This window comes from Tachyglossus aculeatus, chromosome 12 (assembly GCF_015852505.1).
Source record: "Tachyglossus aculeatus isolate mTacAcu1 chromosome 12, mTacAcu1.pri, whole genome shotgun sequence".
Lineage (NCBI taxonomy): Eukaryota > Metazoa > Chordata > Mammalia > Monotremata > Tachyglossidae > Tachyglossus > Tachyglossus aculeatus.
The window spans coordinates 26002374-26146552 of NC_052077.1; the positions used below are offsets into that span (position 1 = coordinate 26002374).

The 144179-nt window shown below is 40.8% G+C and overlaps 2 protein-coding genes across 7 annotated transcripts in view; both read left to right on the forward strand.

The window, feature by feature from the left end:
• The first annotated feature begins 1209 nt into the window (after positions 1 to 1209).
• On the forward strand, positions 1210 to 71828 carry GLRB (glycine receptor beta). Of its 2 annotated transcripts, XM_038755232.1 has the most exons (11): positions 6643 to 6706; positions 23238 to 23355; positions 24185 to 24271; positions 35945 to 36051; positions 38156 to 38223; positions 48244 to 48473; positions 48582 to 48664; positions 60867 to 61007; positions 64410 to 64562; positions 69261 to 69553; positions 70570 to 71828. In XM_038755232.1, the coding sequence occupies exons 3-11, from the start codon at positions 24258 to 24260 to the stop codon at positions 70864 to 70866; spliced, it is 1386 nt and encodes a 461-aa protein (XP_038611160.1). In that variant the 5' UTR covers positions 6643 to 6706; positions 23238 to 23355; positions 24185 to 24257; the 3' UTR covers positions 70867 to 71828. The 2 variants fall into 2 exon arrangements, with proteins under 2 accessions (XP_038611159.1, XP_038611160.1); XM_038755231.1 differs by lacking the exons at positions 23238 to 23355; positions 24185 to 24271 and adding an exon at positions 1210 to 1257 and having other exon boundaries at positions 6549 to 6706; positions 70570 to 70866.
• Positions 71829 to 103665: 31837 nt separating this feature from the next.
• GRIA2 (glutamate ionotropic receptor AMPA type subunit 2) overlaps positions 103666 to 144179 on the forward strand; it is a 109602-nt gene continuing 69088 nt past the window's right edge. For 3 of the 5 annotated variants that reach the window (XM_038754913.1, XM_038754912.1, XM_038754916.1), the window contains exons 1-2: positions 103666 to 104114; positions 104847 to 104987. In XM_038754913.1, the coding sequence (XP_038610841.1) occupies positions 104027 to 104114; positions 104847 to 104987 (229 nt within the window). In that variant the 5' untranslated portion in view covers positions 103666 to 104026. The remainder of the gene's footprint in view (positions 104115 to 104846; positions 104988 to 144179) is intronic. The other 2 variants (XM_038754915.1, XM_038754914.1) reach the window with 1 other exon arrangement.

A 144179-nucleotide genomic window follows, 5' to 3' on the forward strand; every position in this document is an offset into this window, starting at 1 on the left:
CGCCCGCAGAGAACGCTCAGTAGTACAGCGCTCCACACGCACTGAGCGCTCAATAAATACGATTAATGAATGAATGACAGCGCCTAGTACAGTGCTCCGCCCGCAGAGCGCTCAGTAGTATAATGCTCCACACGCACTAAGCGCTCAATAAGTACGAATGAATGAATGACAGCGCCTAGTACAGTGCTCCGCCCGCAGAGCGCTCAGTAGTATAATGCTCCACACGCACTAAGCGCTCAATAAGTACGAATGAATGAATGACTCAGCGCCTAGTACAGTGCTCCGCCCGCAGTGAGCAGTAGTAGTACAGCGCTCCACACGCACTAAGCGCTCAATAAATACGATTAATGAATGAATGACTCAGCGCCTAGTACAGTGCCCCGCCCGCAGTGAGCGCTCAGTAGTATAATGCTCCACACGCACTAAGCGCTCAATAAATAAGATTGAATGAATGAATGACAGCGCCTAATACAGTGCTCCACCCGCAGAGAACGCTCAGTAGTACAGCGCTCCAAACGCACTGAGCGCTCAATAAATACGATTAATGAATGAATGACTCGGCGCCTAGTACAGTGCTCCGCCCATAGAGAACGCTCAGTAGTACAGCGCTCCACACGCACTAAGCGCTCAATAAACACGATTAATGAATGAATGACTCAGCGCCTAGTACAGTGCTCCGCCCGCAGAGAACGCTCAGTAGTACAGCGCTCCACACGCACTAAGCGCTCAATAAATACGATTAATGAATGAATGACTCAGCGCCTAATACAGTGCTCCGCCCGCAGTGAGTGCTCAGTAATACAGTGCTCCACTCACACTAAGCCCCCAATAAATACGATTGAATGAATGAATGACTCAGCGCCTAGTACAGTGCTCCGCCCGCAGAGAACGCTCAGTAGTACAGCGCTCCACACGCACTAAGCGCTCAATAAATACGATTAATGAATGAATGACTCAGCGCCTACTACAGTGCTGCGCCCGCAGTGAGCGCTCAGTAGCGTAATGCTCCACACACGGTAAACGCTCAATAAACAAGATTGAATGAATGAATGACTCGGATTGAGCGAGCGCGCCCACGGTTCCGCGGGCCGGCGCGCGGCTCGCGCACGTTCCGCGGTCGGCCGCTCGGTAGGGCGCAGGCTCGGCCGCTCGGAGCAGGCGCGGTAGCCGCCGCCGCCAGCGCCGCCGCCAGCGCCGCCGCCGAGCCCGGCCAGGCCCGTCCTAACGTCCGTCCGCCTCCTTCCGCGGTGCCCCGGGGTAAGTCGCGGGGCCCGATGGAGGGAGGGAGGGAGGGAGGGGCGCAGCAGGCAGAGGGTCGAGGAAGCCCCCCCCCCCCCCCCCCCGCCTCCAACGGGGACGAACGAAGCCAAGCAGGGCGGCATCCCCTGTCCAACTTGCCGCTGCTACTGTTAGGCCCGTTTTTTCCCCCGTGGGAGACGCCTAGGAAGGTGCTTAACCCCCCAGCCCTGCACAAAGTAGGCGTTCAATAAATACGATTGAATGAATCAATCAATCAATCAATCAATCAATCGTATTTATTGAGCGCTTACTATGTGCAGAGCACTGTACTGAGCGCTTGGGAAGTACAAATTGGCATCACAGAGAGACAGTCCCTACCCGACAGTGGGCTCACAGCCTAAAAGGGGGAGACAGAGAACAGAAGCAAACATACCAAGAAAATAAAATAAGTAGGATAGAAATGTACAAGTAAAATAAATAAATAAATAGAGTAATAAATATGTGAATTATTACTATGTGAATATGTGAATTATTATTGAAATATGTGAATTATTAAAATAAAATGAATTATTATTAATGGTGATATCTTCCTCCCTTCAAGGCCCTACCGAGAGCTCACCTCCTCCAGGAGGCCTTCCTTCCTCTCCCCCTCGTCCCCCCCATCTTACCTCCTTCCCTTCCCCACAGCACCTGTATATATGTATATCAATCAATCATATTGAGCGCTTACTATGTGCAGAGCACTGTACTAAGCACTTGGGAAGTACAAATTGGCAACACATAGAGACAGTCCCTACCCAACATTATATATGTTTGTACATATTTATTACTCTATTTTACTTGTACCTATCTATTCTATTTTATTTTGTTAGTGTGTTTGGTTTTGTTCTCTGTCTCCCCCTTTTAGACTGTGAGCCCACTGTTGGGTAGGGACTGGCTCTATATGTTGCCAGTTTGTACTTCCCAAGCGCTTAATACAGTGCTCTGCACACAGTAAGCGCTCAATAAATACGATTGATGATGATGATATCTGTATATATGTTCTGTATATGTTTGTACATATTTATTACTCTATTTGTACTGTATATATGTTTGTGCATATTTATTACTCTTACTTGTACTGTATATATGTTTGTACATATTTAGTACTCTATTTTACTTGTACATATCTATTCTATTGATTTTATTTTGTTACTATGTTTGGTTTTGTTCCCTGTCTCCCCCTTCTAGACTGTGAGCCCACTGTTGGGTAGGGACTGTCTCTCTATGTTGCCAACTTGGACTTCCCCAGCGCTTAGTACAGTGCTCTGCACACAGTAAGCGCTCAGTAAATCAATCAATTGTTTTTATTGAGCGCTTACTGTAATAAATATGATTGATTGATTGATTAAGCGCTTACTGTGTGCAAAGCACTTATTTATTTATCCTGTACATATCTATTCTATTTATTTCATTTTGTTAATATGTTTGGTTTTGTTCTGTGTCTCCCCCTTCTAGACTGTGAGCCCACTGCTGGGTAGGGACTGTCTCTATATGTTGCCAACTTGTACTTCCAAGTGCTTAGTACAGTGCTCTGCACACAGTAAGCGCTCAATAAATATGATTGATTGATTGATTCTAAGCGCTGGGGGGGGCGCTACAACGTGATCAGGTCCCACTTGGGGCTCACAGTCTTAATCCCCATTTTACAGATGAGGTCACTGAGGTACAGAGAAGTTAAGTGGCTTGCCCAAGGTCACACAGCTGACAAGTGGCGGAGCCGGGATTGTGTGCAGAGCACTGGACGAGGCGCATGGGAAGTACAAGTCGCCAACGGAAGCAGCGTGGCTCAATGGAAAGAGCCCGGGCTTTGGAGTCAGAGATCATGGGTTCAAATCCTGGCTCCACCAACTCAGCTGTGTGACTTAGGGCAAGTCACTTAACTTCTCTGTGCCTCAGTTACCTCATCTGTAAAATGGGGATTAAGGCTGTGAGCCCCCCGTGGGACAACCTGTCTCCCCAGCGCTTAGAACAGTGCTTTGCACATAGTAAGCGATTAATAAACGCCTTTATTATTATTATTATTATTATAGAGTTGGTCCCTACCTAACAACGGGCTCACAGTCTGGAAGGGGGAGACAGCAAAAGGAAACGTGGAGGCAGGTGTCAAAATCGTCAGAATAAATAGAATTAAAGCTATAGGCACATCTTGAACAACATAAATAGAGTAGTAAATATGTACGAGTAAAATAGAGTAGTAAATCTGTACAAGGATATATATAGGTGCTGTGGGGAGGGGAAGGCCGTAGGGTGGGGAGGAGGAGAGGAAAAAGGGGGCTCAGTCTGGGAAGGCCTCCTGGAGGAGGTGAGCTCTCAGTAGGTCTTTGAAGGGAGGAAGAGCTTGGTGGATGTGTGGAGGGAGGGCATTCCAGGCCAGGGGAAGGATGTGGGCCGGGGGTCGATGGCGGGACAGGTGAGACTGAGGCACGGTGAGGAGATTAGCAGCAGAAGAGTGGAGGGTGCAGGCAGGGCTGGAGAAGGAGAGAAGGGAGGTGAGGGAGGAGGGGGCGAGGGGATGGACAGCCTTGAAGCCCAGGGTGAGGAGTTTTTGCCTGATTCGTAGCAGTGCGATTGAATGAATGAATGCTTGGGAAGCTGCTGCTGGAATGCAGGGAGGGAATTCCGTAGTGTTCCCGTCTGAAAGATTTCCCTGCCACTGAAGCAGCGTGGCTCAGTGGAAAGAGCCCGGGCTTGGGAGGCAGAGGTCATGGGTTCTAATGTCGGCTCCACCACTTGTCTCCCCCTTTTAGACTGTGAGCCCGGTGTTGGGTAGGGACTGTCTCTATATGTTGCCAATTTGTACTTCCCAAGCGCTTAGTACAGTGCTCTGCACATAGTAAGCGCTCAATAAATATGATTGATTGTCAACCAGGTGACTTTGGACAAGTCACTTAGCTTCCCTGGGCCTCAGTGAGTTCATCTGTAGAATGTTGTTATGTTGCCAACTTGTACTTCCCAAGCACTTAATACAGTGCTGTGCACACAGTAAGCGCTCAATAAATACGATTGATTGATTGATTGATTAGAATGGGGATGAAGACTGTGAGCCCAATGTGGGACAACCTGATTACCTTGTATCCCCCAGCGCCTAGAACAGTGCTTGGCACATAATAATAATAATAGTGATGGCATTTATTAAGTGCTTACTAGGTGCCAAGTACTGTTCTAAACGCTGTGGAGGTTACAAGGTGATCAGGTTGTCCCACGGGGGGCTCACACTCTTAATTCCCATTTTTACAGATGAGGCCCAGGGAAGTTAAATGACTTGCCCAAAGTCACACAGCTGACAATTGGTGGAGCTGGGATTTGAACCCATGACCTCTGACTCTAAAGCCCGGGCTCTTTCCACTGAGCCACACTGCTTCTCTAACGCTTAACAAATGCTATCGTTATTGTTATTATTGGTTGGTGTCGGCAGAAGACATGCTCTTCCCCTACTTTTCAAGGGAGCCCAGGAAAAGCCTCTGGCCTGGGTCCTGGAGTGTAGATGAGGAGCAACCACTATTAAAAAGCCAAAAAAACAAACCCCAAATCTTGCTCTTCAAAGGGTCCGGGAAAATGCATTTTTCTTAAGGGAGAGATAATAGTAATGATGGTATTAGTTAAGCACTTACTGTGTGCTAAGCACTGTTTTAAGCGCTGGGGTAAATACAGGGTAATCAGGTTGTCCCGCGTGGGGCTCACAGTCTAAATCCCCATTTTACAGATGAGGGAACTGAGTCACAGAGGAGTTAACTGACTTGCCCAAAGTCATACAGCTGACAAGTGGCGGAGCTGGGATTAGAACTCACGATCTCTGACTCCCAAGCCTGGGCTCTTGCCACCAAGCCATGCTGCTTCCAGCGGATTTTTCCAGATGGAAAATGCACTTGAAGATTCGGGAATGAAGCAGATGTGGGTGGAAAAGACAGGGAAGCACACTAAATATTCCAAAGGAGAGTTCATTTTTAAGGTTTTTTAGGGCACTAGAAGCAGATTTCATTATTTTTCGAGTTGAGGATGATTCATGTCTTCAATAAGTGGTTTTTAATGAGTATTTACTGTTGGGAGAATATAGTACAGTAGAGTTGGTAGACACGATGGTTACCCACAAGGAATTTTATAATCTATAGGGGGAGACAGACATTGAAATAAAGTAATAGGAGAAATAGCTGGATATCAAGATATGTATATTGGTGCTGTGGGCTAAGGGTGGGGTGGATATCAAGAGTTTAAAGGGGACAGATCCAAGTGCACAGACAACATAAAAGGAAGAGCGATTAGAGGAAATAAGAGGTTAGTCGGGAGACTAAGCTCGTTGTGGGCAGGGAATGTGTCCATTTATTGTATTGTACTCTTCCAAGCACAGAGTACAGTGCTCTGCGCACAGTAAGTTCTCAGTAAACACGAATGAATGATGAATTAAGGCCTTTCAGAGTAGATGTGATGTTAACAGGGATTTGAAGGTGGGCTGAGTGGTGGTCTTTCATATACGAAGTGGGGAGGGAGTTCCAGGCCAGACGAAGGATGTGGGCAAGAAATCGGTGGCAAGATAGATGAGATCTGGGTACAGTGAGTAGGTTTGCATTACTAGGAAAAGTGTTCCCATAAGAGACTTGACAGGGAAGAATGTGTGAGGAAGTGGGACCACCTTTATTAGTTCATTGGTCTAGTTAATATAACCCTATGGTTCTCAGAATAATCCTTATGGTAATATCAGTTGATGGTATTTTTGAGCACTCACTGTGTGAAGAACACTGTACTAAGCGCTTGGAAGAGTACATTTATTTATTGCTGTTTGGCTTTGGTGCACCTCTGAAATAGTGTGCAAGGCTTATTATCACTGCTTGGACAATATCCAGCTCTTTTTCCAGCTATCTGATCTTTCATATACTTTGTACCATTAATGGTGACACGGAATGGAATTAGTCTAATCCCTATAGTTGTTCTCTTTGCTTTAGTTTTACTTTATTGGTGAATATTTTAGGAATGTGTATTCACAAAGAGTTTATAGGCCTTTGGGGTATGGTTTTCAGTGAGACATTGATATAAATTCAGCCAAAATACGGTATGCAAGTCTGTTTACTGATCATTATATCTTTTCTCATCATTTTACAATCAAAAGTAGTATTTAGGCTTGGGAACATAATCAAACATATGGTTGTTGAACTCAATTATTATCTCAAGAGTTCCAACAAAGAGAATATAGAAACTTCAGTGTGCAAACCCAGATGCTCGCTTATCCAACCCTAGGTCTTTAAATGTAAACATTTTTATTTTATTTCTTGTAGGATAAAAGTTGTTCTCCTGAGAATATACTCTCCAAGATGAAGTTCTTGTTGGCAGTTCTCTTTTTTATTTCATTCTCCTTATGGGTTGAAGAAGGCTTTTCCAAAGAGAAATCATCCAAGAAAGGGAAGGGGAAAAAGAAGCAGTATCTGTGCCCATCGTATGTTCTTTACGTCTTCTACTTTTATGTGAAGAAATGATCTATGATTTGTCCATTTTTATCTGCATAGGTTGCGTGTGCTTGGCACACAAATTAAAGCTTTCAATAGGAAAGCTCAGCTGTGTGTCCCAGAGTTGGGAACCCGAAGTGGGTGTTTAAAGGACTAAAGGCTTGAGAGGAGCTGGGTGAAAGGCTAAAGTTCTAGATATTAAAGTTTATTGCAGTCACCAGCTTGGTATAATTTTATTCCTTTTTATTTGTTTTAAAGGAAGGTTTCCTCACCTCCCTTAATATGATTTGAATGTCTGACATGGTTGGGTGACTGTGAGCCCGTTGTGGACAGGGATTGTCTCTACTTGTTGCTGAATTGTACTTTCCAAGTGCTTAGTACAGTGTTCTGCACACTGTTAGCGCTCAATAAACATGATTGAATGAATGAACCCCACCCACTTTCATTGAACTGGACAGATAAATTGGGCGCTTGCCCAGACAAAGTATTCAGCCCATTTCAAGGCAGATATCACTTGATTAGATGAAATGACAGTATTGATATTTGCAATTTATCATTTTAAGGCTTCCCAGTTTAGTTGAGCAGTTATTAAGATTAATGGTTCGAGAACTAATTACTCATGAAGAGATGCACTATTTCTCCAACAGTATGTTTTTAAGTCTATGTCTGTGTTAAATATTAAGGAAGAACATCTTTAAAGTGCCAAGTGTTGATGCTGTATTATCTCTGGGTGGAGAACTACTTTTTATTTCTATCTAGCAACTGTTACCAACGGTTCCTGTTAATGGTAAATAGTCTTGGATAATAGCCTCTTGAAAGTGACTTATTGTGGAAATTTACTTGTATATAAATGAAATAAAGATCTCTTAGTATGCAATAAGATGTGTTTAGGAAATGTAAACTATGTTGTAAAACTTGAAGTAAGATTAAGTTGGCTATTAAAAGTCTTATTGCAAAGACCATACTGTTAAAGAAGACACATTTCAGTTGCCAGTTTCTTTACTTCTTTAGGTTGCTTCTGCTTCGAAGATCATCTTCTCTAAGAGATTTTGCTCTGTGTGCTTAAAGTACTATCTTTGGTATATCATATCTGTTTGCGTTGTACATTTTTGGAGGCCACAAGTGGTAGAACGGAGTTGCAAGTCAGTTGTATTTTTTTGTGCTTACTGTATGCAGAACACTGAACAGACCACTTGGGAGAGTTCAGTACATCAGAGTTAGTAGAAAAGGTCCATGCCCACAGTGAGCTTACAGTCTCAAGTGAGAGATGGACACTGGTATGCATAAATAAATCGCATATGGTCATAAGTGCTGTGGGACTGAGGGTGGGATGAATAGGCTGAAAAGGTTTAGATCCAAGTGCATAGGTGATATAATAATAATAATAATAATGGCATTTATTAAGCACTTACTATGTGCAAAACACTGTTCTAAGTGCTGAGGAGGTTATAAGGTGATCAGGTTGTCCCACGGGGGACTCACTGTCTTCATCCCCATTTTACAGATGAGGTAACTGAGGCCCAGAGAAGTTAAGTGACTTGCCCAAAGTCACACAGCTGACAATTGGCGGAGCTGGGATTCAAACCCATGACCTCTGACTCCAAAGCCCGGGCTCTTTCCACTGAGCCACGCTGCTTCCCCATTAGAAGGGAGATAGAGTAGGGGAAAATTGGGGAAGAGAGGAAGATATGTGATTTTAATAAGGTTTTGAAGATGGGCAGAGGGGTGATCTGTCATATGGAAGTGGAGGGAGTTTCATGCCAGAGGGCGGTTTTGGGCAAGGGGTCAACAGAGAGATAATATTTATTTATTTATTTTACTTGTACATATCTATTCTATTTTATTTTGTAGTATGTTTGGTTTTGTCTCCCCCTTTTAGACTGTGAGCCCACTGTTGGGTAGGGACTGTCTCTATATGTTGCCAATTTGTACTTCCCAAGTGCTTAGTACAGTGCTCTGCACACAATAAGCACTCAATAAATACGATTGATGATGATGATGATAATATGGAGGTACAGTGAGTGGGTTTGGCATTGGAGAGGCAAAGTGTGTAGGCTGGCTTGTAGTAGGAAATCATCCAGGTAAGGTAGGAGGGGGCAAGCTGATGGAGTGGTTTAAAGCCGGTCACATGATGATGATGGCATTTGTTAAGCGCTTACTATGTGCAGAGCACTGTTCTAAGTGCTGGGGGGGGCCTACAAGGTGATCAAGTTGTCCCACGTGGGGCTCACAGTCTTCATCCCCATTTTACAGATGAGGGAACTGAGGCTCAGAGAAATTAAGTGACTTGCCCAAGGTCACACAGCAGACACGTGGCGGAGCCGGGATTCGAACCCATGACCTCTGACTCCAAAGCCCGGGCTCTTTCCAATGAGCCACGCTGCTTCTCTAAGAAGCATGGAGTTTCTATTTGATGCGTACATAGATGGGCACCCACTGGAAGTTTTGGAGGAGTGGGGAGATGTGGCTGAGAAGCGGCATGGTTCAGTGGAAAGAGCCCGGGCTTTGGAGTCAGAGGTCATGGGTTCAAATCCCAGCTCCACCAATTGTCAGCTGTGTGACTTTGGGCAAGTCACTTAACTTCCCTGGGCCTCAGTTACCTCATCTGTATAATGGGGATCAAGACTGTGAGTCCCCAGTGGGACAACCTGATCACTTTCTAACCTCCCCGGTGCTTAGTAAGCACTTAACAAATGCCATCATTATTATTATGTGGGTTGAAATTTTTTTATAAAAATGATCTGAACAGCAGAGTGAAGGATGAACTGGAGTGGGGAAGACAGAAAGCAGAGAGGCCAGAAAGGAGACATGATATACTATTATTTTGTGGGCAGAGAATGTGTCTACCAATTCTGTTATATTGTACTCTCTCAAGCGCTTAGTGTCTTGCTCTGCACACACTAGGCACTCAATAAATATGATTGAGTGATTGATTATTTTGAAATAATACACTGAACTTTAAAGAATATCCAAATTGTACGTCTTTCGCTACTCAGGTTAATCAACTCAAAGGGGTGCAGTAAGTACTTTTTCTACTGCTAAAATCTGATGGTTCAGAATATCTGATCAAATATATAGCAAGAATAGGATAATAATAATGATGGCATTTATTAAGCGCTTACTATGTGCAAAGCACTGTTCTAAGTGCTGGATAGAATACAATGACCGCCTTTGGGAAAATGATCGGAAATCCTCAACCTGGAACTTCAATGAAATCAGGCTGGAATCTTATGCTGGAAAACTTTAGAGAAGAGTCCTTGTATACTTTTCCTGTCACTGGATGTACCGATACCATTTGAATACCTTTCCAAGCATTCAATTTACTCAGTAGCTCAAACAGGAATTTTCAATCATGTGGCTACATCAATAAAGTTACTAAACTCCAATCTATGAGCAATTCACTTATACCATTATTTTTTCTCTACATGTTCAGATTATATTACACCTCTGGTGTTTCATTTAGTCTTTTGAAATGATTCATTCTATTATATGTAGTTCTTAAGGAATCCAGATTAAGGATTCTTGCTTTTATGTTTGACCTTCTATTAAAGAATAGAAATAAAAATACTTTTGCCAATGATTTGATTATAGACTTGCCCCAGAAAACTGCTTTGCTCATTTTTTCATAGGTGGATTTGTTGCAATGAATATATGTTGACTATCTTGACTAACATGTGAAAAGATAGAGAAACCTGTGGATAACCTGTGGATTTGTTAGAGCTAATGAAATCCTTTTGGAAGTCTGATTAGTGGAACAGTAATTACAGTTGTCTATAGTGTTTCCTGAATAAAGGTGACCTGAGGGAGGAGGTGGGGAGGCTACTGCAATTAAACTGTCATACAAGCATAGACAAAAGTGATGAATGGCTTTGTAAAGTATTGCTGTGATTATCACCTTACGTGTTGAAAAGAGATTCAAAGGGAAGAATTCCAAAATGGCTAAGGTTACCTGAAATTCTAAGCTATTAAATGATGATGACCCTTGTGAAAACCTCATTTATATTTGTGTGTTGGGTGAAATATACATTAGATCTTGACATTTTACCATCCGCTATTATGTTTGGCTATTAAAGAAAAAAAACAGTCCATTGTTCTTCCATTGCAACCAGTGGAGGGATGACAAGCTCAATGTTCAATTTTAGGTATTCTTTGCTTCTAATGGATGAGAAAAGGATATAGTCAACCTTTGAAATCAAATGTCTTGTGTTCTTTAGCTTTCTCCAAGGTAAGTTTCAGATGGCCCGTGAGAATAATGACCTTTCTCTTCTTTCATCAGGAATTCCATTTCTGTACTTTTTTCTAGTGAAATTTTCTTTTCGTATGATAGCCACCTCACTTGTTCTTTTGTGCTCATTGAAAGGTAACCTTATTCCTTGAAAAAGATCAAAAAGATGTCCCAAATTTTAAGAACAATGGGAAATGTCAAGAAAAATAGCTTCAACTCTGACAAATGATATTAGCAACCACCAAATCCATGAAGATTGGATCCCCGCACATATTTCATGTCTCTCCATACTTTTTTTTTTAAGCTTTAGGATTGGACCCATAAATTATTCAAGGTTGAAGTCACCTGAAAGACCTCACACAGTGTGGCATCAACACCAAAATCCTAGTTACTTGAAATACTCTTTCAGTGTCATTAACTTTGTAGTATCTTTGAAAAAATAATTGGCAGTCTACCTTATTTCTGTTTAGTTGTCTGTTGTCGTGAGATCTGTCTTGTAACCATTGGGTTCCAAATGCTTTCAGTTAGTAGAATGCTAAAATCATTTTCCTTTAGGGAATTCTTAGGTGTTTCCTTTGACCTGGTTTGGGGATATTCTAAAACAAAGTTCAGAAATATTGCCTAACAAGTGCTATGATTTTTAAGAAAAACGGCAAAACATATTTTATATTTTGAAGCATACTCAGCATTCCTTGTGTAGTTTTCTTGAGCAAAAAATAGAAAAATCAGCTTTTTATATATCGTATTCAAAATGTCTTTTTAGTTACATCATGATTAATTCCAAACACTACTGCTGTTACAAGTATTACTCTGTAATGTTTATTACTCTGAACATTGAAGGCTGGCAATCTGATATTAAGAAATACTACTTGTTTATAGGCTTGCTCAAGACATGCCCCAGTTGTCTAATGAATGAGGGTTTATGTTTATATTAAGTGAATTTAAAGATATTAATGAATAGATCTCCAATTGGTGCGACGGCAGTAAGGAATATTGCATTGAATTACAGCCTGTTTCCCAAGTCTCCAAATTCAATACTTTCCTTTCCCAAAATACTATCCCCAAAATGTAAAATATAAGTGCATTCCTGAGCACTTCCTGCTCTGTTCTTACAAACTCTCTCACTTGTTATCTAAGGGTTCCTCTTCTCTTGGGCCAGTCAAAATTCCTCTCTCTCACTCAGGTTTGCCTGGGGACATATCTAGAACTTCTTAAAGACGGAAGACAAAAGACTTTACAAGACCCTAAACTTATGTTTGAAGTTTGCTTATGACCATAACCTACTTCTTCTTTTTGACTTGAATTTTGTTCTGGTCTTCTCTTTCAAGACATCAAGATTACCATATTCTCTTTGACAGAAGCAATATTGTTTTCAATGTGGCTCCTTAGTGGATAGAGCGTGGCCTGGAAATCAGGAGATTCTGGGTTCTAATCCCGGCCCTGCAACTTGTCTGCTGTGTGACCTTGGACAAGTCACTTAATTTCTCTGTGCCTTGGTTACCTCATCTGTAAAAGTCAATTGATCAATGGTATTTAGTGCAACGTAAGTGCAGAGCACTGTCTGTATTAAAGTGCTTGGGAGAGTACAATACACAGAATTAGCAGAAACATTCCCTACCCGTAATACTACAGTCTAGAGGGGAAAACAGATACTAATATGAATAAATAATTTATAATGCATAATTCAAATATATGTACATACCTCCTGTGGAGTTGGGGTGAATATCAAGTGTCCAAACGTCACAGTTCCAAGTGCATAGGCGACACGGAAGAGAGTGTGAGCTGGGGATGAGGTGCTCAAATGAGGAAGGCCTTTTGTAGGAGACGGGACCTTAATGCTTTGAAGGTGGAGAGAGTGGCATTCTGGCATAATCGGAGCAGGACGGAGTTCCAGGCTAGGAGGAGGACGTGGGAAAGGGGTCGGCTACGAGATAGACAAAATCAGGGCACAAATTGCGCGGGCTGGGCTGTAGCAGGAGATCGGTGGGGTAGGATGGGGTGAACTGATTGAGTGTTTTAAAGCCAATGGTAAGATGTTTCTGTTTGATGTGGATATGGATGGGCAGCCATTAGAGGCTCTTGAGGAGTAGGGAAATGTGGACTGAATGTTGTTGTTGCTAAATGATCTGTGCAGCAGAGTGAAGTATGGTCTGGAGTGGGAGGTGAGACAGGAGGCTGGGAGGTCAGCAAAGTGTCAGATGCAGTAGTCAAGATGGGAAAGGATAAGTGCTTGGAGAAGCATGGTAACAGTTTGGATGGACAGGAAAGGGCAGATTTTAGCCATGTCGTGAAGGTAGAACCTATGGGACAGATTTGAATATGCGAGTCGAATGAGGACAACACCAAGGTTATGGGTTTATGAGATAGGGGTGATAGTGGTGCTTTCCACAGTGACGAGGATTCATACTGTGAGCCCCATGTGGGACATGGACATTGTCCAACCCGAGTAGCTTGTATGTACCCCAGGGCTTAGTAAGAGTACCTCGCACAGTAAGCACTTAAAAAAAGGTGTATTTTGTGCATTGTTTTTCCACATTTTAGTATTCCTTACAATGTTTGCTTCTGGGTTGTATAATCAAATTCAGTTAGCAACCCAGCTAATGTATTTTTTGTGGGACCTGACCCCAGGCACGACTCAGGAGCATCATCCGATGTAGCTTTCATATGAAGAATTCCCTTTCTTAGAAGCATAGTCTCGCACTTAGGGCAGTAGTCCGTTCGGCCTTGAAATGATTTTAAAGATGTAAGTGGTATTTACATTTTCAAAAGTTATTTGTTCTGTCAGTGGCTGTCTGATCACAATTATTCTGATTATCTGTAGAGGTGCTATAAGAACAAAGTGTTCTTTCTGCAGAGTGGTAGTAGTAGGAATATTTATTACGTGCTTATAGTTTGCAGAATATCGTATTAAACTCTGGTAAAGAATGCGCTGGTGGGAATTTGATCCAGTCCCTGGCCCTCAGGAAGTTCACAGACAGGCATTCACTGCCTTTGCGACAGTCTTTTAAGAACAAAAAAAAACCCTTTATTTGAATTAACACTTAAGTATCTTCTTGCATATATGGAGGTTGGTGTGTTCAGATATATGGGTTGAAATAAAATGGCTGTTTTGAAGTTATTTGTATGATTAGATTTGTTCATTTCCTAGAACAATACGGTCTTGGAAGCCTTATCATGAAGAGCAGAGCTGTTGAGTTGTATTCTTAGAAGAGAAAATACAGTTTGTCATGGTCATTAAACTCCTCAGTGCCTCAGTTACCTCATCTGTAAAATGGGGATTAAGACTATGAGTCCCATAGGGGACATGGACTGTGTCAGTCAATCAGTGGTATTTATTGAGCACCTATTGTGTGCGGAGCACTGTACTAAGCATTTGGGAGAGTACAGTACAACAGAATTAGCAGGCACTCTCCCTATCAATAATGAGATGGCAGTCTAGAAGGGAAGACGGACATTAATATGAATAATTTAGAAAATATAATTTAAATATATATACATAAGTACTGTGGGGTTGAGGGTGGGGTGAATATCAAATGTATCAAGTTTGTCCAACTTAATTAGCTTGTATCTACTGCAGAACTAATGCCTAGACCGTAACCTCGTTGTGGTCAGGGAATGTCTGCTAATTCTGTTGTATTCTCCCAAGAGCTTAGTTCAGTACTCTGCACTTAGCAGTCGGTAAGTATCGTTGATGATGATAGCACATAGTAAGCTCTTAACAAATACTATTTAAAAAATTGGGGTGTTTCCAATCTGATTATTTTGTACCTGCTTTATGAAAGTGTTTGGCACATAGGACGTGCTTAAAAAAGACTATAATTACATGTGACAGCATTGTTATATTAAGTGTTAATAATAAGTGTTATAAGTATTAATAATAATAATTATTATTATTAAGTGTCAGTTTTCTTACTGTCAGGAACATAACCCCTGTATTATGGTAGAACTGAATGTAAACTTCTGACTTGTTTATTCTTCTACATCTATAATTCATCTATCCATCTTTCCATACTCTTGATACTACTAGGTGAATTTTCATCCTTCATTTTGCTCCCACTCTTAGGAAATCTCTAATAATAATAATTTTGGTATTTGTTAAGCACTTACTATGTGCCAAGCACTGTTCTAAGCACTGGGGGAGATACAAGGTGATCAGGTTGTCCCACATGGGGCTCAAAGTCTTAATCCCCATTTTCCAGATGAGGTAACTGAGTCCCAGAGAAGTGAAGTGACTTGCCCAAAGTCACACAGCTGATAAGTGGCAGAGGTGGGATTAGAACCCACGACCTCTGACTTCCAAGCGCGTGCTCTTTCCACTGAGCCATGCTGCTTCTCTAAAAGCTTTGTCTATCTTATTAGATTGTGAGGGTAGGGACCATGTCTTGTCTTATGCTTTTTTCTCCTAAGCATGTAGCTCTGCACATGGTAATCAATCAATCATTGATATTTACTGAGGATTTATTTTGCACAGAGAACTGAACTAAGCACCCTACAACTGAGTTGATAGCCACACATCCACCCCCAAGGAGCTTACCTTCTGTAGAAACTGTTGAATAATTGATTTCCTTTCCAGATTCCTATTCTCTTATAATGGTTGGGGAGGTATAAAATGGCTCTTTGTTATGTCAGGGATATGACTGCTCCTCATTATTTTGATTCTTCTTCTGGATGATTGGCACTTTTTTACTCTTAACCTAAGAAATCGCTATGGCCAGTTTCAAAATGTTTAAACTGCACAAATTTGGGAATGTTAGTGAATTAAATATTTGGATTAGTCCAGTTGAATCTGAATATTTGTAAGAGCTAATGATTTTTAACATTTAATTACTATTTTCTTTTGCATTACATTATACTGTTTTTAATTGAACAAATATCCAGAGAGTCACATGGCTAGTTTAGCCCCACCAAACTGTCAACCTGCAAAAATCCTTGACATCTTAATTTTTGTTCCAATTTTTCAAAATATTTGCCATTGTATATGTGATTATTTAGTAAGGGATAAGGGTGTATTTCCATTCTAGCCAAGCACCACCAATATTCATTCATGAGTAGAAGAGTGTGATTTTTCAAGAGTTATAGTTCTATGTCATTTGCATGCAAGAGCCAACAGTAATTTATATAATGCAATAATCCAAGATAAACAGTGAGCAGAGGTTTCTCTACATGCTGATGTCTACAGTCTAGCCTTCAAGGCATTGGGCATGGCCAGGTGAAATCACCAAGATTTATTCAGTGAAAATGACTCAGAGATTAAAAAAAGATGCCTTGCAGCAGAATAAGTGCTGCACTAACAGATGGTACTTGCACCATCTCATGATTCAAATGAAAAAAGAGACCTTTAGCAATCTAAGCCTTGGTGTGCAAATCAAGGTAAAGAACGTGCTCAACATATGGTGGGATGCCAAAGAGGAAGTCCAGAGCTTTGCAAACTACCACGAAACTAAGAACATCTCCACATTGTTAAAGATGATGTATCACCCCGGCGGGCTAATGTGGAAATGGCTTCAGCCACTTTGCAGACAAAGAGGGAATCCTGAAGAGATGAGCAATACCACTCCTATACTTTCCTAAAAATACTTTATTCTATCCAAGAAGAACCTGTGCGAAAACTAGGAAACCTACCAGCATGCAGTGACAGTGGCATTTGTCACAATTATTGACGAAGTCACTGTGGTAGAGACATTAAAAGTAGCAACCCCTTCATACATACAATCCCATTCCTACTGAGAGCTACAAAAATGTGGAATGTCACCGCTTCTCTGTTTACAAAACTTTTCTCAGCATGCACCATGCTGAAAAGTTGCCAGAGTATCTTGTGACCTCACAATCTTCAAGGAGAAAGCTGAAGGATCAGACTGCAGTAACTGTGAAGTTACTGCAGATCACTTCAGAGTTACTACAGAATCATGAGAAGCAGGGTGGTCTAGTGGCTTGGGCACCAGCCTGCGAGTGAGAAGGACCTGGGTTCTAATCCCGGCACCACCACTTGTCTGTTGTGTGACCTTGGGCAAATCACTTAACTCCTCTGGGGCTCAGTTACCTCATCTGTAAAATGGAGGCTAAGCAATGCACAGTCCTTAATAGGGCACTGAAGAATAATGTTGAATCCATCAGTCACTCCCTGAATCACCATGTGACTTCAGACCCCTTAGTGACACACCGTGCATACTCTTTGCAACACTTAGAGACAGGATTAGTACACTAGGTTCCTCCATAATACATGTTCTCCTTACATATTTGAGAGTCAGTGCTATTAGGGGATTAGGGATCTTTCTTCCAACATGCCTCTATCTGTATAGAATTAGATGCCAGATGAAATGGTTGTCTGCAAGTTTTCCTTTATGCTGAATTCTTTGTCATCTCCACATTATAGGTGAACTGAGTATAGAGGGAGAAGCACCAAGAACACCTCACACTTTTTATAGACGTTACAAAAGAATTTGACACCATCATAGAACTGTTCTCTGGAAATTGCTTAGTAAATTTTGTTGCCCTGCAAAGTTCGTAAAATTGCCTGCTTCACAATGTTGGTCCTCTCAGAACTGGGAGTGTCTCATCTCATCCACTTCCCTTTGCTAAAGGGTTTAAGTAAGCTGTGTAGTAGACTCAATCTTGTTCAAATTATTCTATGCAGCTCTGTGGGAAGTTGCAGAGACCTGAATCTAGCATTTGCATATTCTTCTAATTATCCGGGAAAGTCTTCCAACTCAATCGGCTGTAGGTATCGTACAAATCCCTAGAGACAGTCAGTTGTTCAAGAAATAATAAATGCAGGTGACTGTGCCGTAGAGACTGTGCTAGAAGAGACACCAGCTGAATAAGCCAAGGTCACAGACAGAAGATAAGTGTGAAATCAAACGCAATCAATCAGTTGTGTTTGAGTGCTTACTGTGTGCAGAACTCCATACTAAGCAAATGAGATAGTACGACATAAAGAGTTGGTAGATACATTCCTTCCCCACGGTGAGCTTTCAAGTCTTGTGGATACTCTTTGTTAGAGGATAAGAAGCAGAAGAGGAGCCAGCAAAACAAGTAGGGAAGAAATAGGAGAAAGGTTGAGGAGCAACCTGGACACTACCGAATTGACAAAACCAGAATCCAACATCAATATGAATGATGATTATGTACATAAGTTCTGTGGGAAAACCTATGTACCAGGGAAACCGGCACACAGCAAAAGACCTTTATTGGCTATAGAGAATCAATACTGTCAAAGGTGTCAACTTGCACTGGGAAAATCCATACACAATGAAGGACCTCCATTCAGTCGTATTTATTGAGCTCTTACTGTGTTCAGAGCACTGTACTAAGCACTTGGGAGAGTACAATACAATAACCAGACACATTCCCTGCCCACAACAAGTTTACAGTCTAGAGGACGAGCTTTCACTGATACTGTCATAGAATTCTATTACCTAGGTAGCACAATTGTCTGGTGATCAAATGAAGAAATGAAAATATGAATCAAGAAGGCCATACCAATATCATGGAGATTGTCAGGCAACGTTTTGTCAGCAGAAGCTTCAGACCAATCTGAAAGTGTACAGAACTACTTCTGTCCAGTCCCATAGAGTATAGCTTGGGACATGTTGAGTTTGAGAGGCCTGTGGACTATCCATTTGGATAAAATGGCAAGAGAAGATGTGGAATTGCATAGTGGATGAGAAGTCAGGGCAAGGAAGGTAGATTTGAGGGTTGTCCTTGTAGTGATCACAGTTTGAAGCCATTTGAGTAGATGAATATCCCAAGGGGATTAATGTCAAAGGAGAGAAACAACAGACCTAGGATAGAGCCTCCTAGATATCCATTGTTAGAAGATAAGAAGTGGAAAAGGAGCCAGCATAAGAAGTAGGAAAAGATTACCAAATTGGCAAAACAAATGTCCAATGGAATTTGAAGGAGAAGGTCCACGGGGTTGAAAATGGTTGAGAGGTCAAGGAGGATTAGGACAGAGTAGAGCACAGTAGCTCCCAATCCCCTGCTTTCTATCTTTAGTTAGTATACTCTATTTTGCCAGCATGCTCAGGCACAGACAAAATTATGTATTATGGGACGAATAGAAACATGCTGATCTTTCTCTTCCAATCATCACAAATAAGAAAGACAAATAATATCTCAGCTCATATTCACCCTGCCAAAGGGAAAATAGTCAACTGCCTTAGGCGTCTATATCACAATAGGCAAATGACTAACCTCAAAATAGGGCATTTAGGGTGCTGAAGTACAGGGCTGTCTACAGTAAGCACTCAGTAAATAACATTGATGATGAAGATTAACATACACCTGTTAATGAAGCGAGTTAGTCTAACTGGTGGTCTGTACTATCTCAATGTCTTTAAGTTTTTGCAATGTCTGTCTAATATGCCTAATAGTATTTTCTGTGCTATTCAGATAATTGTGATTTGAGAATTTTCTGGATGCTATTTAATTACTATGTACTTTGAGAATAAAATATTTTAAGGTATGCTGTAAAAGAGCAGCTAGTAGAAATCTACTGTTGCTTTTATGTTGACTACCACTGATTCAATGTAAAGAATGTTTGGTTTAGTGCAGATTTAAGCTTACAGAACTAAATATCCTAAAAACCACAAATGACAAAACATTTTTTAAAGTACAAGATTTTATGCATAGCAGTAGGTGGTATTTTTTGTTCATTCATTCAATCATATTTGTTGAGCGCTTACTGTGTGCAGAGCACTGTACTAAGCACTTGGGAAGTACAAATTGGCAACATATAGAGATGGTCCCTACCCAACAACAGGCTCACAGTCTAGAAGGGGGAGACAAACAACAAAACAAGTAGACAGGTGTTGTGCTCGTACTACTGAACAATGCAAACTATTAGTCAATGCCCTGGACTAATACAGTGTAGGGCAGTATTTTCATAAATACTGTATTGTTTGACACCCCTTCGCCTCCCTGCTATATGATCAGTCCTCAGGCGACTAAAGTATTATAAAATAAAGCGGGCAGGAATTTCACTAGACTTGTCTTATTGACAGTCAGTCAGGATGAATTTATATGGAAAATACTCCTTAACAAGGATAAATACATCAGTTCATGATAAATAATTTTATGAAACATTTCTTACAGCAGAAGCAGTTCCCTTGTTAAGAAACTATCAACCACATGCTCACACATACAGTGGCTAATCCCTTCTCAAAATCTTTATTTTGCCATCTTTAGATCCCACATCCATTTTATTCTATTCTAAATCCCTTCTTGTCTTCCAAAAGTATCTTGTCTTTCAAAATGTATTTTGTTACTCCTTCACATGAACACCTATTCTCCATTTCTCTTCCTGTGGTCCCTGAAAGGGCTTTCCTCTTAACCCTAAGCACCTGTCTGTTGCTCTTCTTATTTGCAAGTGCTTATTTGCCTCTCTTCAGCAATCAGCCCCTACCACAGGAGAGATTTTCATATAGATGATCTTGGTTGGGAACCAGAACAAAGTATCCTATCACTCCAAAACCATAACATGTTTTGGGGAGGGCGTATTTAGAATAAAAGCAAAGGTGTTTCTTAAAACAGCAATCTAAGAAATTACATTGGAATTCCCTGCGAGCTGAATTTCCTTGATTCCTTCTTTTGTTAACATTCCTCTTTCCATCCTTCCCTCTTATTTCAAAGTTAGATGAGAGGCTAACACTTAGCACAAAACATCCTGCAAAAGTAAGGCTTGTGTTCTTTTGCTTTCACCAGAGTGTCTGGATCTTGTCCCTTCTCACACTTCACCTCTCTGTTTCTGTCTGACCCCTTTTGTTGTGATGAATAACTGCTTCCCTAAATCTTCCTAAGCCCCCACCTCACTTCTGCACTGAATAATGTCAACATCAATTAAGTAGAAACCCCATAAACCCATTATGGCTAGGTAATAATTCCTCTTAATTCCATTGTCTTGTCTTATGCTGTCAAGTTGTATCCGACCCATGGCGATGCCATGGACTCATCTCTCCCAGAACACCCCACCTCCATCTGCAATTGTTCCAGCAGTATATCCACAGGGTTTACTTGGTAAAAATGTGCAAGTGGTTTATCATTGCCTCCTTTCTTGCAGTAAACTTGAGTTTCCCCCCTTGACTCTCTCCCATACCGCTGCTGCCCAGCACAGGTGAGTTTTGACTTGTAGCAGATTGCCTTCCACTCGCTAGCCACTGCCAGAGCTAGGAACGGAATGGATATGCCTCTACTTGACTCTCCCTTCCATAGTTGAGACTAGTAGAGTACTGTAAACTCTCCAGGGGCAACCCTGATAGAATTCCATTGTACCCTCTCCAAATACCTAGAACAGTGCTCTGCACATAGTAAGGGTTCAGTCAGTCAATCAATCAATCAGTCATATTTACTGAGCACTTACTGTGTGCAGAATACTGTATTAAGTGCTTGGAAAAGTGCAACACAAAGATAAAAAAACACTTTCCCTGACCGCAATGAGCTTGCAGTCTGGAGGGACAAACAGACATTAATATAAATAAATTACAGCTACATAAGTGCTGTGGGGCTGGGAGGGGATGGTGAATAAAGGCAGCAAGTCAGGGCAGCGCAGAAGGGAATGGAAGAGCAAAAGGGGGCTTAATCAGGGAAGGTCTCTTGGAGGAGATGGGCCTTCAATAAGGCTTGCAGGTGGGGAGAGAAATTGTTGGATATGAAGAGGAAGAGCGTTCCATGCCAGAGGCAGGATCTGGGGTAGAGATCGGTAGCGAGATAGACAAGATGAAGGTATATTGAGTACATTGGCATTAAAGAAATGAAGTGTGAGGGCTAGGTTACAATAGGAGAGTAGAAAGGTGAGGTAGGAGGGGGCAAGATGATTGAGTGCTTTAAAGCCAGTGGCATGGAGATTGTTTGATCTGGAGATGGATGGGCAACCACCGGAGGTTCTTGAGTGGGGAAACATGGACTGAATGTTTTTGTAAAAATATGAATCCAGGCAATAGAATGGGAAGAGAGGGGAGGCAGAGAGGTCAGCAAGGAGGCTGAGATGGTAATCAAGGTGGATTGGATAAATGCTTAGATTAATGTGTTAGCAGTTTGGATAAAGAGGAAAGAGTGGATTTTAGCGATGATGTGAAGGTTGAACTGACAGAATTTAGTGGTAGATTGACTATGTGGTTCAGTAAATGCTATTGATCAATCAATCAAGCCATGGCATTTATTGAGCAATTTCCTATATGTGTAGAGCACTCTACTAAGTGCTTGGATGGATTTATTTGAAATAAAGTGGAGAAAAGTAAAACCAGGTAAACTACTTAGAGAGGCAGAAGGCAGGTGACAGAAGTATAGAGAAAATTGCATGAATAGATGAAGCTTTACTTTTTCCAGAGACATCCTAAATATGGGGTCAGCCTAATTTTGGATAATATGGTAGCAGCTTTTCCATATTAAGGCATCATTGCAGCATTGCCATTTAGAAGAAATCATACTATTTTGTATATGAATTGGGCCTTCCTTTTAAAGAGCTCAAGACACTACCAATTCAACGTCATTTCCAATTCAGTACTTCCCGGAAGGGAAGCAGGCAGGTATTTTCGAAGTTGGGGTTGGTCAGCCTCCTAATCCAAAGAATTAATAATGATGGTTTTTGTGAAGCGCTTACTACGTGTCAAGTACTGTTCTAAGCGCTGGGCAATTAACCGCAGAACTACTCTTCTAGCTACAAAACTATCTGCCTGGCGCTCCTCAGACCTGGAGGTTTTTATTAATCAGTGATATTCTCTGAATAACCCCAATTCCCCCATCCCTAAGAAGCAGCATGTAGTGTAACTAGCACAGGCCTGGTGTGTGACCTTGGACAACTTGCATGACTTTTATGTGCCTCAGTTTTCTTGACGGTAAAATAAGGATTCAATACCTGTTCTCCCTGCAACTTAAACTGTGCAACTTAGCGGGGACAGAGACTGTGTTCTACCACATTAATGTGTAGCTATTCCAGTGCTTAACTATAGTAAGGGCTTAACAAATACTATAGTTATCATAATCTTCCTAATGAGTTCTCTGTCATTGTTTTATTATTTCTGTTGTCCAAGCAGTGTCCTTGCTTCCTTTCAGCCATTTCATAGTTTACCCAGGAGTTTTTCTTCTGCATAAGGGAAATTTCAGCTCAGGCATATGTGACTGCTTTCTTTATAGAAGAAATCATGAGACTCTGATAGTGGTTTCTGAGTATTCATCAATGAGCATGTTGGATTGGATTTTGCAATTGTTATGTAAATCCAGGTCAACCCCAGTCACATTTACCAGGAAACAATTTATAATGTTACTCCTTCATTCTCCAACAACTTTGACAACTTCTAAAGCAATTGGGAAAACTAGCAGAGCAGACGATCAGTGAGGATGTTGACCCAAACTTCATTCGACTCTGGCATCCAAAATCCTGACTGCAGAGGTTCTCCAATAAATTCAAACATGAAAAGGGTGAGTGACTGGTTTTATTATTCAGAATCATTGTCATTACAGTGCCTGTCCTATTGTCCCTTAAAGTGTCAAGATTATGGTACTGGGATTAGTGTGTGCTTTTGAATGAGTGGGAAGTATTACACTAAAGTCTTCCATTGTATCCTCTTGTAGTGTAGACAGTAGCACACATCCAGGGCCCCTTCCCTGTAGTATCTGTGCATTAGTTTTGCACCCAAGTTCACTGGAGAATCACTGGTACTGGTGGCAGCTGACTCAGCTAAAACTCCTCTGTGTGCTTCTTTAGGTGCAAATTCAGGAAGCTTCATAAATCAGTCAATCAGTTGTATTTATCGAGTGCTTACTATGCGCAGAGCACTGAACTAAGTGCTTGGGAGAATGCAGCAGAACTAGCAGATACATCCCCTGTCCATAACGAGCTTACAGTCATAGCAGAATAACAACAGCTGCAGTTCAAACAAAATTTGGCATTGCCCTGTCTCTGTCTCCAAATAGCGCACACCTTTGACAAGGTTCACTGTTGCTTGTAAGCCCAGGGCTGTTGTGTAGCTAGACACAAGAGAAAAGAGACATCGTCCTATATCCATGTATGCATGCAGTGCCACAAACTTAGGACAGACCATTCTTCCCCTCTATAGGGGGAAGGGTCAGCCTATGCCATTCTATGAGTGATTAGCTGGCTTTCAAGAAAACATACATCTCCTTTAGAAAGCATGGAAACGTCTATGTTGTGGGTGCAACTTAAAGGAACTTAGAAGGGTCGTACCAGTAAACACAATATGAATCCCTCTCATATTGTTACTATTGCATTTTATCTTCCTGTTTACAGATTCTTGAGGAAACATATGTTTCCATATGCTTGATGTCCTGCATGATTGACAGAATAGAAGATATCAGACAGAATGATTTGGAGAAGGTAAATTGACATCAGTGACTCTATGTGATAGCTGAATAATAATTCCAAATGAAAGTTCTTATTCAAAATTAACTTCAATCTGGACATTTTATGAAGACCCTTGTTTAATGTTGTATGTCCCTAACCATTGAGTATCTATCTGATTAGGTAAGTATTGTAAAATATTGAATTATGCAAGCAAATATAGGTTTACAAATATTTTATGTTGTGTATCCTCTACCCCCTTAAAAGTAATAAACACATTTCATTTTTATATTTCCACAGGTTGTGGAAGACCAAATTTACAGATGATCAGGAAGAGCCATCTGTTTAACTTATACTTAACTCTAACTTAGTCTTTGGCAGGTCTGGCTATTACGAGAGATTAAAAAACTGCCTTCAGCTAGCAACTCTGAAGGATTGTGAGAGGAATCACACAATCAACATGGAGAAGTGTGGTTTAAAAAAGCACAGTGACGTATAAAGATATTGCAAATTGGCATTGCATATGTAATTCCACAAAACATGATTTGGAAGGCGATATTCATACAGAGCGGGCTTTGTAAGGGAAAGAAGGGACGTTGCTGCACATGAAAATTTCACGTGCTTGGAATTATAGATCTTGCTTAAAGAAGGGAAGGGAAGCAATATTGCCGAATGGAAAGACCACAGGTCTAATCCTGGCTATGCCACATTACTGCTGTGTGATCTTGGGCAAGTCACTTTACTTCTCTGTTCCTCAGTCTCCTCATCTGTCAATGGAATTCCATAACTCTTCTCCCTTCTACTTAGACTGGGAGTCCAATGAAGGACAGGGATCGTGTCTGACTTCATTATCATGTATCTACCCCAGCCCTTAGTAGTGCTTGGCATGTAGAATTGACATTAATGTGTGCTTAGAAAAGCAGGATAATGGATGCTGTATGTCTAGGGAATGTGTCTGCTAATTTCTCTTCTATTGTACTCTCCCAACTGCTTGGAAGAGTGCTCTGCACATAAATACCATTGATTGATTGACTGATTCTAACTAGTAGTAATAATTCAATATTTATTGTGACTACTCAGTTCAATGCACTACACTTGGTGCTTAGGAAGTAAAAATAAAAAAGTGGTATATTCCCCCCCCCCCCCAAAATTGGGGGTGACAACTAGAGTAAAATTTAATGTGTAATTGAATACAACGTACATGTCTACCGTGTCCTTTTAATAATCAAAAACAATTGAAATAGCCTAGTAGTGGCTATTGCCTATGTTTGCTAGAGGTGATAAATCTCATTAGGAGTGGTTCTGTAAACTGCCTTTCACTTTCTTGTTAGCTTTTTCATATTTTTTCATATTTCTATATTTTTTCATCTTTTAAATCATTAATTTTGGGTGAAAGCTACTGGAAAATATTAATGTTTTACTAGGTTGATCCAATTTATTCAGACATCAAGTCAATATAAGATTATGGACTCTAAACAACTGCTTTGAAAATTAGCACTTTTTTAACTTTAGGTGTCAGTTTTAGTTAATTGTGGATTACGGGTTTAGTTAGTTTAGTTAATTAGTTAAATTATTGGGAAGTCAGGCTGAGACCATTTTTTTCCCCTGTTGAGTCCATGAGTACGGTTGGTTGAGTAAATATCCTATGTGTTTTTAGCTGTTGATTTTTCTCTGAATAGCCTTTCCACCTCTATTATGTAGATTTAGGGTGATTTGCATGGCAAGAACATGGGCTGACATGGGCTGGGAATAATTGGAGCCCCTTGATGTGCTTGGAAGCTAATTGAGATCAATGTTCCAATATTCCCGTTCCTATCAGGGCCATCACAGAGTGGTTCACCTGTCTCACTTGAACTCCTGGCAACAGGACTACCTGTGCTGGCAACAGGCTCAGGATCTTCCAGCATGAGTGTCCCTGTGAGTTTCTCCTCCATCGAACATCCCCACTCTTTGAGCTTCTTGTTGAAGCTTGTCTTTGAGGGTTCCTGGAATTTACAGTGTTATCCTCTAGACTGTAAGCTCATTGGGAGCTGGAAATGTGTATGTCATATTGTTGTGTTGTACTCTCCCAAGTGCTTAATAAAGGGTTCTGCACACAATAACAGCTCAATAAATACACTTGATTGATTTGGATACCCTCTCCCCAAACACCATAGGGCATAGAAGCCTTCTCACTTCATCTTCTATCTTGTTTTTACTTTCATTCATTCAAACATTCATTCAGTCGTATTCATTGAGTGCTTACTGTGTGCAGAGCACTGTAGTAAACACTTGGGAGAGTACAATACAACAATAAATAGACATTCCCTGCCCACAACAAGCTTACAGTCTAGAGCGAGGGAGACAGACATTAATATAAATAAATAAAATGACAGATATGTACATGAGTGCTGTGGGGCTGGGAGGGAGGAGTAGCAAAAGGAGCAAGTCAGGACAAAGCAGAAGGGAGTGGGAGATGAGGAAAGGTGAGACTAAGCCTGGGAAGGCCTCTTGGAGGAGATGTGCTTTCAATAAGGCTTTGAAGGCCAGGGGAGTAATTGTCTGTCAGTTTTGAAGAGGGAGGGTATTCCAGGACAGAGGCAGGTCATGGGCAAGGGGTCGGTGGCAAGACAGGCAAGATCAAGGCACAGTGAGAAGGTTAGCACTAGAGGAACAAAGTGTGCAGGCTGAGTTGTAGAAGGAGAGAAGTGAGATGAGGCAAGAGGGGGCAAGGTGGTGGAATGATTAAAAGCCAATGGTGAGAAGTTTTTTTTGGATGAGGAGGTGGGAGGGCAACCACTGGAGTTTTTTTGAGGAGGAGGGTGACATGCCCTGAACATTTTTGTAGAAAAATGTTCTGGGAAGCAGAATGAAGTATGGAATGGATTGGGATGACAAAGGAGTCTGGGAGGTCAGCAAGAAGGCTGATGCAGTAATCCAGGTGGGATAGGATGAGTGATTGTATTAACACGGTAGTAGTTTGAATGATGAGGAAAGGGCAGCTTTAGCTATGTTCTGTAAGTGGGACCGACAGGATTTAGTGATGGATTGAATATGTGGGTTGAATGACTGAGAGGAGTCAAAGATAATGCCAAGGTTACAGTTTTTTGGAACAGGGAAGGATGGTGGTGCCATTTACAGTGATGGGAAAGTCATGGGGAGGACAGGGTTTGGGTGGGAAGATAAGGAGCTCTGTTTTGGACATGTTAAGTTTGAGGTGACGGGAGGACTCCAAGTAGAGATTTCTTGAAGGCAGGAGGAAATGCAAGCCTGGAGCGAGGGAGAGAGATCAGTGCTTGGAGATGTAGATTTGGGTATCATCTGCATAGAGGTGGTAGTTGAAGCCATGGGAGAGAATGAGTTCTCCAAGAGAGTGGGTGTAGATGGAGAATAGAAGGGGACCCAGAACTGAACCTTGAGGGAACCCTAAAGTTAAGGGGTGAGAGGCAGAGGAGGAGCCCATGAAGGAGACTGAGAATGAATGACCAGAGAGATAAGAGGAGAACCAGGGGAGGACAGTCAGTGAAGCCAAAGTTGGATACTGTTTCCAGAAAAGGGTGGTCCACAAAGTCGAAGGCAGCTGAGAGGTTGAAGAGGATTAGGATGGAGTAGAAATAATTGGATTTGGCATTTGGATTTGATCGTTGAAAGGGTGGTTTCTTTGGAGTGAAGAGAATGGAAGCAAGTTTGGAAGGAATCAAGGAGAGAATTGGAGGAGAGGAATTTGAGACAGTGGGTGAAGACAACTCACTCAAGGGTTTTGGAGAGGAATGGTAGGAGGGAGATGGGGCGATAACTGGAGTAGCCATGGGGTCAAGGGAGGGTTTTTTTTTAGGGTAGGGGAGATATGGGCATATTTTGTGCCTTCCAGTTTTGGTTCTAGTTTCCTTCATTCATTCAATCGTATTAATTGAGCGCTTACCATGTGCAGAGCACTGTACTAAGCACTTGGGAAGTACAAGTTGGTAACATATAGAGACGGTCCCTACCCAACAGCGGGCTCACAGTCTAGAAGGGGGAGACAGACAACAAAACAAAACATATTAACCAAATAAAATAAATCGAATAAATATGTACAAATAAAGTAAATAAATAGAGTAATAAATACGTACAAATTTCGATTGTTTTGATAAAATGATAGGGATGGAAGAGTTGAGAACTTTCAATTGCTGTTCCTCCGGCTTTGAAGGTTTGAGTTTGTGATGAGTTGGAAGCAGCATGGCCTAGTGGATAGAGGGCGGGCCTGTGAGTCAGAGGGACCTGGGTTCTGGTCCTGGCTCTGTCACTTGTCTACTGTGTGACCTTGAGCAAGTCACTTAACTTCTCTGTGCCTCAGTTACCTCATCTATAAAATGGGGATTAAGACTGTGAGTCCTATATGGGACAGGATTGTGCCCAACCTAATTACCTTGTATCTACCCCAACGCTTAGAAAGGTTCCTGGTACCTAGTAAGTGCTTAATAAATACCACAATTGTTATTACAATTATGATGAGTTAACTTCACATACAAAACCCATGTTCAAGTGTGTAGAGCTGTCAGGCTACTCACAGTGAATGACATAAGTTATGCACTGCATGATGAGTGCTTTCTCTCCAGGCTATATCTGGCAAGCTGGCTATGATAGGCATGAACAAGAAGATAAAACTGTGCCATACAATTTTTTTTTCTAATTCTTGTCCCATAAACCAAGTAAACTCCCAAACAATAAGGCCAAGAAATGTGAACTATTCTATATAAAAAAAACTATAAGAACCACTAGCCTTCTCAGCAATGTACTGTTTTTGGCTACAGGAGAGTGCAGGAGAGCTCGCAGGAATTTGGCCAGGCGAACTTCCTTTTGTAAATCTTAATCAATCCATCAATAACATTTATTGAACACTCACTGTGTGCACAACACCTTACTAAGCACTTGGGAGAACAAAGTATAGCAGAGTTAGTTGTCCCTGTCCAAAACAATCTTATAGTCTAGAGACAAGCTTATGGTTTCGAGACTGAATTCTGAATAAGGAGTGGTTACGTAAGCAAAGCTTCTTTATATATACAAAGGACAATGGAATAGTATTTTAAATGTTTACAAGTAGCAGTGATGTTCGGTACCTCAGTTCTATCTTGTTTATTACTGTTTCACTCTACACCGTTTTAGCTATCACAATTTTTTACTAATTTACATTTAATGCCACATTTTAAAAAAGTATACATTACTTCAAGATTCAAGCAAAAAATTAGAAATTATATGTTCCTTGCTCTCTCTCTCTCTCTTTCTCTGTCTCTCTCTCAGAGATCTTGTGAGGATGTTAGAGGATTTATTTAGTATATGCTATGACTTGTGATTAACATATACTTCCTTGAAGCTGTAATGGGAACTAGAATCTATTTGCCTCAAGGACAGATGAAATGGAGTACAGTAATAATAGTAGTAACCAATAATAATGATATTAATACCCTCAATTAATAGCCTTCAAAACCCTTTCCCAATTACCTCTTTAATCTACCTAGTGTTACTGAGAAGTAGGGATTGACAGGCAATATAATCCCCATTTTTATTGGTGGAGAAACTAACTCACAGAGAAGGTAAGTAACTTGTCCATGATCTCACCAGCACAGTCAGTTCTGCCATAATGTGTGTTTCCATTACGTGCTTTGACTGGAGCTCCGTTGAGCAATTAAAGAACATTTTTCCAGCAAGCCGTATTGGTCTGGTTTCAAGGTGATGTGGAGTTGGCAGAAAAGGTTCTTTGCATGCACAGAGGGCTCAGAGCAGTAGCACAACCACCAAGTTATAAGAGAATTGACTGAGGAGGAGTCAAAAATCAATAGTGTTTACTGAACATCTACAGTATGCACAGCACTTGGGAGATAATGAAGTACGGTCACTGACTACAGGCAAGCGTACAGTCTAAAGGGGAAGAAAGACACAAAATTATTTACAGTTTGAAGGAAACAGAAAAATAGATGGATAGCTGAACAAATAAGTGCTTAAATACGAGGATATATAATTTGATGTGTACTTATAAGTGCTATGCGTAACTGCAGCACATAAGGGCAGAGGTGGCAATTTACATTACTGTAAGCACTTAATGTTGTTAGTCAGCGGCAAAACTGCAAATCACAGCCAGAGCTGAGTAGTATACGATTCCCAGGTCAGCACTCTAGCCAGCAGGCATAGCTACAGAATTTGGGAGATGTTTGAAAGTTGTTTTGGTTGAGTTTAATTTTTGTATGGCATGTCACAATTCAGAATAAAATAAGTGAGGGTTAATAAGTGCATGTGAAGTATTTTAAACTTCTTGTGGAAAGATATAATATAAATACAAAATGCTATTATTGTAATGGTATTTGTGGAATGAATGTTTTCATGTGTGGTGTAAAGATAAAAATGATCGAAGAGCAGCTTTTGCCCTTGTGGGACATGTTTGGGTCTGTAACGGTATCCATTTCCATAGATTCTTTTGGTTCATGAAGGTGTTTCCCCTTGAACCTTGGGTAAAATAATTTCACACAAGGGAGTAATCAAAATTGAAAATAAAAAGGGGGCTCTCAGGAGGCTCCATTAAATTACCAAAGCCAAAATGGCTGGTAAATAAAACTAATGATATGAAATATTCTGTTTTGTACCCTGATTCTTGGGCCAAGACAGCATGATATGATATCCCCTCCCCAAATAATAACATTTTAATGCTCCTTTTCATCTAAAAAGGAACCAGTTAAATCCCCTCCAGTCATATAAGCCTCATCGCTATATTTGTGTTCCTTTTACTTCCAGTTCCCTGTGACTAAGGCAGGAAGGTTCATAATATAATCACAATTATATCACTGATTCTAAATGACATATGGTGAAAATGTAGAAATCACTATTGAACTCATAGTAGCTATTTTTCTAACTCAAATATAATTATTGTTAGGATCCTTTAATTCTAGCTGGTCTATCAAATGATACTATGTGGTAAATCATTGTGTGGTACAGATAGCAAGGAAATCCTCATGTACTTTGTATACTTATATGTACCTACATATCATTAGTGGTATTTATTGAGCATTTACTATATGCAGAGCACTTTATTAAATGCTTATCTACATATAGTCATGTATTGTTATATTCACGGTTCACTACCTCGGCATTCTTTGGATCAATCAATCAATCGTATTTATTGAGCACTTACTGTGTGCAGAGCACTGTACTAAGCGCTTGGGAAGTACAAGTTGGCAAAATATAGAGACAGTCCCTACCCAACAGTGGGCTCACAGTCTAGAAGGGGGAGACAGACAACAAAACCAAACATATTAACAAAATAAAATAACGGTGACGGCTTGGATGTGTTGGGATCCATTGCTGAGGTAAACAGTGGGGCTGAGTGGGCAACTAATCAGTCCAGGAGAACAGGTGTTTCATCCCCATTTTACAGATAAGGAAACTGAGGTATAGGGAAGGTAAATTAGTTTCCCAAGGTCACATAGCAGACAAGTGGCAGAGCCAGGAAGAGCCTGGGCTTGGTAGTCAGAGGCCTTGCATTCTAATCCCAACTCCGCCACTTGTCTCCTGTGTGACCTTGGGCAAGCCACTTAATTTCTCTGTGCCTCAATTACCTCATCTGTAAAATGGGGATTAAGACTGAGCGTCACGTGGGACAACCTGATTACCTTGTATCTATCCCAGCGCTTAGAACAGTGCTTGACACATAGTAAGCGCTTAATAAATACTATTTTTTAAAAAAAGTCTTCTGATTTCCAGGCCTCTACTCTTTCCACTGGGCCATGCTGCTTCTCAGAAGGCCCCAACAGCCTGCAAATGTAGTCCTTCATGTCTACCACCCACCTCGCACTGTTGCCTTCGACCACTGCCACTAATCCAAATTATTTGAAGGTGTTCCTCAATGGATCTTCAAACATTACTTCTGCCCTCCTAGCTTGAGATTTCAAGCTAGGAAATCTCATTTCAACTCATCACAAATTAGCTGCTTGCCTATTCTGCCGTTATTCTCTTTCTTCACACATGACCCCTGACAGAGCTGTGTACAACCAAGTATTGCCCTGATGCTGGAAAACAGATCAGATGTACTTCCCAAGGGCTTAGTACAGTGCTCTGCACACAGTAAGTGCTCAATAAATACGATTGAATGAATGAGTGAATTTCAGGACCTTGCTGTCTGGGATGCTGTCATGTGAATTTGGCTTGGGAAGCTGCTGAAACTGAAAAGCTGTATGTGTTGCTTTTGTCTTGGAGATGTATAGACCTGGAAAAGTATAGACTTGGGTCTTGGAGCTGTATAGCTGTTGGGGTTCTACTACTACCAGTTTGTAAATTCACTACTACACTCACCCTTCAGAGGAGAAAACCTAGAAATCTCATTTCCAAAACTTCTTTCTTTGTTAAAAAAAGGATGAGATCATCTTTGACTACATACTGTTTTCTCATCTTGCATAACCCATTTGAAAGTGCTTGGTTAACAAGGTTTTTGGAAGTCTTTTAGACTGTGAGCCCACTGTTGGGTAGGGACTGTCTCTATGTGATGCCAATTTGTACTTCCCAAGCGCTTAGTACAGTGCTCTGCACATAGTAAGCGCTCAATAAATACGATTGATTGATTGATTAAGAAGACTCCTCTAAAACAGCACCAGGCACTGCAAAAAACAAATATGACAGAAAGTAAAAGGACAGTATCTTCCTGAGAACAAGGGAAAAAGATTGTTGTAATGTAGATCTTTTCACATCATCAGTATCATCTTCCAAATAGAATATGTATTTATCAGTATAAACATAAAGGCTGAAGAAAATAATAATGGAAGATACTACACAAAATCAACGGTTTTAATTGGCAATACTGACCTAAAAGCAATCAACAAATTCTACTACCCAAGCACTGTGCTGTTTAACAGTGTTGGATAAAGAGATAGGAAACAGGAAAAAAGAGGACAGTTCTGGCCAGAGTTAGCTCCTAAGCATATAATTATCATTCTACTGAGCACTTAATGTATGCCAAAACACTCTGCTGAGTGTTGGGCTAGACATAATCATATTGGACAGAGATCCTGTACCAGGCAGTGATCCCATTCTAAAGGGGGACAAAGAATAGGAGTCTTACCCCCACTTTACCAGTGGAGAAATTGAGTCCCAAAGAGGTTAAGTGATGTTATAAAACAGACCAGTGGCCGGACCTAGGATTAGAATTTGAGTCTCCCATTCCAGTCTTCTCTCCTCTGTCTCTGACTGATTACCCCTTATCCATCCCAGTGCTTTGTATAGTGGTTGGCACTTAGAAAGCCCTTAACAAATACCACAATCATTATTACTAGGCTATGCTGCACCAGTATATTCATAGATTCATTAGAGTGATTGACACTGACATGGCTTACAGCAACATAGCTTTTTTGGGTGGGATATGTGAAGAGCTCAAATGCATACTCCTGCTTTTGTCTTCATTCCTGTAACTCTCAGCAAAGTGTAGTGTGTCTTAATTCTCCATGAGACTCTTCTACTCAGTGGATGAGGACTACTTGTTAGTAGTGGGGGGTTTGGGGTTGGGGGATGTTGGTGTTTGAAGTAAATATTTGGTTTTGGGATGGAAAGAAGAACAGACCAGATAAAGGAAACAGGATTCTGTAATTGCAGCCACAGAGATGGCATTTAGTTCAAAACCTCATATCTGTATTGTCAAGGCAACATGAGGAGAAGACCTGTGAACATTATTGAGTGTAAATGCGAATGCATAATAAAGGACTCCAGAACCAAGTTATATTTTCCCTTTAAAACAGGAGAAGATGAGTTCCCTGTAATTTAGACTTTAGTAGTTTCTTTTCTCCATCTGAAAAAGGTTGAATTCTTCTCTGCGGCAATATTTTCATTAAGTAAAGTTCACTAGTTCTCTCAGGACACTCAGTAAAAACCTGTGAATGATAATAGCTGTGTTCAACCTGCTTCTTACTACATCTCTAGGAGGACAAATTTAGTGGAATAATACAACTGATACAGAGTAGATAGAGGGTTTATAGAGAGTTTAGCTACCTGTCGGGTGTTAAGACTCCCTCTGGCCACTTCAGTGTCTCAGGTCACTTATGGGAGCCCAAAACTGGATTAATTTGGCAGCTGTAGTTATTCTGAGTGAAACCAAGGAGAAGAATGTACTAGGCACTGCCATTTTCAACAACCACACAAATAACCTCTAATCTAAGTTTTGGTATCTATAAAGGGGTTTACCTCCAATGAAAACTACTAATTTATTCAACTCGGAGCACCTACAGAAGTCTTTCATAATTTTTTTTTTTGGTCTGGATTATCGTGCTTTCGTCTTCTTTTCCTGCCATTTGGATGCACCCTTTCTAACTGGACGTTGTAACTGAAATAGAAAAAAGATGCCAGTACACAGATCCTCTAGGGTCCCATGACGCCAAGACAAGAATCCTAGGGCTCTCTCCCTGTCATTGGTAGATGTGGCAATGTCAAGTTAAAGAATCTCTTGTTTTGAGAAACACCTTCATTGAATTGCTGTCTGAGTGTTTAAAAATACAGACAGGCCAATTTTCTTATAGGTAGAAAAGTTTAGCAATGTTTTGGCGGCACTTACATAATGCTTTAGTAACTTGTCAAGGAAGAGCCTGCAGTAGACTTCCAGACTTTTCAAATTCTTTGACACTGTTAAGTAATTTTCCTATTGGGTCAAGATTTTTTTGTTGACAGTCATTCAAAATAACAGAGAAGTTGTTTTCTGTTAAAGGAAAGTTACAAACTGTAAACCAGGGTGAAGAAAATCAGTGCTATGTTTTATTAGCTAGCTTAATATTCCACTTGTTTACTCACCTAATTGCTATACAAAATTGTTTTACTTAATGGTTTGCATACACATTTAACTTTAATGAAGGAAGCAATGAAGTGCAGTCTGTGCACATTAGAAGAAAGACACTGAAAATGCATCATTATTTCTTAGGAAAACAGTTTCAGGTGTATTAGCTTGCTTGTTGGCTTGGTTGGTTTTTAAAACTAAGATGCATTGAAAGATTTTAAATGAACACTTGGGTGTAATTTCCAAAATGTCCTGTCTGTTCAAATCTATGATGATACTGGATAATGTAAACCTAGAGATCAATTCCTACCACTGTTCCTTCTAAGTGAAAACTAAATCATTTCATGACATTGCTACCAGTGGGGCTGTACAAAGTGAGATACATAAGAAAACATACCATATGTCATCACTAAAGCCTCCTGAGTTGTTAGTAATTTAAATTATATATTTTGAATTACTTGTTTATTCATGTTCAGGTCTCCCCCTCTAAACTGTAAGTTCAATATGGGCAGTGAACGAGTCTATTTCTTTTGTTTTGTACTCTCCCAGGTGCTCAGTACAATGCTATGCACATAGTAAGTCTTCAATAAATACCACTGATTGATTGGTCCTGAAAAAAGTTTTAAGTGCAGCATCCTGGATAGAAGATTTCTTTTTATATTTGTGACTTTAATTCCCATTTAGTAGTATTAATCACATTTAATGCTCTTCGCTCTCCCACATAATATTCTGTGGTATGGATTTCCCCTACTTCAAGAGGCAGGATAAAGCAGCCCTGCAGGATTATTTGAGGCAAATCATGCAAAAATTTACTCTTTTCAACGAATTTGTCCTAAGTAACCTAAGTACCAAATTTGCTCCCAAGTTTTATATACTTTGGTATAATGGAGGAATTGAACTTATTACTCCTAATCTTGCTAATAACGTTAATCATTATCCTCTTCTGTTTGCAGACAGCAATCAGCAGAAGACCTTGCAAGAGTTCCTGCTAATTCCACCAGCAATATCTTAAACAGGCTGTTAGTTAGTTATGATCCTAGGATACGACCAAACTTCAAAGGTTTGGCATTCCAAAGTTATTTCTATCCTTTTCCTGTAAATATGTTATATTCACAAAGCGAAGGTTAACTATAGGTTTAAGTGATTTCATAGCAAAAGGGGAAGGTGTTTTCAGAATGACAGTGTGAGTATGCATATATTGTATATATATCCTATGTATATATATAAAATAATACAACATGTGTGCATATTGGTATGTATACATATGTATATAATATACATATATGTACATTATATATATATCATCAATCATATTTATCAAGTGCTTACTGTGTATAGAGCCCTGTACTAAGTGCTTGATGAAATGTATGCCATTGCCTCCTCTCACCTAACTGGCTTACCTCGTGAATGGGCTGTTTTAATTTCCTTTTTCCAAATACCTAAAAAAGTTTCTATCTGAAAAACTAAAGATATGTTGTGAATTCCTATATGCACATGTCTATTAATGAAAGTACTTCTATTATTGTTAAGATTGACCTGTGCTTATAACTGTGAACTTTATGATCAAAAAAACTGGTAATCATATTTTTGATTGGACATAGTCAATGTATTTACAGTCCAGGATTTTTCAAAAACATCAAACTCATTAAGGAAGATGGTTTGTCACCGTTTCAGGATCTGCAGGCATAGATTTTTTATGTGTTCAGAATAACTTGAGACAACAGCTATTTTATTACTCAGAAGTCAAAATATTTTATTGTCCAGTGAAATAGAGCAGTCATTTAGAATGGAATTTTTTTGCCTTATAAAAAAGTCCAATCATAAGTAAATCACCAGTGACAATAAGAGTTCTGTTTTTTTCCCCCTTTGTGTAAATAAAATCTGCCAGACGGTTAAAGGTATTAGCTTTGTGAATGAAATGGAACATTTTATATATAAATATATATATATATATATTTATCTCTATATATAGACATGTATATCTATATATATAGATATATATGATCGGTGTTCCTGTTCTAAGAACATAAAACCTGTGGGTACCTTGTAAGAATAAAAAATGTATTTGCAATAAATAAAATGGAAGGCATGGGTAGATTGTGCAGACCTTCTTATTCTTGATGACTTAAAAATGATATATATATATAAAGCCTCCTCTGGAAACCTATAATCCCAGTTGTGCAGTTGAAGACAGGTATGAACATATATCAGATTAACATCATAAGGATTTTTTTCTCCTTTACAGAGGAAAAATAGTCTGCAGCTGCTTCTAGTCAACTAAAGTTACACAACTCTGTTGTAAAAATAGCTTTTTTTGTTCATTACTGAAGCCTATTCAGTTACTTTCAGCAGCAGCCATGGCCTGGGCTCTCACGTGTTCACTGTCATCTGGCTCACCACCTGTTTTCCATCAGGAGGTGATTATGTGGCCAGAAGGGCAACTCCACTTTTCCCTGCTTTCTCCCAACAGCCCACAATAAGCAAAGAACAAAAAAAGTTTGCAAAACTGCATCCAAATCATCACTCTTTGAACATTCTGAATATTATTTTCTGACAAGAAAAGTTGATAGCTTTAGAAGGATCTCAGATACGTCTGATTTACTTTGGGTTACATAGCAAATGGTCAAAAGGCATACGACTCATAAGTAATGCTAAATTATATATTGGGCATTGCTTCTTTTCCACTGAAGTTCCAAAGTTTTCCAGTGTGGTCAAAATGTTTTATTGTGCCAATCTATGAAATATTCATACAAATATGCAAATGGTCAAGCCGCAGTGTCAATAGTGTGATGAATCACACACATAGTCTATCCATGACTGAAGGAGTAGCTTTATCCACCAGTAGACATCAAAAAATGATGAATACAACCTCAGTTTTTTTTCTTGGTCTGCTTACACCAAAACAATAATTTAAGCGATTAATATTATCATATTAGGAACTTTATAAAAATAAAACATCATATCCCAGTTGTTCCATTATTTAGATGTAGAAGATTGCAGTCAGGGCTAACTACTAGTTTTCTGGAAGGCAAACTGAGATTGAATTCATTTTTTTATTTATTGCAATGAAAAAAGTGTAACAAGCATGAATTTACAAAATACCATCAGAAGTCTCTGACCCTATTCCATGATTCTGTCTCTCCATCTTCACTATGTATTTCTAGGTATTCCAGTTGATGTAGTAGTCAACATTTTTATTAACAGCTTTGGATCCATTCAAGAGACAACAATGGTAAGACTAAAATTTTAATATTGGATTTGATTCCACACTTGACCCAATTCACTTCTGAGGTTGTCTTACATGGCTATTTTTATGCGTAATGTTGAAATGAAAGGAGATCCCAAGCCATCTTAAAATGAAAAAAAATCCCTCAGCAGGAATACACTACACGACACATTTTGGCTCTAAAAAATTAATTATCTCCTTAAGTATCTAATCTATTATTTGAGTAATATGGTGTTCAAAAGAATTGACTATAAGATGGATTGCTCTGGCTATCCATTTTTACAGTTGTTAAAACGATCAATTCAGTGACCCAAGTGTTTGGCATCTCTTTCTGGCTTCATTAGTTTTGCCTGTCTGGTAAGTAAAGGAGGATTAATTTTCATTGTCTAGGTATGAACATTGCTAGAGATTTCTTTTGTAGGAGTCTTTGGAAACCAGTTTAAGGTTCGCTTTCACTTCAAACACTCAAACATCGGTTTGGAAATAATTAAGTATATGTAGAGCCTGGGAAAGGAGATTGTATAGATTTTTTTTCCATATAGATGCCTAAGGAGGAGTCAGAGCTCTCCTTTGCGGGAAAGATTTGAGAAGAGTGTGTGGGTGGGGAGTCTCCTAGAACACTCCCACAATAATCTTCTCCTTAAGAAACCTGAAAGTCTCCTGGGATTTTCCAAGGAATTAAAGCCATTCCTTTGGGGCTCTAGAAACTGATTTACTCTGGGAATCTCAAGCTCAGAGAATACTGACAGGAGAAACTCAAAATCAGTCCCGTCTCCCTCAGAGACCAGGTGTGGCCCCCAAACCAACAAGCTAGCTCCTTCATGTAGAAGCAGCATGGCTCAGTGGAAAGAGCACAGGCTTGGGAGTCAGAGGTCAAGGGTTCAAATCCCAGCTCTGCCAATTGTCAGCTGTGGGACTTTGGGCAAGTCACCTAACTTCTCAGTGCCTCAGTTACCTCATCTGTAAAATGAGGATTAAGACTGTGAGCCCCACGTGGGATAACCTGATCACCTTGTATCCTCCCCAGCACTTAGAACAGTGCTTTGCACATAATAAGTGCTTAACAAATGTCATTATTATTATTATTACACTGGTTCTAACCAGAGAGCTCTGTGGGCTTTAGGTAGAATTGGATATTCTTTTGGTCTCTAGGTTGCAGATGGAAATCTTGCTGTCTTGTTTCCCTTGTGATTATTGTGTCAGTATAGCGTAGTGATATTCCATATCCTGTGGATATGGTACTATTCAACATTTAACTGGATGATTACAACAGGATGTTTTGGTTCTGCACATTATGGAGATGCTGTGGCCATAATATTAACACTAAAACTAGGTTTATGGAATGTTCTGAAATTTTTTCCTGGACAATCCTGGCATATTTCTTTTGATATCAATTCTAGTCACTTACAAACTGTAAAATTAAGTTCACATTTCTTCCCCAAACTGAGAAAATGTTAAAAGTCAGGGTAGGCTTTAGATGCTTAATCAATCTGTCAGTCATTTCAGGGTGGTGGCCCAGGCAGCTGAGCAGGTGGAAAAGACCTCATTATCTTCTACTAATTAGAAGTGCCTGCATTAACAGGAGCCAGCTCTACAGCATGCTGTGAAGTGGGTTTATGGTTCCTGAGGTGAAACCCTCCAAGTTCTGGTGGACTGAAACAGACTTCAGCAAAAGGGAGTCTAGAATGTCACCTGTATATATGTATATATGTTTGTACATATTTGTTACTCTATTTATTTCTTTATTTATTTTACTTTTACATATCTATTCTATTTATTTTATTCTGTTAGTATGTTTGGTTTTGTTCTCTGTCTCCCCCTTTTAGACTGTGAGCCCACTGTTGGGTAGGGACTGTCTCTATATTTTGCCAACTTGTACTTCCCAAGTGCTTAGTACAGTGCTCTGCACACAGTAAGCACTCAATAAATACGATTGATGATGATGATAGATTCATTATATGATGTCACTGAGAAGCTGCATGCCCTAGTGGAAAAAGCATGGGCCTACGAGTCAGCAGACCTGGGTTCTAACCCAAGCTCCACTGCTTACCTGCAATGTGACCATGGACAAGTCTCTTAACTTCTATTTGCCTCAGTTCCCTCATCTGCAAAATGGGGATTCAATACCTTTTCTCCCTCCTACTTAGACTGTGAGCCTCATGTGGCAATTGATGATCTTGTATCTATCCTAGCATTTAAAACAGTACCTGGCACATAGTAAACATGTAACAAATATCAATCATTATATCGTATACATGCAGCACAATACAATGATGTCATAAAGAATGGACAGCAAATTGTTCCCCCCACTTCAAAATGGCCAAATATCTGAAAGTGGCCTGGAAGACATGTAAAATACAGCCATACGCTTCCTTCAACCTCTTCACCCTAGTCACACATTTTACCCATTTTATAGGGGTACCTTAAAATGTATTTAGTGGATTATCCTAAACCTAGTCTCTGTTTTCCTCACCTCATTTGCCAATTTGTCTTTCATCCCTTGACCTGTCCTTGTGATTAATTATTTTCTCATCATTTTTAATGCCATTGTCAGAAGTATTTTAACATGCTTTCTTTTTAAGCTGCTAGAGTCATTATTCTTGATTTTGTCAGCTTTAGATTCTTGTTTTTGATGGTCGTGGGAGCTATAGCTCTGTGTAAAGGCCACCTGCCAGAAACCAGGTGGCATTTCTGATTATGCTTTCAAGATTTCTTGATTTTGCCTTTTCATTGTCTGCCTTTGACATAACTCAGTGTGCGTTATAAATGAAAACGTGAACTTGAAGTAGAAACAGCAGGTTTTGAAGTTTATTATCATAACTGAATTTAGGTTATCTCTTCAAGGTAAGAAAAGTGCATCCCTTCCCTGGAAGGCATGTTCATTCTTTTCCTTCCTATATTTGACTTCTTTAATAGTTTTGGTACATGCATATATATTTATTTTGGAAGCCCAAATCATGCAGTTTATTCTGTAGGTTTATATTGCATATCCTTTTTAAAAAAATGGTATTTGCTAAGGACCTATTAGGTGCCAGGCACTGTATAAAGCACTGGTATACATAATAAGATTGGACACAGTCTGTGTCCCACATGGGGCTCCCAATCTTCGAGTTTTCCAGATGAGGTGACTGAGGCCCAGAGAAGTTAAGTGACTTGCCCAAGGTCACACACCAAAGTGATGAAGCTGGGATTAGAACCCAGGTCCTCTAACTCCCAGGTCTGTACTTTTTCCACTAGGCCATACAGTTCTAATCTTTTGTAATTGTCTTCTGTATGTGACTGAGCTTGTATGAAGACATTGGGAGTCACACTCATGTAAGCAAAATAATTGGAATGAACGGTTGTTGTTTTCTAATTTTTGGCTCTTCAATATTTGCTTACTTGTCTCTGTTTTGAGAACTGCCTGACTTTTCCCTCACTATTAAGCTTTCATTCCTTTTTATTATTAGATAAAGCAAATGTTATCTTTATAAACATTAATTTTTTTCTCCTCATTCATTCTTCGATATGACTTTTCCTGTAATTATTGCTTTCCTTCCAGCTCTTAAAAGATTTTTCCCTTCATCCATGGTGTCTTGGCATGTGGCCTTCACTTCAGCCTCTTTCTAACAGCTATTCCATCCCACCATCCGGCCCCAATCCCCAGTCCGCAGCCGGGCGTGAGGGCAGTGCCCGCGTTCCGGCGTGGAGGGCAAGGCAATGGGTGCTAGAGAAGCAGCGTGGCTCAGTGGAAAGAGCCCGGGCTTTGGAGTCAGAGGTCATGGGTTCAAATCCCAGCTCCTCCATGTGTCTGCTGTGTGACCTTGGGCAAGTCACTTAACTTCTCTGCACCTCAGTTACCTCATCTGTAAAATGGGGATTAAGACTGTGAGCCCCACGTGGGACAACCTGATCACCTTGCATCCCCCCAGCGCTTAGAACAGTGCTTTGCACATAGTAAGTGCTTAACAAATCCCATCATTATTATGATTAAAAACAATTCAAGTTCTGCATTTCCCCCATTATCAGATAATTAATTATAACTTCTTTAAACCAGCTTTCTTTTTTTAAAAAAATTGTTTATGGTATTTGTTCAGTACTCACTATGTTTCATGAACTGTTCTAAGCACCGAGGTAGGTAGATACAAGTTAATTTGGCTGGATACACTCCCTGTCCCACATAGGGCTCACAGTCTAAGGAGGAAGGAGAACAGATATTTAATCCAAATTTTGCAAATGAGGAAACTGAGGTAAAGAGAAGTTAAGTGACTTGCCTAAGGTCACAAAGCACGCAAGTGTAACTGGGATTAGAACCCAGGCCCTCGGACTCCCATGTCCATTCTTTATCCACTAGACCTCACTGCTTTCCTTCTTTAAAAGTTTTTGTTTCTCCAGCTCCTTGTCTCCCATTGTACAAATTTCCTTTATTCATTCTTTACCAAGTTTGGTTATTTCAACATTCATTTTATGACTCTTTCCCTACTCAGTTTCCTTTTATTTGGGTAATTTCTATCAAATAACCCATTCTAAAGGTATTAGTTTTCAAAAGTAAATCTAAACTTTGAATCTCTGTTCAATATTAATAGTTTACTTAATACATTTAGTATCATCATCTTCAGAAACAGGTGAGTTCTCTCTGTTAATTCCTGTATGTATGACCTAAACTCATATGCTATCAAGTAGTTAATACAGTGCTCCTCACACAGTAGGTGCTATTAATTGGTTGATAAGTGCTCAGCTCACAGTAGGGACTGCTAGTGGATTGATATACAATAGTTCTGCTTCTATTTTCTAGGGTCGATTTCCTCAAACATTTTTCTGACATTTAGCTGGGTCATTATTAAAGCCCTCTATTTACTACAAGAGATTAATAGGAATTTCATTATTTTAACTCTTAGTTCCAATTTTTATTGAAAAATTGTAAAGCAGAATCCAGGAAACCTAAGACAAAAGGCGAAAGGGGAGTTAGAAAAAGTTGAACCAATATAGAAGTTAGCTATGCAGGAGGACCCCCTACTTTGCTTATTGATGTATTTTTATTTTGTACTTCCAAGCAAAGTATTAGAGAAACGATGCTAGCTAAGAGCCTAATTCAATCTAATATTTCACGATCAACTAAAACCCCTCAAAACTCAAGGAACAAAGTATGCTTCATAAGGAGAAATACATTTAAAAGACATCTGGAACCAGGTAATGTGACATTTAAAAACTATTTTCAAAATAAAGTTCAAATGATTTCAAAACCAAATTAAAGCATGACTTAAGAACAGAATGTCAGCATTTTGTTAAATTTTAGCCCCTACATTACACTACTAAGCTTAGCTATGGGCTAATTTACAAATTCCTCCTCCAAAAAGATTTACAACTGAACTACTGACAGGCCTTTAATTGTAATGCTGCCAGGTGCCATGAGAAATAATCTCTCTCCCTTTTTTGAATGCTGTTTTTTAGTTTTTGCAGAGCAAATAAACTAACCTCTACATATGTGTGAATTTGATATGATAGATTAAGCATAATGATAATGTGAATGCTATTGCTCATATTTTATAGAACAGGTTTTTCAGATTCACTGTTCGTAATGCTTGATGAACTTGAATTAATTCTGAAGTTGATTTGTGCAATGTTTTACTGACTTAGTGAAATAGTTTGTACGGGTGATAATTAATTGACTTACCAAAAAGATCCACTTTCCATTAATGAATAATATACAGTAAAGAGAATGAACAACTAATAGTATATTGTCACCAAGTTATTCAAAAGCCATTAAGTAATTTCCACTGAGAGAAGTCTAGATAGGATGGGAATGTCTACACTGAAATAAATAAATCAAATTATAATTGTAGTTCTAATTGAAATTAACACAAAAAAAATAGAAAAAATGATCTCCTACTGGAGGTAAGCTATCAGAAGTCCCTTTGAAGTACTCATAAAAGCTATTTTCCAGAATTTGTAAGTGCTTATTTATTTTTCGAATCATATTATAAATATTAAAATCCTTTGTTATTTTTGAGGCATTCCTGAGTGAATAATCTCACACGTAGATTTTTTTTTATTTTAAAAATAGAACACATTTTAAGATGTTTCACTCTTCTCAGCTTCATATCTTGGTTCCTACAGTTAGATTCAAGTGAAGTACAAGGACAGCTGCAGGATTCAGTATTCCCTAGTGTTTCCTAATGGTTAGAGCATGAACCTGGGAGTTAGAAGGTCATAGGTTCTAATCCCAGCTCCTCCACTTGTGTGCTGTGTAACCTTGGACAAGTCACTTCACTTCTCTGTAAAATGGGGATTGAGACTGTGAGCCCCATGTAGGACAGGGACAATGCCCAGCCCCGCTTGCTTGTATCAGCCCCAGCACTTAGAACATTGCCTGGCACATAGTAAGAGCTTAACAATTACCATGATTATTATTCATTTTTAAGTATAACAATAGCATTTGTTATGTGTTTATTGCGTGCTTGATACTGTACTAAGTGCTGGGGTAGATACAGAATAATCAGATTGGACACAGTCTCTGTCCCACCCATACTGGGCTCATTATCTAAGTAGGAAAAAGAACCGGTATTAAATCCCCATTTTACAGTTGAGGAAACTGAGGCACAAAGAAGGTAAGTGAATTGCCTAGCAGGAATGAGGAACAGCTGGGATTTGAAGCCAGGTTCTCAGATTCCCAGTCCCATGAGAGAAGCAGCGTGGCTCAGTGGAAAGAGCCCGGGCTTTGGAGTCAGAGGTCATGGGTTTAAATCCTGGCTCCACCACTTGTCAGCTGTGTGACTTTAGGCAAGTCACTTCTCTGGGCCTCAGTTCGCTCATCTGTAAAATGGGGATTAAGACTGTGAGCCCCTTGTGGGACAACCTGATCACCTTGTATCCTCCCAGTGCTTAGAACAGTGCTTTGCACATGGTGAGTGCTTAATGAATACCATTATTATTATTATTATTATCCTCCTTCCATTAGATCACACTCCTCTTCAACCTCTTAGTTACCTCCCTTGTAGATCTGGCACTAGGAAGGTGCACTGATATATGTTTGTACATATTTTTTACTCTATTTTATTTGTACATATCTATTCTATTTATTTTATTTTGTTAGTATGTTTGGTTTTGTTCTCTGTCTCCCCCTTTTAGACTGTGAGCCCACTGTTGGGTAGGGACTGTCTCTATATGTTGCCAATTTGTACTTCCCAAGCGCTTAGTACAGTGCTCTGCACATAGTAAGCGCTCAATACGATTGATGATGATGATGATGATCTCTCCAGGCCCCCAGCGGGCTACTAATCGCATTGCAGACATAATTTATTCGTGGGAATTAAACACAATACTGCAGTACAACCCCACACAATACGCTAAATGACTGGATTTTAGCTCCCTAGCCTAAAAGTATTACTGCACTTCTCTAAGTGCCAAATTTAGGTAGGTCTTGAAGTAAAAGAGGCCACTGAGTTTAGAGTGTGGGGAGACTGGAACTTTGTAGGTGGTAGAAATCTCTAGATATACTCCAAGTATTTTCACAGAAATCCAGAACCAAAAAGAAGCCTCTTTTATAATGCTTTTCATTGAGACCGGATTCAGGGCACATTATATAGCAAAATGCATGGATCGTTCCTGTATTTAATATTTTCCTACCTAAATGGATGAATTTGCATAACTGGGCTCAAAGCCAGTAATGCCATTTTCTCCACATTACCAGTTTTCCCCCTTATTAAAATGTTCTGCTTTTGATCTGTTGACAAATGATATAAGAGGACTCCTTTATATGAGTGGGGGGAAAATAGAGATGAGAAGATTTTATGGATCTTTGGCTGGAACTTAGAGAAATGAACATCATATGGAAAAAAACAAAGTGGGATAGGTGCTACTACACCCCTTCATATGTTCATTTGCAAAATTTAAAGGGGAACAAATTAAGCTGCCTTATTCATTTGGCCAGTTTTATGCTGAACACTAGTGAAGGGGACTGGCAACTAGTATTCCCTTTTTGATATATTAAGGTTTCCACCCTGTTAATAGCAGAGAGAAAGAATTTTTAAGGATTCAGGGGATACCCTCATAAATTAGGCCAAGCTCACAGTTTCATTTTCAGGTGGAAAATTTAGGCTGTGAAAAAATGTGAAATGAACATCAAGTTAACTTAATTCACAGCATGGACTTAATACATCTGAAAGCATCAGGTTCAGACATTGGCTTCCCAGTTTGGGATAGATATGAAGAACCTGGAGAGGACAGCATATGTATGAAAGCAGCCAGAGTCCAGACCTGCTGTCAGACAACTATATTCATTCATTCATTCGTATTTATTGAGCTCTTTACTGTGTGTATTAGAGTATTGTTCTAAGAAGCACTTGGGAGAGTACAATACAATAAACAGTCATATTCCCTGCCCACAATTATAGAAATATCGGTAAGTTGGAAAGGGATTGTTGGCTATATTTGTGGATGAGAGATGCATAGTGGATTACTAGAGAGAGAATTAGGGATGATATCTATTAGAATGGATATTAAAGATACTAACATCAAACTTCTCTACTCACCAATTCTTAAATTCCTTTATCTGACTTACAACCTCCTCACGGGCTCTCTTTCCATACACCCGCCCTGCAAATCTGTCCTTTTTCCCCACATAGACTGCTGTTCTTTTGCTCTCCAGTATTCTACCAGCCATCCTACCCAATTTGGTCTCCATACCCAAACTACCTTGGCCTGACTCACAAATAGACACATTTAGACTGTGAGCCCACTGTTGGGTAGGGACTGTCTCTATATGTTGCCAATTTGTACTTCCCAAGCGCTTAGTACAGTGCTCTGCACATAGTAAGCGCTCAATAAATATGATTGATGATGATTCATCAACACCACCCTCTCCACTGAACTCCCTTGCTCCCCTGCCCCTCTGCTGGTCTTCTACTGCTGGCATAGTGGCTAGAGCAGGGGCCTTGGAGTTGGAAGGTCATGAGTTCTAATCCTGCCTCCTCCACTCGTCTGCTGTGTGACCTTGGGCAAGTCATGTCACTTCTCTGGGCCTCAGTTACCTCATCTGTACAACGGGGATTGAGACTGTGAGCCCCACATGGGACAGGGACTGTGTCCAACCTGATTTGCTTGTATCTACCCCGGTGCTTAGTACAGTGCTTGGCACATAGGTTACATCCTTCTCTTAGCCTGGAACTCTTCCCCCGCTACATATATGCCACACCGTCACCCTCTCCACCTTCACAGCATTATTAAGGTCATATCTTCCCCAAGAGGCCTTCCCTGAATAAGCCCTCTTTTCCTCAGCTTTCCCTTCTGTGTCGTCTATGCATTTGAGTCTGTGACCTTTGGATATATGAAATTTGCCCCCTCCCCAACCCCACATATGTACATATATTCAAATTATATATTATAAATTATTTATTCATCTTAATATCTCTCTTCCTATAAACTACTCTCCCCCTCTAGACTAATTCTATCATACTGTACTCTCCCAAGTACTTAGTACAGTGTACTTAGTAAGCACTCAATACCATCAATTTATTGATTATACATACTTTAATATCCGTATATATTATGTTGCATGTAGATAATAATGGATATCATTATATGATTATTATATATCATTGCCTTCATACTCAATGAGGAAATCATTGTTAGTGAAATTAATCTGTGTGTGTGTGTGTGTGTGCACGCGCATGCATGAACATGTGCACATGGCTGAAATGGACAACATGGTTGTATTTGTTAGGTTTGATGCTGGTTTGTAACCTTGGTTGTTTACACACAATTATTTACCCACAGATGTTAAATGGTTATGTCAAAAACATAAAATGTTGGATTGCCCAAAAAATTTCATTCATTTCTGTATCTTGAATAAATGTTCTTTATGTGTTGAAAGTTTGAGAATATTAAATAATTTGTCATTTGATGTTATCATACAACTTTTATGAAGTCAAAAGAAATTAGTGTCGACACTGATAATTTGTTTTGATGTGAATAACCTACTATGTATTGGTTTGTGATTTATTTTTCCAATGCCAGACGTGTAATTACTGTCTTTTTATTAACTTTTAGGACTATAGAGTTAACATCTTCCTGAGACAGAAGTGGAATGATCCCAGACTTAAACTGCCTAATGATTTTAGAGGCTCAGATGCCTTGACGGTAGATCCCACAATGTTCAAATGTCTATGGAAGCCTGATCTCTTCTTTGCAAATGAAAAAAATGCAAATTTCCATGATGTCACTCAGGAAAATATCCTTCTCTTTATTTTTCGGGATGGAGATGTCTTAGTAAGCATGAGGTACAGTTGGCATTGTTGAGATTTTAAAAATTGTTGGCGTTTTAAAAATTAACGATCATTTTGAACACTAATTTGAAGCATTTCTAAGTATTGTGTTTATTCTTTCAGATTATCTATTACTCTCTCATGCCCTCTGGACTTGACCTTATTTCCTATGGACACACAACGTTGTAAGATGCAACTGGAGAGCTGTATGTAACTAAAAATATGCATGCATATAGGTACTCTATAGGCATGCCTATAAATCAATGGTGTAATTCAGTCAAATAGTTGTTAAATTAGTATTTAACAGTTAGTATTTAATTAGTTAAATTAGTGTTTGTATTGCACATCTATTAACAGAAAGTTCATCATCATCCTCATGACATAGTAGAACCGTAGAATTTCTTGCTTTCAAGGAACTTAAAATTACTCATAATGGAAAAGATGCTTAGTGGCAAAACTCATGGGGAAAAAAATCCAACTTCCAGAAACTACATATATTCATCCATAAAGCGGGACAGAATTATTAACAGTTCATTATAAGGTTATTAGAAGGAAAGGTTATGGTGCTACATAAGTACATCGGTAATCAATCAATCAATCGTATTTATTGAGCGCTTACTATGTGCAGAGCACTGTACTAAGCGCTTGGGAAGTACAAATTGGCATCACATAGAGACAGTCCCTACCCGATAGTGGGCTCACAGTCTAAAAGGGGGAGACAGAGAACAGAACCAAACATACCAACAAAATAAAATAAGTAGGATAGAAATGTACAAGTAAAATAAATAAATAAATAAATAAACAGAGTAATAAATATGTACAACCATATATACATATATACAGGTGCTGTGGGGAGGGGAAGGCGGTAAGGCGGGGGGATGGAGAGGGGGGACGAGGGGGGAGAGGAAAGAAGGGGCTCAATCTGGGAAGGCCTCCTGGAGGAGGTGAGCTCTCAGCAGGGCCTTGAAGGGAGGAAGAGAGCTAGCTTGGCGGATGGGCAGAGGGAGGGCATTCCAGGCCCGGGGGATGATGTGGGCCGGGGGTCGATGGCGGGACAGGCGAGAGCGAGGTACAGTGAGGAGATTAGTGGTGGAGGAGCGGAGGGTGCGGGCTGGGCAGTAGAAGGAGAGAAGGGAGGTGAGGTAGGAGGGGGCGAGGTGATGGAGAGCCTTGAAGCCCAGGGTGAGGAGTCTCTGCCTGATGCGCAGATTGATCGGTAGCCATTGGAGGTTTTTGAGGAGGGGAGTGATATGTCCAGAGCGTTTCTGGACAAAGATAATCCGGGCAGCAGCATGAAGTATGGATTGAAGTGGAGAGAGACACGAGGATGGGAGATCAGAGAGAAGGCTAGTGCAGTAGTCCAGACGGGATAGGATGAGAGCTTGAATTAGCAGGGTAGCGGTTTGGATGGAGAGGAAAGGGCGGATCTTGGCAATGTTGCGGAGCTGAGACCGGCAGGTTTTGGTGACGGCTTGGATGTGAGGGGTGAATGAGAGAGCGGAGTCGAGGATGACACCAAGGTTGCGGGCTTGTGAGACGGGAAGGATGGTAGTGCCGTCAACAGAGATGGGAAAGTCAGGGAGAGGACAAGGTTTGGGAGGGAAGACAAGGAGCTCAGTCTTCGACATGTTGAGCTTTAGGTGGCGGGCGGACATCCAGATGGAGATGTCCTGAAGGCAGGAGGAGATGCGAGCCTGGAGGGAGGGGGAGAGAGCAGGGGCAGAGATGTAGATCTGGGTGTCATCAGCGTAGAGGTGATAGTTGAAGCCGTGGGAGCGAATGAGGTCACCAAGGGAGTGAGTGTAGATTGAGAACAGAAGGGGACCAAGCACTGAACCTTGGGGAACTCCCACAGTAAGAGGATGGGAGGGGGAGGAGGAGCCTGCAAAAGAGACTGAGAAAGAACGACCGGAGAGATAAGAGGAGAACCAGGAGAGGACGGAGTCTGTGAAGCCAAGGTCAGATAACGTGTTGAGGAGAAGGGGGTGGTCCACAGTGTCAAAGGCAGCTGAGAGGTCGAGGAGGATTAGGACAGAGTATGAGCCGTTGGATTTGGCAAGCAGGAGGTAATGTTAGGGGATGGATTTCATGGATATCAATCATCTACCCATTGCCCTAAATCAATCAGCTACCCATCTACCTATTATTGCCACTGTCAGGGACAGAATACTGGGTACACTGACTATTTGTCAGAGCCAGAATGGGATTTCTACATCTGTATAGTAAACTGTTGTGCTACTCCTTTTTAGCTCTCAAAAAGTTCAAATGTTTTCTCAAAGTTCCAAGAAGACATAAAGGGTACATGGTTGGTTCCTTATTTACCAGAGCCAAAGGCTCATCTTCTCTCAGTAAGTGATGAGGGAGTGATGGTGCTAGTTTCAGAACTCCCCTCTCCCTCTCACCCAACCACCGGTGACCTCTGATATATCACATGGTGCGTATTCTGTGAAGCATTCAATAGTATGTCTTCTGCTTATTTGGCATGGTTTTCTATTCACTTACTAATAGGAATCTAGTCATTTATTGTTAAATCTTGCTTTCTGTTTTCACACAAGATGAGGGGGAGACAGACATCAATTAATATAAATAAATAAATAACGGATGTGTATGTAAATGCTGTGGGTTGAGGGGTGGGTGTAAAATAATAATGATGGTATTTGTTAAGCGCTTACTACGTGCAAAGCACTGTTCTAAGCGCTGGGGGGATACAAGGTGATCAGGTTGTCCCACGTGGGGCTCACAGTCTTAATCCCCATTTTAGAGATGAGATAACTGAAGCGCAGAGAAGTGAAGTGTCTTGCCCAAAGTCACACAGCTGACAAGTGGCGGAGCCAGGATTAGAACCCATGACCTCCGACTCCCAAGCCTGAGCTCTTTCTACTGAGCCACGCTGCATCTTGCAAAAGGGTGCAAATCCAAGTGCAACGGGGAAGCAGAAGGGAGAGGAAGAAGAGGAAATAAAGGCTTAGTCAGTGAAGGCCCCTTGGAAGAGATATGCCTTCACTAAAGTGGGGAGAGATAGAGAAGGAGGTTCATTTTAGGCCAGAGACAGGATGGGGGAAAGAGGGGTGGCGAGGTACATGAGATTGAGGCAGTGAACAGGCTGGCAGTAGAGGAGTGAAGTACTTGAGGAGTGAGGAAACATGGACTGAACATGTCTGTAGAAAAATAATCCAGATAGGAAAGTGAAGTATGGACTGGAGTGGGGAAAGACAGGAGGCAAAGACGTCAGCTTGGAGATTGATATAGTACTCAAGGCAGGATAGAGATAAGTGCTTGGATTAATGTGGTAGCACTTGGATAGAGAAGAATGGGTGGATTTTAGCAATGTTATGAAGATTGAACCAATAGGTTTAGTGATAGATTGAATATGTGCATTGAATGAGAGAGTTGAGTCGAGCATAATGCCAAGTTTCTGGGCTTGTGGGACATCAAGGATGGTGGTGCTGTCTACAGTGAATATCAAATGCCTAAACTGATCAAAGGGAGAGGGAGTAGGGGAGGCAAGGACTTGGTCTAGGAAGATCTCATGGAAGAGATGTGATTTTAATAAGACCTTTAAGGTGGAGAGATTGCTAGTCTGTCATATGTGAAGGAGATGGGAATTCCAGGCCAGAGGGAGGGCATGGACAGCTCTCTATCAGATCTAGGGATTGAAGAGCCAAACACTGACAAACACTATCTCTGTTGAGGGTTAGGAAAAGGAAATAACACTGTATTTGCTACTGTCTAGTAAAGCACTTACCCTGGAGCATTCAGGAGTAAATTGAAGAATCACTACCACTCAATTCCCAGATGTTCTATCCCTACCAAGCCCTTTACCCTTAATAAGAATTAATAATTGTAGTATTTGTTAGGCACTTACTTTGTGCCAAGCACTGTACTATGCCCTGGGACAAATACAAGATAACCAAATCCCACATGGGGCTCATAGTCTAAATTGGAGAGAGAACAGGTGTTGAATCCCACTTTGCAGATGAGGGAACTAAGGCACAGAGAAGTTAAGTGATTTGCCCAAGGTTACATAGCAGAAACGTGGCAGAGCTGGGATTAGAACCCACATCCTTAGATTTCCAGGCCCGTGGTCTAATTCTCTTAGACACATACCAGTAGTGGGAGAAGGGGGCAGAGAGGAAGAGTGGGGAACAATATTTCTTTACTCTTAGAACCGAGGAGAAATAGAATCCTGTATAGGTAAACTATCCTGGGAGATTTAGAATCATTTTAGTGTTGTGCAAAGAAGCATCTTGGAATCATCAATCAGGAAAACTTATTTCCTTGGTCTGCCTTGTGCGGCAATGCAGTTGTGCTTCAGGTAATGTATTTTCTTGATGTTTGAATGGACAAGATTAATGTGAAATACAGATAACAATGAATTGAATATAGGAAATAGGTAGGAGGAACTTGGTGACCTTAGTTTTATGTGCAGGGAAAGGAGCAAATTGCTCATTCCAAGAAGATACATTAACTCTTTCTGGTCACTAGGGTACTATTTAATGGGCTGGAAGGGTACTTTATTAAGTGGTTTTTATTGGTCTGAGAAATGTAATGCCTTTCTCCAGTGTGAACAATTTACTTCTAATAGACTTGCTATCAAGGGTGTCTCAGTGTAAAGGGAAAATTGGAATGAAAATAAGTCATCTATTTATTGGCAACAGAGGTATGGCAGTTAGTGCAGAGATGCTGTAAAACATCCTTCAGAATCTCTTTTTAATTTATAAGGTCAGGATAAGCTGTTTATAATTTTGCTTAGCAGTCTGGCTAGACCCTACACAATAAAGAAAACTGACGATGGTAGTTGATTTTCTCTTCTGGGTTTCATCCATCTGGGGAAAATATTTTCTTTACAAGTGCTAGATGATCTTATAAAATTTCATCCATTTGTTTTTCATTATTTGTGGCAAAAATCTATTTGCATTATGTGAGGGCTACATTTCTTAAATTATGATCCTCTACCAACACCTTCCTAGACAAAACAATTCTGTTCTGTGCAGTAACCTTGCCGTTGGTTCCGCCACATAGAACACTGTTTCAGGAACTGGGATTTTAGCCTTGGTTCTGCTTAATAGTTGGCATAGGTGGGCATAGCCTGGACATGCACTTTAGAATGTGCTGCATTCCTGCCTACCCACTCTCTTGTTGCATGTTGTGCAATGTTGTGAATGTTGTGCAAGGCATGTTGTGAAGAGATAGTAGTGGCAGGAATGAGAGAGTATGAGTGACCCTGGCAGAGCTAGCCACTAGCACAATAATCAGTTCTTCTGTGCAGAGTCTTGGTTCTGAAGTCTCAGGGCCATGGTTTATCCCATCATTCTTGGTGGGAGAGTGCATCACATGATTTCTGTTCAGTGTGATTTTTTCAGACTTTATAATTAATCGATTAACTTTGATAAAATGGGGGCTGGTCAGAGAATCTGTCTCCTAAGTTTTCATGACCAGTTTTTAATGTCATATCATGTGAGGCATGAGCACTTGAACTATTTTGCAGAGTTATAGGCTGCCCACCTACTCTGAGTTCTATGATAGGGTGCCCTTTCACTATGCAATTTGGTTAGACTGTTGTTAAACATTTTGGGAATGTTTACCCAGAAATGGGAGCCGATATGGCCCTATATGGTCTGTTAAGAAATTGTTTGTTGTGAGCATGAGCACAGTGTTGGACATGTGGGATACCAGAGTGCAAGTATTCCTTAATGTTGGGTTTTGCCAAAACACAGTCCCTACATTATAGGGAAACTGGGTGTACCAAAATAGCTTCCTTGCCATACTCATTTATTCTCTTCCCACAATATTTAGGTATGATGAATCCCCATTCACCCCCATATCACAAAATCTAGCAGAATGCCCAGTATAATCCTGAACTATGCACACAATGGGCACGGTAATTACCAATGACTAATCTAATTATGTAAATCACAGAAAGACCTTTGTTTAGTCAAATTCTGAAAATCTTCTCTACTGGTTTGAGTAAGTTAATGAGGGACGTGCCTGGAAAAAGCAAACTGAAATGACCACTGACGAGTGCCTGGGCTGGATCTCATGGATAATAATAATAATAACAATAATAGTATTTGTTAAGTGCTTACTATGTGCCAAGCACTGTTCTAAGTGCTGGGGGAAATACAAGGTCATCAGGTTGTCCCACGTGGGACTCAGTCTTCATCCCCATTTTACAGATGAGGTGACTGAGGCACAGGGAAGTTAAGTGACTTGGCCAAAGTCACACAGCTAAGTGGCAGAGCTGGGATTAGAACCCACGACCTCTGACTCCCAAGCCCATGCTCTTTCCACTAAGCCACGCTTTGTGTAATCAATCATTCAGTGGCATTTATTGAGCACTTCTGGTGTTCATTCAGTAGTATTTATTGAGCACTTACTGTGTGCAAAGCACTGTACTATTCATTCATTCACATTTATTGAGCGCTTACTGTGTGCAGAACACTGTACTAAGCGCTTGGGAAGTACAAGTTGGCACCATATAGAGACGGTCCCTACCAAACATTGGGCTCACAGTCTAGAAGGGGGAGACAGACAACAAAATAAGACATATTAACAAAATAAAATAGAATAAATATGTACAAATAAAATAGAGTAATAGATCTGTACAAACATCTGTACATATATACAGGTGCTGAGGGGAGGGAGGTAAGGTGGGGGGGGATGGGGAGGGGGGAGAGAAAGGAGGGGGCTCAGTCATTCATTCATTCAATCGCATTTATTCAGCACTTACTGTGTGCAGATCTCTGCACTAAGCGCTTGGGAAGTACAAGTTGGCAACACATAGAGACAGTCCCTACCCAACAACGGGCTCACAGTCTAGAAGGGGGGACAGACAACAAAACGTATCAACAAAATAAAATAAAGAATATGTATAAATAGAGTAATAAGTATGTAGAGTTTTACGTATTTACTATTCATTTATTCAATAGAGTAATATATACAGGTGCTGTGGGGAGGGGAAGGAGGTAAGGCGGGGGGATGGGGAGGAGGGGGAGAAGAAGGACGGGGCTCAGTGTGAGAAGGCCTCCTGGAGGAGGTGAGCTCTCAATAGGGCTTTGAGGGGAGGAGAGCCCAATACCGCAGCCATGGCAGGGGCATCCACCACCATTTTGAGTTCTGGGTTTTTTGTTTTTTTCCAGTACCTGTTCAATGTTTCCTGTGTGTCAGGCTGTACACTAAACACAAGGATACAAGCTTCTTGGACTGTGTCCAACCTGATTATCTAGTGGCTCCCCCTGAGCTTAGAACAGTGCTTGACATGTACTATTATTAGTAGACCATGTCCCACATGGGACTCCTAATCTTAAATCCCCCTTTTACAGATGAGGTAACTAAGCGCTTAGTACAGTGCTCTGCACACAGTAAGTGCTCAACAAATACGATGGAATGAATGAATGAACCACAGAGAGGTGAATCACTTTACCCATGGTCACACAGCAGACAAGTGGCCAGTTTGGGATTAGAATACAGGCCTTTCAAACTCCCAAACCCACGCTCCACCCACCAAGCCATGCTGCTTCTCATGTATAAAGAGGACAGTGTCCCCACCCTCTTTTTAGAAAATCAGCATGGCTTTAGTAGAAATAGCCCGGGCCTAGGGGTCAGAGGGTGTGGGTTCCAACCCCAGCTCTGCCACTTATCAGCCGTGTGACCCTGGGCAAGTCACTTCTCTGTGCCTCAGTGACCTCACCTGTAAAATGGGGGTGGAGACTGTGTGGTCCACGTGGGACCACTTGATTACCTTGTCTCTCCCCAGCGCTTAGAATGATGCTTAACCCATAGTAAGCACTTCACAAATACTATTATTATTATTACAGAGAGTGAGGCAGACAGACCAACGTTCAGACACACAGAGGTGTAGACAAACTGACAGACAGACAGTGATCATGCATCACCTGACACTCAGCCCACATGCCCCCTTCGTCCATCATCAAGGCGTCCTCTGTCCCAGCCCTTCGGGCCTTTAGACCCAAGGCCCAGCAGTCACCCCCAAACCAGGCCAGACTTTCCCCAAGACCTAGGCTATCTATTCCCCACACCTTCCCCCAACCAACCCGCATGTGCCCCCCAAACCCCAACCAACAAGGGCAGTTCTAAGCCCCTCCCTCCAGCCCCAAACCCACAGATATCATCAGAAACCCCCAGGACAATCACCCCCCACAACACACACACTCCCTCCCCAGTTTCCCAAACCCTCCCCCACCCTGGGCACTGTACAACACATCATTGGCAATATCACAGTCCATTCCCTTGCCCCCCCAACATGTGTTTTTAAGTCGTTTCACAAACCCTGAATCAGTCCCAACCCACCCACCCCTAATAGCCCTCCCCAACCTTTATTATCTTGATCAATGCAATAGTAATCAGCAATCCCCACACTTTCAATCCCACACCCACCCTAAAAAAAGGGCCAGGGGGACGTAGCTGAAACAGCCAGGACACTTCCCCGCCCTTACCTGGACCCACAGCAGACCATGCTTTCTCTCCTCCCCTCTTGTAAACTGAGGCAGGCCTGAATCAGGAACCTTATATAGGGTGGGGAAAAGCCCAGCAGCCTTTGGGGCCATAAAGGGCCAGTGCCTCCACACCTCATTTAGAAGCACCTGGGTTGATTAGGGCTGGGGCCGAGGCTGCCCTTCAACACTGAAAACACCTGAGCTCAAGTCCCTTCTTCAACTCCAGGCTAGTGGAGAGCTCTGACCCGGGCAGCTGTTTGTGGAGATGGGATTCAGCAATCAGTTAATCAATCAACTAATTATTCAAACATATTTACTGAGCTCCTACTGTGTGCAGAGCGCTGTACGAAGCGCTTGGGAAAGTAGGATGTAACAGGGTTGGTAGATACCTTCCCTGGGCAGCCTGGCTGAGTGGAAAGGCTTTGGAGTCAGATTATTCAAACATATTTACTGAGCTCTTACTGTGTGCAGAGTGCTGTGGTAAGCGCTTGGGAAAGTAGGATGTAACAGGGTTGGTAGTGAGTGGAAAGGCTTTGGAGTCAGATTATTCAAACATATTTACTGAGCTCTTACTGCGTGCAGAGCGCTGTACTAAGCGCTTGGGAAAGTAGGATGTAACAGGGTTGGTAGTGAGTGGAAAGGCTTTGGAAAGGCTTTGGAGTCAGATTATTCAAACATATTTACTGAGCTCTTACTGCGTGCAAAGCGCTGTACTAAGTGCTTGGGAAAGTAGGATGTAACAGGGTTGGTAGATACCTTCCCTGGGCAGCCTGGCTGAGTGGAAAGGCTTTAGAGTCAGAGGATTCAAACCCCAGCTAATAATAATGGCATTTGTTAAGCGCTCACCATGTGCCAAGCACTGCTCCAAGCGCTGGGGGGGACACATGGTGATCAAGCTGTCCCACGTGGGGCTCACAGTCTCAATCCCCATTCCACAGATGAGGCAACTGAGGCCCAGGGAAGTCAAGTGACCTGCCCAAGGTCTCACAGCAGACATGTGGCAGAGCAGGGATTCAAACCCATAACCTGTGACTCCAAAGCCCATGCACTTGCCACTGAGCCATGGTGCTTCTCTATTATTATTAAACCTTGGCTCTGCCAAGTCATTCATTCAATCGTATTTATTGAGCGCCCACTGTGTGCAGAGCACCGTACTAAGCGCCTGGGAAGTACAAGTTGGCAATTGTCAGCTGTGTGAATTTGGGCGAGTCACTCCACCTCTCCGTGCCTCAGTCCCCTCATCTGTCAAATGGGGACCAAGACTGTGAACCCCCCGTGGGACAACCCCATCACCCTGTAACCTCCCCAGCGCACAGAACAGTGCCTTTTGAATAGATTTCTTGCTCACAATGAGCTTACAGTCTAGAGGGGGAGACAGGCAGTAATATAAATAAATTACATATATACAAATAAATGAATTACAGATGGCAGGACACTTTAGTAAGTACTTTGGATAGTATAGTACAGGAGAGTAGTAGAGTTTAAAGGCTAGAGTAGGAGCTTGCTTTGTGGGATGTGTAGGTATTGAACTTCAGTAAATATGGAAGTCCTTGAAACTTCTGTGTCATTGTAGCCTGAAGATTGACTTCATCACTGGCAGAAGGGGCCATAACAGGATAATCTTTGCTCATCTACATCTAATCTGAGCTACTTACCAAGGGCAATTTTCCAGTTGCCTCTATCCAGCAGTTAAATGGCTCTCTCTGCAGGTGTGAGTTGAATGAAAATTCCTGAATCAGGTCAGATTATTCAGATTCAAGTATTATTAATTCATTTTTTACAAATTGATTTCTTATATTTACCCACATTGAATATCTTTATGCAGCTAGAGAGGCCAACGATCTTCTATTTCACTAGCTTCAGAAGTACTTTCAAGATATCCTGAGACTTTTCAAATGCTTTCATTAGATTTAATTTCACATATTAACACTCAGTAGAGATCAGCATCTACTGCAGCAAAAACTGGCTTTTTTATTGTACTTAAATATATCTAATGTCCCTAAAGGTTAATTAAAATATAAAATTTGTAATGAGAGCAATTCAGTAATTATAAAAGGGTCATAGATTTGTGGGGGATCTTACTTTTCAAATTAGCAGTTTTTTTGAACATGTATTATTTGTCTCTAATCATCAATCGTATTTATTGAGCGCTTACTATGTGCAGAGCACTGTTCTAAGTGCTTGGGAAGTACAAATTGGCAACATATAGAGACAGTCCCTACCCAACAGTGGGCTCACAGTCTAATGATGAGCAACAAAAGAAATATTTAAAAGACATAGCCCCTACACCGATTATTGGGCATTCTTAGCATTGAAATAAATAATATTTCTCAACGTTATTCCTCTGGGACACCTGTTCTTAAATATGTTGTCTTGGCTTTCACCATACATGTGCAGTATTTATTCCATGTTTAAATGAACAACCACTTGAGAATGATGAAAGTAACAGTGTCAGTAGTGTGGGTAAGGGCCCCCGAACTAGCCATTGCTTCTCTCATAATACCCATCTGGACAAGTTCAGATGGGCCATGCATAGACACTTCTTTGTTTTCCAATGTGATATCCCAGTATATCTCCTACTTTCCCTTTTCATCATCTTTTGACAAGAATTTGCTGCCCTATTCCAAAATTGCTTCTAGTCATGAAAGCACCCAGGTTATCATGGCTATCATTCCCTAATTTAGCACCTCACTCATTTGTTTCAGTCATTTTGTGTTCTGTCACACTGGCAATGATTTTCTATTGCTCTAGGATTAATGTCTTTCTTCTGCAAGAAACCCAACTGTGACAAAAAGTCATTTATTTGTGACTCGTTTACTCTGTTATCCTTATGCATAAAACATTTGTTAGATTTGTTCTGTTGGGTTCAGGGTATACATATATATGACTTACTGCCCTTATCTGACATAGAACAGAAAACTCTCAACTCTGTGTTGCCTTTATTTTGTGAGGTGCCAACACTCTCTTCACCATCATAATTATTACCAATCATTCTCACCATTGGTAATATGATAATCTCACTCCTTCACACTTTCCTAGTCATAGTAACTCCATTGTTGTCATCACCCAGCTATCCCACCAAACATTAATGCAATGAAATGGAATTTCTGAATTAGTCTGTGATAAAGATTCAGCGGGAGAATCTAGAAAAGATTTAAATTTTCCCGAGTGGTTTGAATGCTTTGCAAATTTAAATGTAAGGTCTTTGGATATTTGAGTGTAATATATTTTTTCCTCAAGTGAAACAGGCAGTTCTCTCATCTCTTTAATAGTAACAATAACAATAATAATAATAATGGTATTTGTTAATCACTTACTATGTGCCAAGCACTATTCTAAGCACTGCCAGTCGATACAGGATAATCAGGTTGGACACAGTCCCTGTCCCACACAGGACTCACACTCTTAATCCTCAATTTACAGATAGGCAACTGGGGCACAGAAAAGTTATGTGACTTGCCCAAGATCACACAGCAGTAAAATGGTGGCTCTGGCATTAGAACCCACATCCTCTGACTCCCAAATCCATGCTCTTGCCACTAGGCAATTAATGAATAAGAAATCATAAATAGGAAGGTTTAAATTTCAGAACTGTTGTAACTTAGAGTAAATCATCTCCTAGTTCTCCATTATAAGCAATGTCTGTAACATTTTTTTTTAAATCCCTTGTATTATCAGTAACATGACACTGAATTTCTTTATTTTTGGTTGATCGCTCTCAGTTGTGATTGTTAAAATGTTATTGTAGTTCTGAACTAGCCCATATTTCTTACTAAGGTACTAGTGTTAAATTGGTCAATAAAACTAGATTAATCAATAATGATTTTATCTCAGAAAATTAATTTGCATGTAAAAATTAGAGAAGAGAATGGCGTATATTGCATGCATACTTTTCTCTCTTCTTTCTGTTGTTAAAACTAACTTTTTGATTCTTTTTGTTTTGTTCATAAAGTTGGCTATACAACTGATGATTTACGATTTATCTGGCAGTCAGGAGATCCTGTCCAGTTAGAGAAAATTGCTTTGCCTCAGTTTGATATTAAAAAGGAAGATATTGAATATGGTAACTGTACCAAGTACTATAAAGGCACTGGTAAGTAGCATAATATTGTAGTGTTAAAAAAATGAACCCACAAACTACATTCTTTAATGATGTAGTTAAATATTAGAATTATTAGTGTAATTGGGTGGGGTGGAAGAAACTAAGACTTAAGTTGGCAGAAGTTCTCAAATCTGTCCTCCTGAAAGTGGGCAGTGATCTCAGGTACTTAACGATCTGGAAAGGTTTTTTGTGACATTGTATTTGTAACAGTCACATTCATTTTTTGAATTTTTCTTATGTAGCGACAATGCCACCGACAGACTATTAGAGGGTTTTAATTTTGTTTTTGTACAGTCCATTCGTTTTCATGCCTGCAGTAGAAAAATGTTTCACCCGAAAGGACCTCACTTGGTAGCAAACATTACTGGAAATGGCTGTGGTAAAGAAATGTTGTCCAGCACAAGCATTTATTTACTCTTTAGCAGCTCTTGCTTATGGGCTGATCCACCCTGATGCTTGAACCATTGTGGAGCTACAGGACGTGGTGAGAGGAAAGAAGGATTAGAGAACCATAATCTATAATCAGTAAATACTCCTTTTTTCATAGCTCCAAGCCCATGTCACAGGGTAACTGAACCTGGTCAACTGAACAAATTGACCTCATTACATTACATTCATTACATTAAATTAAACTTTTGCAGAAATGGAAACACAGTAGTCATTTGTGAATACTCTTGTAATAGGATTACTTTGTTATTGAACTGCCAGTGGCTATAAGTCATTGAGGATCTTCTTATGTTATTTTATGGACCTAAAATAAATGAACTGTCTCTCTCAAATAAGTTTGGGATATGCTTAATTATTGGTTATTGCTTTAATCTTTCATAATTAACTTGGCTTTATAATTATCATATAGAAGAAATGATAAAAAAAGCACTTCGAGGACTTGAAAGATTTTCAAGACCCTGGTATAATATTAGATATTGGAAGCTTACATATCAATCAATTAATCAATCAAAAGTACTTATTGAGGTATTTTATCTATCGCTGCTTCCTAGCCTAGCATTTCAGTCCTTATTTCTCTCCTTCCCTACATGATTTTCCCTCTTTGACAATTTTCCCTATTTTATTTTTCTCCTTCTGATCATACTCCTTCTAGTCCTCCTTCCAGATGAATAAAAGATCCATCATATATTGATACACAGAGACAGTTTTGAAAACAGGTTTCCAAATAATGAACATCGTTCTACAAATGTATGACATCTATTTCAATATCAGTTGGCTAGTTGTACTCCAGATTTCATTCTGTAAGAAAACTTCAAGTCAAAAATAATTTCTTCTGATCTCGTATTTTTAACACTGAATCTATATTACTTTATTTAGTACAGGAATAACTTTTCAGTCAAAGATGTCATCGTGGTCATCATCATCATTATCATCATCACAATCATCATCATCATAATCATCATCAAAAATGATTCATTAAGCACTCTATGCACAAAGTGTCATTTTGGGTGCTCTACAAAGTAAGTTAAAAGTATAGTCCCTGGCACCTATATATCGTTAAGCCAAGAACTTTTGCCTAAGGGTGTTTCTTGGGGTTATACTGATCTTGTATACTGATTTTCTTTCTGTGAAACTCAGTTTATGTAATTTATTCATTATAACACTTTCATTTATAGCGCTCATTTGCTAAATGAATAATAATAATAATAATTTTGGTATTTGTTAAGCGCTTACTATGTGCCAAGCGCTGTTCTAAGCGCTTGGTAGATACAAGGTAATCAGGTTGTCCCACATGGGGCTCACAGTCTTAATCCCCATTTTCCGGATGAGGTAACTAAGGCCCATAGAAGTGAAGTGACTTGCCCAAAGTCACACAGCTGATAAGTGGCGGAGCCAGTATTAGAACCCACAACCTCTGACTCCCAAGCCCAGGCTCTTTCCACTATGAAGAGTAGCGTTTGAGTGCCTGCTGTGAGTATAGGGCACCACATTAAGCCTTTGGGAGAGGAAAATAAAAGTGAAACAAAGTTCCTGCCCTCAAAATGTCTACAATTTAAATTTATGAAGCCGTAGCATACCTCACTACTCTGTAGTCTGGTTATATTGAATTCTACACAGAATTCAATTTTCAAAATTGGAGCTCTTTCTGTTTTTTGCTTTCTAGTTCTAGTGTTTATTCATTTTCCGTCATGCACAAACAGAAAAACAGTTTAAGAGATAGGATTTCTGCTTTCTCCTTTTGAAGGTTTCCAGGTATTTTTAGTAAGGGAGATGTACAGAAACAAAATTGCAGGAACCCTCATCTCACGGTATTTATAAGTCAAAGTTGAGGTGTGACAAGATGTTCTTTCTGTTTTTTTAATATTATCAATCCTGCCTCAGTCACTGTGTAGCTAAAGTTCTTAGGTATCTGATCAGAAAGGAAAAGTCCAGAAAATGTATAACTAAGAATTGTAATAAAAATTTGGCTAGTATGCATAATTAATGCTATAATTAACATTTGCTCGTGTTGCTACTTTTGTCATCTCTGATAACTCTTCTGGTTGTGAAGCTATCTAAAGCTTTTTATAAAGTCACGATATAGGAGGCAGAATTCTTTAATTGCCAGGGAGTCTAGTCTTGTCAGTGTCTTCCTCACCTAAATTATAACTCAGGCACTTGCTTATATTTGTCTCACTAATAAAAACAAACTAATCCACTCAAAAGTAGGACACATTTGGTATGTGTCTTCCAGAAGACACCTTTAAATAAAAGCCCTTCACTTTTTCTCTTTGCCTATTACACTGTTCCATTGATTTTTTAAATAAAAAGTCTATTTTTTACTTTCTGGCTATGTTCAATACTTTGCAAACACATAGTCCTCCTGTACAATTGCACAGACTGGGTTCCTGAGGTTGGGTTTCTCTTCTTGTGACTCTATTCACGCACCTTTCTATGGTATACAACACAACAGTTTTTTTTCTTTTTTTAGTCCTATTTTTCTTTTGATTTACTACTCTTTATTTCACTATTTTAAGTCGTCTGTCCTGAGGAGAACCCACTGGTAATGAAAAGATCCAGTCTGTTGCAGATTCTCTGAAGAAAGACATGTAACTTTTGACATTGATGTATTGAAGCAGCATGTGGTGTCTGCTTTTCAGTGTCACAATGAAGTCCTGAAAGGTCAGGTTGAAAGAGGCTGGCTGTCCTCGACTTCTCTGTCTCCCAGTTAGATTGCATCAACCTGTGTTACATAAAGCTTAAAATATCATAAGGAAAATATTCACCGACCCATTTGGATCGTTCAGATAAGTAATGATCTACAATTAACAGGTCAATCTTCTCAGGAGAGTACTTTTGTAATATTGTAAGTGCTCATTAAATGTTATTAATAATAGTCATGGTGATAATAATGTCTCAAAGTATGATCTGGAAGAAATTCAGGACAATATATGTTTCTTTCCAAAGGCTATTACACATGTGTAGAAGTAATCTTCACTTTAAGAAGACAGGTTGGATTTTACATGATGGGTGTATATGCTCCTACTCTGCTCATTGTTGTACTGTCGTGGCTCTCATTTTGGATCAACCCAGATGCAAGTGCAGCCAGAGTGCCCCTGGGTAATGTATCGCATGTTTCCGCTTTATTGTCATCATCATCATCAATCGTATTTATTGAGCGCTTACTGTATGCATAGCACTGTACTAAGCGCTTGGGAAGTACAAATTGGCAACATAATGGTCATGTTCTGGTGCACATATCTTTCAGTGTACCAAAAGCACAAAATTGAATGTAAGTCATGTCATTTCTTTCCAATTTATCTGCGATTGAAAGTTGAACTAGATTGTTAGGAGTATTCAGGGGTGGAAGAAAAGTAAAGTTCTTACTGGAACATACCTGATGTCACACATTATGCAGAGCATACAGAGTAATGTGTCATCACTGGCTCTGATGGATTTACATTGGGGAAAAAATGAAATGAATGTGGGGGCATTGAGCGCTGAGTCTGGGCACCACAGCCTTTCAGTGGTGGGAACACTGGTGCGCATGCATGCCCCCTTTGACTCACTCCTCTATGCCAGCTTCCAATGGAGGAGACAGAACTGCACTTTTAGTCCCTTTCAACCTGGTCAGCCTCCAGATGACCAAGGCTTGATCAGGGCCCGAGTGTCAGCCTGGATCTCAGGGCTGCTCCCTCTTCTTCCTCCTACTCATCTCATTCCCCGCCTCCTCAGAAAGCTCTGCCACACCCCCTCCCTGGAATTGGGACTACCCCCTCAGCAGAGGTGGGAGGGAGGAGGAAAGGAAGGAGGAGAGAAGACAGTATGAAAAGCCATTGTTGACTCCACCTCAGTCAGAGCCTGATTTGGGGTGGTATGGTTCGGGAGACAATGGGTTTGGTACCTGAGCAGCTGGGTGGGTGATCAGACTGTGGCTGAGAGGCCAGATTGGCAGTGGAAGGATGGAGAGCAGGTGTGTATGCACTGCACCAATGTTAATTGCACCCTTAAACAACCTTACCTCCCGCCAGAGTCCAGTCCATAACCACCAGCAATGCCCACTCTCCCCAAGCTCCCCGCCATCCCACCAGTTGGCCTGCTAAGGAAGCAGGCAGTGCCTCTGCTAGCCAACTGGCCATCTGGCATGTCACAGCCTGGGCCAGCGCCTCAATGGGGCCAAGTGCACTCTTTCTGAAGGAAAAAATAAAAAAAGCATCCACTTTGATTCAGACCAGAGCACCCACACTGTAACAACAGTTATAATAGCTATCTCAGGGTGGGTAGATTTTCATAATCTGTAAATTGTACTGAACCTTGAAATATTTCCGTTCTTATCCGGAACTCTGAAATTTCAGAATTTTGTAAAGGTCAGTGAACCAAAGGCCAGTTGACCAAATAGTTAAAATGAAGGTGTATTGCCTTTTAGTACAAAGTGGACATTGATTTTTTCTCTCATCCAAGCTTTTCCATTATTTTCCTACCTTTTTAAAGCATTTTTTTGCTTCACTTGAATTCCTTTTAAAGATCTCCATTAACACTTTAATGATGCATCTTGATACTAGAACACAAAAGCAAATAAAACCTTGTTCAAACGAACACATAATTTTTAAAACTATTATAAATGGTTATTTAAATTCAAACCATGAACTTCAGTCCATTTTACAGGGAGGAGAAAGATGCTGGGAAAAACACCAACAGGATATTCCTTGACAAACAACATAAAATAGCTTACAATGGAACCGAAACTTGAGCCTGCTGCCTCAATTAAATTTGAATGTCCTTAAGGGTATTGGTTACATTTCTTTTTAACTTCAGTGCTTTAGTATTTCTAGCTGACATTTTTTTTTACCAAAAATGTAAACAAGTATAAAACAACAAAAGAGTTTAACACATCTATATTTTTCCAGTAGTCTCTGGTTCCAACATTTTAGCCTCCTAGGCTGTGGCTTTTTAAAATTCTTTTCACTAGGCCAGAATCCAAAGCGTTCTCAGTTTAGTTCCGAACTGTGGCTTTCTTCCCCAGAGTAGAGCCCTGTTTAAAACTTGTTTAAATATGCTCAAGAACCATTTGCAGTTACGTGGACAGGGAGCTCTAAATTAAGGCCAGTGTTGATTAGTTATCTTAGATCAAGTTGAGGTTTGCAGTCTAGAATGAAGAATTGACCTTGCTCGTATTTATATTTCCAGAAAGGTGCTTTTCGATATGAGTGGAATCAAACTAATTTCACCTTTTCCTTTGTGTGGGATGTCAACCAGTAGCCAGTAGCCTAGGCTAACTCATCATTCATTTATTCATTCAGTCGTATTTATTGAGTGCTTACTGTTTGCAGAGCACTGTTCTGAGCGCTTGGGAAGTACAAGTCGGCAACATGTAGAGACGCTCCCTACCCAACAACAGGCTCACAGTCTAGAAATTAGAGAGAGAGAGAGAGAAAGAAAGAAAGGAAAAGAGAGTGTGCACAAAGTGGCAAGAGGAAGTAGGGCAGTGTGGCCTAGTGGAAAGAGTACAGGAATGGGAGTCAGGAGACCTGTGTTCCGACCTGGATTCCACCCCTGGGTTACCAGAAGTGAAATGGGCATCACCAATTCACCTCACATTTGGGACCAATACAATTACTGTCTGCAGCAGTTGCTTGCTTCTTTTCTTTCACACTATAGCAAGGTCTCTGCCATTTGGAGCACAGAGATTTCATCCTCACATGAATGCATGGGTTCCCTCAGCTACTGCTGGGAAGCCTGAACACAAATGCTAGGATGATACATTTTATGTCATTTTATCTTTTTCAAGGTTATATTCTCAGCATAGCCAGTATACACGTTTCTCAGAGCTTAATTTACATCCTCCACATATTTCATAGTGTACCCTTTTCCATCGTATTTGGAATGCCATTCTTGGATGAAACCTCAATATAACGAAGATGGGCTATATAGCAAGAACTTCCTTATATTAAGTGGAAACACATTGACTCTGACTTCACCAAAAAGTTTAAACAGCCGCTGCCATAACGCAAGAGTAGCGTCCAAGACAATCTTGCTGTAACCTCCAGCCTCAAATCATTGGAGCCCCCTTGAAGCAGCACTTATCAGTCAATCAACCAATTGTATATATTGAGCACTTACTGTACACTGTCCTAAGCGCTTGGGAGAGTGTAATTAACAGAGTTGGTGGTCACATTCCCTACTCCCAATGAGCTTATGGTCTAGAGGGATAGACAATATTCATTCAAGCGTATTTATTGAGCACTTACTGTGTCCAGAGCACTATACTAAGTGCTTGGGAAGTACAAGTTGGCAACATATAGAGACAATCTCTACCCAACAACGGGTTCACAGTCTAGAAGGGGGAAACAGACAACAAAACAAAACAGGCGGACATTAATAAAAATAAATTAACTACAGATACATGCATATGTGCTTTGGGACTGAGGGAGGGGTGGATAAAGGGAGCAAATCAGTGTGACTCAGAAGGGAATGGGAAAAGAGGAAATGAAGGCTTAGTCAGGAAAGGCCTCTTGGAGAAGATGTGCCTTACTCTGGCCATAGAAGGGTTCATTTTATTTTCATTTTTTCCTTCCATAGGCAAGTTCCTTCTTAAATTTTTAATATCTAAGGAAATATATAAAAAGTGTGTTTTAGCCATCCTACTAAGATGACAAAATGTATATTACAAATGTATATTAAAAGGGAAAGTAATAGCTTTTTAACGTGGCATTGAAAACCCAGTAATAGGTTGGTAAAGAAATATTTATAGATGTTTGTGGTGTATGTGACCGGGATCTTATCTACCAACTGTATTATACTCTCCCGAGTGCTTAGTACAGTGCTCTGCACACAGTAAGCACTCAATAAATACCATTGAGTAATTGATAGACTAGATTTCTATTGTATAAAAGCTGAGAATCCAAGAGAGGCTATGACAGCTGTACAATCAGCATAGCAAAGTGGCTTTTTTTTTCTCCAGGTAGTGGAGAGGATACCCTGCAGTGAATGCAGGACTTTCTATCTTGGAAGTAGAGAAGGGAGAACCAAAAGCTTCATGATTCTGTCTCCTGACTTTGGCATCAAAGTGGCACCAGTTCCCTGGGAGGATACAATCTCTCGTCTTCCTGTATGCCAGTAGGAAACCATTCAAAGCAGGGTTCAAAGCAAAGACACTTCTGCTAGCATTTTAGAATTACTGATTTGATTATTTCGAAAGATGTTCAATTTGCCAAACTTCTTTGCCTGGGTAGCTATTACTGCAGCAGAATTGTATTTTTTCTCCCAAAAGGCCTTGGCCAGCCTTTTCCTGTAACATTAGGATATGTTCTCTTTTCCAATACAATTAAAATACTTCTGTCTGCTACAGACTAATCCAGAAAATAGTTTTCTGATGTTCTGCTTAGTTAGTTTCTCATCTGACTCAGGCAGAGAACATATCCTGTAACCAGAATTGGCATAACATCATTTGATAGTTATAATTGAATATCCCTAGCTTTTCCCAAAGGCTTGAAAGCAGCAATAATATATGTTTTAAAATCTTTATGTCTTTATTCCAGAGCTGACCAGATTTTTACCACCAAGCTACTCTTTTATTTAAATGCATTTTGGAGATGAATTAAACATTTAAAAAACAGCAGCTGACTGTGCTAATGAAATGTTTCCAGTCAAAAACAGATAGTTCTTGTGATAAGAAACAATATTAATTAGCGGCTTGAAGCTTGTTTGTTACTGAGGCATCTTAAGTCTTTTCAGGCTTAGTGGAAGCTTCTCAAATTAGTTATTGAAGGGTTACAATAAAGATTCCATTTACATAGGATTTTCTATTTGTCCTTTCAGGCATCTTCTCAGTTCTCAGCTTGGCATCTGAGTGTACCACACTTGCAGCTGAACTGCCTAAAGTATCTTATGTGAAGGCTCTTGATGTTTGGCTCATTGCTTGTCTTCTTTTTGGGTTTGCATCACTGGTAGAATATGCAGTGGTTCAGGTGATGTTGAATAACCCAAAAAGAATTGAGGCAGAGAAAGCAAAGATTGCCAAGGCCGAACAAGCAGAAGGGAAAGGTGGAAATGCAGCTAAGAAGAACACTGTAAATGGTACAGGGACCCCTGTGCACATCAGTACTTTGCAGGTAAGAATGAACCAATCCGCTTCGCCTTGTTCATTAGTAGGTCAGAAACAATTGGTGGCAATGTGTTCCCCAATTTTCTATAATTGGGGAATAACTTGAAATGTAGGTAATCACTGCCCCATTTCTACAAGCCTGTCCATTTTAGTGACGGAGTTTGTCATGAAATGTTTGCATACTGCATAATACTGTAATGAAAAGTTCTAACAGATATTTAGATATGGTATATCATATATATGTATAGGTATACATATCAACTAAAGTATATCAAAACAAGGAAATTTAATAATTAAAATTATGTTTCTCTCTGGCTGATTGGTAAATTCAAAGTTTGGTAATAGGATATAGGTTCCTTTCAACCCTACACCTTTGGTTGATTACAGCAAACTTATTACCATCTGTTGCCTGTCCAGTGACTCTGTGTGAATGTGTGTGAGTGAGTGAGAGAGAGAGAGAGAGAGAGAGAGAGAGAGAGAGAAAATGTGTGTGAAGACTCAATTCCATATCAGAGGACAGGTAGATTGACATCCTCCAACATAAAAATAATTTTTTATAAAGGTTCAGTGCATAGGTTTATAAGATTGAATGCAAAAGGAGATTACTGTAATCCATCAATTTTGGTGGAAGTGACCCTGGGACACAGTTTAGCCTCAGTGGCAGGATGGAGTCTGGCACTTTGTGTGCCTGTTCTGTGAATACAAAATCTCGGTTTATAGGCTGTCAACTCTGAACCTCTTTGAAGCACTGCCATGTCTAGGGCAAATATTTTTTGTCACTTTTTGTCTACCTTGAAATAGAATCATTTACAATCTATTCAGAAACAAACAATTTATAGGGCAAGAAATGAACTTGATGGTTTGCCTAGCATCCTTTCTAGTTCTTAGGAGTGCAAATGAGCATTAGTAAAGTAATGTAGTGAAATACGAACTATAATTTTTTTATTCTGTTTCTTTCCTCAGGGATACCCTAGGTCTATTAAAAGTTCTAAGCATTTTATGGTGACTCTTTTTATTCTGTAGGTTGGTGAGACAAGATGCAAAAAAGTCTGCACTTCTAAATCTGATCTGCGATCCAATGACTTCAGCATTGTTGGAAGCTTGCCAAGAGATTTTGAATTATCAAACTATGACTGTTATGGAAAACCCATTGAAGTTAATAATGGGCTTGGGAAATCTCAAGCAAAGAATAACAAGAAGCCTCCTCCTCCCAAACCAGTCATTCCATCAGCAGCAAAACGAATTGATCTCTATGCCAGAGCATTGTTTCCTTTTTGCTTCTTGTTCTTTAATGTTATATACTGGTCGGTGTATTTATGATAAATCTCTTTCCACTTGTGAAGAATTGCATCCCATCTGGGCTCCCATCCTGAAGACCAATCAGTGAAATGATTTGCATTCTCAGAGCAATATATTGCATTTTAGATGCTGTGCAATTGTAATGAAACTATGGCATCTTAATTGTGAATGAATGCATGGCACTGTAATGTCTGTGCTCTAAACAACTAGTGTCTATAAATGTACAGCATATACATCCTGCCCTAGGACTATATGAGGGAATCCTGCATACTAAGGAACTTATTAAACCCAGATAATTCTCTTCTGATAATGAAACTGAAGTGCACGCCAAATCTCCTTACAGTTAACGCTCTAGCTTACGTAGTATTTCAAAGCTCCTTCCTTGTAACTTTCAGATAAAGCCATCTTTTTTCTTGTATGATTTTAGATGGTATTGTTGAAGAGCAAGCTTTAATTGTAATTCATATCATTTCAACTTTGTAAGTGGAGAAGATACAGATCAATAAAAAATAAATATCAGAAAATTACTAATTTTGTAAAATCAGCTCATTTAAAAGCTGCAGCACACCATATGAGAAAGGAAAAAAACTTGAGTTGAAGTACTTATATGGGTTCCAATGAAGTAACTCAAAAAATGGGCACTTAAGAAATAATCATAGGAGTTAATAAAACCTATTTGATCTGGTTTCAAAGAACTCATACTTTTAAATAGGAGGGTTGAAATATTGATATGTAGTTTACCAAACCAGAATGCCTTTCAAGGAAGAAAGCTAAATTTTCATTCTGTACTTTACAGGTTAAACCTAGGAGTGGTTCCTCCTCCAACATATGCTTTACTCCCCTTTAATTTCTGGAAGGTAAGCAACCACCATTCACTAGCTGGAAAATCGTAGTAGATTTACAAATAAAAATCTGCAACTATCAAAAATTTTTAGCTTCTGTGAAGATGTAATTATTGTAAACAGGAAATTTAGAGATCTACCCATGAGTTTAATCTCTATTTTGAGCATTTGGAGATTAGTTGTAAAATATTTAAGCAATAGTAATCCTACATAAGTAAACTTTGAGAGCGAAAAAGGAAGAAGTTTGTAATATGCAAAGCTGTGAGACTTTGTAAAAGGAAGTGGTCTACCTTTTCCTAATATTCTTCCAGTTGCAATTCTCCAGTGACCCAAAGCCACCAAAACAACAACAAAAAAGTTCCATGGTCTCAGGCCCTTTGAGACTCATTCCTCTCCCAATTTAAGCTCCAGTAATATGACCAAGGACATTTTTCATCCATGAGATCACAAAATACCAGTACAAAATTAAAGAGCCATAAATAATGCATACCACATAAATGTAAAAAATGTTCCTAAACCACACTTAAGTGGTTTTCTTGAAGTTTCCAGGTAAGCGTGTATCTAACATTACAATACTCTGGCATATTTTTCATTCGACAACTTGCCATGCATGACTCAAACAATGATATGGATACTTTTGGAGACCCTTTGGTTTTATGTTTTGCACCCAAGGTCATAAAAGTTTACAAAGCTGTTTGAAACAAATCCTTTAATAGTCCTTCAGCACCCTCTAGTTGTAAAATGTTTCTGTGGAAGAAAACCTTTTTCCTATGCACTCATTTAATGAAAAGTTCCCTGCATACATAATTGACTAGGCAAAATATTGTGATGTGAATGATAGAAAGGAGAAGAAATGAACAGTATAGGAGGGATTCTATCAAACAAATGAACAAAGTTTGCTATCAATGCACGAATACCTACTGAGGCTGTAACCAGAACAATAAAAATTGGGCTATTTCTGCTAAGACTCACTCAAGCACTGTGAAAATGTGTTTGCTTTTTAATGACTGCTTACCCTTTTAAAGTCAACTTGCTTACTTCGGGTGGGTACATTTCACCACATACTACAACATATTTTGCCAGAATAAAGAGTGGAAAATTAAGACTTAAAATGTAGTTGTGGAGCAATCTCAGGTGACCTTAGCATTGGGAGGACATGTGACCTACCATAAATTATTCACATGAATTTTCAATGGATGACACTGTGGAGAAACATTTTGCATATCTTAAAAATCACTGAAAATGCTAACATATGTTTATCTCTGCACTGTGCAAGTGAGTGTGCGCAGGTTTGGGGATACCCGACTGCTCTCTATTTCTGGCAAGATCCTAGCCTAGTCCTTCTTCACCAAAGAATATCGCAAATTTCAATATAGCTCTATAGCATTTGGAGCTTGGCAGACATGATCTTTGCAACATATCAAATACTAGAAAAAAATGGCAGGGGGCAACACTAAAATTTTACAAAAGCATTTGCCACCATCAGTAGATCTAATTTCTGGCAACTGCTAAGTGAATTTGACCTTCAAGACAAATCCATCAAGATCCTGAGGGCATTTATGTAGAATGAATGAGAGTAGGATCATCAAATGGCTGCAGTACAGTTAGCTGAAGTGGATGACTGAAAGTAGACAGAGGAAATGCTTTAAGGGTGCAATGAAAGTTTCTCAAACACTGAGTCATATTTATTGAGCGCTACTGTATGCAAAGCATTGTACTAAGCACTTGAGAGAGTACAATATAACAATAAACAGATGTGTTCCTTGCCCACAACGAGCTAGTCATGACAGCTGAATATTGAGGGGCAGTTATGGACAACAGATTATTAGCTTGGCCTGCTACAATTAAGAAAGGAAAAGGTCTCTTTGAAACAGAATCTGCAGGAGGAGCATGAGGCCAAAGGTAAAATAACACTAAGCATTTCAAACAGCAAACACTATAGCACAGCAGGGCATGGTGGTCTTGTGAGCAGGTGGTGGCAGGGACTGTCCACTACTCATTAGTCTTCTTGGTCTCAACTACATCCATGTGTATATTTCCTTGACCTTGTCCAGTTCAATCCCCTACGAAAGTGAAGGACAACTAAATGGCGCTACATTCATTTATACAGATTTGTATCTGCATGTGTGACAGGTAAATTTTATATTCTGAGCATTTAATATATTCTCAATCCATTGTTGTGTGTGTGTGTCAAGTTTTATTAATATAATGACCATTTACATAGCACAGTGCGTGGCTCATTGGAAAGAGCATGGGCTTGGGAGTCAGAGGTCATGGGTTCAAATCCCAGCTCCACCAATTGTCAGCTGTGTGACTTTGGGGAAGTCACTTACCTCATCTGTAAAATGGGGATGAAGACTGTGAGCCCCACATGGGACAACCTGATCACCTTGTATCCTCCCCGGCACTTAGAACAGTGCATTGCACATAGTAAGCATTTACAAATGCCATCATTATTATTATTATTGTTTATATCATTCTCATATAATGCTAATTTTTAGAAGTGTCAACCAAAGCCCCGTAATGGATTCTTATTTCTACTTTGTCCATTAATGATAGACCAAGAAAATAACTTCAACCTTTAGTTATAGGGAAACTTCATTTTGAAAAAAAAAATTAAAAATGAAGAAAACTGTGGTGATAAAGGTACATTAATATTCTTAAATTTTAAAACATTGTTCAAGTAGAACTGATCCTGGATTCAGAAGAAAGGTGACAGAATGGTGCTCTGCACACAGTTAACTACTCAATACTTATGATTGAGTGAATATTTGACCAACTTTCCTTGAAGAAGCATTTGGCAGAGCTTAGAAGATCTATTTTAAACTAAGTCCCTTTCATTTAAGGTAGGCTACATTTAGGACCATACATGTGATTATTTATCCAACTGAAACTATCAGTTATGTGGAGCACCATATATATAGATTTATAGCACAACTGTAAGTGAATGTAAGTGAATATCTACATACTTGTCCTTTACATTTGAAGGACAGCTGGAGATCCTATCCAGGTGTGCAGAAGATCTGAAAAAAACTTTAATATTACTGAAAGTACATGAAAAAAGAAAACAAACCAAATAATGAATATGGTAAGGAAAGAATGAAGTGCTTTAGATGCCCACCATTAAATATATTTTATCCAAATCTTGGAGCATTTTAATAGAACCTCTGTGGAGTCAAATCAAGGGTAGGTTTAGAAATTAGCCAACCCAAATTCTGAGGAAATATCTCAGAATAATTTGAAATGTTTAGATTTGTGAAGTTTGAAATATTATTCTACAAATGAAAGTTACAAAATGTATGAAACATATCAATATAGTCATTATGTGTTTACAAATATAAAATGGAGGCCCAGGTTTGCAGGTCAAACTCTTGAGGGTAAATTAAGTAACTCGGATATTTTCCACAGATCTTTATGCTCCTAGGCTAAAGTGTGACATTACCGGTGAAAAGTTTAGAACCAGAATCTAATTCTGTCTTTGGGCTTCAGTTTTATTTTTTCAAATATACCAACAACTGTTAAAGGCTCTTTAGCTGCTGATTTTTCACATTATGCTAGTTACTTTTATTTTTCAATTAAAATGTCTCACTGGGCCTAATCCTGCCACTCTGAAAACTTGTTATACATCCCAGTTTGTCGCCCCAGACAATCGTGACTCCCATTAATTTCACTGACAGAGAGGCGTGCATAATGATCGCAGGACCCAATTCTTGAGATCCAACACCAGTCATTGTCAAATGATCTCATTGAAGAGCAAGTATTAGTTAATTACCATTGCCTTACCCTATGCCATTGATCATAACAAAACAGAAACTCTTTTTGTGGTATGCTAAGCAAGATCAAAAGGTAAATTGTTTAAAGCTTTGAAAAGCTAAGCTCATTTGATATGTCTAAGATTGCTTCTCTCCCATGGGGACGTTCCTTTAAATGCTCGTTGAGAGTCAGAAAAGCCATAAAGAAAAAAATGGCACTTTGAAAAAGAAACCTCATCTGCTGCTTTGAAGGCCAAGTTGGTCCTATATCACCCTTTGGAATTTTTCCCTTGGGATGAAAATCTGGCGTGGACTTTGTGTGTCACATCAGCTTATTAACAAAGACCAGTTTTGTTGCAAGTCCCAAGCAGATTTTTGGATAGGACCATAAGTTTCTCAGATGATCCTTAGGCTAATAAACAGATAAATTATTTTATTTGTAAATGATCAAGAAGGAATAATTATGGAATACTGCTATGTCACTTTTCAGGATTTATTTTCTAAGTAGGCCATAATTTTTATGGGCCATCCTTCAGATTAATTTTTTAAAAAATCACTGATTCTTCAAGTTTTCAGTGACTGCCCTTTTAGAACCTGTTAAGTTTTAAAATTTCCAAGTACAGATATAAAATATCTTCAGCATCACATGGGGAGTTTGTTTAGATACATCCAAAATGCATTTTTTTTCCGAACATGCTATTTCTCAACTTGAAAATATAGTTCTATTTTTTCAAAGGAACAACTACTTAATGACTGAGTTACAAGACTTGATTCAGTCAATCTATCAGTGGTATTTCTGGAGCACCTACTATGTACAGAGCACTGTACCAAGAGATTGGGAGAGTACAGTGCAAGAGAATTGGCAGGGGCCCATAATGATTCAAGGCTAGAACTCTCTGCCTTAATCTTTCAGAAACACTGTAAGTCTTTGCTGTTAAAATAAATGGCATATCTTGTACACAGGGGAAACTCACTACTCTCCCTACAAGCCACTTCAGGTGAAGGAGAGGAGAGTAGAACATATGTCTTCAAGTACAGTAAGTGCAGGAAGAATTGGCCACTATTTGAGTTTCGGGGAATTTGTTTCTACCTTCATAAATCTAAAAATTTTTCAATGCCTCACAAAAATTCCAACACCACATTTATAAAACCTTTCTATAAAAATTATTACACTCACCTTCTTGATTGTTCCAATCCCTCAGCTACCTCGGAATCCTTGTATAGCTATCATTCATTTTCTTATTTAGGCTTTGTGTTTATTTTTAAATTCAGTCAGCTGTCCTTTGTATTCAAAAAAGAGATCACTGATGGTGAAATTCACCTGTGAGTGGGTGTGTCCCTGAAAAGACCAATGTAGAAGGCATCTTGTGTGCATTACTTTTTTTATCTATTCCCACATTCATAAGCTACCAATTTCCCCCAATTGTTAAATTCTTTGAGAGCGAAAGTAGCAAAAAAAGACCGTGTTTTTTTAAATTATTATTTCTGTATGCTCTCCAATCCTTCCTTTAGGATGAGAATCTTGTGTGGCCTCTGTCATCTCATCAATTTATTACCCTGTATTCTAACCTCAGCTCTGCAACTGACTTGCTGTGTGACTAAAGGCAAGCCACTTGGCTTCTCTAAGCCTCAGTTTCCTGGTTTGTAAGATAAAAAATAGGGGCGATACCAGCTCTCTCCACTTCTTAGACTACAAGTCCTGTAAGATCCGGCTCTCACTAGTGTCGTCTTTGAAAAAGGAGGACAACCACTCACTTTCTTAATTACAGTAATCCCTCAACCACCTTAGCATCCAGAGAGACATCCTTGAATCCCAAAGGAAGAAACAAACAGAAGCAACCAATTCCCAATCGAAATCCAGCAAAAGCAATCCCAAAACAGAAGGTGTCCACCTAGATTTTGAGTACTTACAGTATCATTAAAATGCAAAGGCTTGAATTTACAACTGAAGAGTTCTGGTTATAAAGACCAGCACCCCTAGACTGTAAGATCATTGTGAGCAGGTAACATGTCTACCAACACTGTAATCTTGTATTCTCCCAAGTGCTTAGGACAGTGCTTTGCATATGGTAAGCATTCAATAAATGTGATTGATTGATAGAAGAAATAGGTTTAGTCATCCAGATTGGGTGTAATACTTCAAACTTTGACAAAGACACTAATGAATTACAAACTTTGAAACAGGGCTGAAAAGGTATGAGGCCAATAATCTGACTGTTATCAAATATGTTTAAATAGAACTAAATCAATCAATCAATCAATCGTATTTATTGAGCACTTACTGTGTGCAGAGCACTGTACTAAGCGCTTGGGAAGTACAAGTTGGCATGTAGAGACAGTCCCTACCCAACAGTGGGCTCACAGTCTAGAAGGGGGAGACAGAGAACAAAATCAAACATACTAACAAAATAAAATAAATAGAATAGATATGTACAAGACAAGCAGCGTGGCTCAATGGAAAGAGCCTGGGCTTTGGAGTCAGAGGTCACGGGATCAAATTCTGGCTCCGCCAATTGTCGGGTGGGTGACTTTGGGCAAGTCACTTCACTTCTCAGTTCCCTCATCTGTAAAATGGGGATTAAAACTCCAAGCCCCCCCGTGGGACAAACTGATTACCTTGCAACGTCCCCAGTGCTTAGAACAGTGCTTTGCACATAGTAAGCGCTTAACAAATACCATCATTATTATTATTATTATTAAATTGCCTTAAAGAGAACTAACTATGAAGTAAAACAAATTTTAGACACCTTCTGAGAAAAGCAATTCAATAATGTCAGAAACCAAAGGCAGCACACTGATAATGGGGAAGCTGTAAAGCAATATAAATACAGTTATCGCTTTAATGGTAAAATGAAACAGGAGTCAGTCAATTATATTCATTTGTGAAATGAGCCCCATTCATGGACATAATGGGCATAAGAAGGAGAAATATCCCTCCTCCAATATCTTCTTTCTAATCTGCAGTATCCAAAATAAGTTTTGAAAAGAAAAGATTGACCGGAATCAATTTAGTTTAAGTAAGGAGCTATTAAAATGAACTCTTGGGATGGGCATACTCCTGAGGGACTATTTTAGTGCATCTCAGGAAACTTCTGTGGACAGGTATAAGAAAATAATTAGTATGGGAATTAGGCCAGCTACTAAGCCCTGAAGGTGCCTGCCCTGGTAATGGGTTGTGCAGTCTCATTGTTCAGGTTAGATTACAAACTCCGTAGAAGAAATCCTTCTGAAGACTGGATAAAAATAATTGGCTACCAACTGGTATATGTCGAATTTCTCATAAAAGTTAGTTTTGGATTTTCTCAAAATAGACTGCTCCATACATATTTATTCTTTTTCTAAGACATCAGAAGTACACTTTTTTTTTTTTAGGGAAATTCATGAAAAACTGCCACACCAGTAAATTCAGCAACCAATGCTCTCTGTGAAGAGGACAATTAAAATGCTGATGCTCCCACAGAATCAGCATGGTCCTGTGGAAATAACACATGATTATGAGACAGGAGACCTGGTTTCTAATTCTGCCTTCGGCACTTGTGTATTGTGACTTTAATCAAGTCATTTAATTTTTCTAGGCCTCAGTAGTTCCTCATCTCTAAAATGGAGATTAAAAAGCTGTTCTCACCCTAGGACTGTGAGCCCTGTGTCTCAGTGGAAAGAGCACGGGCTTTGGAGTCAGAGGTCATGGGTTCAAATTCCGGCTCGGCCAATTGTCAGCTGTGTAACTTTGGGCAAGTCACTTAACTTCTCTGTGCCTCAGTTCCTCATCTGTAAAACGGGGATTAAGACTGTGAGCCCCCCCCCCCGTGGGACAACCTGATCACCTTGTAACCTTCCCAGCACTTAGAACAGTGCTTTGCACATAGTAAGTGCTTAAAAATGCCATTATTATTATTATTATTATTAACAAGGAACATGAACAGATTGTATAAGAATAATAATAATGTATTTGTTAAGCACTTACTATGTGTCAAACACCGTACTAAGTGCTTGAATACATAAATGATAATCAGTTCCCACATGGACTTACAGTCTAAGTAGGAGGATGAACAGATTTTGAAGATCCCCATTTTGTAGATGAGGCCCCAAGTAGCTAAGTGACTTGCCCAAGGTCATACAGCAAACAAGTGGCAGAGCCCGGATTAGAAGCCAGGTTCTCTGATGTCAAGGCCTGTGCTCTTTCTACTAGGCCACACTGCTTCTCCAGTGTAATGTGTCTACTCTAGTGATTAGAACAGTTTCTGTCACATCACTTATTACCACAATTATCAGCCTCCCTCTTGAATTAGGATATGGATTCTATCTGTGTTTTATAGAACCTGGACTGGTCCTAAACATGGGGAGCCATAGTTTGAATTCTGAGTGGCCTAAAGTCTCAGCTCTAGTCAATGCTGCACAAATTTCAACTGTATCTGAGTCAAGACTTTCTTTCACCGGAGGGTATTAGTTTTATGACCAAGGCCCATCTACCCCCAAACCTTGGGTCTGTTAGAACTTGATGATTTCTTCCAGTCAGTCAATCAATGGTATTTTTTGAGTGCTTCCTGTGTGCGAACACTGTATTAAGCACTTGGGAGATTACAATTAAGAGAGTTGGTAGACACATTCCCTGCCCACAGAAAACTTACAGTCTAAACAGAGACAGATATTAAAACAAATTATGGGTATGTGCATAAATGCTGTAAGGCTGAAGATGGGGTGAATATGACTTTCCCTAATACTGAAGTCAAACTTGCACAATAATATTTCACTTTTCTAAAAAAGGGTGACCTTCAGACCACCAGTATGTGAAAAGAACAATGAATTGATTTTACGAAAACCTGAAGGACAAATCATTGTCCCTTAAACCAAAACATGTGTACCCCATGACACCCAGCAAGAGTGACTAACAATGGTGGCAGGGATATTCCTTCATTGAGCTACAGAGCACTTTTTAATAGTAATTTTGAAAATTAAGCATTTCACTCAAAAGACTATCATATTCCTCACCTTTGATTCCTCCAAAACTTAAGATCTGGCTTATGGCCTGCTGTAAGAGAAATAAGGATACTAGGGTGCAAGCATTGAGCTGCATCAGATTCCCAGTCAGTAGATTTCAGGTGTTCATTTGGCAGATAAATTTAATATTCAAAAGCAGTACAATATTTTGCAAAAGGAATTGGGAATCTGTTAAAAAAAATTTTATTCATTTTCAAGTGCCCCTTGGAATTAATATCAGGCAAATTTGGAGGCTGTATTTTCTTTTTAGAGTCCTCATGGGTTCATTTTAGTGTCCTGGAACAATAATTTACAGAGCAGTAACCACGTGGTCTGAAAGAATTAATGTGCCTTCCATAGTAGCTAATCATATCTAGAGAGCGGTTCAGACCGGAAAAATCTGACTCCAGGTTTCAATAGCAATTGTCATACACTCACGGCCCCTTTCTATTGTAGAAAACAAGTTAATTTCCCTAGATTACAAAAATGAAATTCCAAAATCCTCTCAGACTTGTGTACGCCATTAAAAGTTTAGATGAGGATTGAACTTCGAACAACTGACATACAGTAACCCAAATGAGGCATTCCAGGACTACAGACTAGATGCTCTCGAAACTTCAAAGCCAATAATTCAACCAAAATCCCCAAATTCATTTTTCTGATAAATATTTCTGTATTACAACTTTGACCTGATGACTCACCCAAAGTAGAAACCTGCATATATTTTTAAATGAACAGATAATGATCGTGCTTTTCCTTGAATGGATTGCCCATTTATGAGAAGAAAACATCCAACTGGACTAAGGATTTGAGATAATTATTGAAAACAAGTTCTGAAGAAGAGAGTGCACTTATAAACTTTTTGGAGAATTCCTGATTTGGAATAACACACTAAATGTATTGCTAAACCCCAAGGTCAATAAAATACTTCTATGTGCATTTAATGAATCATGAACAAATCACAATCCATTTTTTCTTAGTAACCTAACTTCTACTTTTTAGATTAGTCAATATCCAGAATATTCCATCTGTAAGTATTTTTATTTTTCCAGTTTACGTAAATGGTTTTCAGGTTGTAAATTGGCGATGTGTTACCCCTTGCAAGACAAAATTTCCACATTAGGCCTGAAGTAAATCAATTTAAATGAACTGTTCTAGAGGAGTAAACTGTGACTTGGGGAGTGTATTTGTTGGTGTGGCAGGGAAGGGAAAAGGATGAGGAAAGGGGCAGATGATTAACTCTTACAAGAAACCAAGATTCCAGTAAATGCTCTAAAGGCGTTAATTTGCCAACTGGTGATTGGAAGAGTGATAGCCTGCCTCTGGAAAAAACAACCCTGACTCACCGGAGGCCAAAGACCTGATTTTAAGAATCCTCTTGTGGGACGAGTTCTTCACTAACAATTATAGAATACACAGGATGCAGATGTGTATATTACCCTGTTGTAATGCAACCCTCTTTCTCCCTGTCCTTTCCAAATCAAATACAGTTGGGCATGGGGATGCTGAATGAATGAACCTGGAGTGAGGATAGAAGCGAGGAAAATGGGCTAAGTGCCCAGTGGGTGTTCAATAAATATTCAATATTGAAGACAGCAGCAGACAAAACTCTTGCTCCTCCCAAGGCCTCAGCCAAGAAGGTAATTCAGTAATTGTGATTATAAATGGTGCTTTAACTCTCGGAAGCATCTCAGAGTAAGTGAATTGATGGTGAGTTACTACTGAGAGGTAAATGATGAATGATATGATGGGTTAGAAAATCAAAACCTGAGTGATTTACTGGAGGCCTGAGTTTTGAAAGTTACTTAGGCTATTTTTTTTCCCCACAAAAACCCACTTGTTGAGAAAGGATCAATGTGGCCTACCTCAAAATGATAGTCTTCCACTTGGATTAATGATGAATAGAGAACACCGAGTTTTACTGTGTCTGCTACACAAGTGAAAAAGTGATCTCTAATTTACAGGACTCAATAATTTTGTCAAATTTGATGAAGGAAATCTTTATAAATTTAGTGTGGAAAAACTGTTTGCGACCAAATAGACAAAAAAAAGTTAAAGTGTGCCCAGTTTACATGAGAGTTCTGCTGAGAGATTATACATTAGTTACTAGACTCAACTAATTTGGGAAAAAAGTAGGCAGGATTTTCAGATTGGAGAAGGAGTGTAGCTTGACAGAAAGACCACAGACGGGGGAGTCAGATAATTTGGGTTCTATTCCTGGCTCTGTCACTTGCATGCAGTATGCCTGAACAAGTCACTGAGTTTCTCTGATCATCTGGGGATTCTCCCTCCTACTTAGACCAAGAGTCCAATGTGGGATAGGAATTGCGTCCAACTTGATTAACTTGTGTCTATTCCAGTGAGTAGTACAGTGCAAACAAATACCAAAATTATTATTATTAGTTGTAGTAGTATCAGAATAATCATCATCATTAGATCCACACTAATATATGGCATAATTTCATCTAAAGTCAAATCTAACCTAATTACCATTTATAATCTGACATGTGAATTGTAATGTTAAAGTGCTCTGATGTGCCTGGCTTCCAAGTTGTTCAGAATACTGTAGTAGCAGTGCATTAATCCTTGGAAGAGAATACTGAGGCAACCCTGGTGGCAGATTGAAAAACAGTAAGAAGGAAGTTCACAAATTTCACCTGTTTCTCACTGGCCCTAAGGTTACCAGCCTCATTTTTAAGATGGTGAAGGAAAGACATAATTGTTTTTTTGGGACAATTCAGCTTCACTGGGCTGGGGAATTCTGTGTTGGACTCAATCAAACCAGGCAGCTCTTCTAGAATTGCCCCCTCTTGATGATGATAAAAAGTTGGAAATGGCAGAAGGATTTGGATTTGTGATAAAGCAGTTGAAAAGGAGAATCCATTTCTAATTTGTGTTTGAGCAGCTAACTTTCAGCATGAAGATGCTAAATCCAAACATAACTCTTATATGGATCATAACTACTTTTTATACCTACAATATGCCAAATGCACCTATTAATCAAGTGGTATTTCTTGAATGCTAACTGTGTGCAGAATACTATACTAAGCCCTTGAGAGAATACAGTTTAATGGAGTTCTGGTTGACCCAATTCCTTTCCTCAAGGAATTTATAATCTAGTGCCATGTTTTTCCAGGCAATTTCAGAGACTGGATTGCGTTGGTCTGAATTCTGGTGTGGGGCCTTGGACAATGGTTCAGTAGCTCCAGAAAGATGAATCTATCAACCGTGTTTGTTGAGCATTTACTTTGTGCAGAGCTTGTACTAAGCACTTGAGAGAATATGATAGAGTTGGTAAACACGATCCCTATGCTGAAGGAGTTTACAGTCTATCAGAGGAGACAGAAATGCAAAGCCATTACAGGTAGCAGTAGCTACTAGCTTTAGAGATACATACATAAGTATCTCTGTATATGTACATAAGTACATATACGTACATAAGTATCACCTTTATATATGCTTGTACAGATTTACTACTCTATTTTACTTGTACATATTTACTATTCTATTTGTTTTATTAATGATGTGCATCTAGCTTTATTTCTATTTTTTCTGACGACTTGACACCTGTCCACATGTTTTGTTTTGTTGTCTGTTTCCCCCTTCTAGACTGTGAGCCCGTTGTTGGGTAGGGACCGTCTCTGTGTGTTGCCAACTTGTACTTCCCAAGCGCTTAGTACAGTGCTCTGCACACAGTAAGTGCTCAATAAATATGATTGAATGGATGAATGAATGAATAAGTGCTGTGGTGGGGAGAGTTTGAGATGAGTACCTAAGTGCTTAAGCAATGGGGTTCAAGTACATAGGCGAATGCAGTGAGAACGGAAAATATGGTGCACAGATGAGTGGTCAGTCAGGGATGGCTTCCTGGAGGATATTTGACTTTAGAAGGGGTCTGCCGGATAGCAGCAGAATAGAAACTGGCTTGCCATGCCGCTACTCCTGCCGCTAAAGACCACAGCAGCCTGGATCTGGGATTCCAAATGGGAGATAACATATTATATAAAGCAGGGAAATTAGCAGTAAGATCATAAAGCTCAACCCATACTGTTAAGCCTGCAGGGGCAGCAGCAGCTAAGAGCCTCCCCATGCCTCAGGAAAACCCTCTTGTCACCTGCAACAGTCTCAATCATTCAATCAATGGAATTTATTGAGCTCTTACTGTTTGCAGAACACTGTACTAAACTCTGGGGAAAGTACAACAGAGTTGGTCATCTCCTCAAGAACCTCCAGGGTTTGCCCATCCACCTTTGCATCATCCTTGTCACTGACTTTAAAGCACTCAATCAGTTTTTGCCCTCCTACCTTACCTTACTGATGTCCTTCTATAGCCCAGTCCAAACACTTTGCCCTTCTAATGGTAGCCCGCTCATTGTGTCTTGATCTCATATATCTCAGATCTTCTCTATGACCTGGAACTTCCTTCCCTTCTATATATGAAAAACAACCACTCTCTCCACCTTCAAAGCCTTTTTAAAATCACATCTCCCCCAAGAATCGTTCCTCGATCAAACCCTCTTTCCCCTATCACTCTTTTCTCCATCACCTATGCACTAGGATCTGTACCCTTAGTCACCCCACTCTCAGCCCCACAGACTTTATGCAAATATCTGTAATTTATTTCTATTAATGTCTGTCTTTCCCTCTAGATTATAAACTCCTTTTTCACAGGGAATGTGTCTACTGACTTGGTTATATCGTACTGTCCCAAGTGTTTAGCATGTGCTTTGCAAACAGGAAGTACTAAATAAATACAATTGATTGAAAGATTGAGACTGTTGCATGTGATGAGGGGTTTTCCTGAGTCATAGGGAGATGCTTGGCTGCTGCTGCCCCTGCAGATTTATCAGTGTGGTGTGAGTTTTGTGATTTCTCTGCTAATCCCCATGCTTTCTATGATGTGTTATCTCCCAGGTGGGACCCCAGACAATAAACACTCAAGAAATACCATTGAATGATTAGATTGATTGATGTGCATGAGCCCTCCCCTTAAGGAGCTTAGTTGGAAAGACAGATATTAAAATAAATTATAGCTAGGGGAAGGGGCGGTGTCCAGGGATCCAGAGGTGGAAGTGCAGAACTAGAAGCAGCGCTGCCTTAGGGCTAAAGGAGACCTCGCACACTCCTTACCCCTTCTGAACTCTCCAGCCTTGGTTAAGGTTTCTGCCACTGCTGCCCATCTCCAGCCTCAGGGCAGTGTGGTTGCCCAAAATGGACCTCTGTCCATGTAAGAGTGATCTGCAGTCAGTCAGTCAATTGTATTTATGGAGCACTTACTTTGTGCAGACTCACTGTACTAAGCACTTGGGAAAGTACAATATCACAATAAACAGACACATTCTCTGCCCACAGTGAGCATGTGGACATAAATATAAATAAATAAACTACAGGGCCAGTCTGCAGGCCGGTGGCAGAGTGTAGCCAGTGGCAGTGCTCTTCTGGCCCTTAGAGAGGCTCTACACTGCGGTGACCCCCAGGCCCAGTGTGGGCTTGTGTTTGCCGCGGTCCTTTTTCTCCCCACTGTCTCAACTTGACCACAACCCTATGAGTGTGTTAAAAACTGCAGGATTAGTGTGACCTTACACTGAACCTGTAAATCGTTAAAAAATAATTTTTAATTAGAGATTTTAATCAGTTTCTTACATAGAAACCAGATGCAGTCTAAAGGAATCAGTCTTTCCTGGTATGAAATTAGGGATGTTACTAGTGCAATCAGAATGTAAAATGTAGTCATAAAAACCTATAATTTATCATTCAAGAGCAGTTGTACATATATTCCTAAAATTTCCCATTTTTGTAGCTTCCCAAAGGCAGGACCATTGCATCTGTGTTTTAGCTGAGTCTCATGAATCACAAGGGTCTGATTGCCAGGCAAAAATCCTGAACAATGATGCTTATGTGCTTAAAAATCCCACTATGGAACCCATTAGCTCTATTAGCTGCTAAAATATTTATATACCCATAAACCCACAGAATCAAGTAATGGAGAAGAAGTGTTTAATGTGCATTAGTGCTCCATTCAGCCTCAAACGGATTTCTTGGTTTTGAATTCCTTCCAGATTATATATGTAGCTGCCGAAAACATTCCCTATGCTAAGTGATTTTTTCATTTTACTGGAATTGGTCGGATCCTTATTGAATTATATTACATTGACACTGAGAGTCACATTCTTTCGTCCCCACGAGCTATGACTTTAAGCTGATATCCTTGAGCACACTAGTGTCTCTTTCCAGAAAATTTACAGATGTGTGAGCTGTGAAGGAGAGAGAAAACAATAAAACAGTTTGTCTACTGAGGATATGTGAATTGTAGGGAAGGTGAAGCTCAGCAGCCTTTTGACTCCAAATTCATGCTGTAAAACTCACAAATCGACAATTTTGCCGCCAAATGGAAAAGCAGGGGTGGTAGTAAAAGCTTTTACGGAGCATCCACTTGGTGCAGTGCACTGTACTAGGTGCTTCGGAAGTTCAGAAAAATGAAGCGACACATTCCTTGCCCACAAAGAAGCTACAGTCTAACAAGATAAATAAAAATATTAAAATTGGATGGGTCAAAAATAAAGCAGATATATACACATTTGTTTGGTACTTTCCAGTGTTTAGTACAGTGATCTGCACACAATAAGCACTCAATAAGTTCCATTAATTGACTGTTACATGAGTGTTAAGAAGTATCATTAGCATAAGTGCTAGAGTTGGCTAAATAGGGAAGGTCCAACAGTATAGCTTGGAAACGGACTCTCATTGCTGCCTCTGAAAACTAAAGTGGGTTTTTTTTGTTTGGTTTTTATGGTATTTGTTAAGTGCTTTAGGATGTTCCAGGCACTCTACTAAGCACTGGGATAGATACAAGCTAATCAGATTGGATACAGTCCCTGGCCCACATAGGACTCACAATCTTAATCCCCATTTTACAGATGAGGTAACTGAGGTACAGAGAAGTTCCCTGATTTGCCCAAGGTCACACAGCAGACAAGTGGCAGAGCCAAAATTAGAAACCAGGTCCTTCCGGCTCCCAGGCCCATGTTCTATCCATTAGCACTTGTAGCTCCAGAGAAGTCCTCCTCTTATTTGCTTCTTTCAGCCACCAATGTTTCCTTCATTTCTCTTAACTCTCATCAGGTTAAAGCCCTTCAAGCTCATTATTACTCCTAATGGTCATCCAAATCTTCCCCCAGTGGATTTGTTCTACCATCAATTGCTTCATGCCATCAACAACTGCTCTAGTCCTGCACTTGGCTTGTCTAGTTCAGTGCCTAACTAACAGCTTCATGGTTCTCCTGGACAACTGGCATTAGAAGTGGATAACCATGCTGGGGAGTTCTACCAATTCCTAGTCAGTTCCTATCTCTTCCCCCTTTCCTACCCTCAACCAAGCCAGAGAATAAAGCAGCAGGATGGCAATTGGATATGTGAAACAATTGAGAGAAGGAACTAGATTACTTCAGTGTCTTCATGCCCTAAACTAGCGATTGTTAGTCTACATTTGGGGGTCTAACAGTCAGTTTCAACATCAAGGTCCTAGAACCCGCAACTATTTAAAGTCATGGTAGGGACTCCCTTCCTGTTTCATGCTCTTGCAGCCCAGTAGTTTGCCATCACCAATTTAAGGCTCAATAAACTAATCAGTCAATTAATACATACTGTGTGCAGAGTACTGTACAAACACTTGGGAGAGTACAGTGGAATGGAATTGGTATACAAGATCCCTGCAATCAATGACTTTATAATCTAGAGCCAGAGAGGTAGTAAAAGAGGTAGGGGAAGCAGCAGAGTATAAAGAAATATACATGAGCGCCGTGAGGCTGGTGATGGGGTGGGTATGAAAGGGATTAAGGGGTACAAATAGCATTAGTAGGACTTTGAAGATGGAGAAGACTGGTGCTTTGCTGTACATGAAGCGGGAGGGAGTTCTAGACCAGAGGGTGTACGTTTAGCAAGGGGTCTCAGATTTGGTATCCCGCAAAGTACCAGAAATACTTAAGATTCACTTAATGGCCCTGTACTCCGTGGGCTGACTTCTGGAAATTGGAGAATATAACTGACCACCCCTTCCCAGTAGCCAGCCTCGCTTAATCAGCAGGTTCCACCTGCAGATTTCTGTGGCACTCCTCTTAGTTATCAATAGTAACCATATTTACGTGGGTTAAATGTTTTAATGACAGTAGAATTTGTACAACAGATCTTAAATTAGATCCAGAAGTAACTGTCCATCCTTGACTAACTACTGGTTCCTAATTTAGAAGCGCTGCTTGACTTCTCATTGTTGGTTTTATAAGGGCACATTACTCACAGGATCATCCTTGATAGCTTAATTTGTTTAACGTCAGACATTCAGGGAAACAACAGTTGACATGCTTCCTTCCTTATTGGATGCCTGGCTGGTAAAAGTCTCATCTCCTCCAAGAGGCCTTCCCTGACTAAGCCCTCATTTCCCCAACTTGTCCCCCATCTGTGTAGCTCATGCACTTGGAACTATACCCCTTAAGTACTTGATATTCACCTCAGCACCACAGCACTTATGTATATACTCTTGCACTCTGCCATTTCTCCTTTGTGTAATTTATTCTAATGTCTGTCTCCCCTTCTAGATCCTTGTGGGCAGGGATGATGTCTACAACATGACACTGAAATAACATTCATCAGGCCAAATGGCATCACTGTCATTCATTTAAGACAAATGCAGGCCAAAACACTCTTCTTTGAGGAGAAGTCGTCTTTCCTTATAAAATGCTTCAAAGCAGTGGTTTCAATCCAGGTAGCTTTTGTCCCACTCCAAATTAAGGTTCTCCAAGGATCTCATTGTAATCCTCCTCCCACTGGCCACTGTCAAAGCATCAATATTGACTGTCAATCAATCAACCAATCAGTGGTATTTATTGATCAGCTACTATGTGCAGAGCATTGCACCAAGTGCTTGGCAGAATTAGTGGACATAATCCCTGTCCATAATGAGGTAAATAATTTAAAGGTATGTACAGAGAAGAGATCTGTCTTCTTACTGTAAGCCCTAAAAGCTCAGGATACTTACAGATCCTGTGCAAAGGGGAGAAGAGGCCAAGTGAAGTTGAATCAGAGGACTCACACTAGATAGACCACGGGCCTAGGAGTCAGGAGGTCATGGGTCCTAGTCCCGGCACTTGTCTGCTGTGTGACCTTGGGCAAGTCATTTAACTTCTCTGTGCCTCAGTTACCTCATCTGTAAAATGGGGATTGAGACTGTGAGCCCCACATGAGAAAGGGACTATGTCCAACCCGATTTGTTTGTATCTACCCCAGCGCTTGGCACATAGTCAGCACTTAACAAATACCACAATTATTTATTTATGAATACTCACAGACCTTTCTTCAATTGGACCAAGCTTCCATGACCTCCTCCCAACTTCTCAACTGCTAATCAATCAATCCATCTGTGTTATTGAACACTTACTATGTGCAGAGCACTGTACTAAGCTCTTGGGAGAGTACAATACAACAGAATTTGCAGACATGTTCTTTGCCCATAACAAGCCTAGAGTCTAGAGGATAATACCATGGTTCTGAGCTTGTGAGATAGTGAGGAAGGTGGTTCTATCACGGTGATGGGAAACAGGATAGGGTTTGGGTTTTGTATGTCCACTTAGTATTTTAATTAACTATGACTTGATGCTTTAGTTTGGAAGATTCCCAGTCTCTACTCAAGATGACTTAAATCCTAAATTTTAGGAAGCGAACTGTGAAATCTAGCCTATGCTTCTATTCTATCTCTGGTAAAGACAGAACCAACAAGACTCATTTATCACAAAACATTATTACTTTGCTTCTCAGTAACCTAGTTGTTCATATTCTACCTAGCTGTAAAAACTCAAAGGCATATTTCAAAAGGTTGGGGGTTTTTTAATGGTATTTGTTAAAGTGCTTACTATGTGCTGAGCACTGTTCTAAATGCTCAGATAGATGCAAGTTAATCAGGTCAAACACAATTCCTGTCCGACATGGGCTCACATTCCCTGACAACAATGAACTTACAGTTTAGAAAGGCATACATATGTTATTATAAATAAATAGCAGAAATGCACACAAGTGGTGTGAGATGAAGGATTGGTGAATAAAGGGTACAAATCTAAGTGCAAAGGTGACAGCAGGGACTGGGACATATGTGTATTCAGTTGAATTATGTACTTATTCAATTATCGATTCAGTTATCTAATTCTGCTGCAGTTGCACTCCTATCCCCTATATGATTTTCTTCCTCCTGCTCACATGATTTGTAAATAATTTGTGCCTTTATCCCCCATTGGTGTGTAAACTTCTAGAGGGCAGTGCTTATTGCAGTGTTTTGCGTACAGTTGGCATTCAATAAATATTATTGATAATGATGACTACAAAAGATTTAGAAACAAAGGAATATATAATACAGAATTCTAACCACATGCAGAGCAAGTAGGTTATTATTTCTTGTTGAAAATGTTCATTTTGTCCATATGCATAACATGTGCAATCACATTTTTCATTCAGTACATTTAAAAAAATATTTTAACAATTAATTCAGAGCTGTTTTTCCAACGTTCCTGTTAAACATCATTCCGTTCTCTTTGGGCTCAGTGAAGATTTTGAAGCTGGAGTTCAGTACTTCCTCTTTCTTTCACACCATCACTGCTCTGTCTCTGGCCGTTCATTCTCAGCTCCTTCACGGACTCCTCCTCCCCCTCCCATCCCCTTACTGTAGGGGTTCCTCAAGGGTCAGTTCTCTATCCCCTTCTGTTCTCCATCTACACTCACTCCCTTGGGGAACTCATTTGCTTCCACGGCTTCAACTACCATCTCTACACTGATGACACCAAATCTACATCTCCACCCCTGCTCTCTCTCCCTCCATCCAGGCTCGTATCTCCTCCTGCCTTCAGGACATCTCCATCTGGATGCCCGCCCGCCATCTACAACTCAACATGTCCAAGACTGAGCTCCTTATCGTCCCTCTCAAACCCTGCCCTTTCCCTGACTTTCCCGTCACTGTGGGTGGCACTACCATCCTTCCCTTCTTACAAGCCCGCAACCTTGGTGTCATCCTCTACTCCGCTCTCTCATTCACCCCACACATCCAATCCGTCACCAAAACATGCCCATCTCACCTCCACAACATCGCCAAGATCCGCCCTTTCCTCTCCATCCAAACGGCTACCTTGCTGGTTCAATCTCTCATCCTATCCCGACTGGATTACTGCATCAGCCTCCTCTCTGATCTCCCATCCTCCTGTCTCTCCCTGCTTCAGTCTATACTTCACACTGCTGCCCGGATTATCTTTGTGCAGAAATGCTCTGGGTGGATCACTCCCCTCCTCAAAATTCTCCGGTGGCTGCCTATCAACCTACGAATCAAGCAAAAACTCCTCACCCTGGGCTTCCAGGCTGTCCATCCATCCCCTCGCCCCCTCCTCCCTCACCTCCCTTCTCTCCTTCTCCAGTCCAGCCGGCACCCTCCGCTCCTCTGCCACTAACCTCCTCACTGGGCCTCGTTCTCGCCTGTCCCGCCGTCGACCCCCGGCCCACGTCCTCCCCCTGGCCTGGAATGCCCTCCCTGCTCACATCCACCAAACTAGCTCTCTTCCTCCCTTCAAAGCCTTACTGAGAGCTCACCTCCTCCAGGAGGCCTTCCCAGACTGAGCCCCCCTTTGTTCCTCTCCTCCTCCACCCCTCCTCATCACCCTCCCTCCCTCCCTCCCTCTGCCCTACCCCCTTCCCCTCCCCACAGCACTTGTATATATTTATTACTCTATTTTATATGTACATATTTACTATATATTTATTTTATTAATGATGTTTATAGAGCTATAATTCTATTTATTCTGATGGTATTGACACCTGTCTACTTGTTCTGTTTTGTTGTCCGTCTCCCCCTTCTAGACTGTGAGCCCGTTGTTGGGTAGGCACCGTCTCTAGATGTTGCCGATTTGTACTCCCCAAGCTCTTAGTCCAGTGCTCTGCACACAGTAAGCGCTCAATAAATACGATTGAATTCATTCATTCATTCATGATTCACTCCTCCTTCCCATCCCCTCCTCTGCCCTATCTCCTTCCCCTCCCCACAGCACTTGTATATATTTGTACAGATTTATTTCTCTATTTATTTTACTTGTACATATTTACTATTCTATTTATTTTGTTAATGATGCGCTTACTGTGTGCAGAGCACTGCACTAAGCGCTTGGGAAGTAGGGAAGCAGCGTGGCTCAGCGGAAAGAACCGGGGCCTTGAAGTCAGAGGTCATCGGTTCAAATCCCGGCTCTGCCACTTGGCAGCTGTGTGACTTTGGGCAAGTCACTTCACTTCTCTGGGCCTCAGTGACCTCCTCTGTAAAATGGGGATTAAGACTGTGAGCCCCACGTGGGACAACCCGATCACCTTGTAAATTCCCCAGCGCTTAGGACAGTGCTTTGCACATATTAAGCTCTTAATAAATGCCATTATTATTATTATTATTATTATTATATAGCTATAATTCTATTTGTAATGACTATTTTGACACCTGTCTCCATGTTTAGTTTTGTTGCCTGTCTCCCCCTTCTAGACTGTGAGCCCGTTGTTGGGAAGGGACCGTCTCTATGTGTTGCCGACTTGTACTTCCCAAGCGCTTAGTACAGTGCTCTGCACACAGTTAGCGCTCTATAAATGCAATTGAATGAATGAATGAATGAATGAATGAATGAATGAATGAAATTACTTTAGTGCAGGCTTAATCTGTAACTGTGACAATTGAACCAGCAGAGGGCGCAAACTAAACGATTCGGTATCTTTGGAAGGCTTTATTTGGAGGTTGTCTGATCTGGAAGCATTTTTTATTTTCCCCCTCTGGAGGAAGCTTTTGATTTCGTATTTTTATTCTATGAGATTTTTTAAAAAATGAACTATTAAGTGTCTTCAATTTAGAACCTATTCAATATGATGGTTATATTTCTTAGGTCTGCGTTTGCATTTTTTTTAAAAAATAATAGTGGCAGATTGGGTTTTTTGTTTGCTTTTTAAATCCTTGCCTTTCCTGGGTTTGTGTATTTACGGAAAAAATAATCATTTTTCACTGGACTTGGCATTATCTGATACTTCACCGTATATAGAATCTTCTATGCAAAATCTTTATTTCGAAATGACTTTTATCTCTATAACAGGATGATGATAAAATAATGGCGGAACATTGCCTAGTATGAAAATACCATATGCTTAATAGTCGCAGAAAGTTACACAGCAATTTTAACAATATTAACAAACATTTAATATTAATAACATTTTTAGACTGTGAGCCCACTGTTGGGTAGGGACTGTCTCTATATGTTGCCAACTTGTACTTCCCAAGCGCTTAGTACAGTGCTCTGCACACAGTAAGCACTCAATAAATACGATTGATTGATTGATTAAGGAATTAAAATTGGCAACGGTGTCAACTTTTCTTTAGAATGGCAATATTTCATTTAGCATTAGTGCTTTGTCCTGAGTTTTTATTTATTTTTAACACACTCGAACAGGTCTATTTAAAGTTTGTGATGTTTCATTCCTAGTCACGTTTGACCTCGATTCTTATTTTCCCCCCATTTATCTTGGAAGAGAATTCATACTTAGGGAGTGTCTTTGTGTTTGCGACATCGGGACAGTCTAATAAACCACAGTCTTATATGGAATGTTGAAATGAGTTAATCATTTTTTTTAGAATATCCACCCCCTGTATTAAACTGAGTTCTAAAAATTCCCATCATTTTACAGTATTTCTATTATATTTACCCTCCCATCTTCCACTGTTTAATCCAAATTTATTTGGACAATGAGCTCCTGAATGGAGAGAGCACAAAGTCAAATATATACAGACTGGCTCAATTCTAATATGAACATTTGGCGGTTCATTTTATAGAGGGTGAACCAGGGGCCCTCTTTTCACCAGTGCATTCTCACTCATCAAAACTTCTAACCACATTTTAACTCCCTTATTGGAGCTCTCAGTCTCAGACCACTTACCCCCAATTCAAATCCCCCTGGATTTCTTTTATTAACCTTCAATTTTCAAAAGTTGGTCTTTCATAAATCTAGCATGGATACCTATCTCCCGAAATGAATATCAAATGCTGGAAACGATCAATTCCCAACCAAGACAAAGGTGGGTTCTTAACGTCAATTTCTCCGGCTTTCCGGCAGCCAAAGGGATTGGGAGATTTTTCACTCTCAGCATCTTTTCTTCTCGTGGGGAAGATGATTACCTAGGCCACTCCCGTGGACGGTTCTCCAGCCCCCCGAAAGACCTTCTTCTGGACGGGAATCCCGCAGTTCTCCTCCTTTCCAGTCCCTGGTCCCCCATCTGCTCGACTTCCCGCAAAGAAAGCCCCCGCAATAAATGCGGTCTGCGCCGTGCAATAGTAAGGTTTTGGAAGACCGCGGCTGATCCTTAATGGAATCGTCTGTAGGGAGAGAGGGGAGAGAGAAACTGGCTTAGAAACCGAGTAGTCCTGCCACTGTTCCTAGTCTGTTGGTTTTGGACGAGAAAATCAGCTTTTTCCTTCCAAGGCTTCCAAGCCTTTATGAACGAGGAAGTAGGGTTTTGTTTCGCAGGGAGAGAATTGGGTTTTATCCATTCATTCATTCAAACGTACTTCTTGAGCACTTACTGTGTGCAGAGCACTGGGCTAAGCACTCAGGAAGTACAAATCGGCAACATATAGAGATGGTTCCTACCCTACAACGGGAGCAAAGGATGCGACAGGCCGTAATTACGCGCTTCATTCCCTTGGGTTAAAAAGGCTCTCTTCCTCCTTTGAAAGCCCTACTGAGAGCTCACCTCCTCCAGGAAGCCTTCCCAGACTGAGCCCCCCCTTTTCCTCTCCTTCTCCCCTCATCATCGCCCTCCCTCCCTTCCTCTGCCCTACCCCCTTCCCTTCCCCACAGCACTTGTATATATTTGTACATATTTATTACTCTACTTTATTTGTACATCTTTACTATATTTATTTTATTAATGATGTGTATATAGCTATAATTCTCTTTATTCTGATGGTATTGACACCTGTCTACTTGTTTTGTTTTGTTGCCTGTCTCCCCCTTCTAGGCTGTGAGCCCGTTGTTGGGTAAGGACCGTCTCTATCTGTTACCGATTTGTACTTCCCAAGCGCTTAGTCCAGTGCTCTGCACACAGGAAGCGCTCAATAAATACGATTGATTGAATGAATGAATGAATGAATGAATGAGTGGAAGAGGAGGAGAGAGGAAAGAAACCGTGAGCCCATTGTTCGGTAGGGACCGTCTCTATAGGTTGCCGACTTGTACTTCCCAAGCACTTAGTACAGTGCTCTGCACACAGTAAGCGCTCAATAAATACGATTGAATGAATGAATGAATGAATGAGTGGAAGAGGAGGAGGAGGGAGGGAAGAGACTGTGAGCCAATTGTTGGGTAGGGACCGTCTCTATATGTTGCCAACTTGTACTTCCCAAGCGCTTAGTTTTTCTAGACTGTGAGCCCACTGTTGGGTAGGGACCGTCTCTATATGTTGCCAACTTGTACTTCCCAAGCGCTTAGTACAGTGCTCTGTACACAGTAAGCGCTCAATAAATAATATTGAATGAATGAATAGTGCCGTGCCCTGCACACAGTAAGTGCTCAATAAATACGGTTGAATGAATGAATGAACGAATGAATGAATGAATGAATGAGAGGAAGAGAAGGAGGAGGAGGAGGTAGGAAAGAGACTGTGAGCCCATTGTTGGGTAGGAACCGTCTCTCTAGGTTGCCGACTTGTACTTCCCAAGCGCTTAGTACAGTGCTCTGTACACAGTAAGCGCTCAATAAATAAGATTGAATGAATGAATAGTGCCATGCTCTGCACACAGTAAGTGCTCAATAAATACGGTTGAATGAATGAATGAACGAATGAATGAATGAATGAGAGGAAGAGAAGGACTAGGAGAAGGTAGGAAAGAGACTGTGAGCTCATTGTTGGGTAGGAACCGTCTCTCTAGGTTGCCGACTTGTACTTCCCAAGCGCTTAGTCCACTGCTCTGCACACAGTAAGCGCTCAATAAATATGATTGACTGACTGACTAACTGACTGAATGAATGAATGAATGGAAGAGGAGAAGGAGGAGGAGGGAGGAAAGAGACTGTGAGCCCGTTGCTGGGTAGGGACCGTCTCTCTATGGTGCCGACTTGTACTTCCCAGGCGCTTAGTCCAGTGCTCTGCACACAGTAAGCGCTCAATAAATACGATTGACTGACTGACTGACTGACTGAATGAATGAATGAATGAATGGAAGAGGAGAAGGAGGAGGAGGGAGGAAAGAGGCTGTGAGGCCGTTGCTGGGTAGGGACCGTCTCTCTATGGAGCCGACTTGTACTTCCCAAGCGCTTAGTCCAGTGCTCTGCACATAGTAGGCGCTCAATAAATACGATTGACTGACTGACTGACAATGAATGAATGAATGGAAGAGGAGAAGGAGGAGGAGGGAGGTTAGAGACTGTGAGCCCGTTGCTAGGTAGGGACCGTCTCTCTATGTTGCCGACTTGTACTTCCCAAGCGCTTAGTCCAGTGCTCTGCACATAGTAAGCGCTCAATAAATACGATTGACTGACTGACTGACTGACAGAATGAATGAATGAATGAATGAATGGAAGAGGAGAAGGAGGAGGAGGGAGGAAAGAGACTGTGAGCTCGTTGCTGAGTAGGGACCTTCTCTCTATGTTGCCGACTTGTACTTCCCAAGCGCTTAGTCCAGTGCTGTGCACATAGTAAGCGCTCAATAAATACGATTGACTGACTGACTGACTGAATGAATGAATGGAAGAGGAGAAGGAGGAGGAGGGAGGAAAGAGACTGTGAGCCCGTTGCTGGGTAGGGACCGTCTCTCTATGGTGCCGACTTGTACTTCCCAAGCGCTTAGTCCAGTGCTCTGCACATAGTAAGCGCTCAATAAATACGATTGACTGACTGACTGACAATGAATGAATGAATGGAAGAGGAGAAGGAGGAGGAGGGAGGAAAGAGACTGTGAGCCCGTTGCTGGGTCGGGACCGGCTCTCTATGTTGCCGACTTGTACTTCCCAAGCGCTTAGTCCAGTGCTCTGCACGTAGTAAGCGCTCAATAAATACGATTGACTGACTGACAGAATGAATGAATGAATGAATGAATGAATGAATGAATGAATGAATGAAAGAGGAGAAGGAGTAGGAGGGAGGAAAGAGACTGTGAGCCCGTTGCTGGGTAGGGACCCTCTCTCTATGGAGCCGACTTGTACTTCCCAAGCGCTTAGTCCAGTGCTCTGCACATAGTAAGCGCTCAATAAATACGATTGACTGACTGACTGACTGAATGAATGAATGGAAGAGGAGAAGGAGGAGGAGGGAGGAAAGAGACTGTGAGCCCGTTGCTGGGTAGGGACCGGCTCTCTATGTTGCCGACTTGTACTTCCCAAGCGCTTAGTCCAGTGCTCTGCACGTAGTAAGCGCTCAATAAATACGATTGACTGACTGACAGAATGAATGAATGAATGAATGAATGAATGAATGAATGAATGAAAGAGGAGAAGGAGTAGGAGGGAGGAAAGAGACTGTGAGCCCGTTGCTGGGTAGGGACCCTCTCTCTATGGAGCCGACTTGTACTTCCCAAGCGCTTAGTCCAGTGCTCTGCACATAGTAAGCGCTCAATAAATACGAGTGAATGAATGAGCCTGGGAAGACGAGGGAATCGGTTGGCTTTTTTTTTTTAATTTAGAGCAGCGAGGACGGCCCCGCTCGGCCTGGGCCGGGACTTCTAGCCTGTGAGCCCACTGTTGGGTAGGGACCGTCTCTCTATGTTGCCAACTTGGACTTCCCAAGCGCTTAGCACAGTGCTCTGCACACTGTAAGCGCTCAATAAATACGATTGATTGATTGATTGAGGGTCAGTGGGTCTGCGGCGGGGGCGGAGGGGGGGGGGGAGCGGGAGCGCGCGTGTGCGCAGGCGCGAGGAGCTGTCCGCCGTCCTGAACCGCGAGCGCGGCAATCAATCAATCAATCCATCGTATTTATTGAGCGCTTCCTGTGTGCAGAGCACTGGACTAAGCGCTTGGGAAGTACAAGTCGGCGACATATAGAGACGGCCCCTACCCAACAGTGGGCTCGCAATCTCTTTCCTCCCTCCTCCTCCTCCCATTTACTCATTCATTCATTCATTCGACCGTATAGATTGAGCGCTTACTATGTGCAGAGCACTGTTCTAAGCGCTTGGGAAGTCCAAGTTGATAAGAGCGGTAACCGCGCTCTAGGGCTACGCGGGGGCGAGGACCGGGAGGAGGACGAGGAGGAGGAGGAGGGAGGGAGGGAGGAGACTGGCAGCCCGTTGCGGGGTAGGGACCGTCTCTATATGTCGACGATTTGTACTTCCCAAGCGCTTAGTCCAGCGCTCTGCACATAGTAAGCGCTCAATCAGTACGGTCGAATGAATGAATGAAGAAATGAGACGAAGAGGAGGAGGAAGGAGGAGACTGTGAGCCCATTGTTGGGTAGGGACCGTCTCTGTTGCCAATTTGCACTTCCCAAGTGCTTAGTCCAGCGCTCTGCACATAGTAAGCGCTCAATCAATACGGTTGAATGAATGAATGAATAAATGAGACGAAGAGGAGGAGGAGGGGGAGGATTGTGAGCCCACTGTTGGGTAGGGACCGTCTCTATATGTTGCCGATTTGCACATCCCAAGCGCTTAGTCCAGGGCTCTGCACACAGGAAGCGCTCAATCAATGCGGGCGAATGAATGAGTGAATAAATGAGAGGAAGAGGAGGAGGAGGGAGGAGACTGTGAGCCCACTGTTGGGTAAGGACCGTCTCTATATGTCGCCGATTTGCACTTCCCAAGCGCTTAGTCCAGTGTTCCGCACACAGGAAGCGCTCAATCAATACGGTGGAATGAATGAATGAATGAATAAATGAGAGGAGGAGGAGGGAGGAGACTGTGAGCCCATTGTTGGGTAGGGACCGTCTCTATATGCCGCCGATTTGCACTTCCCAAGCGCTTAGTCCAGTGCTCTGCACATAGTAAGCGCTCAATCAATACGATTGAATGAATGAGTAAATGAGAAGAGGAGGAGGAGGGAGGAGACTGTGAGCCCACTGTTGGGTAGGGACCGTCTCTATATGTCGCCGATTTGCACTTCCCAAGCGCTTAGTCCAGTGCTCTGCACATAGCAAGCGCTCAATCAATACGGTTGAATGAATGAATGAATAAATGAGACGAAGAGGAGGAGGAGGGGGAGGATTGTGAGCCCACTGTTGGGTAAGGACCGTCTCTATATGTCGCCGATTTGCACTTCCCAAGCGCTTAGTCCAGCGCTCCGCACACAGAAAGCGCTCAATCAATGCGGTCGAATGAATGAATGAATGAATGAATGAGAGGAAGAGGAGGAGGAGGGAGGAGACTGTAAGTTGGGTAAGGACCGTCTCTATATGTCGCCAATTTGTACTTCCCAAGCGCTTAGTCCAGCGCTCTGCACATGGTAAGCGCTCAATCAATACGGTCGAATGAATGAATGAATAAATGAGAGAAAGAGGAGGAGGAGGGAGGATACTGTGAGCCCACTGTTGGGTAGGGACTGTCTCTATATGTCGCCGATTTGCACTTCCCAAGCGCTTAGTCCAGTGCTCTGCACACAGGAAGCGCTCAATCAATACGGTGGAATGAATGAATGAATGAATGAGAGGAAGAGGAGGAGGAGGGAGGAGACTGTGAGCCCATTGTTGGGTAGGGACCGTCTCTATATGTCGCCGATTTGTACTTCCCAAGCGCTTAGTCCAGCACTCTGCACATAGTAAGCCCTCAATCAATATGGTTGAATGAATGAATGAATAAATGAGATGGAGAGGAGAAGGAGGGAGGAGACTGTGAGCCCACTGTTGGGTAGGGACCGTCTCTATATGTCGCCGATTTGCACTTCCCAAGCGCTTAGTCCAGTGCTCTGCACACAGGAAGCGCTCAATCAATACGGTGGAATGAATGAATGAATGAATAAATGACAGGAGGAGGAGGGAGGAGACAGTGAGCCCATTGTTGGGTAGGGACCGTCTCTATATGTCGCCGATTTGTACTTCCCAAGCGCTTAGTCCAGCACTCTGCACATAGTAAGCCCTCAATCAATACGGTTGAATGAATGAATAAATAAATGAGATGGAGAGGAGGAGGAGGGAGGAGACTGTGAGCCCACTATTGGGTAAGGACCGTCTCTGTATGTTGCCGATTTGTACTTCCCAAGCGCTTAGTACAGTGCTCTGCACACAGGAAGTGCTCAATCAATGCGGTCGAATGAATGAATGAATAAATGAGATGGAGAGGAGGAGGAGGGAGGAGACTGTGAGCCCACTGTTGGGTAAGGACCGTCTCTATATGTTGCCGATTTGCACTTCCCAAGCGCTTAGTCTAGTGCTCTGCACATAGTAAGCGCTCAATCTATACGGTCGAATGAATGAATGAATGAGTAAATGAGAGGAGGAGGAGGGAGGAAAGAGACTGTGAGCCCATTGTTGGGTAGGGACCGTCTCTATATGTCGCCGATTTGTACTTCCCAAGCGCTTAGTCCAGCGCTCTGCACATAGTAAGCGCTCAATCAATTCGGTCGAATGAATGAATGAAGAAATGAGACGAAGAGGAGGAGGAAGGAGGAGACTGTGAGCCCATTGTTGGGTAGGGACCGTCTCTATATGTCGCCGATTTGTACTTCCCAAGCGCTTAGTCCAGCACTCTGCACACAGGAAGCGCTCAATCAATACGGTGGAATGAATGAATGAATGAATGAGAGGAAGAGAAGGAGGAGGGAGGAGACTGTGGGCCCATTGTTGGGTAGGGACCGTCTCTATATGGCGCCGAATTGTAATTCCCAAGCGCTTAATCCAGTGTTCTGCACACAAGAAACGCTCAATAAATACGAATCGAATGAATGAAGGAATGAATGAGAGGAAGAGGAGGAGGAGGAGGGAGGAAAGAGACTGTGAGCCCGTTGGTGGGTAAGGACCGTCTCTCTATGTTGCCGATTTATACTTCCCAAGCGCTTAGTCAAGTGCTCTGCACATAGTAAGCGCTCAATCTATACGGTCGAATGAATGAATGAATGAGTAAATGAGAGGAGGAGGAGGGAGGAAAGAGACTGTGAGCCCATTGTTGGGTAGGGACCGTCTCTATATGTCGCCGATTTGTACTTCCCAAGCGCTTAGTCCAGCGCTCTGCACATAGTAAGCCCTCAATCAATACGGTCGAATGAATGAATGAAGAAATGAGAAGAAGAGGAGGAGGAAGGAGGAGACTGTGAGCCCATTGTTGGGTAGGGACCGCCTCTATATGTCGCCAATTTGCACTTCCCAAGTGCTTAGTCCAGCGCTCTGCACATAGTAAGCGCTCAATCAATGCGGTCGAATGAATGAATGAATGAGACGAAGAGGAGGAGGAGGGAGGGGACTGTGAGCCCACTGTTGGGTAGGGACCGTCTCTATATGTCGCCGATTTGCACTTCCCAAACGCTTAGTCCAGTGCTCTGCACACAGGAAGCGCTCAATCAATACGGTGGAATGAATGAATGAATAAATGAGAGGAGAAGGAGGGAGGAGATTGTGAGCCCATTGTTGGGTAGGGACCGTCTCTATATGTCGCCGATTTGCACTTCCCAAGCGCTTAGTCCAGTGCTCTGCACATAGTAAGCGCTCAATCAATACGGTTGAATGAATGAATAAATGAGAAAAGGAGGAGGGAGGAAAGAGACTGTGAGCTCACTGTTTGGTAGGGACCGTCTCTATATGCTGCCGATTTGCACTTCCCAAGCGCTTAGTCCAGTGCTCTACACATAGTAAGCACTCAATCACTACGGTTGAATGAATGAATGAATAAATGAGAGGAAGAGGAGGAGGAGGGAGGAAAGAGACCGTGAGCTCATTGTTGGGTAGGGACCGTCTCTATATGTCGCCAATTTGCACTTCCCAAGCCCTTAATCCAGTGTTCTGCACATAGTGAGCGCTCAATCAATACGGTTGAATGAATGAATAAATGAGAGGAAGAGGAGGAGGAGGGAGGAAAGAGACTGTGAGCCCATTGTCGGGTAGGGACCGTTTCTATATGTCGCCGATTTGCACTTCCCAAGCGCTTAGTCCAGTGCTCTGCGCATAGTAAGCACTCAATCACTACGGTTGAATGAATGATTGAATGAATAAATGAGAGGAAGAGGAGGAGGAGGGAGGAAGGAGACTGTGAGCCCATTGTTGGGTAGGGACCGTCTCTATATGGCGCCGAATCGTAATTCCCAAGCGCTTAATCCAGTGTTCTGCACACAAGAAACGCTCAATAAATACGAATCGAATGAATGAAGGAATGAATGAGAGGAAGAGGAGGAGGAAGAGGGAAGAAAGAGACAGTGAGCCCGTTGGTGGGTAAGGACCGTCTTTCTATGTTGCCGATTTGTACTTCCCAAGCGCTTAGTCCAGTGCTCTGCACACAAGAAGCGCTCAATAAATACGATTGAATGAATAAATGAATGAATAAATAGGAGAAGGAGGATGGAAGAAAGAGACTGTGAGCCCATTGTTGGGGAGGGACCGTCTCTACGTGTTGCCGATGTGTACTTCCCAAGCGCTTAGTCCATTCATTCATTCATTCAATCGTATTGATTGATCGCTTCCTGTGTGCAGAGCACTGTGCTAAGCGCTTGGGAAGTAGAAGGTGGGCCAGCGCTCTGCACACAGGAAGCGCTCAATCAATACGATTGAATGAATGAACGATTGAATGAATGGGAGGAGGAGGAGGAGGAGGAGGAGGTGGAAACGCGTTCCCACCGGTTTGGGCGAGTCAATCAATCAGTCAATCAATCAATCGTATTTATTGAGCGCTTACTATGTGCAGAGCACTGTACCAAGCGCTTGGGAAGTACAAATTGGCAACATATAGAGACAGTCCCTACCCAACAGTGGGCTCACAGTCTGAAAGGGGGAGACAGAGAACAAAACCAAACATACTAACAAAATAAAATAAATAGGGTAGATATGTACAAGTAAAATGAATAAATAAATAGAGTAATAAATATGTACAAATATATATACATATATACAGGTGCTGTGGGGAAGGGAAGGAGGTAAGATGGGGGGGATGGAGAGGGAGAGGAGGGGGAGAGGAAGGAAGGGGCTCAGGCTGGGCCTCAGTCGCGCACGCGCGCCCGGGATTGCCTGCCTCTTTCTGTGACTTGTGTGTGCGTGTGTGTGCATGTGTGTCTGTGTGTGTGTGCGTGGTGGGAGAGCGAGCTAGAGAGAGGGGAGAAGAGACAGCGAAAGGGAAGGCAAGCGGGTGTGAGTGCATGGGATTGTGCCGGATGGAATGAGCCCTGGGACCACAGCAGCACCGTTGACAACTGCATTCGACCATTCCCCCCCACCCCCTTTTTTTTTCTCCCCCCACTTCTGGAGACGGGACAACGATCAGACCAGCAGCAGTCAACGGCCAGAGCTACCCCAAGGTTTCTTCCGCCTCCACTTTGACGTTTTTAGGGGCTTGGTGCTACATCGCTCCCAATATGCAGAGGATCTAATTTGCTGACGCGAGACGAGCAGAGAAAAGGGAGAAGGAAGAGGGATATTTTGCGGATGCTCTACTTTTCCTGGAAATGCAAAAGATTATGCAGATTTCTGTCTTCCTTTTTCCTGTTTTTTGGGGACTGATTTTTGGAGTTTCTTCTAACAGCATACAGATAGGTAGGTAAACATGGGGATTTATACGGTATTCTTAATCGGGTTCAATTTACTGACGATAGTGTAAAATTGAGCGGTGAATTCGTTTCGTGTAGCCTCATATAGCTTTTCCTACATTCTAGGTATTAAATATCCAGAGTTTGCATTTCCCCCCTAGATTATATCATGGAGAAAACCCTAGGCATTTGACACAATGGGGATTTATACGGTATTCTTAATTGGGTTCAATTTACTGACTATAGTGTAAAATTAAGCGGTGAATTCGTTTCATGTAGCCTCATATAGCTTTTCCTACATTCTAGGTATTAAATATCCAGAGTTTGCATTTCCCCCTAGATTATATCATGGAGAAAACCCTAGGCATTTGACACAATAGAGATCTCTCTCTCTCTCTCTTTCTCTTTGCCCCTGGAAATTTACCGTTAATTCAGTCTGCACTACCATTTTCTGTTTATTCGGGAGCTCTTGGGGGTTTGGATGGGAACGTTGTTGCTTAAGAAGAGGCAAAGGGAGCCAAGATCTCCAGCTAGCTCCTTGCCTCTCGGGCCCTGGCAGATCGTGTGACCCTTTTTCTTCATTTCGAAGCCCCAAACCCCACTGTCACCGACTCATCGTGCATTTATTCCGCCTCTTAGCGCGAACCGTTGATCTCCCTCCTCTCCCCCCACCCCGGTCTCCCCCTTCCCTCCCCACCTACTGACATGTTCTCCTGTTTGATGTGCTTATTCTTTGCAGGGGGTTTGTTTCCAAGGGGTGCCGATCAGGAATACAGTGCATTTCGGGTAGGGATGGTTCAGTTTTCCACTTCGGAGTTCAGGCTGACGCCCCACATCGACAATCTGGAGGTAGCCAACAGCTTCGCCGTCACCAATGCTTGTGAGTAATGAATATTCATGTCGTTCAAATGAAGAGGAAGAGAGGGAGAGAGGTGGGAGTGATGACTGGGGATGGGGGAGATGGCGTGAATCTCTGGGACCCTCACGGCGACGGGCGGGGGCGTGGGGAGGAGGCGGTCAAAGGCCGGGCCAGTCGCTCCATCCATCCCGGGGACGATGCCATGGAGACCGGCCGTTTGGCCCCGTTGCCATGGAGACCGGCCGTTTGGCCCCGTTGCCATGGAGACCCGCTGGACCGGTCCAGCCATCGGCCGCTCTCCACGCCGCTCGTCCGGCTTCGCATCCTTCTGCCTTGTGTTCTCGCCCGGCCGGGAGCGCCCAAATGCAAAGAAACCCGAGAGCAAGGGAATCCGGCTGAGTTAAAGCGGCTGAAACGCCGACCATCAGCCATTTTCCCTTTGCAATTCTCCATATTAGACTTCTCCTTCTTCCCCAATAAACCCAGAGTCGCTGGGGAGCCGCCTCTTGGCTCCCAATGTACAAGCAGAACTGCCAAACTACCCGGTGGATAACGAGAGAGAAAAAGATAGCGAATCTCAGAGAGAGAGAATCTCAGAGAGAATCTGAGACAAAAAGAGACAAAGAATCTCAGAGAGAGATAACCTCAGAGAGAGAGAGAGGGAGAGAGAGAATATCTCCCTTGGCAAAAACCCAGCACCTTTGCTGGCTCCCTGAGCGTGCCCCGTTATTCTACTCCCCTTCCATTGTGTCATCATTTCCTGACCGTTTGGGATTTTTCTCCCGGCCGCGATCCTCGCCGTCATTATTCGGGGTCTGACATTTCGTTAGGTTTCACCGAGGACCCAGGGACCTAGCGGAAAATTACCAGTGCCACATCAGACAGACCCGAAAAGAGGCCCCTCGTTTCGCAGACACCTTTGCGAGGAAACCGATTGAAATCTTCCTCACCTGCGTTTAGCCTTGATCTGGTGATCAATAATTTAAGGTCGTTTGAACAGACTTGGGCGTCATCGTCTCATTTGGAAATCGTCAGCAGGGGAGAATGAAACCTTGAGCTTTTATGGAAAATAACGGGCACCTGTGCAGCTGCAGCCGACACAGAATTCCCTTCGATATTAGTAGGTGAAGAAAATAAAAGAGATCGAGGAAGGTGGTACTTTTTGCATCGTGAGAGAGGGAGAGATTGTCTCCAAACTTTAGGCCGTAAGGGACAGGGCTGTCAACACTCAGGGAAACTAGAAAACTCGGGCATCATTGTCAGGGCAATTTTCAACTGCGGTTTCATATGCTCAACCGACAAGGGCCTGTTTCAAAGTACCATTATATCTTGGTGGCAAGCTTCAGTTAGCCTGCGGTAGCATTGTCTCTCCGCAGAAAAATACAAAAGAAATCTGCCAGGCTGCCCAGAAAACGACTTGGAAAATGGATGAGGAAGACCTAGATTTCATTAGTAATAAATATTTTCAAAGAGTTGTCCACTGTCATCACGGGTGAAATTGGGTGAAGGGAATTCGAGTAGAGCCGATAAACATTTTGAATGTATTAACTGTTTCAAATATGGAAACCTAGGAAAACCCAGTTTCTAAATAAGGTTGGGGTCAAAGATTAAACACGGGGTTTACCATTTTGGTTCAGAGCATTTTGGCTAATCCTCAATCCCGAGACTTGATGTCCATCTAGGTACAAAGGCGAGAGATAGTCATTCCGTGGCATGCTCTTGGATCACAGATACCAATTACTCTGCCAGATTAGTCCATTCTGAATTTAGATGGTGCGTGACCCTGCTCTCATTTATTTTCAAGAAGTAACTCTGAAAGGGAAATTGTGCGTATTTTATCTCTTCATTTGTGGGAAAACAATGGTGAAGCCCTTAATCAATGTCAGTCTCACAGGTTAAAGGTGACTACCGAAGGATTGAAAAAGTTTATGCACGTGTCATACATTTGGGTGAAATTACTGCTTGTTCTAAAGTGACAAAGACATTTAGTTCGATGAATCCACCAAAGGGAGAAACAGGGGAATGTAGTGAGTTTAATCTAAGCCTGGGTTCTATTCCTGCCACTGCCACTGATTCTTTATGTGAACTGGAGCATTTACGGGGTCTAGTATATGTAAGTGCCCTCTTCTGTACAATGGGGAGGGTGATAATATTGTCAAGAAGAGCAAATTTAAATAAGGCTTGGAAAACCTTTTGAGTTATTTGAAAGAGAGGAGCTACAGAAGACTGGGAAATTGCTTTAATGCATTAGTGTTAGTAGCAGGTAAAGTGTAACCAGAAATTATTGAAATGGAACTAAGAATATTTTTATTCTTTTGATATTGCCCAAATTTATTCAAGAAGCATTCCCAGTTACTGTTGTATCTGTCTTTCTGAGTTTGTCTACTCTGGGTTCCTGAGTTTTTGCCCCTGAAGCAGTGTGGAACTACCACAGCCAGCATGATGGATTCTCATCTTCCTCTAGGAAATTTAAGAATTTATCAGTTCGCCTGACATGCAGAAAATATATCAATCAAATATTCATCTGCTATACCCCCTAACCTTTTTTTTCAGATAAATTCTTCAGGATTAAGTTCACACACCATTAAGGAATGGAGACCTTACACTATATTTTCAATGAACAAAGATAATTTTCATGGCATTGCTAATTTGACACTATGATGGAAAACAGGGATTTTCTCATTCAGGCGGTAATGACTGACATAAAGATTTTACGAGAGCAAAAGAGCGGATTAGGGCCATAAAATTTCAACTAAGATATTATTCAGAGTTTTGGATAAAACAAGGACACTTGCAGCATTCACATCATGTTATTTCATCCTGCCTGTGTCATTTAATGGGACAGGCTTTTCCTTGGTTTCTTTCCACCTATACCCTACAAAAAATCAGGCAATTATATTGTTTTCTCCCAACGGGACATGGGCTGATGATTCCTTTCTTATTCTTTAGATTGTATGACTATTAAATACCAAATGTAGGCAGTCCACTGCATGAAAACAGACATTTTCTGATTGACTTGCCAATTGAGTCCATAAATGTCTCAGCAGAATTTGGAGTAACTGAACAATTCTCTTATGACATTCATTTTTCAATACCTCTTTTAGTCTTTGAAATATTTGTTCTACCTTGTTTTTGTTTGGTCGTTATCAGTTGGCATCCGGAATTTGCCATTTTCTAGCAGTCTCCGAGGAATGAAATATTAGTGATATGAACATATTTTGGGATAGGATTTTTCTGAGCCCTATCTTACAATATCATTCCACTGCACCCTCTACATAATAAAGACAATTACAAAAAAAAAAAAGAAACAAAATGTGTAGAAAAAATAAATGAAAATATTATCTTCACGTAATTGAACTGACTGCTACCATTATTAAAACTATTTTGCATATTAAAAAGAGAAGGTTCTAAAGGAGAAACAGAAATTTAAAAATATGATTTTAAAAACTTAAGATTACATCAATAGCAGAAAGAACAAATATCGGCAAGGACTCGTACCTGGAAGATAACTGCTTCAATCCAAAGTAAGGTATCAGTACTTAAGATCCTTCTCGAGTTCTTCTTTCAATAAAATAAACTGTTAAATAAAGACGACGTAGTTTTGCCTAAAATATATACAATCAAATTGCAATGCTTTTGAGTGGAAAATTGCATCTTTTGAAACAATTGCAATGAACGATTTGACCAAGAAAACCCAATTTCTCAACTCTAATTTCTTTACCAAACCGCCAGGTGGAGATGTTGTAGAAAAAGAAAAAAAAAATACCTTTATTGTTGTCCTTCAAAGACCTGTTTCTCACCTGCACACAGTGGATACCGTGAAGAATGTGGCCAATTACTGCTGTTGGTGTTTTTTGGATATCAATTGAACGAACCATAAGATTTATCTACTCGATGTTTGTATTTATAAAATAAATGTCAACAAGCACCAAGGACTAGAGAATAGAGCATGGGCTTGGGAATCAGAAGAACCTGGGTTTCAATTCCGGCTCTGCCCCTTGTCTGCTGTGTGACCTTGGGCAAGTCACTTAACTTCTCTGTGCCTCAGTTTTCTCTTCTGTAAAATGGGGATTAATAATAATAATAATAATAATAATGGCATTTATTAAGCGCTTACTATGTGCCAAGCACTGTTCTAAGCACTGGGGCGGTTACAAGGCGATCAGGTTGTCCCAAGGGAGGCTCACAGTCTTAATCCCCATTTTACAGGTGAGATAACTGAGGCCCAGAGAAGTTAAGTGACTTGCCCAAAGTCACATGAACTCCACGTGGGACAGGGACTGTACCCAACCCGAGGATCTTGTATCTACCCCAGCACTTAATAGAGAGTCCGGGCACATATCAGTGCTTAATATATACCATAAAAACAATCCACCTTAGACTTTCTGGTGTCTGAAGAGCTCTGAAATTTCTAATTTCTTTTCAAAATTAGGATAATGGCATATAAAACACAAATAAGAACAGGTGGGTAATTGACTTTCTGGAATTGGCCTTGACCTGATGGGGTGAGTCCTCCATTCTCTATCTTGTCCAGCAAGTGGAGGTGTTGAAAAAACAGTATCTCACATTTAAGAAAACTGCCTTTTTACGGGGTGACACGAGAGAAGGGGAATACAGAATATCTACCTAGGTGCAAAGAATAGGAAAACAAGCTAGCAGCAGGGTTGAATTATCATTTTAAATTTTTAGACTGTGAGCCCACTGTTGGGTAGGGACTGTCTCTATATGTTGCCAACTTGTACTTCCCAAGCGCTTAGTACAGTGCTCTGCACACAGTAAGCACTCAATAAATATGATTGATTTTAAATCGTAAGAATTTTCTTACAATGGAAGCCAAATTAAAAAAAAAAAGAAAGAATAGCCTATAACTCTAGAAAGCAATGGGTTGGAGCCCTTTGTCTTGCAGGAATGTTAACTCGAGATAAATGCATTGAGCGATTGTAGCAAATACTGCAGCACTGAGCTGCAGCTGGACTTAAAATAATTAAAATTCCAGGCATCCCTTACCATCAGAAAATATCATGAATTTGGTTTGCTCGGCTTAATGGAGATAAACACAACTGTGGTGTTAATGACTCTTCAATCCTCAGATGGTATCAGCTTTTTTATGAATACTTTTTTTCTTAAGCTGTAAAGAGAAAGTAGACGTTCAAAGAGACCATCCTACAGGGTACTATAAAAGCTCAATAACAGTGAGAAAACATTCATATTGTTCGCTGAGCACAGAGGTAATATATGCTAGGTCTTGGAAGTTTAATCTTGCTGGCTCAGGATGGGGACAGCATGTCCATTTTAAATCACCTTACAGCTCTGCAGGGATCAGTGCACCATGACATTATGACCAGAGGATGCTGATTCTTGCTTAAGCCTTAGATCCTCTAGTATCTCCCACCAGTAGTATTCAAATGACACCTAAAGCCCTGCAAATTAAAGGAAAGAAAAAAAAATAATATTCACTTTTCATAGGTCCCAGTATGTGGTGCTAAAGGCAAGCCTTCATAAAGGAAATTCTGTTTAAAAGCACCCATTAAGGAAAATAGTTTAAAAATGAGTATGGGAAACAAATGCTGTTAGGGGAGAAAAACAAAGCCACCACAACAAAATGCCCACCTGGAGAGCCATTAGTCTGTCTATGTAAAATTAAATTGGAATAAAAAATATTGCTACATCCTAGTCACACTTTAGTTGACTTCAAACAGTGAGACTTTGTGGAATTGGTACCAAATGTTTCCTCAGAGTCCTGTTGTAGTGGGTGAAAAAAGTCTTGGATGCTTTTAAGGTGCCTCTTTCATCTTTGCTATATAATTTCCTAAAATAGCAAACCCTAGTCATTCATTTGAACATTCCCAAATAGCATCCTGCTTGCCAAAGTTGGAACGCTTTTCAGAATGTTATTGAAAGAAAAAAGATGGCTTCGTGGACTAATATAATCTTGCTCCCATTTAGTATATTTTTCTAAAGGTTTCTGAAGCATGCTGCAAAGGCCAATAACTTAAAATCACAATTTGTAGAGCATTACTTCAATAATGCATTTTGATACCACACTATATCTCTTTTTATTCAGTTGATTATAGAAATGTTATACTTTCCTGAAGTGTAAACTGAAAGCCAGCTTTGTCATTTGAGGATAAGGGTGATTGCTCTCCATACTTAGATTGTGAAAGCTGTTTGGGACAGGGGTTGGGTCTGATGTGATTATTTTCTTGTTTCTGCCCCAGAGTTTAGCAGCATACTTGGACTACAGTTAGCGCCCAATAAGTACCCATTATGATTCTGTGTTAATTCATTTTTTTTTCTTTTTAAATATCTCTTGTTCTTAAAATAAAAGTTTTTTTAGCACAACTATGCTGTATTCTTTGATGATAAATAGAATCAAAGTAACAACTCAGCATTTTAAAGATGGCAAGACAGGCCTCTAGCATGTCCGAAAAATCCCATAACTCACAAAATATGATCACTTTAATTAGTAGAAAATGAGATAGGCTACAGGAAACTAGGTGAGAAAATTTGTAATTATTGGTTGCCTGAAATGTGACTTTGCTTAACAAATCTGTGATTTTACTCTGAAAAAAGTCATAAATAAGACTACTTATATGATGAAATCTTTAGGATAGATGAGGGATACATTAAATTAAGAAATATTATTTCTGAAAGGGAGAAGAATAAGTTTAATATGAAATTATGTCCAAAAGGTATGTATATAATCAAATCAATTTCCATCCTTTTAAATGTAATTTGTGAAGGTTCAGTTCCCCAGTAAAGATCTTTTATTGACTTGTCCCCAATTATTGGACACCTTGTCAATGGGGAACAACATTCACACACCTACCCCAGAATCTTGAAGCATTCCCTCCTACTTAACCAGAAATTAAGTTGGGGGAATTTTATAGAACTTCAGCTAATATTTAAATTAAAAAAATCATAATGACCAAATGATTGAAAGTGACCAGAATTATTGCCCTGTAGGATGATAAAAACACCTTGACAAAATGAAATGTCTAGGGCCTACTCACTGAAAGGATTGTTCAGATATTGACATAAAAATCAGTTATTCACCCATTCTGGTGCAAATGGAGGCATTGTTGCCTAATGAAGAGCGCAAAAGACCAGGGTTTGACTCTCAAATTCTCCACTGGTGTGCTGTGTTACCATGGGCAAATCACTTAACCTCTCCGTGCTTCACCTTCCTCATTTGTAAAATGTGTATTAAACACCTACTCTCCCTACTTCTTAGATTGGAAACCTCATGTGGGATGGGGACTAGACCCAATCTAATTATTTCTTATCTAACCCAGCACTTAGAATAGTTCATTCATTCATTCAATCGTATTTATTGAGCGCTTACTGTGTACAGAGCTCTGTACTAAGCGCTTGGGAAGTGCAAGTTGGCAACATACAGAGACAGTCCCTACCCAACAACAGGCTCACAGTCTAGAAGGGGGAGACAGACAACAAAACAAAACATGTGGATGGGTGTCAAGTCATCAGAATAAGTAGAAATAAAGCTAGGTGTGCATCATTAACAAAATAAATAGAATAGTAATGGGGAATGGGAAATAGGAATGGGGTCAGAGGTATGGGTGGAAGGGGTAGATTTTTGAGAGGAGGTGAGAGGTCTCTTGAGATACTGTTAGGAGATTCAAAGAAAGGGCTGCAGAGGAGCAGGGTCAATTTTAGGATTTCAATTTTATCAATACAGTACTTGGTCAGGTCATTAGAGGCACGAGATGGGTGGCGGTTTTGAGGAGCAGATGGCATGGTAATGGGGATAGGAGTTCTAAAGATGGGGAAATAATGATGTCCGGTGGAAGAGAGGGCAGAATTAAGGAATTAGAGAAGCAGCATAGCTCAGTGGAAAAAACACGGGCTTTGGAGTCAGAGGTCAAGGGTTCAAATCCCGGCTCTGCCAACTGTCAGCTCTGTGACTTTGGGCGAGTCACTCCACTTCTCTGGGCCTCAGTTACCTCAAATAGTGCCTTGCATATAGTAAATTCTGAATAAATACTATCATTATTAGTGGTTTATGTTTTCCCGGTACATATACTAACTCTGATCCCTAAAATGTGGCAAATAGCGGGTGGTAATGAGCTTGCCAAAATAGGCCTTCCATATATTTCTTTCCAGAATTGTATTTTAGGATGAAGAGAGTAATTCTGATCTACTTTGAAGGTGCTGTTTAGTTTTTTTAAGCCAGCATAGTCAAGCAGATCAGCTTTATGTTTCGATTCTGTGTTTCATATTCGTGAAAAATGTTCAAGTTTAAAACTGATAGTCAAAAGCATTTCAAAAGCGTGTCGGCGGGCCTTGAGGCTAATTGTCTGGGTTGCAGTTTTTTACTTTCATTCATTCAATCGTATTTGTTGAGCGCTTACTGTGTGCAGAGCACTGTACTAAACGCTTGGGAAGTACAATTTGGTAACATATAGAGACAGTCCCTACCCAACAATGGGCTCACAGTCTATAATTTACATTTACAGATTTACGTTTATGTAATGTAATTCACATTTACAGCTCACATTTACAGATTCAATGAATGATAAAGAAAAGCTATACTTTGGGCCAGGAACTCATTAATGCTAGTGGTGGGAACATAAGCACCCATGTGTAACAGGTTGTTAATCACTCTTTATGACTGATTCCAGGGCTCCAGTGAGTTCCTATGGTCTATCATCATGGTGACTTTGCTAACTAAGGATTAAAGTCATTTAGAGCTATGATGGTCAATTGGATCAATAATATGCATTTAAAAATGTCTCCAAGCACATGCTAACAAGAAAAGCAATGAGGATTTTTTTGGAACTGCTAAAGTTATTGGTTCATGTCCTGTCTTCTAAGTACCCACTAGGTATTTATTAAAGAACATGTCCTTATGATGTTACATGTACTGCTTAGACTACATACAAGCATCATATGTACAATATGATAGTTATGTTCCTGCAAACCTCTGTACAATCCAAAATTCGTGTCGGTAGTTATTTCAGAGTGAAATAAGGAGTTAAGAGAAAGATTGAAAAGAGTCAAAAGAATATACAGTTTCTATTGTATCTGTGAAATTCCAGAAAGTTTCAAAAGTGAACATTCATAATTTTCAACAATTTTCACTTCCTTCAAAATGGAGGAAAGCCTGAAATAATACTAACTGAAAGAACAATTTATCCTTACTATTTTGCTCAAAAAGGGCCTCTTTGTACCATTCAAATGGACCTCAAAACATTTCTGTTTGGAAACATGTGCCTTTGAATGAAACTTTAAACTAGGGAGGGTTTATAGTTAAGCAAACAGGCAGTTCCCAAATGTGTACTCATTTCCTTAGTTTTCAGTTCTGCATTCAACAGAAGACAGATAACTGCTTATTTGCTATCTTGTTAGCCATAATAATAATAAGAATCGCTTTATTATTATTACTGTATTTGTTAAATACTTTCAACATGCCAAGTACTGTGCTGATTGCTGGGGTACCTACAAGATAATATCAGCCTCAGACCCTGTTCCACATGAGGTTCACGGTCTAAGTGGGAGGGAGATCAGGTATTCAATACCCATTTTACAGATCAGTAAACTGAAGCAGAAAGACATGAAGTAACTTTCCCAGGGTCACACAGGAGGCAAGTGATGAGGCCAGGATAATAATAATTGCTAATTGGTAAATGCTTACTGTGTACCAACTACTGTACTGAACAGTGGGGTAGATTAACAATAATCAAGTTGAACACAGTCCCAGTCCCATATGGGGCTCATAGTCCAAGGGATGAAAACTCAGGTTTCCTGACTCCTAGTCATATGTACTTTTCACATGCTGCTTTTCCAATGTTGCCTTCGTTTTTATTGATGCTTACTCTGTACTAAACGCTGGGAGAGTGAGTTGAGTTAGTAGACATGATCCCTGCCCTCAAGGACCTTACAATCTAGTGGGGCAGACAGACCCTAAAATAAATTACAGGTAGAGAGAAACGAAAGAGGTGTAAGATATATGTGTGTGTATGTATGTATATGCATATATATATATATATATATAAATGCTACCAATAGGGTGGGTGGAAAAGATGGGGGAGCAGGACTTTAACATCATGGATTGTTAAACTCTTAATATTTAATTGACCACCCATCGAACATATGGACCTAAAGTAGCTAACCTGAGTAGTAGCGATTCCCCAGGACTCTAATTTAGCAGGTGGTTGTCCTAGAGGGTGTTATCAAGGTTTGTTTTCTACCTATTAGAGGCTGTGTTTCTGCTTTACATGCTTTTCTTCCCCAACTTAGTTTGTGAATTCCTTATGGGATTGATCTACATGTAGTAAAATCTATAGGCAGAACTTTATGGAAAAAGTTATGGAAAGTCACTGTTTAGAAAACCTTACTGGCAACTTTCAAAGAAAGAGGAAGTGGAAAGAATTGGCAGGAAAAGTAGACAAGGAAAAGGAGGCATGAATATTGGTGCTGAGGCAAGAAAATGTTAATACCACACTAGAGTAATCAAAGACACATTTGAAATTCATATTAAAGCTCTATTGCTGCGAAGTCAAATATGGTTTATTTTTCTAACTCAATTTCAACATTTAAACAATTGGACTCAGTGCTGACCTTAGGGCTGAGTGAAGTCATTGACTGTCCAGAGTAATGTGGTAATCAGAGACTATCTGTCAGCATCCTGAAAACAATCTGAACTCTGAGTTGGAGTCTGAGGGAGTGTTTCTGGAGACTACTAATTCTTCCTCTGTTCTTGCTCTCCTGACTGTTGATTCTTATGCTTGGTTGGCAGGGAGAATAATAATAATAATAATAATAATAATAATAATAATAATAATAATAATAATAATAATAATAATGGCATTTGTTAAGCGCTTACTATGTGCAGAGCACTGTTCTAAGAGAAGGAGGAGAAGCAAATCAAAAGTTATTGCTACCTAGCCAATGTTGATTAAACTTTGTGTCGTTTTCAGTCTGATGCTGTTTGGTCTTCTCTTCCCTTCATCTTCTTGGTAGGTTTCTTCAACTCTGAAGATGGAGGAACAGAAGCCACCAAAGTTTTCCATCAGGAATCTTAAGTCCGTAATTAGGGAAAGAATCGATTTAAACATTTGATCACTGTAGTCCAGACTTCCACTAATAGTAAAGTGCTTTAAAAATTGGATTTCAGTCCAATTGCCCAAGAGAAAAATGAGACTCAAATTCTTTGGGACTTGGCAGTTTTATGCTCTACTTAGACTTTTTTCCATTATTTTCATTGCTGATAAACTGAGGTGATAACAGAATGGGTTAGCTCCATGACATAAGGAAGAACGTTGAAAGAGTAACTATGAGATTGAGCATTCCCCAAGAGAAATTGCAACACCAGAGTGTAATTCTCTGGCGATTCTAGACAGATTGATATAGATAATATGCGCCTTATAAGCTGAAAGAATGTGAAGCACAAAATTTTAAATGTGTGATATCCGATATTAAAGAAGTGTGTTCTTTAAAAAAAAGGACAAGATTTTATAGTGCACTCAGAAATATTGTTTAATTCTAAGGAATAATTTACTGCATTTGCCCTGAAAACACTGATTTGTCTAATTTTATTCACCATTTCTGACCACTTGTATGGTTTAATCTCCACTATAACTTTCTAAAATTTTAAAGTATTTTAGTTTCCTGAGAACCTCTGTCATATTTGGTGGTTTAAAAGAAGAATTCTTGGTGGCAGAACTGGGGCATAAATCTCTTGAAATGTAAGGTATGATTGGGATAAGTGAATAAGAATCCTTCAGGATACAGGCCTGAGCTTGAACAACGATTTGAAAGGAAGGAGAAATGTTTCTCTGAGGAAAATTCACCAACGTGAATTCAAGTGGACATTTTTGCTATAATTGTATCATATTAACATATTGCCATGCTGCAAACAAATCTTCCCAAAATGAATAGTATGCCAAGGAATGTCACTCTCAAAAAATGGATATACTTACATAACAAAAGAGCAGAAGTGCCACAGACCCTTTAGGGAAACTGTGGCTGTGCTTGTGTGTTTCTACACTATCACAACTACTTCCAGTCAGTAAATTAAGGTGGCATTAGCTACTTTAGGGTCTGCATTAGATATTTCATGCTGCTAGCTTTAATCCATGTCTACGAAATAGAAGTTGACCCTTTTGCAGAAAAAAAAGTGACTTGCCTCTTTCAGAGTGCTTTTCTACTCCGCATTAAATTTGGTTCTTTTTCAGCATAAGACACTATATGTCTACCATGTGAACACAGTTCTGCCCATGAGGACACTACTCTGAATCTGGTATAAAATTCCCCTTTTTTCTGACTTGTTGGGAATTTTTTTTTTCTGAGCAGGGTAAAGTTGGTTAATTTTTGCATTGGCAAAGCAGCTAGAAGTGTCAAGCTCCATTATGTTTTACTATTTATAGTCTGAGAGGGTTCACCTTCTTAAAGATTGATTTCTAGTGGCATGTGTAAAGAAGAAACACTTTTATGCATAATCAATCAATTCATCAATGGCATTTACTGAGCTCTTACTGTGTGTACTGTACTAAGTGCTTGGAGTCCAATAATCCCTATCCCCAGTCCTCTAGCCTGTAAGGTAATTAAGGGCAGGTACTGTATCTACCAGCTCTGTTATATTGTACTCTCTCAAGAGCTTAGTACAGTGCTCTGCACAATTAATATTTATTTATTGAATGATTAAAAAGCTTGATCCCTGCCAACAAGGAGCCTACAGTCCAGAAGGGAAGAAGTAAAAATCAAACAGAAGACTATCACTAATAATAATTTCCTAGGCTGTTCTATTAGAAACTAGGTATTTTACCTACTGGGCTATAATGGTCAGTTTATATGTAATAAATAATAATTAAGTATTTCTACACATCATGGGTATTTCATGACATGTGGAAATAAAGAGCCAAAGTCATCCAATGCCTAACATCTCAAAAGCAGTTTCCCAAAGCAATATCACTTTTTTTAGAAATACCTAGCAGGCGGATTTTCCTTTGGTTTGAAGACAGGGAGATTCTATCCTTTAATAGGTAACTGAGAGACTGTGAGGCCCATGAGGAACAGGGGCTTTGTCTGACCTGATTATATTTTATTTATAGTAATTGACAAAATAAATGCTTAATAAATTCCACAATTATTATTAAGGTAGCGACACTTCTCACTTTGATCCCTCACGTACACATGATGTCTATTGATAGTTAATCATTTATTCATTCACTCATTCATTCATTCAATCGTATTTATTGAGCACTTACTGTGTACAGAGCACTGTACTAAGCGCCTGGGAAGTACAAGTTGGCAACATATAGAGACGGTCCCTACCCAACAGTGGACTCACAGTCTAGAAGGGGGAGACAGACAACAAAACAAAACATATTAACAAGATAAAATAAATACAATAATAAATATGTACAAGTAAAATAAATAGAGTAATAAATCTGTACAAACATATATACAGGTGCTGTGGGGAGGGGAAGGAGGTAGGGTGGGAGGGATGGGGAGGAGGAGAGGAAAAAGGGGGCTCAGTCTGGGAAGGCCTCCTGGAGGAGGTGAGCTCTCAGTAGGGCTTTGAAGGGAGGAAGAGAGCTAGCTTGGTGGATGTGCGGAGGGAGGGCATTCCAGGCCAGGGGGAGGATGTGGGACGGGGGTTGACGGTGGGACAGGGGAGAACGAGGCACGGTGAGGAGATTAGCGGCAGAGGAGCAGAGGGTGCAGGCTGGGCTGGAGAAGGAAAGAAGGGAGGTGAGATAGGAGGGGGTGAGGTGATGGAGAGTCTTGAAGCCGAGAGTGAGGAGTTTTTGCCTGATGTGTAGGTTGATTGGTAGCCACTGGAGATTTCTGAGGAGGGGAGTAACATGCCCAGAGCATTTCTGCACAAAGATGATCTGGGCAGCTGTGTGAAGTATAGATTGAAGTGGCGAGAAACAGGAGGATGGGTGATCAGAGAGGAAGCTGATGCAGTCATCCAGTCGGGATAGGATGAGAGATTGAACCAGCAGGGTAGAGGTTTGGATGGAGAGGAAATGGTGGATCTTGGTGATGTTGTGGAGGTGAGACCGGCAGGTTTTGGTGACGGATTGGATGTGAGGGGTGAACGAGAGAGCGGAGTTGAGGATGACACCAAGATTGCGGGCTTGTGAGACGGGAAGGATGGTAGTGCCGTCAACAGTGATGGGAAAGTCAGGGAGAGGGCAAGGTTTGGGAGGGAAGATAAGGAGTTCAGTCTTGGACATATTGAGTTTTAGGTGGCGGGCAGACAATGGCGGGCAGACATCCAGATGGAGATGTCTTGAAGGCAGTAAATAATCATAAAATAAGACTATATAATCAGCCACCCTCCAGGAAATAAATATGAAATGGAACAATTAGACTCAAGCTATTAAATTTCAACTTTATATTCAGAGAGTGGAGAGGCTAGTGGGTGGAGCTGATGTTTTGTTTTGTTGTCTATCTCCCCCTTGTAGACTGTGAGGTCGTTGTTGTGTAGGGACCGTTTCTATCTGTTACCGACTTGTACTTCCCAAGCACTTAGTACAGTGCTCTGCACACAGTAAGCACTCAATAAATACGATTTAATGAATGAATGAATGAATGAATGAATGTAGATTAATTTACCATGGACTATCTAACACCACACTTAGTACTGTGCGCTTAACAAAGACCATTAAAAAAAAATCTCTGACTGACAGGCCAGTGGTCTTTTCAGTACGTCACACTGTATCATCATAAGTGATTGTTGAAAAATGGGTCTGGATACAGCCTATTGATAACTGAATTAAAATACAGATTTCAACCCTGATTCACCAGAATACCAATCTGAAAAGGTCAATTCTTGGTTGGGAAAGCAATCCGGTTCGTGCCTGATACTTTGCCAACAGCTCAGCACTTGAGAACCTAATTCCAAAGCATCTTAGAAGTGCTGCTGAGAAACTAGGGGACTGGTCCCCAGACTAAGCCCCCTTTTCCTCAGCTCCCCCTCCCTCTGATCACCAAGACTCATTTCCTTTGCTCTTTCCCTCCTTCCCCCACCCCATAGCACTTATGTATATATGTATAGATCTAAATTCCATTTATTTATATTGATGCCTGTTTACTTGTTTTGATGTGTATATATCTATAATTCTATTCATTTATATTGATGCCTGTTTACTTGTTTTGATGTCTGTCCTCTAGGCTGTAAGCCGGGAATGTGCAGGGATTGCCTCTCTTAATTGCTGAATTGTACTTTACAAGTGGTTAGTACAGTGCTCTGCACACAGTAAGCATTCAAAAAAGGAATTGAATGAATGAATGACTGAATGGTGCAGTGAATGAGGATGAATGTCCCCATGCTCTGGGTGATCTGTAGTGGACCAAGACGGATCCTGAATCCAGGATCCACTTGAGAATGAGATAGGGCTGGGCCTGACTTCCACCAGTTTACACAGAAGATGAATAGAGCCCATGGGCTCTGGCTCAGTCTGGATCCCTAATGACCTTCCCCAAATCCATCTGACTCTAGGGAAGCCTTTCCTTGGAAACTTGAAAGAGGATTCTGGTCTTCCTGGCCTGGTATTTCCTGAAGGTATGAATGACTCACTGACCGACTGTCTAAAGGGACTAGAGGCCTCCATCAGAGCTCCCAGTGGCAGGCTGACTCCCAAAGTCTTTGGCTCCCAAAAGTTGTCTGAGGGTTTGGGGGCCCCAGTGGGATTTTCCAGTAGATAGCAGTTCTGCCTTATGGGAACCTGCATCACTAGAGAAGATCGTGATCTCTGCATCGTGAGAAGCAGCGTGGCTCAGTGGAAAGAGCACAAGCTTGGGAGCCAGAGGTCATGGGTTCTAATCCCAGCTCCCCCATATGTCTTCTATGTGACTTTGGGCAAGTCACTTAATTTCTCTGGGCCTCAGTTACCTCATCTGTAAAATGGGGATTAAAACTGTGAGCCCCACATGGGACAGCCTGATCACCTTGTATCACCCCCAGTGCTTAGACAGTGCTTTGCACATAGTAAACGCTTAACAAATGCCATAATTATTATTATTATAGAATGGTATGGCAAAAGGGAAGTCTTTGAATTTTGACATATGCCAATTGAGATAGATGTTTATTGGAAGAGTGACTTGCTAAGAAGCCCCTCCATTGAAAGGCCCCAGAAATGTGGTTCAATAAGCATCTATTTGAAAATATATTGAAGTTTCCAGTGGCCTAAGAATTAACCAGACTTCCATCTTTCTTTTTTGAGTTGGATTCCTCTATAGCAGGACAATCTCCCAAGATTTCTTTAGTCTAGGTTCAGAGCCTGGCTGATTTCTGTGAGTTTTTCAGTGAGTTTTCCACATTTAGAATGATGTTTGACTCATAATAAGCACTTAGCCAGTGCCATTATTATTTTTTTCCTTCTTTTTCAATTCATTTTTCTTATTTATGTCCTTTTATGCTGAAAACCCAGCACTAACACTATCACAATGGTTGGCTTGTAAATCTCATAAAGATGTATATCTTTAAGGACAGAAGGGAAAGCAACAAGGCAGGCTACTATGATGAAGTGAGGACATTTCAGATTATTTACTGCTTGTAGATCAGCATGCTTGCTTTCAGGGTGAAATCTAAAGGGATTCTGTCAATGATGCCATTTCAAAATTTGCTAAATTAGTATCCTTAGGTGATAGGATGCTCTGGTTGTGACCTTTTTTGATTTGCTAATTTTAAGTGGAAACAAGTTTGCTCTTAATTAGATCTGCAGTTGAGTATGATATCTTCCACCTTGGGGGTAACCGTATCCTGCCTGAGGTAACCAACTATTGCTGTAAGTCAGAGCATACTGGACCACTAACATTATTGGTCTTTTGAATATCTGCAACCTCGGTGCTCATAAACTCACTGTATTTCAGGGCCTCATTGATGGTGCTTCTGTCTTTTATTTGATTGATTTGATTGTATGGTCCCACTGGTGATGTTGATGACTCTGTTTAAAAGGCTAAATCCCTAGCCATACAATAATGTGATATTTGGTATTTAAGTGCTTAGTTTAGTGCTTTTCACACGGTAAGTGCTCAATAAATATGATTGAATGAAAACATTTGCTTCTTTTATGCCAAGGACTGTGCTAAGTGCTGAGGTAGATACAATATAATCATAGCCAGCCCTGCCCCCATGGGACTGTCAGCCTAATAGGAGGACAGAAAAGGTATTGGAGCCTCACTTTTCATAAAAGGAAACTGAGGAATAGAAAAGTTAAATGAGTTGCCTCAGGTCCCATAGGAGGCAAGTGCCAGTGCTGGGATTAGAACCCAGGTCTTTTGACTCCCGGGCCTGTTTTCATTCTACTTGGTTTCTGCTAGTCATATAGAAGAGTGCTAGTACAGTTTAAGGGACCATCAATTTCCTGAGAAACCTGATGCTCTGTTTCCTGCAAAATGTTTGTCAGTTTCCCACCAGACATGAGGGCTTAATTCTTTTTTGTACTGAAGCAGAATTTGAGACAGCGTTAGACTCCGGGCTCCTGCTTTGGTTTGAGTGTGGGTTTCCCTGGTTATTTTCAGGCCTGGTGCTGTAGTGACTCCGGGATGTATTTCAAAATCACCTGCAGGTCTTTTGTTCATGAGCTGCAAGGGCAGCATTGAAAGTAAGCTAAGATTGATTGGAACTCAACACTAGTATAAGACACATCCCTGTCATGGGGGTTTTGGGACAGTGGGAGTAGGGGGACTAGGGTGGGGGCAATGGTGGGAAGGCTGAGGAAGAATGGATTCCCTTCTCATTTAGCGTATGGTCAGCTCTCCTAGGTTGCCTCCTCTCCCATTTCACTCTACTGAGGCTCTTGGCTGTATGCTTAGTGTTTTCTTCATTGGATAGTTGCAACCCCACCAATCATCATGGCTTTCTCCGCCACCCTCCTTAACCCTCTTTAGGCCAGCATTACTGTTAGAAATTTTGCTTTCAATTTCTGCACCGCTCAAGAATGTTCAGCATACAAGTCTGACTGTAAGCTCATTGTGGGCAGAGAACACATCTACCAACTCTGCTATGTTTTATCTCCCAAGTGCTTTGTACAGTGCTTGGCACATAGTAAGCGCTCAATAACTATGATTGAAACAGTTCAATAAATACAGCTGAAGTCAATTTATCTGTGCATCAGATTGATCATCTGTAAAATGAGGATACAATACCGTTCTCCCTTCCTCTTAGACTATGAGATCAATGTGGAACAGGAACAATGCCCAATCTACTTATATCGTATCACTCCCAGAGCTTAGTACAGTACTTGGCACAAGTAAATAAATAACAAATATAATAATACAATTACAATATAATATTATTATTGTGGTATTTGTTATGCAATTATTATAATTATATGCTTTTATTAAGGCTTTTGGTAATGCTCAAATATTATTGAATAAGCAGAGTTTCTAGGATATTGGCAGCTTATTCTGAAAACAAGAACCTTGTCACACTTTCAAATGTGGCAGCATAGATAGGTTAAACAGATGGGACGGGACCTCTTATATGTCAATAGGAATGGGAGAAAGATAAGTCAATACACCTATGCCCAGACTAGACCAGCCAGACAAAACTGTAAGATTCATTCATTCATTCATTCATTCAATCATATATATTGAGCGCTTACTGTGTGCAGAGCACTGTACTAAGCACTTGGGAAGTACAAGTTGGCAACATATAGAGACGGTCCCTACCCAACAGCGGGCTCACAACTATGGTAGTTTTGTAGTAGTTGTCAATGCACTGATGGCATCTAACTGTTTAGTAAGGTTCATGAAAATAGTCTACTTGTCTCAGCATGCCCCCTGCACTTTCCCTGCGTTTGTTTTGTCACAAAGGTTGTGCAGTATTTTCACACGAAACAACACTGCAGTTCTGTTAGCAGAGGTGAATGATATTTTTCAGTATCTTGTTCAAAGAAACCTCCGTTAGAATCTTGTCAGAAGTAAAGAACTGTAAAATTCCCCCAGTGATCTATCAATTTCGTTCTTGAAGGTGATAACTGTAGTGGCATCTTTATAGTATTGTATCATTTCCTCAGTGTTCCAGATGTTGAAGAAAAGCCCTTAAAAATGATAAAGCTTTATGTCCCCTCCTTACTTAGAGAATGCTGCAGTGGTGTCAGAGCTAGGGGCTTTTCCTTGTTTTTCACTGATCATGTCCAGTGGTGAAGTTGTGGCCAATGCACATTTGGTACAGAATGGATGACGGATGTTCGGAACTTTGTACGTCACGAGGACACAGTGAGGTACTGAAGCCAATAAACCCTCACTGACTCCATGAAGGAACTTCTCAAGTCCCAGCATTTCTGGGAACTCCAGGCAGTTCCTCTGGTCCACTGGTGTTGGTTGGGCAGGCTGAAGGATTTCAGAGGTTGTTTTCTTGCCACTTCTCTGCTCTAATAGGTTCCAAGCCAAGGAGCCATCTGGAGCAGGCAGATCAATCAATCGATCAATAAATTGATTAAAGAATGACCTACTGGCTTGGAATCAACAAAGACATCAAGATGAAAGTGAAAGAACGACTGTTCCTCCACCCTTGACCGAGTCAGCTCTGAGATGCTTTGCTACTTTCCAGTTCTGAGGGGCTCCAATGTAGTCCTTCTCTGATTAGGTGAATATCAGCTGTGGCTGATGGAATGATTGAGTATTTGGCACCTCTGGAAGGGCAAACCTGGAGATCTGAGGGCCTTCATCCTCTCCTATGGGGATAGTGCAAGTCCTCTTCCCACAATTTGCAGGAGAGGGGGCGGAGCCTTGTCTAGGTCATTTCTGAAAGGGCAGGGCAATGCTGACCTCATCCTCCCAATGCTGGGCTCATGTTCTGCTCAACACTGGGACCAAACCATCTTCTCTACCCTCTACAGGAACTCAGGGTAAGAGATACTGCTGTTGATTTTGGCAATCTGGGATTTCTATTGCTGGGAAAGGCTGTGGACCTCTGTACCAGAACCTCCCTTCTCTTGCTCCTCACTCTCCCCTTAAATCTACCTATTATTCTTGTAGGAGAGCTAACGGCTCATAAAGCTTGGCCCAGGGAATCCAGGTTGGGGTGAGGGTCGTGGGAGCTGCCTCCCTACCCCTTCACACCTGGGCTAGAAAAAGAGCTGGCTGCTACCAGTTTATGGGCGAGTTCTGCGACTCCCCCACTCTGAAGTAGCCTGAATGGTTACCAGGCACATCTCTCTCAGGGCTTTGCTGCTGGGAACAAAGTTTCAAGTTTTATGCCCAGCAAATTTCACTTAGGTCCTCTCACAGTAAGGCATCAGAAAATTCCTCCTTCCCCTAGGACGTTGTCAAGAATGTGACCCTGAGCCATGAAATTATTGCTTAATTGTATGGTCCTGGGAGTCAGAAGGACCTGGGTTTTAATTCCAGCTCTGCCACGTATCTGTTGTGTGACCTTGAGCAAGTCACTTAACTTCTCTGTGCCTCAGTTACCTCATCTGTAAAATGGGGATTAAGAGTGTGAACAATGTGTGGGACAGGGACTGTGTCTAGCCTGATAACCTTTTCTCTATCCTAGTGCTGAGTAGAGTGCCTGGTACATAGTAAACATGTCACAAATCCTTTACAACATCAGCAACATAGATTCCACCAGTTTTTGATCCTTAAACATAATGAGGGGAAGGAAGATCATGAGTAACCTAGAAACTGCTTTTTGGCCAATTATTTTAAACTTTTCTTTTACTAAGCCTTCTTCCAGTGTGCCTAACCAACAACACATTTAACTGATTTGAATATCATCTCTCAATCAATCAATCAATCAATCGTATTTATTGAGCACTTACTGTGTGCAGAGCACTGTACTAAGTGCTTGGGAAGTACAAGTCGGCAACACATAGAGACAGTCCCTACCCAACAGTGGGCTCACAGTCTAGAAGGGGGAGACAGAGAACAAAACCAAACATGCTAACAAAATAAAATAAATAGAATAGATATGTACATGTAAGATAAATAAATAGAGTAATAAATATGTACAAACATATATACATATCTCTTTCTGTGTCTTCAACACCCTGTAGAGGTCCTAAAATACTGGCCAACCAATGGAGGATGGAAGGAGAACAAAGCAGCTTGAATGCTTCACTAACAAAATTAGCCACCCTTGACTTATTGAAATTTGACTGGATCGCCGCCTTTTTCTTAGAGAGTAATTCAGGAAAACACACATAAGGAAGGGGACAAAGTTCTCTCAAATCATATCATTCTATTTGTGTTTCTGTCATTCACATGAGATGAATTTCAAATTTGCACGTAATTTGCCATGAAGTTAGCACAAGCCTGGGTATGGAAGGTATTAGCCCAGGATTATCTGTTCCCCTAGAGCAGGCAGAGCTGAAGAAAAGCTTTCTTATAAATTAATCACAATTATGGTGGAATAATTTTTATTTCTGAACATCTTTCGATTGCTGCTAGTGTGTAACAGACTGTCAAGTGCAGTTAGTGCCCTGTATCAAAAGAACAATATTTGATGGATTTTGTTCACATTCCCTACAAGGCTTCAGACCCAAAAACTAGTGAGGAGATTTTGGTGACATATAATAAGAGCATTCGAACCTTGGGAAGATCTTATTTTGCTACGTTACTATTCATGTGGTTCAAGAGATCTCTCCTTTAGCTCAGTCTCTTGAAATTTCCTAAGATGAGAGCTTACTTTGTGTCTTGACAAGACAGGAAATAAGACTTTAATATAGTATTTAATTTAAAACTTTCATATTTGGGGCAAGGACAGTGTATATTGGCTATGTGGGGGAGGAACTCAGATGTTTGGACTTTTTCCACACCTTTTCTCCGAAATCTCCAACCTCTTCCCGACAACTCTGGACTCAGGTACCTTCGGTCCCTTGAAAGGGAAAGGCTCAGACTCTCTCCTTTCCCTGCAGCTTCAGAACTGATTCATGTTTTATTTGTAAATGCAGAGCTCCCTTTTGGGGAGTGTGTGGAGAGAAATGTGGAGGTCATGTAGACATGGCAAGAACAGCTTGCTATTGAGAAAAACACAAGGTGATTTAACAGATTCTGTCTTTTTCATACATGGTCCTGCATGGTGTTCCAGGTTCCAAAAGAAAGAAAAGAAAGGATGTCTAACAAATGGCACATGTGTGACCAGCCATATTACCAGGCTGCTTTTTATTCTAACAAAACAGGCCTGGGAGCTAACGTTTTCTTTCTGGTGCTTTATCTGTTCAGAGATATGTTGGGTTCCTATACAAAAGGTCCATGGTGTGTGTCTACCTGTGTGTGCATCTCCTTCTTGAATCAGGAGTGAGCGCAATAGATAGTTGCTACACAGAAGCATAATGACCCTGTCTTCCCCATCCATGCCCCTTCCACCCTCACCCACCCCCATCCTTCTTTCTCTTTGCCCACTCTCCATGGCCAGCCTGCCTAGATGCTGAAGGCCCTCCAGGCTGACAACAGGGAGAAACAGAAGGATAGAAAGTCCTTTCTGTATCTTTCCATCAGGTGGCATCTGACGTATGACATCAGGATCTCTGAGTCAACGTCAGAGGAAACTGATTAATAAGTGGTTCATGCCAAGATTAACTGTAATTTGACTCACTGATCCAAACCCGGCTGATATTAGGTGGGTAGCATTCAGCTTGACCTGGGTAGAACTATGGTTCAAGTGCAATTTCTACAGAATGGTAATTTCCAAATAAATTAAGTTGCCTTATGTAAATCCATCCAATGGATGTGAAGTTCATAGTCAGAACTGGAGTGGAGCATTGAAACGACTTACCTGGATGATGAAGAAAAATGTTTTGGTGTAGAAAGAGAATGATGGTTATTTTGACCTGATGATGATGAAGAAGACAAGAGAAAAAAAATTCTACCTGCCATACATACTCCATTAGAATACAAAGAAGCCTGATAAATCTTACTTCCACTAGATTGTAAGCTCCTTAAGGGAAAGAATAATGTCTACTTAACTGTACTGTACTCTCCCAATGCTGAATACCAGGCTCTGTACACGGTAAGTGCTCCATTAATACCAGTGATGGATTGAAGCTAGATTTTGTCATCTATAGTGTATCTTGCAATGTGTTTTGTCACACCTTAGCCTAAAGGGAGTAGACCACCCACTGAGCACACTGTGTGTCTTCAATACTGTATCAGTACAGTGGTTTGTATCACTCACTCGCCTGAAAAGTACCGACCACACACTTAACACACCCAGTTTACATTTGCTAGCTTGAGTTCAAATCAAGGTGCAAACCTATACATAGCTCTGTATTTCAAGTCCCGGTAATTTTGAGGTGCAGCTCTCTCTCTCTGTCTACCACAATGGCTATTAAGATAGGCTGTTTTGGATGCCCTGCTTATTTTTGAAGTTTGTTTAAAATTGGAACTGAGAGAGGAGTATAGTTGCATAGTTTCCAGTAGGGGAGCCATGTTTCTGAGTCCAGTACCTTTAAGAACTATTTTAATCATCCAGGTTTTCCTTTGTTTACTTTTCACAGGAAATATTGATGCCAGAATGTCAAGGAGTGGCCTGGCTCCTTGGTTCATTAGGCACCCATTCCTTCTACCATTTTGATCACTGTCACCTTCAACACTAGTTTTATTGAGTGCTTACAGTGGCAAGAGCACCATAGCGACGCTAAGAAATTTCCAGTAGAAATAGCAGACAAGGTCCAAGTACTAGAGTGGCTGACAATCTAGTATTTCAAGAAACAACGAAAAAAAGCAGCTAGAAAAGCATGAGCATGGACAAAAAAATAACAAGCACAGAAAAATAAATGAAGAGCAAACACATTGGGAAAGGAAAAAGGAAACACATTTGAGGTTATTCTAGGGGAAGAGTGAGATTATTTTCATTATATATTTAATCTGAGGAGGCTTCAAGGAGCTGGTGGCTTTTGGATTGGCTTCAAACAAGGAAAGGATGTGGTTTGGCAAATCAAAGGGGAAAGTGCATTCTAAGGGATGGCAAGAGAATAGGCAATAGGTCAGTGGGTGGGGCAAAATGAAGGTCCTACTTTGTGGGTCTGTGTTGTTGTGAGTATTTCTTCACTCCTGGTGAATTGACTGTGTTCCAGGACATCATGGTTGGTAATCTTATTTTGCCATCTGGACCATAAAGGACATTGGGAAAACTGCTCAAGAAGCTGACTTGGTCTTTTGTAGTAGGTCCAGATTGCATTCATATAGAATGTTGCACTCCACTTTAGCTTAAAAGATCTTTAATGTGGTTTGGAGCTTGATCATCTGTTGTCACAAAACTCTGCCAATCTCTCGTAAAACCATGCTGAACTTGTGGATCCTGTTTTATTCTTCTTTGCTGATCTGTACAAAATTGCATCATTTGTGTCCGTGCTGGCAGAATTTGGGGAAAAAAAAAGAGAACTGAGTTGCCAATTGGAATCTTTGCCAGTGTTACAGGGTTTCCTGATGTCGACTGTTAAATAATCTCAGTTAACTCCATGGCACTATGTGTATGCCACAAAGTGATTCTTAGCCACTGGCTTGTCTTCTTGTGTATGTGCTTGTGATGTTTACATCATTTAGACACCCAACTTGGCACCCAGTTGTGATAATGGGTATATTAGTACCCATGACAATTTGCAGCCATGGTAGGGGCTCTCATAGGGTTCCTTGCTAGTGCTCCTCAAGATTGTTCAGGTAGTTTTTGGCCAACATGCCATGACTCTTAGACTGGATTCTCTCCAAAGGCACAGGGAGCATTTGAGATGCTCCTGGCCAATCCTTTACAATAAGAGCTGGCTGCTGAGGTCTGGAGGGAAGCCAACTATCCACCCATCACTGTAATAGAGAGCTCTCCAGGTCTGTAGGATCCAAGCACACTGATTTCCCAGGCTCTCTTTTTGGTCATAAACTGATCTAGCATTTATGTAACTAAAGATTTCAACAGCAACAGTAGTTGCACAACAGAATCTTAGACTAGATCAAATACTTATACTCTTCCATTTCCCTGATCTGTATTTATTTTAATGTCTGCCTCCCCCTGTATCAATCAACTAATCAATCAGTCAATGGCTCATATTTTTGAACACTTACTGTGTGCAGAGCCCTGTAGTCTGTAAGCTCTTGGGTCTACCAACTTTTTTATGGTTTTTGCTAAGTGCTTACTATGTGCCACACACTGTTCTACAAACTGGAATAGATACAAGCAAACCAAGTTGGACACAGTCCATGACCCACACGGGGCTCCCAGTCTTCATCCCCATTTTACGGATGAGGTAACTGAGGGCCAGAAAAGTGAAGTGACTTGCTCAAGGTCACACAAAAGACCAACTCATATTGAATTTTCCAGCATTTAGTAGAGTGCTTTGCACACAGTATGCACTCAGTGAGTACCGCTGATTGATTAATTAATTGATAGATCCAGAAGTAACCACCTATCCTTGATCTTGTAGTCACTTCTATTTGCAACCCAAGGAATTAACTCCCCCATGAACCACTTCTCTGTTTCTGAGAGCATTTACTCTGTGAACACAAACATACCCAGTTCTTCCCTGGTAGTTTAATCAATCGATTAATCATTCAATGCACCCTAGCCTTCCTGAAGAATATGACTGCATGCTTCATTCCCCATCTCAAGCAAGGATGGTCCCTTCTCATCAGCTCTGGGGTTCTTCCCCGCTTTCCTCTGCCCTTTATCCTTGCTCAGTTCCTCCCCTAAAATTAGTAGTGCTCCTGCTGATGCCATCCAGTGAGGTGTTTGAAATCCTAAAAAGCTCTGGCTCTGGGTCTTTCCCCTGTATATATGTGAGGGTGAGTCTCCTGGCCTGGCACGACACCTAGATGCTGAGTCGTCAGCAGGATTTGGTTGACTGTTTCAAAGACTTCCTAGGATGCTCTTAGCTCCGACTCAGCATTAAGGTCCCTTGTGCATCCCTAATCAGAGTGCCATAAAATACTAGATGTATTTGTCTCTCTTGGGAAGAGAGTCCCATTTGGGACTGGGATTGTGATTGACTTGATTATCTATATTATTATTATGATATTTGTTAAGCCCTTCTATGAGAAGCAGCGTGGCTCAGTGGAAAGAGCCCGGGCTTTGGAGTCAAAGGTCATGGGTTCAAATCCCAGCTCTGCCATTTGTCAGCTGTGTGACTTTGGGCAAGTCACTTAACTTCTCTGGGCCTCAGTTACCTCATCTGTAAAATGGGGATTAAGATTGTGAGCCCCCCATGGGACAACCTGATCACCTTGTAACCTCCCCAGTGCTTAGAACAGTGCTTTGCACATAGTAAGCGCTTAATAAATGCCATTATGATTATTATTATTATTATGTGCTAGGCACCGTTCTAAGCACTGGGGTAGATACGAGGTTATCAGTATGGATATAGTCTCTGTCCCACATGGGGGCTCACAGCCTAGGAAGGAGGGAGTAGGATTTACTCTCCATTTTACAGATGACGAAACAGAGATGCAGAAAAGTTGAGTGATTTGCCCAAGGGCACACAGCAGATGTGGTGGAGCTGGAATTAGAACTCAGGTCCTCCAACTCCCAGGCCCGTGATCTTTCCATTAGGCCACACTACTTCGGTATGTGACCCAGTGCTTAGTACAGTGATTGGCACATAGTAAGTGCTTAACAAATACCTCCATTATGAAATAACTCTGTTAGTTCTCGACTATATGGCCACTAGTGATAGTGTCCCATCACTATCTGAGTAAAGCAGCAGTAAAGATCCAGTCCTCTTCAAACAAGGCCTACTCGTGGCTGTTCTTTAAAATCCATTATAACCATCCACACTTTCAAATCTAGATCTTTCCACTTAGCTTACTATTTTTGGTTTTGAGTTCCTATAACTGCTGAAGGACATTTTAACTAAAAAAAATAGTTTGCTCTATTGAATTTATATTGTCATCTGAACAATTAGCTTGATATATTAGATAATTTAAAAACTATATTAGTAGCTTGACTGTTTAATTTTACATCATGTCTTAGTCAATGTGTTCAATTTATTATTGTTGATATTTTTTTAAACGAGACTTCATTTCATACCATTCATAATTAATTGTGAAACATGGTGGATATTTCTTCCACAGGAGAAGGAATCTCATTACAGTAGTTATAAACACTCCCAGGGACTATACTTTCTACATAGGCATATGTATGTGTTACAATCAGTTCTGCAATAATACCTTGTTTTTTTTTTTACACAATTTACACTAGAAGCTGTGTGGTCTCGTGGAAAGTGTACAGGTGTACACATTATAAAGTGTGTCAGACAATATGGGTTCTAATTCCAGATCCACTCCTTTTCTGCTGTGTGACTCTGGGCAAGTCACTGAACTTCTCTGTCCCTCTGTTCCCTCATCTGCAAAATGGGGATTCAATAGCTGTTCTCCCTTCTCCATAGAATCTGAGCCCAATATGGGAACGGACTAATTTGTATCTAACCTAGGGCTTGTCACAAAGTAAGCATTGAACAAATGCCTCGATGATTATTATTATTATTATTGTTATTATTATTATTATTATTATTACATTTTGGGTGGGTTGCTATTGAGAAATTAAGGTGTTTCCAGCAGTGCACATTTTACCACACATATGCCACAGTATCAGCCAAAACATGAGTATAACAATGCAAGTTTTCTGTACTATCAGAATACCTCCTTAAAGGAAAACTGACTATATTTGCCAGTTGGAGTGGCCTGTTTTATAACAGTCAATTCAAGATATATCAGTTTCTGTTCTAGTTCCATTCCGGACTAGCCTGTTCTTACACCACCTCATTGATTTTAGTTAGAACTAAGGTACCTGGAGGATATATCAACTATTGACTTTGTTGAAAATTGCTCTCATAGTTAAAAATGGGCATATGAATGCATGCTAAAAATGCTCTACAATTTATATGGGAATTATACCTGGTAGGTGAAAAATTGGGAGCTCCAAGAAAGGTTTTCATAGACTACTTTAAGGGAAATTGTCCAAATGTATTTGTTTTTGAAGTATTTCTTCACATAGTTGTAATTTTTTTTGCAAAAAGCCTTGCAGATCAGATCTGCCTGTGTGTCCAAGTTCTGTCACAATTAGTATTTGCCCAGTAAAAAGAATGCCTTTTTTGACTTATTGCACATACTATAAACATAGCCTACAGAGTCAGAGACCATATTTAGATTAAAAAATGTGGGCTGGTAATTTTTTTGGCATTATGGACAAAAGTGGGATGAAATATTTGGCAACAAATCCTAGAATTATAGTCATTCCAGACAAAACATTTTAATTTATTTGAGTAATCTCAAACACATCCTATCCTCCTATGCAATGTGAACATCACAGTTCATCTGGCCAAATAATAGGAGAGAAAATAACTTCCATTTACTGGAAAAGTCTAGATATTTTGGTACAAGTAGGCCTCGGATTTAAGATGGAACTCATTTTCTCACAAGAAGCAGTGTTGCCTAGTGGAAAGAGCATGGTCGTGGGGGTCAGAGGACCTGGTATCTAATCCCAGCTCTGCCACTAGTCTGCTGTGTGTCTCTGGGCAAGTCACGTAACTCCTTTGTGCCTCAGTGATCTCATCTGTAAAATGGGGATTAAGACTGTGAGCCCCACCAAGTCCAACTGATTAGCTTGTATCTACATCAGGACGTAGTACAGTGCTTGGCGCATAGTAAGCACCTAACAAATTCATTCATTCATTCAATCATATTTATTGAGCGCTTACTGTGTGCAGAGCACTGTACCAAGCGCTTGGGAAGTACAAGTTGGCAACATATAGAAACGGTCCCTACCCAACAACGGGCTCCCAGTCTAGAACAAATGCCATTAAGAAAATGTTTTAAACGGAAATTGATTCCTGAAGCAAGGTAGGGTCTCCTTTTCTGTACCAAATTACCCTGATCTGGGGGGAAATAATTTCAAGTGCACCATTTCTGGTTTTGATGCTAGCTGCCGCTAGTGCTGCTGTCCTAAACAAACCCATCCAAATAGCTGGTTAATATCTCTGAAAGAACATTCCTGAATGCTAGTTTGAATCAGCAGAGCTTCTTGGCCAGATAATTTAACCCGCGGAACCTTATAAGGGGTATTTTAGGACAGAATCCTGTGCCGTTTACTTAAAATGTATATTTGAACAAGCACACTTAGGTGTCAGGCTGAGAACTTGATTTTTTCTAATGCCAGTTTCACTCAGAGCTGATTTTGTAGTCAGAACATTACCTCATCTATTGCAAACCCGGTGCACAGCTTTTTCTTATTTGTCAGTTTCTACCTATATTCCAAAGAGTAATGGACAGGAAAAGATAGCACTTGCATGTGTTTATTTCTAAGACATTTTAACTCTCCTGAATATAAATTAGATTGGGGTATACCGAAATGGGATAGGGCATGATACATTATGTTGATTCTTTTAAAAGAAAATTCCCAACTCATACAGACTACTGTTGTCTCTTCTGAATGTTTTGGCAAAGGCCAATCAAATTAGTCAGCATATATCTGCATTAGGGCAGAAACGTCAATGATTTTTTTCAAAGGTTAGGATCTGCTGTGTATACAAAATCTGATAGAAAGATACACAGTTTGCTGTACTCTTAGTCTATTATTGACTCCCTCCTCGAGTCTTTCTGCAAGATGACAATGCAGATTACTGTTGGTTAGGTGGTCACGAGTTTGATTTGTCAATTTGTAACCTTGAATTATTATTTAGAGTGGAGTTTCAGAACACTTTCTTGCCTTGCCTTTTATAATGGGAACTCCCTGAGGGGCAGAGACCATGTCTAATTCCCATCTGTGTACTCTCTCCCAGCAGTTAGTACAGTGCACTATACCTAGTAAGTGCCTAATAAATGCTATTATTATCACCGCTTCATAAGTTTGGGTTTTTGCATGTCCTATTTTAGAGAAGCAGTGTGAAGCAGCCTGGCTCAGTGGAAAGAGCCCAGGCTTGGGAGTCAGAGGTCATGGGTTCTAATCCTGGCTCCGCCACTTGTCAGCTGTGTGACTTTGGGCAAGTCACTTAACTTCTCTGTGCCTCAGTTACCTCATCTATAAAATGGGGATTAAGACTGTGAGCCCCATGGGGGACAACCTTGATTACTTTGTATCCTCCCCAGTGCTTAGAACAGTGCTTGGCACAGAGTTAATGCTTAACAAATACCAACATTATTATTATTATTATTATTATCATTTTATCTAGTTTCTGATGCAGGGCAATATTCAGAGATTCAGTACATGTTAGATTCTCCCCCTTCTAGACTGTGAGCCTGTTGTTGGGTAAGGACTGTCTCTATCTGTTGCCAAATTGTACTTTCCAAGCAATTATACAGTGCTGTGCACACAGTAAGCGATCAATAAATGCGATTGAATGAATGAATGAATTCAAAACATGTTTCGTTGTGGTCAGGGAATGTATCTTCTTAGTCCTTTGTACTGTACTCTCCCAAGTACTTAGTACAGTGCTCTGCATATAGTAAGCACTCAATAAGTATGATTGATTGATTGATTGACATTGACAGATGATGCATGACCATACTGGTTGAATAGATTTGTTTTCCATGTTGCTTAAATGTGACCCTGACAGTCACCTTTTATTAATTAGTGGTTTATGAAGCCAGCATACAACAGCTTTAAATAATGGCTGCTCCTCTATCCTCATGCATATGTAGATAGGAGAGAAATTTTTTGGCCAGTTCTGGTTTTTCTGGAGTCAAGTATATTTGGATTCTACCTTGTGTTTCTTTTTCAGTCATACTATTTCCATTTTTTTTCTTTTACCAGAAGTTAAACAATGATGTGGATTACTGATGTGCTGGGTTTTTTTGTTCCTAGCTATCTTATTCATAGTTACCTTCCTTTCATTAGCACGGTACTCAGCCCTGCTTGCTCATCCTTTCCTTTCTAATACCAAGTTATTTCTGGATTAATTCCTTGGCTTTTCCACTGTTTGACATCCATGTTTCCTTTCTGGAATGCAGTGGTTATACAGTGCCCATTGAGGATGATTAAAAATTGATGGTCTGTAACCTTCAGTGGATCCTCTTCATCTTCTCTCATATGTACTCCAAGGATGCAACTGCATGGACAGTGTAAAAGTGGAGTCAGTTATGCATATGAGCCTAGTGGAAAAGCTATGATAGTGAAAAAAGGAAGGTTTGGAAATGTGCTGGATGAGTATGCAACTCTCCGCTTTACTTTGCACAGTTATGGGTTTATTGCCTTTCTCTTCAATCAGATCTCACTTTGGGAAATATTATAGAAAGAATGACATTCAAGAAATTTCATAAAATTATACCCTATTCAGTGGAAAGGCAAGGTGATCAAAATAACCCTTGAGATTGGAGCAGTAGCTTATAAGATAATTTGTTCAAAGCCCCTTTGAAATCTGATCCTGACTAGGTATCTGACATAAGGAGCACTACATTATGTAGGTACGTTGAGAAATTGAATTAAGTCTGAAATTGAAACATGATTTATCTGGGAGAAGATAAGGTTAAAGCATGACTTAATAGTGGTTTTCAGGCAAATTTATTTTACAGAGCATGGTGAGCAAATGCTTAACTTCACTGAGGCCAGAACAAGAGAGAATGAGCTAAAAACTAGAGCAATAGACATTGAAACTAGAGAGAAGATTGAATTAGCTATAGAAATTGCACATCAGCAGGGACAAGCTGGAGTCTGTCAGGAAATAACCAGCTTTGAAACACATCCTCTCTCTTTGCTAGGTTACCACAAAATGCCCCAAAGTTCCAAATCCTAGTTTGCTTTGCACTGTCAGCCTCCAGAAATGTTTAATTCAGAGTGGAAAGCAACACTGTTTTCAATAGGCTTAACCAAATTGGACCTGAGTATATTTCAACTTCCTGGCGGAGATGAGCTGTAGCTGCAAAGTGGGAAGCACATTATTCAACAAACCATGAACTAGTTTAGAGGAGAGAAGCAAAGAGACACAATATTATTAAAGCTTTTTACAGCCTTACTGAATTATCCCAACAAGCTCAACAGGGAAGAGGAAATCAGTATCAATGGTCAACAAATGAGAACATCTTCTCTTCCTTGATGACTCAGGCAGATTTGCAAATAAGAGCAGAATTAGAAAGGAAAAAAATAAGAATTTCAGGACTTTATTTTAGAGATGAATGCTTTGAAGGCTAAATGGTTGTGCAATGAATATTGCGCCCAAGAATCCATTGATGTAAATGAAGAAGAAATGAAAGATGAAGCTTGCCTTCCTTGGGCAGGAAATAAGCAAGGGGTACCACAACTAACTGTGAATAAAACAGGAAGAAAGCATCATGGATCTATTTCAGAAATGCAGAGGATCACTGTTGGAGGATAAGCTGCCCATGAAGAATTAAAGATTATCACTGATTTATTATCAGTGGTTTATTGGGAAAATGAAGACAAGATAATTCTAACTCTAATAAGAATCACAATCATCAGTCAATTCTATGAGAAGAGAGAAAAAACAAATTTTAGATGAAATTGGGTTTCATTATATTACACATACTTTGATTCTGTATCTATTAATTCATGAAAGGAGTAACCTATTTGTAATAATACTTGCTAAGTGCTTATTACATGCCTGGAACTGCCCTAAGCCCTGGGGTAGATATAAGATTCATTCATTCATTCAATCGTATTTATTGAGCACTTACTGTGTGCAGAGCACCGTACTAAGCGCTTGGGAAGTACAAGTCGGCAACCTATAGAGATGGTCCCTACCCAACAACGGGCTCGAAGGGGGAGACAACCAACAAAACGAAACATGTAGACAGGTGACAAAACATGTTTCCCCGGTGTTTACAATCTAAATGGGAGGAAGAACAAGTACTGAATCTCCATTTTTGCAGATGAGGGAACTGAGACACAGAGAAGTTGAGAGACTTGCGCAAGGTCACACAGCAGACAAGTGGCAGAGCCGGGATTAGAACCCAGGTTCTTCTGATTCCCAAGCCTGTGCTCTATCTGCTTGTGTAACTTGATAATTTCAGTGCACCTTAGCAATTGATAAATATATATATACACATGCACATTTTAGGCACTTTGCCTGTTTTTCAAACCTTTGATTTTTCTCCTCACTGCCAATCTTTTGGTCATATCATCACTTCTCATCTTTGCCAGAAAGTGGGTAGTGGAAGGAAATGAAACTTAATCTTAAATCTGCTAATTTTGCTGCTTTCTAGCAGGTCTAATTCATAAATCCCAAGCATGCCACCAGGAGATTTGAATATTCTAGTTTCCTGTTCAATCACAATGGTTATCGTGGAGAGTTCAAGAGATGAAAATGCAGGTAGCCAAGGTTAGAATTAAAACTGATTTTTGCAAATTTTGACTCCAAGTAAATAGGGAGAATTTGCTTAATTTATGCAGTATTTATATGCTCCAAAAGAGTTGCAGACTGTATATGCTGTTTTATTTGCCGGCTGCTGCGGGCACCATCTTCGTGAACTGTTGCTTGGAATCCTTTCTCTGCTCTTCCAAATTTTCCACTGGCTTCCCATGTTCTTCTGCATCAAGCTAAACTCCTCACAATTGACAGCAGAGAGAAGAGTCAGTCAGATTCACCCGACCTGACTCGGGTCGCCATGTACTTGCACCCCTCCCTCTCTGTGAAAGCATGCACCCCCCGCCCCCCACTCACCTTTGCACTGAAAACTTTGATCTCTCCACGTTTAATCCACAAATCACCTCTTGAACATCTGATCTATTTTCCCTGCCTTTGTTAGTGTCCTCCTCTTGGAGGCTGAGATGGAGAGCTGAGTTGGGGAGAAATGGAGAAGGGTTTGGGGGTGGGAAGGTTGGCACAAGTGTTTAGTATGTGCTACTCACTACGCCTGAAGGTGGAGAGTGAAACAGCTGAGAAAAAGAGGAGAAATAATTTTAAAGGAAGAAGAAATTAAGGGCTTCCAAGGAACCAGGACCCCTGGGGTCAAATCCTCAGTCTTGCTGCCCCATTCCATGCATTATGGGTAACGTCCCCTTTAAGACCCAGATACCAAGGCTAAGGCTGCCTTGTGACCTAGTATTTTAGTCAGAACGCCATCTCCACGTGCTTAGTACAGTGCTCTGCACACAGTAAGCGCTCAATAAATACAGTTGAATGAATCTTTAAAATGCTCCAAGCAGTATGATCAATCTAACAATCAAACGTATTTATTAAGCACTTACTCTGTGGAGAACACTATACTAAGTGCTTGGGAGAGTACCATATAACAGGTGGTTGACACGTTCCCTGCCCACAGTGAGGTTGGGATACGGGAAGCAGCATGGCATAGGGGATAAAGCACCTGTCCGCTGTGTGACCTGGTGAGAGTCACTTAATGTCTCTATTCCTCAGTATCTTCATCTATAAAATGGAGGTTAAGACTGTGAGCCCATGTGGGACGTGGACCGTGTTCAACCTGATTAGCTTGTATCTACCGCCAGTGCTTGGTAGAGTGACTGGCACATGGTAAATGTCTAACACATTCCATTTTTAAAAAAAAAAGTAAAGAGGAGGCTCGATTTTGGTGGTCACCCAATCCCCTCTAAACCTGGGGCCCTGGACTTAGCCTCTATGAGCATGAATCCAGCCCTGTCTGTCTTCATAGACTCTAGGACAGGAAAATAAATCTCCCTTAAGGGAATAAAAATGTCTTTCATATAGCCCCCAGTAAGTCAGAGCTATAGTTCTATTCAAGGTACTCCATCATTTGACAACAGCTGCCCGCATTTTCTAAGCAAAAGAATCCACAGTACAGTGCTATATCACACAACTCATCCATTATTTTATACACGGTTTGGGTAGGTGAACTTGATGTTTTCATGGAAGAGTTGTCATTTTTCACACAACGTACATTGCTCAGGTTTGAGATGTGCATTCTGTTTGGAAGTTTAAGTAATTCAACTGACATATAGGTTATCTTTTAACCTGGCAAAATAAAAGAGGGAGGCTTATTTACTTTTTCAAGCCAGTAGGGGGGTTTTTAGTACAGTACAATGAAAACTGGAGATCCAGAAATGGCGGTGTGTGTTTTCTTAAAGTCCTAAAGAGATTCTTTGGCATTGTGAAGGACAGAGGTTAGTGTCATGGATTTAATTCCACATTTTTTCTTTCTACCCTGCAAAATCCTGATTTAAAAACCAATAGCTAGGGATTCAGATTTAGAATTCTTTCCACATATCAGGTAAAACAAAAAAACCATTGAATCAGTGAAACAATGTGATGCAGTGTCAAGATCAAGGACCTGCAAATCCGATGACTTGGATTCTAATCCTGGGCCATGCCTAATTTTTGTAAATTTGGACTCCATTTTAAATGGGAAGACTTTATGCATTTAAAGTCCACTAGGGTGCTAATTCTGGGCTCTGCCACTTGCCTGTTTGTGACCTTGGGCAAGTCATTTAGCTTCTCTGTGCCTCAGTTTGCTCATCTATGAAATAGGGATTCAATACCTGTTTTCCTCATATGGAACAGGGACTGGGCCTCACCTGATCATATTGTATCTACCCCAACCCTTAATGCAGTGCATGGCCCGTAGTATTTACTTTACCAATACCACAATTATTATTATTTAATAGTATTAAGAAGTGATTTCCACAGGGTTGTAATGGATTCCTGCTCAATCCTGCTGTAAGCAAATGGTGAGAGGAATGGCTCGGGCAGGGGAACTCTAGCTCCGACGTGAACAGCCAGGCTGTGGTGGAGGAGTTTCCCATCTGGGCAACCATGCTGACTCAGCAGCCATAAATAGGCCTCTATTTCTCCACTAGACCATGTTGCTTCTCATTCCTTACATCCCTTCTTTACTTGAAGATATCAGCAGTATGCCATTTCAGGTTCAGGTGCTTCTCTGACTGCAGGTGTGATGTCTTCAAAAGTTGGAAAGAGCCTGAATGACAGGCTATATTATTGAGATTCAAATTCCCACTTGTGTATTCTTTGCCAGCGCTTAGTATGTATATGGTAAGTGCTTAAAAATTCCTTTTGTTACTATTAAAGGTTATTGCGTGTAAAGAACCTCTTATAGCCTCAAGAGCCTCTAGACTATAGACTTGTGGTGGGCAGGGAACATGTCTACCCACTGTGTTGTATTGCACTCTCCCAAGCACTTGGTACAGTGCTCTGCACACTGTAAGAACTCAAGAAATTCCAATGATGATGGATGTGATTCCAACCTGTTCTCTAGCATGTATGCCACAAGTCTGGAGTAGTGCAAAATACTATACATTCTAGATATCAGACTTGATTCTTTGCCTATTGTTTGACTGTCTTATATAACAGGGGAGGCAGTGCATATAATGAGTTTAAATACAAACATGATCATATAATCATACATAATATTGACAAATAATTTTAAGCATGAGTTGAAGGAAAGAAGTGGTTCACTTCTTGGGAAATTGCCTAGAAGAGAAGGAACTAGTAGGGCACATAGGATCAAAGAGGTTAGTCTGTGGATCAGCCTGGGCATTGGCTTTTTTTTTAATCAATCAATCAATCAATCAGTCATATTTATTGAGCACTTACTGTGTGCAGAGCACTGTACTAAGCGCTTGGTATTTGTTAAGCACTAAGTATGTACCAGACACTGAACTAAGCACTGGGATAAATACAAGATAATAATAATAATAATAATTGTTAAGTGCTTACTAAGTGCCAAACACTGTTCTAAGTGCTGGTAGATACAAGTTACCTCACGTGTAAAATGGGGATTGATTGGGAACCTCATGTGGGACATGGGCCATGTCCAACCTGATTAGCTTGTATCTACCCTAGTGCTTAGTACGGTGCCTGGCACATAGTAAGTGCTTAACAAATACCATTTAAAAAAAAGAGGCTGACCCATGGACATGTGCATGCTTTCCTCCAAAACACCTGAGGCAGGGGTGGCCCATTCTGATGTGCCACAGCTGGGCTGTGGGGAGTGTCCTTTTCCTGCTCCTCAAACAGGAAGTGACACAAACTGAAGTTGATCTTTAATTACCTGTTAAGTAGGGCTTGTGCTACCCAAGTCCCAATATGAATCCTCATTCCTGAGGAGCTACTACAGAGAAGCTTTGCTTTAGCGTGGCTCAGTGGAAAGAGCATGGGCTTTGGAGTCAGAGGTTCAAATCCCGGCTCCACCAATTGTCAGCTGTGTGACTTTGGGTAAGTCACTTAACTTCTTTGTGCCTCAGTTACCTCATCTGTAAAATGGGGATTAAGACTGTGAGCCCCCGTTTGGGTCAACCTGATCACCTTGTAACCTCCCCAGCACTTAGAACAGTTTTGCACATAGTAAGCGCTTAATAAATGCCATCATCATCATTATTATTATTTGCACTGCTTTCCTGCTTTGAGGGGAGGGAAACAGACCTCCCTTCTGCATACAGGTGCTTCTCCTCTAAACTGTAAACTCCCTCTAGACTGTAAACTCATTATGGTTAGGGAATGCATTTACCAACTCTTTTATGTTATACTCTCCCAAGCATTAAATACAGGGCTCTACATATAGTAAATGCTCAGTAATTTGATTGATCTTCTTTCTCCCATAGAGCCTATCGGTAGGGACCAGTAGGTCTGCATGTGAGGTGGTACCATGTTGGACTGTAGTTCAACCCTTTGTTTTGGGACTAGTAGAACGGATAGGATGCCCAGAGACCTTCATAAACCAACCAATGGGAGCAGCTTGGCCTAGTGGCAAGAGCCCAGGCTTGGGAGTCAGAGGACGTGGTTCTAATCCTGGCTCTGCCCCTTGTCTGCTGTGTGACCTTGGGCAACTCACTTAACTTCTCTATGCCTCAGTTATCTCATCAGTAAAATGGCGATTAAGACTTTGAGCCCCATGTGGGACAGGAATTGTGTCCAACCTGATTATCATGTATCTTCTTCAGTACTTAGAACAGTGCACATAGTAAGCGCTTAACAAATACCATTATTAAGTCATTCTCCCATCTCAGACTCTTCCAGGATGCTCACTCCTAGTATTGCTATTTGTCTTCTCCATCTGTTTGAATGTTTGTTAAACATCCTCATCTTGCAGGGTGTGAGGTTCCATTTCAGGGGAAAGTGCCTTAGTGTGTGAGTGAAGGGAAAGGAGAGCCTCTAACTTTTCCCCTATGATTTTTCAGGTGCCGTTCAACAGGTTATCAGGTTGGGCCATTACTCCTCTGCTCTTCCATTGGTTGGCTCCTTGTGCAATGGGAAGGACAAATAAAAGGACAACTCAATGCTTATCCTGAGCTTTCTCTTCAATAGAAAGATACTTGAGGGCTGGACAATGTTTAACTGGGACATTACTGAGTTAATAGAAAATACTCTGATGATGTAACATTCTATTGAAATAATATGATGATCGTGATGATTCCCCTAATGAAACGGTACCATATTTCAAGCAGGCTGTGGAGAACTGAAAAGAGGAAAAAGTGAAATTATTTCTAAATAATTTCGAACCTGCTATGTTAACTGAGTGAGGGGCCAGAAGATTCAGAAGAAATTGCTGTTCCAGGGCTATGGAGATCAGTATTGTCATTGACACATATTAGCAGGGGTGGGGAGAGAAACAAACAAAAAGGCAAGTTCTTTGCCCTTAAGGAATTATCTATTTTTCTATTTGACCTAAAGTGCCATTCCAAAGGTCCTGTTTTCACTGAGTTTCTTAAAACTGGTATTAAACATTTAATTAAATGAAACAAAGTACCAAGACCATTGAGAGCTAGTATCTCTCTTTGTTTCTTTCCAGTTGCTCCTAATCTTGCATTTTCCTAAAAAATTGTGGTCCATGCTGACCCACACATTGTTAACCTATGTTTTGAGAAGGAGCATGATTTATTATAAAGAGCACAGGACTAGGAGGACCTAGGTTCTGATCACAGCTCTGCCATTTGCCTGATGTCAGACCTTTGGCAAGTCACTTAACTTTGCTTGAGCTGCCTCATCTGGAAAATGGAGATAAAATGAATTTTCTCCCTCCTTCTTAGATACAAGCCCCATGTGGGTCAGTTCTAGGGTCATTCATTCATTCAGTCGTATTTATTGAGTGCGTACTGTGTGCAGAGCACTGTACTAAGCGCTTGGACAGTACAATTTGACAACAGATAGAGACAGGTACAACCCAACAACAGGTTCACAGTCTAAAGGGGGCTGACAAACAACAAAATAAAACAAGTACACAGGTGTCAATACCATCAAAATAAATAGAATTATAGATATATACACATCATTAAAACAGTCATGAATATGTACAAATATACATACGTGCTGTGGGGAGGGGAAGGGGAAAAGGAAGAGGGAGGGAGTGAGGGTGGTGGAGAGGGGAGGAGGAGCAAAGGAAAAAGGGGAGCTCAGTCTGGGAAGGCCTCCTGGAAGAGGTGAG

What these genes read in the sequence shown, in the direction of transcription:
- GLRB (XM_038755231.1), top strand. Translation starts at nt 6,585, where the DNA reads ATGAAGTTCTTGTTGGCAGTTCTCTTTTTTATTTCATTCTCCTTATGG. An exon ending in CCATTCAAGAGACAACAATG is followed by an intron (nt 38,224 to 48,243) that starts GTAAGACTAAAA and finishes ATTAACTTTTAG; the next exon opens with GACTATAGAGTTAACATCTT. An exon ending in CAAGTACTATAAAGGCACTG is followed by an intron (nt 61,008 to 64,409) that starts GTAAGTAGCATA and finishes TTCTTTCCAAAG; the next exon opens with GCTATTACACATGTGTAGAA.